Source organism: Panthera pardus, unplaced genomic scaffold (genome assembly GCF_024362965.1).
Source record: "Panthera pardus isolate Hobbes unplaced genomic scaffold, ASM2436296v1 HiC_scaffold_13, whole genome shotgun sequence".
Taxonomy (NCBI): domain Eukaryota; kingdom Metazoa; phylum Chordata; class Mammalia; order Carnivora; family Felidae; genus Panthera; species Panthera pardus.
In genome coordinates, this window is record NW_026526688.1 from 149,401,364 (window position 1) to 149,522,108 (window position 120,745).

At 35.6% G+C, this 120,745-nt stretch overlaps 2 protein-coding genes and 1 pseudogene across 2 annotated transcripts; all 3 read left to right on the forward strand.

Moving 5' to 3' along the window:
• Positions 1 to 21,638: 21,638 nt before the first annotated feature.
• LOC109275066 (transmembrane protease serine 11G-like) lies at positions 21,639 to 51,772 on the forward strand. Its single transcript, XM_019463141.2, has 10 exons — positions 21,639 to 21,691; positions 23,454 to 23,575; positions 25,470 to 25,588; positions 28,623 to 28,690; positions 29,324 to 29,484; positions 42,097 to 42,135; positions 43,021 to 43,192; positions 44,313 to 44,572; positions 48,209 to 48,351; positions 50,656 to 51,772. The coding sequence occupies exons 1-10, from the start codon at positions 21,639 to 21,641 to the stop codon at positions 50,812 to 50,814; spliced, it is 1,296 nt and encodes a 431-aa protein (XP_019318686.1). The 3' UTR covers positions 50,815 to 51,772.
• Positions 51,773 to 65,174: 13,402 nt separating this feature from the next.
• LOC128776861 (U2 spliceosomal RNA) lies at positions 65,175 to 65,287 on the forward strand (annotated as a pseudogene).
• A 1,425-nt stretch (positions 65,288 to 66,712) lies between these two features.
• On the forward strand, positions 66,713 to 119,860 carry TMPRSS11A (transmembrane serine protease 11A). Its single transcript, XM_019468468.2, has 10 exons — positions 66,713 to 66,885; positions 80,560 to 80,681; positions 83,184 to 83,302; positions 97,907 to 97,974; positions 99,909 to 100,069; positions 103,090 to 103,128; positions 105,063 to 105,234; positions 112,572 to 112,831; positions 117,116 to 117,258; positions 119,006 to 119,860. Exons 1-10 carry the CDS (start codon positions 66,875 to 66,877, stop codon positions 119,165 to 119,167), a joined length of 1,257 nt encoding a protein of 418 aa, XP_019324013.2. The 5' UTR covers positions 66,713 to 66,874; the 3' UTR covers positions 119,168 to 119,860.
• Positions 119,861 to 120,745: the final 885 nt, after the last annotated feature.

Genomic DNA, 120,745 nt, shown 5'->3' on the forward strand with positions numbered 1-120,745 from the left:
TGTAAATGTTATAGTAATACTCTCATCTTAAAAAAACAAACAAACAAAAACCACCAAAATTCGCTTGACATATTGTTTTGAAAGGTCAAATCCATTAAACTGACAGTAAACAATACAGCACATAATCCCTGTGGAATCCTGATGGCATTTGGGGTGCCATGAGAACTAAAGGGTTCGTTTTTAATGCTAGAACAACAATGGACCAAAATTTTTGCAATGTTTAACCATCTCTCAATGAAATTCACAATTCAACAATAAGAGTAAAAGTACATCAATGGGAATCTACCCTCTTCAACTGAATAAATCTGTCACTTTGTTAATATGTTTGTTTGAGGGTGAGGGGATGTATTTAAGGCATTCCTTCATGCACTCATGAGAGTGAAAAATAACCTTGTTACAAATGACTGGAACCCTTGTGGCCAGTCTAGTCTTCCCCCACTACTCTCATCTGTTATGTGGCTGTCGCTAGCCAGGAACATTACATTTCTAGAAGTCGCAGGAATTAGATTGTTGCCAGCTAATGTTTCTCTGTGCAAAAAAAAAAAAAAAAAAAAAAAAAAAAAAAAAAAAGTGAGGAAAATTAAATTCACATAGTATTCAGCAAAGTTTCATTGGACCAAAACAGTTTTACTGTTAAGACAAACAACAAAAGTATATCCAACTATACCTAAGGAAAGGAGGATAATTTTAATGAGGCAAAGCTGCAGAGCTAGGTAAATTGGCAGCAAGTTTAAAACCTTAATATGGTATAAATTAAAAATCTAGATTATATTTTTAAATAACAAGCAGCAAAAGAACTCTACTAAACAACCAATGTCTTTCTCTTTGCTCTTTTCACTGCCTCATTAGAAAATCTGTTTTATGAATAGATAAAACACAGAAAGCCCACTAAAATTCAGCAAATTAAAATTTTTGATTGAGTTGGGTTTTTTTAACGTTTATTATTTACTTTTGAGAGAGAGAGAGGGAGCACGTGAGCAGAGGAGGGGCAGAGAGAGGAGAGAGAGAACCCCAAGCAGGCTCCACACTCAGCACAGAGACAAACCACCGACTGAGCCACCCAGGTGCCCTAAGCTGTTTCTGTAAATACTTACAATAAACATTCTTCTACAGATTTCAATATTTTCCTTGCCTTAAAGTTTTAACATGGCTAATAAGAAATGCAAGCATGTCATAAAATTAAAAATCCTGTCATAAAAATTAAAAACTTTGCTTCCAACTGCTTCAATCTGTGAAATGCAACATTAATCTACCTACCTCATGATGTTTATGAAACTTTCCTGTTGAATAATACCATCTAAAAATCAGAGAATATTTAAAACCTGTTTGAAAAGTGCAAAGTTTATTGCTGGATACCGATACCAGCATGGTTGATGCCAAACGTGCACTAAGATTGTCATAAATTTTTATACAGTGTTACCATTTTCATTTATCAATACTAGTTGCTTTGTGTATTTTGCAAATGCCAGTGTTTTGTTGAATTATATTTAGTATTTTCTTTTTGATAATGTTTTATTTATTTTTGAGAGAGAAAGAGACAGAATGTGAGTGAGAGAGAGGCAGAGAGAGAGAGAGAAACAGAATCTGAAGCAGGCTCCAGCCTCTGAGCTGTCAGCACAGAGCCCAAGGCAGGGCTCGAACTCCAAACTCAGTCAGAATTCCTCCAACTCTTAATTATAAGCTTCTAAATACTTGTGTAGTCTTCCAACAATTACTGCTACACACTAGTATAAAACATGTAGTGTTTTTAGTATATAGCCTCATACCTCTATCTATTCCACACATTGTGCCTCCTAATTACTGCCAACCTCTTGATCACTCCTCACAATTATTGACTTACTAGGTGTCTGCTCAAAATAGATCTCTCTCCCTAACTTCTGTCTTCATTGTAGTCAATTTCAACAGCCAAGTGGATAATCCACACTTAGTTACAATTCTTTGAACTCATAAATCCAAATGACTCTAACTTCCAAATGACCCCGCCTCCATAATCCCCTGCCTAGATTTTTGGAAGAACTCCAAAATGATCTTCCTTCTCCAACTTGATGTCCTCTAGTCCATTCTCCTGCATTTCTGTTTCAATTACCTCTAATTTCTCCATCTCCTACAGAAGAGATACTTACTTAATTTAGAGCCCAACAACTTGGATAGAAAAAAAATCTTAACTTTATTTTCACTAACTTTTAACAGAAATTTGCTTTTTCTTTCTATTATAAAACAGGCATAAAAAACCCAAAAAAACAAAAATAAAAATAGTATCATAAGTTATATCAGTGACTTTGTCACCAAGAGAGATTATAGATATTTTTACTTCATTTAACAGTTGTTACATACTTATCAAAATATGTTTATGCTCATCGCAGCTTTGAAACTGTTATTCAACATTGCTAAATCCTGTGATTTAATATGTTAATGGAAAAACATATTTATTACTCTGTCACAAATTTAAAATTTTTCCCATAACTATACTACTATATATTGGTTTCCCTATAATTCTGTGTATTCTATTTTATGCATCTAAAAAAAACACACATTTTTAGGAGAAGGGATCCACAGCCAAAGATAGACATGGCATTAAAAGAAATTAAGAGACCTTGACCTATAGAGTAAAAAACAAAATCCATTTTCTTGATGTTAAAAAATTTCATGATTATACTCTTCCTATTTTCCATTTTAATCTCCCATCTTGGCTTCTTTCTTTTGCCATTCTTCACTTCAGTTTTTAAAAAGGTACCGCTAGTCCTTTAAATACACTGTAATGTTGCATCGCAAATGAACCCTTTTGCATAGAAGCTTCCCCACCCCCATCATTTTAGCAAGTGTGCTTTCTGAAACTGTTATACCAACTGACCATATTCCCAGAGTATATGATGTTAAATTTTCACTAAAATCTACTAACATTATTAAACATATAGGTAAAAGGATAGAAAATAATATTTTATTTTAATGTTGTGGTAGGGAGGCAGAATTCTGAAATGGTCCTCCAAGATCTTCTGTCCTAATCTCATTGTAAATAAAATGAGATACACATGTCCATGATAATGTTACATTACATGGCAAAAGGAACTTTGTAGATATGATTAAGATTACTAATCAGTTGACTCTGAATTAATAAAAAAGGAGGTTTTCCAGGTAGGTTTAACCTAATCTTTTAGAAGTAGAGAATTTCTCTTTCCGGTAGAAGAAAAGTCAGAGATTCTAAGTATGAGAAGATGCACTATTTCTTGCTTGAAGATGGAAAGAACTGTGTATCAGTTGCAGATAGCATTTAGGAGCAGAGCAGTCTTAGCTGACAGGCAGCAAAAGAACAGGGAACTTAGCCTTTCTGCAAGGAACTTAATTCTGCCAATGACTGGAATGAGCCGGAACATGATTTCCCTCCATAGCTTCCACAAAAGAACCTAGCTGAGCTCATACCTTGCTTTCCACCTATGAGACAGAAAGCAGAGAACAAAGTTGAACTTGCCCAGACTTCTGATCAGCAGAATAAAAACAGATAACAAATGGCTGTTGTTTTAAGTGGTTAAGTTTATAGGAATTTGTTACTCATTAATATAAAAATTGGCAAAGATATAGAATTTTTATTTATTAGCTAATTTGAACATTTTGTCCATATATCACTTATCAATTGTAATTATTGTGTGTTCCTGTCTTGCCAAAAACTTTTTTTCAAAACAAAAGAGGGATGGAAATGTGAGTGAATGTGGATTGTCAAATCAACGTTATAAAAGAAAGACAGTACCACATGTCCAAGTGTTTGCAGAGGTGCTGATAAGTGCATTTTCATTCAAAGACATCAAAGTTTCTAGTCTCAAATGTTTCACTCTTTAACAGGAGAGATGGATCCATAGACCTGGAAATAAGAAAAAGTAAAACTAGATGCCAGCTTGAAGGGAAAGCATGGGTGAGGGGTTGCTCAGATAGTGTGAGAGCCAGGGAAATCTGGAGGAGTCATCCGAGAACGTAGGCTTTCAAAGTCTCGGGACTCTGTGTAGACGGATTCTAATTAAATTACTTGAATCTTACAGTGAGGTGGATTTTGAATTGAGAACTGTGCAAGAAAGAAGGGAAAGGATATTTTAGGCACGTGGACAAAGACACAATAGGAAAAAAAAAAAAAAAAGGACTTGATAAACAGAAACGAAAACTCCAAGTCAAAGAAAGCAGATACAGCCGTAGCTACAAAGAGCATATGAAAGAGAGTATGATCAGCTGGTGAAGCCTTTTAAAATGGCGGTTGGCACAAATATATTTTCATTTTTCTACCTTGAAGCTGGATTCCCCTTTAGAATACACACAAATGAACCACTGGGCCAGGCATAATGAGTACAGGTACCGTTGCACTGAGAAAAAAAAAGTCAAGGGCTATCAAATGTTTTACGAAAACCTTTGGTCTTGTTTCACGATTGCTTCTGAAAGAGAGGAAGAGCAGGGCCTGAGGACTAGACCTGTAGTGACTCAGAAGGAAGAGTGACACCTCTCGAAAGGCAAATACAAAACTTCTCCAAGTTTTCAAGGGTGTTGCTTAGGTTTTGTAGGCGCTACTGTTTCTCATTTATTTTCATTAGCCAAAGCCAGGAAATTCTTACTTCCTGCAACAAAGACTTATCAAGTGATTCTTCACTTCAAACCCTACTATTGGCTAAAATGTACCCATCCCAACTTGTTAAACTAGTTTATTCTAAATCCTTAAGCATTCTTTCTTTAGTTAGCTTACAAGTCTGAAAGAATGCCCAGGATGCTACTCATTTGACAAGAAATCTTAAGAAACACGGAGGTGGAGAAGTTTGTGTTCTCAGCAGAGTATGATGTATCAGTAAGTTTAACTTTATTTCATGTTTGACAGATTTGTTTCAGGTTGTGGTTTCTACTTCTGAAAATTATCGCGAACTGGAAATTGAATAGGTTTTTCTTTTCCTTGGCTGTTGTTGAAGACAATACGGTCGTGTTAGTGTTTTTTATTTCAGGAAACCATGCTAACAATTTCATATTTAGGATTTGAAAGGTTTAACAAGTTGGATTTTTATTGGAAATTTTAATGTGAAAATGAGATAGTCACAGAGACAGGAAGGAGAAACAGAGTCTGGGGTAACATTGTGTAAATTTGTATGAGTGAAAGGATGGGGCAATTCTTGCATGTATCCAGATTCTAGAATATCTAATGCTGTTTGTGATCTTTCCAAATCATGCATTCAGTTGACACATTGAAGATACAGGAAATATACAAGTTGTAGAGCAAGTATTGTATTTTACCCCCATTCTGAAATTGATCAACATCATTGAAACTCAAAAAAAAAAAAAAGGAAACAACGTCCTTTGAGACTTTTTTTTTGCTTTTTAAAATAAAAAGTTAAAGAACAATATAAGAATAATGTATACACAAGAATATAAAATAAGAACAAAAAAAATAATCCTAAAATTTTTGTATTTAACAGATTTGAAAGGAAGTCTATGGAAAATAAATCTTAGACGTTTTTTAGTTCCCACTCCCCTGTCTAATCCATTCGGCATTTTTCTATATTTTTAACATTATTTATTTGCAAATATGAGTCAATTAGTACAAATTACTCAAAATAATGAGGGAATTACAAATATCTTTCCTAATACTGTTTTTCTAGAGTTGCACTATTTCCTTTGTTGGTAATAATTGAATATTGTGTATAAAACTCAATTAAGCACACATGGACTTCTGGATCACAGTCTCCCAACAGATTTAATTCTCAATAGTCATTCAAAATGTTCATTTTTCTGCCTGCTCCCCATAGAGCTACACATTAATAACTTTAGGTTGTTAAAAGACAACATGAAATGAACAAAAACAACTTTTTACACTTAATTGATCTTATTTCTAGAACTGGCACACATTAGGATTCACTTTTTAAATGGAATGTAATAGAAGTGGGACGATGATCATTATTATTTTTATTTTTACTTAAAATTTTCTCCATTCTGTAGGGGGAAAAGTGGTGACTCCATATGATAAAGATAATCCAATTAATTAATTATTATTATTATTATTATTATTTTGCTCTTCAATATGCTATTCAATTAATAGTCCTCAATTTACTCAAGAATTACTATGTACTAGTCACCATTTGGGACATCAGAGGCATAGGGATGAATAAACACACAGTTTTAATTGCTTCTTTTAAGGGTTAGGTAAATGTCAATTGTGTATCAGGGCTGGTTAAAGAAACCTACCATAAAGAAATGAAAGTGACATAAAGCGATAGAGACAGGAACAACAAGCTGAAGTAAAAATCTAGGAAAAGCAGAAGACCTACCTCTGATCACTTGACCAGGAAACCATTTAGACCTCTCCATTCCTATTATTTTATATTCTTAAGATTTTCAAAATTTTCCCCTCCAAGTCCAAAATCCTTACAAATTCTATTGTACCTATCCGTATTCAGATAAATGATTATATCTACTGTATAGATTTTTGCTATATTGGTTTTGGTTTTTCTTAGTTTTGTGGCTCCCAGGAGTAATAAGGGGTACGGGTGTTTGGATGGGTGGGGGAGGTATTGAAAAACTATCTCTGTTCTTCCCTTTGGAAATCCATGCCTCAGTGTAGTTAAATCTCAGAAGATTTTCTCCATTTGAAATATACAGGTAAATGTTTATTAATTTTTGTCACCTGTGGGTAATGTGAAGAAAATATAACTATTCTTTGTTGTACATGTTAGCACCTAGTAGAATTCTTGGCATGTAATATGTTAATTGAGCTGTTTGATTGTTCTTCAAATTTATATGGGACTAACAACTTATCAGGTTTGGTTATTTGGAACTTCTCCATTTGACTTAGCCGGATTTCATATCACTTTCAAAGACTCTTTCACACAGAAAATTTTGTTTACTTTTCTAGTAAGCCACTCTGTATTTAGATATAGTGGTATAAACAGGTGTAAATAGATTTATAATGTTTAGTCCTTATTTTCTTTCCTAAAACTGAGTAACTATGAAATAGATTCCTTGGATTATCACATTCCTACAATGAGGTTCTGAATAATTTTACATTTCTCTTTGCCTCACAGACATATAAGAGTCTCTTTTCTTTTTTTTAAATTAAGACATAATTAACATACAATATTACATTAGTTTCAGGTGTATAACATAATGATTTGATATTTGTCTATATTGTGAAATGATCACAATAAGTCTAGTAAACATCCATCACCATACAGTTACAATTTTTTTCTTGTGATAAGAACTTTTAAGATCTACTCTCTTAGCACCTTCCAAATAGGCAATATAGTCTCCTTGCTATACATTACATCTCCATGACTTATTTATTTTATAACTGGAAGTTTGACCACTTTTGATCAACTTCATTCATTTCTTCTGCCCTCCCTTACTGCCTCTGGCAACCACCTAGAGTCTCTTTTCATGCAGTAACACCCACCAATGGATTTAAGTTCTTTCCCACATTGATTGTAAAAATCAAGTTTGGGTTTTATAACAATAGGCATAAAAAGACTCTGTCAAGGTTTGTTGTTGTTTTTTAAATATTTTTCAGAGAGAGAGACAGATAGACGGACAGACAGAGACAGAGTGTAAGCAGGGGAGGAGCAGAGAGAGAGGGAGACACAGAATCCGAAGCAGGCTCCAGGCTCTGAGCTGTCAGCACAGAGCCCAATGCAGGGCTCCAATTCACAAACTGAGAGATCATGACCTGAGCTGAAGTCTGATGCTTAACCAACTGAGCCACCCAGGCTCCCCTCAGGTGATTTTTAATTTGTAAACCAAGCTTGTCATTTAAACAACATATTTCCCTTATCTTCTGTAATTTCCCTCATTTTTTGGGCTCTAGGAATTCAGGACTGTCAATGTAGGGCTAGGACAAGATGCCAAAAAAAAAAAAAAAAAAAAAAAGAGAGAGAGAGAGAGAGAGAGAGAAGACAGATGGCCCCTAAACTGAGCAAGAGTAATTAGTATATCTGAAGTAGCAAAATTCCAAGTTTAAATTAGGTTTACCAGAACACACTCACATTATACATAGATATACATTTGTATTTTCTTTATATCAACACTTTTAAAAAATAAGACTTAATGAGATACAAACATCTGTTTTTCTATAGCTAAGTATTTTTACAGGATGATGTCATGATACATTATCTCTAATTTAAACCTCTATTTGTTTTTGTTTTTTAATTTTTCAATCATGGTAAAATGGATACACATATTGTAAACAACACTGTAATAATGAACATCCTTCTGGATAATTTTTGCACAATTTGAAATTATTTCCTTAGGATAAGTTATCTTGTGCATTTTCACAATTTTTGGAATGCCATCCCTTCATTAACAAACCGCTCTACATCCTAACCTTCTTTTTTCTCTGCATATTCTCTATATCCCTATAAAACTGAAATATAATTCTTTCCTCAAGACACGTTATTTTTTTCAACCATCTCAACTAAGGGTTTATTACTGAAGATTTAGTCTTGGTTCTCCTCACTCTTTACTGCCACCTCAGACCATAGTTCTCCACACCCTTGTAAACACCCTTGAAAACTGCTTTTTTCCTCTGAGGCTCACACAGTTTGCTCTCTGCCCTCTTTCTTTTCTCGTCATGGTCCTTATGGAACCACGAGTATGCCCCCTCTTTACTGAAGACTGGAACTTTCTTCCCTTTTTTTTTTTTTTTTTTTTTGTAAAGTGTATTTATTTTGAGAGAGAGAAAGAGACAGCACAAGCAGGGGAGGTGCAGAGAGAGGGGAGAGAGAATCCCAAGCAGGCTCTGTGCTGTCAGCATGGAACCTGATGCTGGGCTTGAACCCACAAACCATGAGATTATGACCAGAGCTGAAATCAAGAGTCAGGCACTTAACTAACTGACTGAGCCACCCAGGCACCCCGGCACTTGCTTCCCCATCTCTTCTTCTACTTCACGCCCTACATTTACTCTAGGTAACATCACTACCTTTGTGCTTCATCTGCCACATCCTAGTCATTTATTTCCTCGATCTTCTCATCTCTAGAATATTGTCTTCAAATACTACTCTCATGTCCACACCCTAGACTTGGTCATGACTTGGAATTACCTTTCTGAATCATAACTTTGGACAACTATTTCTATTCTAACCTTCCTTCTTAAAGTCTTAGTTATTTCTAGTGCATAAGGTTTTTTTTTTTTTATTCATTGGCTCTTCTAATCTGTGAATTCTTCATACCTATTAGTTGCCATCCCCAACACATACACGTGCGTGCGCGCACACACACACGTTTTTGTTTTGCTTGTGATCCTTATATTTGTCATTTCAATAAATTTTTTAATGATGGCAAACTCCACTATATTCTATTGTCCTTTTTTTCTTTCATCATTCACACCTGGATAAATTCTAGAGAGAATATAATTGTCTGAACAGTGGCTCACCCCTGCCCAGACCAGAAAATTCACAAATGTACAAGAGGTGCCAATTCATCTAGGATTCAGCTCTCTCCAGCATTCCTACTACATTCCCTTAGTCTGTACTCCCATTTTCCACTGCTATTTCCAGCTCCTCCAGCCTCTCCAAATTTCCAATTCTCACCACCTGTCCTCTCATGTGTCTACTACTTCAAACAGAGAATGTGATTTATCAATTAGAAAAGAATTCCTTCAACTTCCTGACATTGAACCAACAAACCTACCTACATCCATTCATACTCTAACTGGATGACTACAGTGTGTCCAAATTCTTCATTCTAGGTTAAGCCATATGAAAAGGTCAATAATACATGAACACTTTTGACCTCCACAAATAGCAATTTTATATGTAGGAAACTAAGAGTTTAGAATCCAGGATCCTTCAAATATCCACCCAACCTCAGGGTCTCTGCTGGCTTGTTAACACCATTGTAAGCATACTCAAAACTGTCCCATTCACAAGGGGAAAAAAATCCTCCATCAACCCATATGCCTTGATGACTTACTATCTTCCCATCCATAGTCAAATTCATGGGGGGAAAACGTTTACATCTGCCTTTCTGTCTCCTCACTCCCAATTTATCCTCAAATCCACTGACATTTTGTTTATAATGCCACTACTCTGTTCCTTTTCCTGTCATAGTCACCAGTGATTCACTACTGCTTAACCCAATGGGTTTCTACATTTTTATCATATTTGATTTCTCAACAGTGTATGCCACTGTGGATCAATCCTTCCTTGAATATCCTCTTTCATCATCATATCACACTTTACTTTCCTCTTTATTTTCCTCTGTGGTTTTCAGACTTCATTCTTTGCCCATATCTTAAATGTTAGTCAGTCTTCGTTAAGATTCCTCTCTGAGTCTTCCTTTCTTCCTATTATTTCAATTAAGAAAATTATTGACCACCTACCATATTCCATGTGCTAAAAGTACAATAATGAATTTGACACAGTACTTGGATTGTTCACTGCCATAATCTCAGTTACCAGAAGTACCTGGTATAAGTATAAACTTAATAATCATTTTTAAATGGTAAAGTAAAACTGCTAATGCATATTGAATGTTTTAAATCCATGTTTGTAAGCCAACCTACCTATTCCTTTTCATATTTGGAACATATAACTTAAAATTTGCCATTTGACTTTCCTTTTATTTATGAAAAATTGATAAATAGAAGATTTGATCTATTATTATTCACTTTCCTCTCCTTTAAAAAAAAGTAGTCAAATTATTTAGTGTTTCCTGTGATGATGTCTACATGCCATTTTTAGGAAGTGAATATCTCATGCAAAAATGCAAAAGCAAAACATGAAAATAAACTAAGATCATGTGATACTGATTTATCTAACCTGTTAGCTCCAAGAACTTTGCAAGCAAAAGTATCAACTTTTTATCAATGCTTGGTATCAAATACTTAAAACAGTGAAAAAGACACAATTTATACAAACAAGGCAGTTTTTAAAAGAAGAGTTCTCCTTCTGGTGTGGCATTTAAGTAAAACACAAAGTGGGTTTTTTTTATTTTGGGGGGTTTTTATTTACTATTTTTTACAGTGTTGGCGTAGTACAATATTTTAAATGTCCCTATAGGAATAAGTAGTGTGCAATAATTATTTTATTTTATAGACTTATGGAAGGGAAGTTTGTAGTCTGAAAGTACTATTGCCCAGTCCATCTGCAATTAATCCTATTTCACAGATTCACGGCAAAGTTTTTCTGTTTCCCAGTTCATTAGCCATCTAAGAAAAAACTCCTTCCAAATTTCCTAGATATTGGCATATTACTGAGTTAAAATGCAAACTTAATCCTCAGTTTTGGTAAATAAACCACATAGAATTTCAGACTCATACACAGGGGTCATAGTAAGTGGATACTGAGAAATTTCTTATGCAAACAAAAGATCTAAGTAATAATAAGATGAGCTCAATGTTAGTTTATTTCAACAATAACAATGAATGTACTCAATTCCTACCAAGGACAAGACTTGTAACTGGGTACATGGTAGGGGAATAAAGGAAACCTGATTTCTGGTAATGGGATGATTGAAAGAACAATAAGTAGTAATGAATATAATACAATTTAAAATTGAATAAATGTTAAGTACGAGTATAATCAATGCACTTCAGCAAAATTACCTGAAAGACCAGTACCCATACTGCTGGTGACAAATGAAATGACTTTAGGTAGGATTTATTTTAATGTATGATAGAGAAGATAAAGCTACTATATCAAACTCAGCATTTGATGGATATTATTGCTTAGGGATTGGCTATATTAAAAATGAGTTCATTTAAAAATGTAAGGAAATTACCTTGAGATATTAGTGCTTATGGCAAAAAAAAATTGTGATGATTGCAACTAAAATTTGAAAATCATTCAAAAAAAGAACAATGAATTTTAAGCAGGACAGAATATGAACACTTCAAACACAGCACTTGAGTGAGTTCTTGAAGATGAGTACATTTTATGTACGTAGGGAAGTGGCAATTGTAACTGGGGTTGTTAGACTCACAATACAGAAAGCCTCCTTATTTAGTTAATGTAATAGGTGTTAAGTTTTAGCTTTGACCACATTGAAATCCTCAAGAAAATGCAAATTAGAAGCCCTACTTTTTAAAACACATGCTCATTATGGGTTTATTATAGAGGGTACTTATATACTTCAGCATACATAAAAATAAAATCATAAACACAGCAGGGGAAATTTTGATTTTTAAGTTTCATGGTTGATGCTTTTTTATAATTACTATGGCTAAATATTGCTTTGATTGTAACTACCTGAATTTTCCAGTCCTTTCAAGTTTATCAAATGGAATCTTCTATAATTTTTGCAATTCAAGCTCAAATACCAACTCTCTGGCAAAATATTCTTGTGCCCTCTAAATAATCTCTATTTTATGAAGAACTAATAAATTAAAATCCAGATTACTGAAATGTCCCCCTTACAAAATAAATAGCAGCTTAGAGCAAATAGCAGGGAAGAAACACTGGGTTTGGAGTCAGAACACCTAAATGAAAATTCCTCTAGTTAATAGCAATGTGTCCTTGGACCATACACAAGACCTATTTTTATTGCTGTACCAATATTTCAGATAAACACCATGAAAACTACAAAAGATTACAAATGTGAAAGGTTATCATTGCTAATGGACCCCAGTGAAGGTGCCAATTAGAAGACAGTTTAGTGTGTTAGGATTTATTTAATCATGACCCTTATGCCAGACACACATGTGTAACAAATGACTAGGTGATTTTCTAGGGGGTTGTTATACTTCTTTGACTTAGATTCTTACTTAGGTTTCTGAGAATAGACTCCATAGAATGGCTTATAACTGTCCCACTTATAAGCGAATTAAGTCTCTTCCACAAAGGATTTTAGTTCCCTCCAACAGGAAAAATCATTTTCTGTCCTCTACTGCTTTTTTGGGTTCCCTGAAGGTCATAGCCCAGATAGTCGGTGACCTCACTGTCGTGAGACATGTGACTAAGGCATGCCTCTCCCACATGGTCTGCTGAACAGCTCCACTGTAAGGCTTTGGTTGCCCTGGTTACTCCACAAAATACTAGAAGCTCTTAAGTGCTGCCATGTACTATTTTTCTGAGTCTTGGTGTTCTTCCAGATCCTTGGATTTGGGCTGAAAATGAAATTGCTTTTTTTTCATACAGTTCTGCTCAACAAAATTTCCCTTCCTTTTCCCAGGTTTCTATTTTTCTCACATGCCCCACTGGTCGTTGCTGTCGTAATTTTGGATTAGAACCTGTGTTCCACAGAGAAAAATGTTCATAGGTAGAAGACGAGGAACTTAGGTGGGCTCCAATAGTTAGTACTTTTATGTTCTTGGGTAAATCTTTATAGCCTCAATTGAAAAATAGGCAAATCATACCATGTGAACTCTACAAAGTTATGGGATGGGGGTGCAGATCAAGTGTTACGGGGTATGATAAAGCTCTTTAAAAACTATAAAGTGCTATATAAATTAAAGCTATTATCATTATTATTATTGTTAGGGTGACCTGTGCTTCACCCTTCCACCCTCTATCTCACCCTCCGCTCTCCCAAACCTGTTTGAAATAAGGTGGGGCATCCTTGACTAAAGGACCACTCCCTATCTTCTCAGGGGCCCTAAGACTCTCTAGAACCACCCCCACGAGGCTCTGATTACACTGTGCAAATTTATCAAACACAGACAGAAAGAACTCCCAACAATTAAGATAGCTTATCATATATATACAAATGCCATTTATATTTAACTGAAGTAATACAGTCACCCTGTGGCAGGTATTTTGCCACTGAAATGTGAGGATGAGTCATAGGAAACTGGGGACAAGAGAACTGTCTGTACACTCAGTTATCACATAGACAGGAATCTCCCAAATGAGTGTGACTTCTACGCAGTGGCTGGACTGCCTTAGTCAGAACAGAGTGTTTATATTTTTCTCTTCTTTCATTCTTTCTTTTTTCTTTTCTTTTTTTTTTTTTTATACTTTTTAAGCCATCCCATTTTGTTCAGCAGGGTCAACCAGTCTTCCTCATCCAAGTCTGATAGCAAGAGCTAATATCAAGTAAGAATTTACTAGCTCTTCATTCTTATATCTCTGTAGGGGTCATCTGCATTTTCCAGATTAATAAACTCAGGCTGTAATAAATGAGGCAAGGTCATGTGACTAGTGAAAGCAAAGGCATTTTGTCTGAAAACGACCTGGGCTCTTTCCACCCCATACATGCAACCTCTCTTCAGAAAGCTGGTAAGGCTGCTGTGACCAAAGCAATCTCTTTAAAAAAAAAAAAAAGTAATGTGAGAAATATTGCTTGTTTTCTGTTGAAGACTGTGTGATACATGCAGAATTATCTAGAAGAGATGGAATATCATGTAAAAATGTGTAAAATATTGTAACATGGTATTGTCTTCAAACATCTTATTAAAAGCCTGACCCATAATAGTGCACAATACATGCATTAAGATACAATCCAATAAATACGCTACTGTCAGCTTCTTTCTTCCTCATGAGGCCACAGCAACCCAGAGAACTTTCAAATATGTGACAGATCACATACAGACCAGATTATACAGCTGAGTGGGATATTGAGAAAACTCTCTGGGCAATTAGGAGAAATTATCTAGATAATTGTCTTAATTCTTGACTTCATCTTTTCAAAGTGATTCTCTCAGATTGTAGGGGGATAAGACTAGAACCCAATGTTTTCACTCCTTGTCCCATATGCCCTTCAGTTAAATTTCATTGTCTCTGCAGAAAACAGAACAATGTTTTGAACAGAACAGTTCAATGAATAAACCAAAATTTATTGCCCACTTTGGGCCAAACACTGTGTTAAACAGTATTGTTATAACAAGAAGAAAGGCAGAGAACACAGATGGGCACAGAAATAAGAGATAAAAAAGCACAATAGGGGTGGCAGATGTGTTGGTGGATGCTTTCTTCTGATTATTTCTATTTCCTCAGTGAAATTGTTTTAAGGCCACTAGCTGAGGGTGAGGATGAAGGAGGAGGTATTGAAGATTTGAAGAGACAAGGTATGAATAATTATCTATTTCTCACACTGGGAGAAAGAAAGAATAACTAAATGAGTATTATGGCAAGGAAGCACTGAGGCCAACTTGAGGTTAGTGCTCCTGCATTAAAATGAGACTCATCAGCAAAATTGGGTATTTTTTTCCCAGCCATATTTGTATAAACACAGAGTAGGTATAAAGTTGTATTTAACCAGGGTTGGAGTTTTGTTAGATGATTATCACAGAGAGAAGATTACAGGATGAAAGATGTATGCCAGGAATGAGTATAATTAGAGACCATGGGGTTTATGCCAAGTAAGAGAGCAATGTCACCATGAGGGTGATGGAAGACAGTGAAAAGATAGTAGGATCCATGTATTGTAAGTACCAGTGGGGGTGAAGTCAGGGTACTAAGGTAATGAGCTGGAAAAAAAAGAGTGGTGGTAGTTGCAGAGCTGGTTGATTAAAATTTAGATTGTGGAGAAATTGAAGTTATTGGTAATAACAAGATATAGAACATATATCTTGCTGGACAGCTGAGGCAGGGTGAAGGACAAAGTGACACAAATAACCAGAACATGAAATAGAACACAACCAACCCAACAAAATAGCAACAACGCAGTAGAGGAAACTTCAAGGTGGCTGCTAACTGGAGTAGGATCGCAGTGAAAGGAACTGGCCCTTAGAGGAGGGAGAAGGCATTGGAGTAGCACATCGAAAGGTTTCCAGAAATGGAAATACCAGCAGCTGTGAAAAGAGGAGGTTACAAATACAGGGGAAGAGAGGATATTTTAGGCAGAGGAAGTGTTGTGAGCAAAACAGGAATGGGTGAATGTAAGAAACAGAATAACACATGTGAAGAGAAGTACTATCCACTAAAAACCCAGAATTAAGCTAGACACACCAAATGAAAGACTCTTAAAAATCTAAATTATATCATGTTCTTCCTATATTTAAAGTTGTCCAGTGGGTTTCTATGACACTTTGAATTATCAGTGTTTTGGCATTGCCTTCAGGGGCCCCATGACTTGATACTTGTTTGTCCCTCTGGCTGAACCTCTTCTACTCTTTCTGGGACCGATCATGATCCAGCACCCCGGCCTGATTTCTTTCAAGAACTCAACAAGCTCACACTCTTTTTCTAGCTTTAGGAACTTGCTGCCACCTAGTTGTTCTTTACTCAGAAGTAAAGTTTCTAGAAGCTGTTTCTTCACAATTCACCTCTCAGCTGAAATGGCATCTCTGCAGGGACAACTCCTTACTACTCAGTTAGGCATCCACTCTCTATTCATTAATATGCTTTGTTTTCATGAGATGAAACTTATTCTTTGGCTTATTTTCAGCCTCTTTCCACTAGCCTGTGAGCTCCATAAAAGGAGATAACTTATCGGTCTTTGCCACAGTTTTTCCAGCAGCAGAATCAGTTTTAGCACATAGTGGGATCTCTATAAATATATCCTCAATGAATGATTGAACGAATGAATGAATACTAACCCAAAGAGCTTATAGCACACACAATGAGAAATATTCAAGGGTTTTTGAATGACAGAATCACATTATTAGAAGTGTATAATTGGAAGATAATTCTGGCAGCAACACTGTAGAATGTATTTGAGGGGAAATTATCTGGGCATGAAGAGATCTATTAATAGCTACTGTGTTTGTCCAGGTGAGACACATTGAATGCCTGAAGTATGATGATGTTAAGGACATGCAAAGAAGGAGACAAATGGGAAGGAAAATTCAGAGGTAGACTGACTATGTGAAGCAGTTGTGCAGAGGGAGATGTCCTATGATTTCAAGGTTCAGAGAGTGGGTAATCTAGAAAACTGTGAATAATCTTATTAACACATATATTTGTCTTTTAAAAATGTTATTTAAAAAAATAAAGGGAAGTAAAGGAAGAGTGTAATAAGAAATGTACAGACTTCGCTAAAAAGAGGGTGGTGATACAATAAGAACAAAGCAAAAGAAATGAGTAGAAGGAAGAAAACGGAAAGAAAAAACACTATGGAGAAGCAAAGAGAAAAAAGAAAAGATTAGTGAAGGTGTGAAGAAATTATAACATTTTTACACTCTTGATAGGAATGTAAAATGGTGTGGGCACTTTGGGGAAGTTTAGCAGTTCCTCTAAATGTTAAGCATAGAGTTATCATAAGACCGAGAAATTCCACTCTTAGCTATGCATGCAAAAGAGATGAAAACACATTTCCAGACAAAAATGTGAACATGAATGCTCAGAGAAGCATGATTCATAATAGCCAAAAAGTAGGGACAATCCAAATGTCCATCACCTGATGAATATACAAATAAAATATAGCATACCCATAAAATAGAATATTATTTGGCAAAAGAAAACAAATGAAGTCTTACCTCCCACTATGGAAAACAGTATGAAATGATACATACCATCACATTTATAGCTTTTGAAAATATTATGCTAAGCAAAAGAAGACAAATACAAAAGACATTTGGTATATGATTGATTCTGTTAATATGAAATGTCTGGGATAAACAAAACAATAGAGACAGAAAGTAGATTAGTCATTGCCTAAAGTCAGGGAGCTAGGAAAAAATAGAGAGGGACTGCTAATGGGTACAGAGTCTCTGGGGTAATACGAGGTTTAAAAATTGATTGTGGTGATAGTTAATTTTGTGAATATAATGAAAACCATTGAATTCTACACTTTACATGAGTAAACTGTATGGTATGTGAATTATATCTCAATAAAGTTGCTAAAGAAATAAAGGAAGACATCAAAAGGCTCTGGCAGCTCAAAATGTGTTTTGATTAAATGTAAAAACTCCTGACAGTTATTCACTAAAGCTGTCAAAGTTACCTAACTATCATTACTCTCCCCTTTGGGCACTCATGTGACTTCTCTAGCAGTAACAAACCTTTCTTTCAATAGTTCTTTCTGACTCAAGAAAGGCTTTACCTCATTTTCTTTTCACATTTCAAATTTAATTTTTAGAAATAAATATTTCCCTGTGGTTAGATACAGTGACAGTAGAACTTGTTCATTAGAAAATATTTGTAGCTAATACATCTGTGCATGCTTCAATGTTCAAAACAACCCCTGCCTTCTTGTGGAGGTCAAAATTTGTCATTAAACAGCAGTAGGAAGAGAGATGATTAAGGATAAATGATGCTTACTTGAAAATATTAATAAGAGCAAGAAAATGTACCAACAAAACTGAACCAGTGTTGGCCAAAGTAGTATGGTACTTCTCTGGCCAATCACCTTCTCTTCAATAACCCAATAAGCCAATGGCCTATGCAACTTTTTGGTCCTCATCAGGTTTTAATTGCCTCAATACTCTAAATTTTCTTTCAAGGGGGACACCTGGGTGTCTCAGCCTGATAAGCATCTTACTCTTGATTTCAGCTCAGGTCATGGTCTCATGGTTTGTGAGTTTGACTTCCACGTTGGGCTCTGCACTCTGTCAGTGTGGAGCCTGCTTGGAAGTGTCTCTCCCTGCCTCTCTGCCCCTACCCGACTCGCGTGTGTACGCACACATGTACACACACACTCACTTTTACACACACACTCCCTCAATTCAAATAAACTTAAAAAAAATTAAAATTTCCTTCAAGAAACAGCTTCTTATAGAACTTCATGCAAATTTGCATTCATGAACAGAACTCAATTATCCTCTTCTGAACTCTTATCAGCTAAAATACCAGTTAATTATGACATTAGTCAACTTTTCACTTATGAGACATTATGTCTACCTTATTTGCATAATGTGGAGTTATAGAAACAAGACACAGAGCTTGTCAGAACACGAAAGATAAAAGAAAGCTCATATCTTTTCATTTAATCTTTTAAACAACTTGTAGTATTTCTACTCACATCACAGATTTTATGCAAGTCTCATCATATCTGGTGGTACAATTAAAATCATCATCATCACTGCTAAGCCACTGTTACTATGATAATAACACCATCACCTCCTGATACTTACACAACAACAACTTTCTTCCAGAACTGTTCTGTCTTCCCTAGGCAATGGGTTAAAACCCCAGCCAGATGATTCAATTATCTTGTCTGAAATTTTCTCATATCCATTATTGTAATTCTTCCCCTTATGGATTCTCCAAAATGTGTTCATCTGATAATGCCCACTTCTGAAACTAGGGATTACTCTTGAAGGCTCTGGTAGCCCCCCTTATCTCAAGCTTAGACTCTTATCTGCTGGAACTCTCCCTGGAGATCATCAGGGCTTTTCTAGGCTCCTAAGGGGCTTCCCAGTCTCTGCATAGTTTCTGGCCAGTGTTGTCACTCAGATTCCAAGGTCCTGGGCACCAATTCTCACCTCTTTCCTTCATGAGGGGCACATCTACCATCCAGCACATATTTTCTACCAGTTCATTCCATCTCATCTATGTACAAGGATATCTGCTTGATATCCTTTGTCTGCTGCTTTTGATAATAAAAATAATAAAATAATCAAAACTCCTAAGTCTTCACTAGGTTTTAGTTACTATCCTAAATGCTTTAGGTATATTAACTCACTTAATCCTTGCAATAATCTCACAAGATAGGTATCATTACCCACATTTGGTAAAGGGAACCTGAGGCACAAAGAAGTTGAAGGACTGCCCAAGGTCCCACAGAGGAGCCAGGATAAGAAATCAGGTAGGCCGGCTGCAGAGCCCACATCCTTAACTACAATGAATAACCTCTTTCAGAGACCATGAACCCTTCAAGTCATGTGGCCATGGCTGTGGCAGAAAGAAAACCCTTTATCTCTCATCTTTGAATCACTGAGGGACAATATTATGGTTATGTAAAATGTTTAAAAGCTCCAGGAAAACAGTAGATGGTAGGAGAGCTATCTAATGGGAAGGACCTGAATATGTACCTTGGTAAAAAATTGTTACATTGAAAGAAAATGGCTGACACTGATAAGAGCAAGGAGAGTTCATTCCCTTCTGCTGAGCTTTGGTTAATAAATACCTCCCCATGAGACAGTCTGGATAATGAGCCACTCAGAATGTAACCAAAGGGGGGGGGGGGGGGGGGAGGGATCAAAAATGCTTTGACTTTTTGTGATTGACCTGTTGAATGAGTAACTTTTGTCACTGCTCATCTTTGCTTTGGCATAAACACTTCAAAGGTGAGGTCACTTTAAGTGTTTTTGTTTGTTTGAATGTCAAAGGTTTCTCTAAGGCTGGATTTTCCTATACTACACTGAATCTGTTTAGTCATCTGGCTGGGATAGTCTGACCAAAATTCAATTCTTTGAATTGGAAGGATTGGGGGAAGGAGAAGCCAGGAAAGCAAGAGAAGGAAAGAATTGTCCTTTAGAGATTTTTAAGTGCAAAATTTATAATTGTATCTCTATCCCACATAAATGCTTAAGATCATTTCTCCTCCTACCATATTTGAAGAAATTAATCTCTTGCAAGACTCTGCTGAAAAGCGTTTTCTTGTTTTTTGGGTTTTTTTTTTTTTTTTTTTTTGTCACAAATAGTTTAGGGCTGCCTGCTTTTTTATGACACATAATTTTGTTTAGTAGACAAATATTTGCCAAGTACCTATGAGGTACAAACTCCACCAATCTAGAACAGCCAGTGATATTTCATCAATTTTTAAGTTAAAATTAGATTAGTACTGAAAAAAATCAGGAAGAAAAATTATTTTATTTTTTAAAAAAACATTTAAGAATACATTTTAGGGCATGTCTACATAATTAACAAAATGTACTCAGAGTGCTTGAGTGGCTCAGTCAGTTAAGCATCTGACTTCCACTCAGATCATGATCTCACAGTTTGTGGGTTTGAGCCCTGTGTCGGGCTCTGTGCTGACAGCTTGGAGCCTGCTTTGGATTCTGTGTCTCCTTCTCTCTGCACCCCCCCCCCCCCCACTCCACTCACGCTCTGTCTCTGTCTCTCAAAAATGAATGTTAAAAAAAAATTCTAAATAAAAAAACAAAGAAAATGTACTCACACAATTTTTCAATATGACCCGTATGTAAGACTATAATTCATTCTTAGTGATGTTTCTGGTGTTAGAAGTAAAACAGTTCAAGGAGAATTTTTTTTTGAAACTAAATTGCCTCCTTATGAATGGTTTTCCATATCTGACTCAGAGGAGAGGAAAGATGGGTCCAGCATTTTCAAGCTTTAAAAAATTATCATGGTTAAAATAAATAAATAAAAATTATTATTTTTCAACCACTGTTTCCTCCAAAGAGAAATCATTAGTCCTTCTCTGAAATTGTCTTAGAAATACTCTACAGCTCTAGGAGCAATTTGGTACAATGCCATCCTTCTCTATAAGACTATAAGTTCCTTGAGAGGAAGATCTATTGAATATTCTTCATTATATTCCCCTGTTTTGTACATAGCAATGTTCAATAAATATTCACTGAGTTAACTAATGAATATATGCATTAATACATGCATTAATTAGGTATATCTATATTCTCATTCATAAATTCTACTTTCTCATGTATATCCTTGAGAAATCCTTGTCTTTGTTTATGTTGTTCCCTCTGCCTGTGGTAGACATCATTCTCACCAGTTCCTCCTCCTCAGCCTCCAAGACCCTGTTCAAAGGATAAGTTCTCTAAGGCAAAACCATTTGTATACACTCATCTCTCATTGCTTATTGGACATAATTCCATTATGGTATTTATCTCTTGTATTTTAGTAGTTACTTAATGTGTTGCTAGGTTACACATTCTTGAAGATGAGACTATGTCTTATTCACTTTTGAATCCCAAGCAGAAAGTGGCACACGAAGAAACTTGGTAAATGTTAACTGAATGAGTTCATGATTGCCCATGGTCTTCTATTAATAAAGGCAGTGAATATTTTCATCAGCTCTTTCCTTGCCCAGCTCTTCTAAAGATACCTCAGATGTTTGTAGATTTTAATACTCTTGTCTTGCTACCAACCAAAGAAAGAGTGGCAAGCCAGAGTAACTTTAGCTCCTTCCAGAAACACAACAAAACTCAGAACCAGTGCTACCTGAGATATTTATTAGAGCTCAAGTTGATGGTTCTTGGGTGAGGAAACTGCCTCTAACTTCTTTGTGAAGATACAAGGATACAGAAATATCCCCACTTTTTCCAGATTGTTGATGCCAAAAGGTACCCCAAGGTGATATCTTCAATTATTTAGTGCTGATCTACTTTCCACTTTACCACAACCATCCACCGATCCAGGGAAGGTAATTCTTTCTTCTGCTTTTACATGTGTAATTTTAACAGAACAAGAACCGGTACCTTTAACTTTCAGAGACATATTCCTGCCTAGTTCTCCCATGAATGAGATGTTCCTGGACAAGCCATGCCAGTTTTATTCTAGACTGTCTCAATTCTGTAATTATCCAGATTTAGCCTTTAGATTTTGGGCCCTGACTCTGGGATAGGGACAGAACTTTGTCACATCCCCCTGCCTCCACACTGTTTTTCCGAAATATCAGTCATTTGCATACCACTTTCATGCTTTTTGCCATATTTGCATACTACTGGTACTATTATTGTCTTAATATTTTTGTTTAAATTTATTATTTACTCAAGTAAATATGGCCTGTTTTATCCAATATCATCTATTAAAAATCACAGGTCTGAAATCGTATAGCCCTATGAAATAGATATTCATCAAACCAGTGGTTCTCATACCACGAAGTTCCCGGGTCCAAAGTCCTGAGCTATAATTATTTATTTGTTCATTATATTGATGATCTCTTTTTTATCTACCGATTATTTCTTCCTTATAGCTCTATTGTTTTTCTTCAACCTGTCCTATTCTAGATATTCTTCATATGCATTACAGGTTACTTGTCATATAAATCAGGATTATGGGATTAAGTACAGAGGTCTGAAAAAAGCCCCAAAAGCCAAAGTCCTAATTCCAGTTCCCCCAACACCCAACTTTAAGGTTTTATTATTATTATTATTATTATTATTATTTATTTGAGTATTATTGACACACAGTGCTATATTAGTTTCAGGTATATGACTTAGTAATTTGACAAGTTTATGCATTTTGCTATGTTCACCACAAGTATGGCTACCATCTGTCCCATTACATTGCTATTACCATATCATTGATTGTATCCAACTTTGAGCCTTTAGTAATCACTTTGAGCCTCTGTTGGGTTTATGCTAGAATGAGAAGAGTGACCCAGATGCTCTCATTATTTGAGGCTTTTGGGATGTGAACCACATGAGTGAAATATGTTTTTAGTTCATCTAACAAAGAAAAACATATTTCAGAAAATCTAGCATGATGGACCAGGAAGTATATGAAACAGTAGTCAATTGCAGTAAAATTCTGACTTTCTAAAATCAAAATATAAAGTCAAATGTCAATCAGTTATATTTTTCATTAACAGTATTTTGGTATTTTTTCTATTTTTTATAGAACAATATATTTAATGTACTAAATGTAATATGAGCTAACCATGAATTCTAGAGAAAAAAAATTCTATATCAAAACTATGAAAAACTAAGATTTTAGTACTTAAGTTCTATTTGACTTTAATATACAACTCTCTCTCAAAAGGCCAGCAACACTGGGTAGAAGGACAAGTTCACTGAAACCATGGATGACTGCCCTTATTGTCACAGCTGTTGTGTTGGTTCTATCAATAATCATCGGTCTCCTTGTGTATTTTTTGGCATTTGGTAAGAATATACCTCATTGTATTATTTTGAAAATTTCAAGAGCCACTCAATTTATTTCAAAGCCTAATATTTTCTAATATTATAGAGTGCAATTTTAATTGCAACAATAATTTTCATAAATCTATGCATACTTCGTATGAAGCAGTATTAATTTGCATAAACTTATCTACATTTGGGAAATGATTATCCTTTATGTATAAAAATTATTTCTAGCATTTAAAATTTGAACTGGTTCATATAATATTATCTCTTGAACAATGCAATACATATTATTATATGGCTTAATAATATTTAATGTACTGAGGGTAAAATTTATTTTAGTAGCAATTCTGACTTCAAGGTTAACTTATGAGGATATATTATATTCTGTCATTATCTAATTAACAGCTTAAATGTATGAATTATTACTAACAGGTAATAATTTTATTATGAAACAATTGACAACCACATAACTCTGAGAATGTGTGATCTTAAAAATAGGTTAGAAATACTTGCAACTCATATGTACAATAAGGGGTAATATCCAAAATATATAAAGAACTCAAATAACTCGAAAATAGAAAGCCAAACAATGCAATTTAAGAATGGGCAGAAGACCTGAATAGACATTTTTCCAAAGAAGACATACACATAGCTAACAGGCACATGAAAAGGTACTCAACATCACTAATCATCAGGGAAATGCAATCAAAACCATGATATCACCTCACACCTATAGCATGACTATTATAAAAATGACAAAAAATAGAGGTAACCAGGGGGCTCAGTCAGTTAAGCATCTGACTCTTGATTCTGGCTCAGGTCATGATCTCACGGTCGTGAGATGAGCCCTGCGTCCGGCTCCGTGCTGGGCATTGAACCTGCTTAAGATTCTCTCTCCCTCTCCTTCTGCCCCTCCCTGTTTGCACCCTCTCTCAAAAATTAATAAAATAAATTAAAAAAATAAAAAGACATAAAATAATTTTGTTTTGGCAAATAATACTATTTGCCAATAGTATTGGCAAAGATGTGGACAAAGGGAAACCACATACACTGATAGAGTGTAAATCGGTATAGCCACTATGGAAGACAGTATGAAAGTTCCTCAAAAAATTAAGAATAGATTTACCATATGAATCAGCTAATTTGCTTCTGGGAATTTATCTGAAGAAAACAAAAACATTAATTCAAAAAGATATATGCACCCCCAAGTTCACTGCTGAATTATTTACAGTAGCCAAAATCCACAAAAAACTTTAGTGTCTATTTATGGATGAATAAAGAAGATGTGATTATATAGATACAGATACACACACACACACACACACACACACACACACACACTATGGATTACTACTCAGCCATAAAAAAGAAGGAATTCTTGCTATTTGAGACAATATGGATGGACCTTGAGGGCATTATACTAAGTGAAATAAGTCAAACAAAGAAAGATAAATACTATATGATTTCACTTTTATGGGCAGTCTATAAAAGCAAGCCAAATACACAAAACAAAACTCATAAATACATAATACAGATTAGTGGTTACTCGAGAGGAAGAAGTTATCAGAGGGGAAGTTGGGGATGGGCCAAAAGGGTGAAGGGGGTCAATTTTATGGTGACAGACGATAACAAGACATTGTGATGATCACTTTGGAGTTTATACAAATATCAAATTATCATCTTGTACACCTGAAACTAATATAATATTATATGCCAATTTTACTTCAAAAAAAAAAAAAAAGAGAAAGAAAAGAAAAGGTTAGAGAGAGGTTTTGGCCATAGCTATTGAATGTTTAAATCCCAATAGTTCATCAATTATAGGATTTTTTTCTATGTTATCCCCTCTACTTCTGATATTTATACAACTCAAATGAACTAAAGCAAAAACGTCCATTTTTGTTCTCCCTTCCAGATCAGAAATATTACTATTACCAAACCTCCTTCCAGATCCCCAGTATTCAATATAATCCTGAATTTTCAGTTGAACACTCAAAAATTAGAACAGACCTGAAACAAAAAGTCAATAATGAGGTAAGTCTGGCATCATTTCTACCAATAATACTATTGTGAAGAAGGTTAAAATAAAGTAAGAGATGATTGAACCTATACTGGGATTGCCAGATAAAATACAGAATGCTCAGTTAAATTTTAATTTCATATCCTCCTGAAAATATATTTCATTCAATATTTTAAACATGCCTATACCTATTGAAATGTAACCACATTTTTGTTTGCTAACTCTAGCAACTCTAACCGATATTTTCACAGGAAAATTGGAAAAATACCCTGGACAAAGAATAATTGCATCAAAGACTAAATAATAGAAGCCCAACAGAAAAATTAAATAGCTCAAACATAAAAAATGAAATTATTAGAGTTATCTGGAAACATAACTCAATCATTCAGACACAAACATTACCATGTATCAATTTTTAACCACCTAATATATTTATGACCCTCATACATTTCCCACCAGGCAAGTTATACTAAACATTTATTCCTGAAAATACACCACAGAAACATACAGACCATTTCTTCCACTGAAGACTTCAGTTGTGTACACAGCTCCTATTGTGCCTAGCATTGACCAAAGATGATAGATCATTTTGCCAGCTTTAGACATATTTCTTTCTTCATTTCCTCAACCAAAAGTAAAAACTGATGAAATGAGTTGAAGGTTACAACTGAGTGGGATTGACATGTCTTTCCAAAAACACATCATAAGGAAATTTTGATTAAGAAAAAATAATCAGGGCAGGGTATATTTTGTTATAGGAAGCAAAATATTAAATTACAGTCTAAGCATTGAAGTCAGGACATCCATATTCATATCCAAAGTTTAATTTTTGACAGACTATCAGCTTTGATAAAGCTCCTTGACCCCTCAAAGTTTTAACTACAAAACAGGTATAATTTCACCTACCTCCCTCAGTTATTCTGAAGACTGGTTTATGTTGTGAATAAAAAGTATGAAAAGTTATGTCCAAATAAATGTTAGCATCTGTTTCCTGTGCTCTCACAGAACTTTTTATACACCTCTGCTAAAGCACTTACCACCTTGTTACAACATTATTATTTTGTATGGCTTTGTCCTTCTGAATTTGTGAGGGGCTAAGTCTACTAATTCTTATATTTCTGGTGCCTATAACAGTGCCTGTCATGTGGCAGGACTATAAAAATACACTTCAAGGAGATGACTAGTAAATAACGCACTAGAATTGGCCCTCTCCTCTAGAGTATGAATGGAGACAACATAATTAAGGGAAGTACAGTAATTTAAACCAGAAGTTGGCAATTTTTTTCTGTAAGTTACCAGATAGTAAATATTTCCAGTTTTGCAGGTTATGTGGTCTCTTGGCAACTATTCAAATCGGTCACTGGAGTGCAAAAGCAGCCATAAGATAATACAACAAATAAGTATGGCTATGGTCCAGTAATACTTCTTTATGGACACTTAAAGTGGAATTTTGTTAAATTGTTAGTTGTCACAAAATATTCTTCTTCTGATTTTTTTCAACTATTCAAAAAATGGGAAGACCATTCTTAGATGGTTGTCTAGATTTTTCCTACAGGCTGTAATTTGCTGACCCCTGATTTAGACTATGAGTTATAGTTCTAGGAAATAATTTCCTAAAAGAAATTATTAAAACCAGTAACTAAAATGAATTTTAGAAACTTTTTGTGGAGTTCAATAATCTAAATTGTTTATATTCTCAATTACCATGGGTAATACATGGTTCACAAAGCAGTAATTTCAAAAGAAACAAGAAAAAATAATGAAATTGGAAAGAGAATGGAAAGAGGCAAGCAGAAAATTTATGATTATATATAAGATATGTAAGTATCATATATAAAGACATATTAATGTATGTAGAAAATCTGGAAGTACATAACCAAAAATACAAATAGCAGGTTCTCTATATGGTGACTTAGAAATTATTTTAATGCTTTTTGCTGTATTGCTTGCTTTTTATAACTTTTTACAATGAATATGTATTTGTTTTCTCAAATAATGTATGTATGCTATAAAAATATTTCCTTAAAAACCAAATGTATGTATGCTATAAATGTATGTATGCTATAAAAATATTTCCTTAAAAACCAATTTTCCCTTTATAATCAGTTAGTAGGAAGACACATGGCCATTCATTTTTTTTGCTATTGATTTCTCAATAAACATGCTCACTAATCCATCCAATATGATATGGCATGGTACTTCGCCAGAAAAGAACTGATAAATCAAATTAACTGCATGAAAAGCATTTGTTCAACACAGACCCAGTTTCAATATTTGCAGCTCTTCAACTTTGATTTGGGAAACTGATTATTGAGACTCAAGTTCACTTAAGGTTTGGCAAATGGTCAGTCTTTTTTTCAAGAAGCCAAATTGACAAGTGAATGATAATAAACAGGTTTGTAAAAGCATAGATTCTTTAATAAGCTGTGGTTTTAGTAAGAAATAATTTATTCTAGGAATTTATAGTACAGAGAAATTATCCCACAGAGAAAAGTCTAAAATGACATACAAATGGCATATGTAGTCTTGTCTTTTCTAAGTAATTATTTCATGCATTTTTTCTTGATGAATATGTTTTTTTAGGAAGTACCTGATAAATACACATTCTGCACCTCTCCTCCATTTGCCACAGGATCAAAACATGGCCTAAAAATTTCACTAAAGCCTACAAAACTGATTCTTCAATCAATGATGATAGCTGAGCTTTAACGATAATGACTATACACATCAAATTTTCAGAGAAATTCAGTCTCAGCACCTCCATCCCTATGTATATTTTATATTGGCTACTGAAATATCTAGCTTAATTCAACTCTTTATATCAGCCATCCTTGATCATGTGACAAATTGTTCAAAAATCAGCATCCACTTATAAGGATGACCTTTATGACACCAGGACTGTGCCCAAATGAGCTTTCTGAGATTAGTTGCAAACTTAGAAGTAAATGCTATAACTGCAGATTTTACACAGGCATTTTTGTGATATATTGAAATGTGTGAATTCATATTTTAAAAGTTCTTTACTGTTGTTTTTTTTTCTTTTTTCAGATAGATCAGATATTTCGAAGATCCAGTTTAAATCATTATTACATCAAGTCTCATGTTGTCACTCTCAGGTAATCACAACTAATTAATTTTTATAATGAAAAGACAATTTGTATTATTTAGTTATTTTTCAATTGTTCCATTTGTGGACAGGATCTAAAAATCTCAGATTTAACAAGAGCACAATTTTTTTAATATTATTACATTTAATTGTTATTCTTTGTATAGAGTACCTATAGGGAGAGAATTTCTTAGTTTGGGTATTGATACAATATATTCTACTGGTTGTCCTCTTAAAGACTTGCATTTTAGTTAAAGATTCTTACAATCCTTAAATACTCTTCTCAGTTTTGCTTGCTTTATTTTTTAACAATAAATAGATATTGTGAATTTTTAAAAATCAAGAAAACATACACAAAGTTGATGGATTTAACAAGTGTTTTTTGATGTATTTTTCCAGAAAAAAAAATGTAGAACTCTCAGATACTCAGCTTTCTCTGAATATGATCAAGTTACACAAGGAGGGAATAATTCAGGTATTAACACCTATATGACACAGGAAGGAGGAAAAATCCATGACAATAAAATACATAAAATATTTATGTTGATTTTCTTGAAGATGTAACTAATATTTAAATACTAAGGTATAAAATAATCACAACTATAGCTATGACTTCACTCATTGTGGTGTTTTTCTTTTTCAGGTCAAGTAATGATGGTTTGAAAACAGATGTATTGCTTAAATTTCAGTTTGTTTCTAACAATGCAGACACAATAAAAAGGCAAGCTGACAACATTTTGCATCAGAAGCTGATATTAAATGACAGCTTCTTGAAGACAGATACTTCATTACCTCATCTTAGAGGCAAGAAATGTCATTTTCCTTCCCTTGTTAGAGTTTATCATTTTAGCAATATTCTCAACTACAGAGAAAAGTTTATTTCACCATAAAATGAAACCACTTTTCATTTTTAAATCTCTCCTTTACTTAATAATAAACAAATCCCCACGCAATCGACACCAAATATTATCTTCCTTTGGTTAGTATAGAAATAATTATGAAACATAAATTATACTATAACCCAAATATAATTTTTTTAAAGTTCTTGGTGGAATTGTTTGAATTAATTAAGCATATATGAGATAAAAACCTACATTCTGCTACTGATACAGTAATCTATAGTGCCTGGCTCTTTCTGCTGCAATATTTTCTTCAATCTGAATCCAGAATGTAAGAGTGGTATGAACACAGAAATCATGATATGTGGAACACAAACATAATTTGGGCTCCTGTGAAAGGAGACCTGGCTCTTTTTCTGCCACTACAATAAGACTTCCTACAGCATGCAGGATAGGACTGGCCTAGGGCCATAGAGGAAACAGAATAAGAAAAATGTCAGACCCTGATGATACCTATCTCTGGCATAAAGGCACCGTATCATTTGCAACACAGGCATAATAAGGAACTAGGTGATAAATGTTTGGGGTATGAGACTAAACAAAGCTCATTATAATTCCAAGGTTATTGTTAGCCTCATATATATTAACTTTGAAGTTGTCATATTTACAAGAACTTATGTAAGCTATGATATGAGACTCTAAGGCTGACAGATAATTAAGTTACTAATAAGTATTCCCTTGGTATTCCTCCCCCCACCCCAAACTGTTCCAGAGCACTAGAGCAGATACATTATAATAAACTAACAGAAGAGAAACTTGTATTTGGTTTGGCAAAAGTCAGAAAGAAAAAAAATAGCTTGAAGAACTTTGAGTCTCTGTGAGTAATGGCCAACATTCAGTTCTGTTTATCATGCACATAGAACAGAGTAGACTGAATCCAATGTGCTGGGCTTTAGATAGCAGAGACAAGACTTCCTGCAGAAAACATTTTGTTAAGGATATAGGTACATGTGAAATGTTGACTTTTTAAAAAATGTGACTTAATCTTGAGCTCCCATGAAGCCAAATGTTAGAAATTTAAATTCCATCATTTCTGGATCTATCTGCCCACCCCGACCCCCACTTTGTGGGGTTAGGGCACTTAGGTCCTTCACAGTGTTGCTGGATCAGGATGGGGATTGGTCTATTCAGGGATCTCCTGGTGAACCATCCATCACCAGATCTTCAGTTGCCTATCAAAGCAGGATCAGGATGGGGATTGGTCTATTCAGGGATCTCCTGGTGAACCATCCATCACCAGATCTTCAGTTGCCTATCAAAGCAGGATCAGGATGGGGATTGGTCTATTCAGGGATCTCCTGGTGAACCATCCATCACCAGATCTTCAGTTGCCTATCAAAGCAAGTTACTTTTAAGACAATCCTCATTCCCATGCAAAACTCTTCTCAGATTCATCATTCATCCTGAGACTTCGGTGTTTACCGAGGGTGCTTAGAAATTAATTTGTACATATTTTATTTCATCTATCTTTGCAAAAGACTGCCATTCTTGAATATTAGAAATGTGTCTTCTGTAGTTACAACCACATACCCAAGATTAGCACAAAACTCAGCATAGGGCAGGACGTTGGTATTTGTAAAATGTTCTATCTTTAACTGTGTAAACTAACTCAATCTCCTGAAAGTGGGCATGAAACATAAGCAGTCTTAAAATCAACAATCACCACAGAACACTGAGGAAACTGGAATCATTCCTTTTTCCATATAGACTTTTAGAACTGCATGAAAATACAGAAAAATTTTAAAAACAAAAGCTGAGTTTCATAGAGTAAGAGAAATCATTTCAGTATATATAGTAAAAAGAAAAATGCATGGAATGTATTCTAGGAGACACTGCAGGTGGTAGTGGGAAGAACCTTAGACTAGAAGTCAGGAGACCTGTGTCCCAGAGATAACCATGGTAGTGCAGACTTGGGTCAGTTGCTAAAATGGTCTCAGTTCCTATTTTGCAAAATGAAAATAGTAGCAACTGTGAAATTTATCCTTTGGAAAAACTTTAAAATGCTTTGAAAAGTATAAACATATTAATGTAATGTATTATTTTATGGACTTTCTCAGGTATCTTTAGCAACACTGATCCTAGGAAGTTGGGGAATTGATTAACTTATCTCTTGAAAAGGGTATCTGGAAAGCTAAAACACACACATAGCCCCCAAACACAAATATTAGAAGAGTTAGTTGGCTAATATCTTGAGTCCAACAAAGAAAAAACAATGCAGAAATATATTAGGTTTAATTTTACAAAAGTAATTTATACAGGATAACAATAAAGCTCAAGGGGAAGCTTTGAGTGTAGCTTTCAGAGTTAATAAAGTACAAGTTTGATAAATAGTTATCTATGTATATCTCATTTTTAAAAATTGCAGAATTTAAAGTGCTCATGCATAATTTGGTGAATTTTTTTCTAAAATTTATACCCTTATGAAATTTCTTCTCATTTTATACAAGTCAGAATACTCTCCAGTGATTCTAGTGACTAGATTTTGGGGGAAAAAGGAAAGAAGAAAGAAAAGGAAAGGAAAGAAATGGAAAGGAAAGGAAAGGAAAGGAAAGGAAAGGAAAGGAAAGGAAAGGAAGGGAAAGGAAGGGAAAGGAAGGGAAAGGAAAGGAAGAAAGGAAGGAAGGAAGGAAGGAATGAAGGGAGGGAGGGAGGAAGGGAGGGAGGGAGAAAGGAGGGAGGGAGGGAAAAACAATTAGTTGGAAGAGAGAATTAGCTAATATTGCCAGTGTCTCAAGAAAGTGTACTTTTAGTCACTGATTTTACTCTAAACCTTTCATGAAATTATTAATTCTTTTATGATCCCTAATTATGCCTCTATTTCTGTTTCTTTTCATCATATAAATATATACAATATAAAGAAAAATTCATGGAATTTACTTGTAGGGAGGAAAAATAATTTTCCCTTCATACTTCTGAGTTCTTGATTATAATAAAAGACTACTGTAATAAAAGATGATTAACAAGAAAAAAGAAACAAAAGTTTATTAACATGATGTATACATGGAAGTAAAGTAGGGGAAAATGAGTAACTCAAAGAGGTGGCTTTGAATTTGGCTTTTATAGCATCTTCATCAAGGAACAAATTTGTGAAGAAATGAGAGACCAAAGGAGAGCAGTTTTAGGCTTTCAAGGACAGAGATAAGGGCTAGTTAGTAAAAGTGTTATAAAGATTCTTCTGGTGCCTTCTCCAGGCTGATAGGGTCTAAAATTATCTCTAGGAATTAACCTTTCTCCTTCCTGGTAGAGAGAAGAAGAGGGACACCTTTGTAAACTTACATCCTGCCTTTAGGCAAATAGAGGAAGGGCAAGAGGAATTTCTTGTATCTGCTTTTTCTCACTTACCTTTGATTCAAAATAACTCATATACCAAAGTGACATATTTTGGACTAGCATAATCTGATGCTCCTCACACTCTAGGAGAGAATGTAAGTGGTAGTCTTTTTTTTTTTTTTAATCATTTAGGTCAGTTATGGGTTTTTTTGCTTGCTTTTAAAATGCATAAACTTTGCCTCTCTTTGTGAATTATCTCAGATCAAAGCCAAATAGCATGTGATATCACTTTTATTCATTCATACTAGTGTAATTTAAAAATTTTTAACATTTTAAAATCATTTTCTGGTCTTAATTTTTTCAGCCAGTAGGGCTTTTCCCTTCTAAATTTAGTATTTAATATATTTCATAGCAGTTTTATTTAGCATAATAATAAGTTAACCAGAAGATTTACCAGTAATTCATTTAACCCCTTTCATGCCTTGTTTCTAATCAAACACTATATTATCTTTTTTAACCAGATCCAATATCTCACCCACTATTGAAATAAATTTTATTTTAGGTAGGAAAGTGAATAGTTAGAATAAGAAAGAAATCACAAATCACAAATTTTAAAAAGCTAATATACTACATATAGAATCCAGAAAAAAAGGACATTGTTCTTATTAATTAGTTTCTTGGTATGTCTCTGTAATACCTCACTGTTATCCCTTTACATTTTTTTGACTGCATATTTATTCTCTGATTACTTCTTCAAATAACAATGTTTTTAATATTCTATAAGAAGAATAGAAAAGTAATTCAGACTTTCTACTGGGATGCTTGACTTTTAAAAATATTTTGAAATAAGTATAGATTCACAGGAGGTTGCAAAGTAATTTATAGGGAAATCTCATGCTCTTGCGCCCTTCCCCCAGCCTTTGGTAAAGTTAACATCTTATACAACTATAGCACAACATCAAAGGCAAGAAATTGGCATAGATAAAACCCATAGAGCTTATTCAGGTATCATAGTTATATATGAGCTCATTTGTGTATGTGTGTGTGTGTGTGTGTATGTGTAGGTGCAGCTCTATGCCATTTTTTTTTTTAACGCTTATTATTTATTTTTGAGACAGAGAGAGACAGAGCATGAACAGGGGAGGGGCAGAGAGAGAGGGAGACACAGAATCTGAAACAGGCTCCAGGCTCTGAGCGGTCAGCACAGAGCCCGACGCAGGGCTTGAACTCACGGACGGTAGATCATGACCTGAGCTTAAGTCGGACGCTTAACAGACCAAGCCACCCAGGCGCCCCAGCTCTATGCCATTTTATCACATATGTAGCCTTGCATAACCACTACCACCATCAATATATTCAACTGTACCTTATTGCATTGTCCTTGTGTTATCTGGACACAGATATAACTATACCCATCTCTTCCACCCATCCCTAGCCTCTGGCAACCACTAATCTATTCTCCATCTCTATAATTCTTTAATGAATGTCACATAAACCATACATTTTGTATCATTTTGAACTTGACCTTTTCCACTCAGTGTAATTTTCTTGAGGTTCATCCATGTTGATGTGTGTATCAATCATTTGTTCCTTCATTGCTGAGTAGTATTCCATTGTATTCCACAGTTTGTTTAACCACTCATCCATTGACTAACATTCGGGTAGTTTCAAGATTTTGGCTATTACAATGAAGCTGCTATGAACATTGGTATATATGTTCCTATAAGAATAAGTCTCCATTTTTCTGGGATACATCCAAGAGTATATTTTTTGGGTTTATAAAAACATTTTGAGTTTTGAAAGGAACTACAAAACTACTTTCCAGAGTGGCTGTACATTTTGCATTCCCATTGGCAATGTATAAGTGACCCAGTTTCTCTGAATCTTTGCCAGAATTTGGTGTTATCACTATTTTTCATGTTGGCCTTTCTGATAGGTGTATAGTGATATCTTATTATGGCTTTAATTTTATTTTCTCCAATAGCTAATAATAGCAAAAATCCTTTTAATTGCTTGCCATCTATACATCCTCTTTGGCAAAATGTGCAAGTTTTTTCTAATTGAGTTGATTTTTTATTTTTTAAATAACAAATTTTGTGAGGTTTTAATGTATTCTAGATGCAAGGTCTTTGCCAGATATGTAATTTGTAAATAATTCCTACTACTCTGACATTTGCTTTTTCATCCCATAAACAGATAGGAAATGTTTTACATTTGATGAGATTCAACCAACCAAACTTTCATTTTATGGATTATGTTGTTGGTAAGAAATCTTCCCCTAGTCCTGGGTCTCTGACAATTATTTCCTATGTTCTTTTCTATAAATTTTGTAATTTTGCACTTATACTTTTTAACATTTTATACATATCTCTATAAAATTTGAAGGCTTCACATGACATTATATCTTATGTTAAAGTCTGTGATCCATTTTGAGCTCATTTTTGTGTAAGCTGTGAGGTTTTTTTTTTTTGCTGCCCACCTTTCACTGAATTACATTGACTCCTTTATCAAAAATTAATTGGGCATTTTTGTGGGGATCTATTTTTGGGTTCTCCATTCTATTCCATTGATTTATCCTTCCACTAGGATCATACTCTCTTGAATGCTGCAGCTCTATAGCAAGCTTAGCATTGGGAAGGATGATTCTCCCACTTTATTATTCTTTATCAATATTATTTTAAATACTTTAGGTCTTAAATAAATTTTAGAATAATCTTATATATATCTACAAAAAAAACCCTAACAGATTTTGATAGAAATTTTGCTAGACCTATAGATCTATTAGGGGCAAATTGACCTCTTTTACTATGTTGAGTATCAGCATTTTCTAACTTTCAGCATAAAAATCCTGTACATTTTTGTTACATTTATAACTGAATATTTCATTTTCTTTGGAGAAACTGTAAACATGTTTTTATATTTTGATTTCTACTTATTGTCAGCATATAAAAATACAATTGTTTTTTGAGTATTGATATTGTATTTTGCAACATTACTAAATTCACTTGTTAATTCTAGGCTGTTGTGGGTTTTTTTTTTTTTGGTAGATTCCTTGGAATCTTCTATGTACACAATTATGTCATCTTCAAATAGAGAGAGTTTTCTTTTTTTCTATCCAATGTGTATGCCTTTTATTTGTTTTTCTTATCTTATTCAGTGGCTAGACCTTCCAGTACTATGTTACATAAGAATGATGATAGTGGATATTCTTGCCTTATTTTCTATCATAGAGGGAAAACATTCAATCTTTCACCTTTAAGTATGATGTTAGAAATAGGTTTTTTGTAAATGTTCATCAAAGAAGCTGAGAAAATACCTCTTAATGGACCAAGAGTTTTTATCATAAATGGGTGTGGTTTTTCGAGATAAAATTTATGTAACATAAAATTAACCATTAGCCATTTTAAAGTGTACAATTTAGTAGCATTAAGTTGATAATATTGTGCAACCATTATCTCTACCTAGTTTCAAGACATTTTCCTGACCTCAAAGGAAATCCTATACCAATTAAGCACTCATTTTACCTTCCCCCAGCCCCTGACAACTACTAGTTACCTTTCTGTATTTATGGATTTACTTATTCAGGATGTTTCATATAGATGAGTCCTTATAATATGTTACTTTTGTGTCTGGCTTATTTCACTTAGCATAATATTTTCAGAGTTCATCCATGTTTTAGGATGTATCAATACTTCATTTCTTTTTATGGCTGAATAATATTTTACTTTATAGATATATTACATTTTGTTTACCTATTCATCAGTTGATGGACATTTGTGCTGTTTCCATTGTTTGGCTATTGTGAATAGTACTGCTATAAATATTGGTGTATAGTATTTGAATATCAGTTTTCAATACTGTTGGATATATACCTAGGAGTGGAATTTCTGGGCAATATGGTAACTCTATGTTTGACTTGTTAGGGAACTGTAAACTGTTTTCCACAGTGGCTGCATCATTTTACATTCTCGCCACAATGTATAAAGGTTCTAATATTTCCCAATCTTCATCAACACTTGTTATTTTCAAATGTTTTTATTGTGACTATGATAGATGGGTGTGGTGGTGTGACAGGTGCCAAATTTTGTTGAATATATCTTCTAGATCAATTGACATAATCATATAATTTTGTTCTGTAATCTGTTGGTATGGAAGATTGCATTAATTGATTTACAAATATTGAACTATCCTTACGTACCTGGAATAAACCCACTTCATCACTCCATATTATTCTTTACATACATTGCTGGATTCAATTGGTTAAAATTTTGCTGAGAATTTTGCATCTAAATTCATGACAGATATTAGTGTGCTTTCTTTTCTTATCTAGTTCCAGTATTAGGATAATACTGGCTATATCAAATAAATTAGGAAATGTTCTCATTTCTTATAGTTTCTAGAAGGAATTGTGTAAAAGTGATGTTAATTCTTTGAATGTTTTGCCAAAATCTCCAGTGAAGCCATCTGGGCCTAAGGATTCTTTTCTAATCTTTTATTACAAATTCAGTTTCTTTACCAGTAGGACTGTTCAGGTTATCCATACCATCTTTGATGAATTTTAGTAGTTTATGGTTTTCAAGGAATTCATCCTTTTCTTTTAAATTATCAAACTTATGAATGTAAGGTTGTTCAAAGTATTCCTTAATTAACTTATAAGGGCTGCAGGCTCTTTTGTGATAGCCCCTCATTTAATTGCTGATATTGGTGATTTTTGTCTTTATTTTTATCTTTATCAATCTTCTAGAAGCTTATCAATTCGATTGATTTTTTTCTTACAACCAGTGTTTTTTGTTTCAATGATTTTTTTATATTATTCTTCTGTTTTAACTCTTGATTGAAATTCTGATCTTGATTGATTTTTTTTCTTCACTATTTCCTTCTTCTACCTTACTTTAGGCCTACTTTGCTCTTCTTTTTCTAGTTTTTTTGAGTTAGGAACTCAGAGTGTTGATTTGAGATTATTTCTCTTTTCTAACACAAGCATTTAGTACTATAACTTTCCTCTCTGTAATGCTTTATCTGCATCCCACGATACTTGGTATGTTGTATTTTCATATTCCCTCAGTTCTATGTAATGTTTTTATTTTCTTTGGGACTTCTTGGACCATATTACTTAGTAGTCTGCTGTTTAATCCCGTGTTTGGAGATTTTCTCATTGCCTTTCTGTTATTGGTTTCTAATTTGACCCCACCATGAACAGAGAACATAATCTGATCTCAATTCTTTTAATATGCAGAAGATTATGACACTGGATATTGTCCAGTTTAATTAATATTCCATGGCTGCTTGCAAGGAATGTGCCTTCTGTTATTGCTGAATGGAGTTTTTTATAAATGTCAATTAGGTCTTGTTGTTGATGTTGTTTAATTCCATATCCTTGCTGATTTTCTGGCTAGCAATCCTGTCAATTGTTGATATTAGAGGATGGTGAAGTCCCAACTATAATTGTGAATTTGTCTATTCCTTCTTTCAGCTCTTTCGGTTATTGCTTGATGTATTTTGAAGCTCTGCTATTTGTAAACACATGAAGTTGCTACATATTCTTCGTAAATTGATCCTTTTATCATTATGTAATGTCCCTCTCTGTCCCCAGTAATTTTTCTCTTCTCTGAAGTCCACTTTATCTGAAATTAATAAAGCCACTACTGGTTTTTTTGGATTCATATTTGTGTGATATATCTTTTTTCAACCTTTTATTTTCAATTTAGATATTTCAGTGTAAAAAGAAAATAGTTGAGCCATTTCTTAATTATACTCTGCCATTCTCTTTTAATTGATGTATTTAGACTATTTACACATTAAAAACTATTAAGCAACTATTATCAGTTGCTTTTTGTTTGGAAAGCTTCCTTTAGCCCTTTTCCAAGAGTAGGTCTGTTAGAAACAAATTCTTTTAATTTCTCTTCATCCTAGAATACCTTCATCTCCTCTTTATTTCTAAATACAGTTTCAGCAGATATAGGATTCGTGGTTAATAGTTTTTTCTTTCAGAGCTTGAAAAATGCTATGCCACTTTCTTTTGTCTTCCACGGTTTCAAATGAGAAAACTGCTGTTATTTGAATTGGTGTTACTTTATAGGTAATATATCATTTTTCTGCTTTTAAGAATTTTTCATTGTCTTTAGTTTTTAGTAACTTAATTATAATGGATCTTCGTGTGGACTTGAGTCTTTCCTATTTGAGATTTTCTCACCTTCTTGAATCTGCAGATCTCTGTCTTTAGCCAAATTTGAGAAGTCTTCAACCATTGTTTCCTTCGATCTTTTTTCAGTCTCACACTCTTTTTCTTCTCCTTCTGGAACTCTGATAATATGAATGTTAAATCTTTTGTTATCATCCCACAAATCTCAGATGTTTTCTTAATTTTTTTTTCAGTCTCTTTTCTCTCTGTTCTTCTGAGTAAACACTATTTAACTTAATTCAAGTTTACTGACTCTATCCCCCATGTCCACTCTCCATTATTAAGACCACCCAGCAGGGTTGATAACAATAATAATTAATAATAAATATAATAATATGAATATTATTGTAAATAATATTTACATATTATATAATATTATATATAAATATAATAGTATAAATACAATAATAATTATTACTTATACTTTTCAGTCCTATAATTTTGCAATTGGTTTTTGTAACTTCTATTTCTTCGCTCAGATTTTCCATTTCTTCACTTGTTTCAAAAGAATTTGTAATTGACTGCTGAATTATTTTTCTGGCATCTGCTTTAAAATCCGTATCAGATACTTCCAACTTCTTATTCATCTCAGTATTGGTATTTGTTGATATTCTTTTCTCATGCAGAGTGTGGTTTTCCTGGGTTTCAGTATGGCAAGTAACTTGTTTGTATTCTGAACATTTCAGTTTATGTTAGGAGACTCTTGATCCTATTTAATTCTTTTATTTTGGCAGATAGCCAACTTGTTTAGGTTTGGAGTATAGATTCTCACCAACTTTTGTGGTTTCAATAACAACTTAGTTTGCAGAGTCCTTGCAGTATTTATTCTAGTCTTCTGGAACATCCTCTCAATTCCTGCTGCCAGCAACATATATGGGAATAAAACAGGCTTCTCTCAGCTGCCTTGTATCCCTTGGCCATCCTCTGTGTAGGGGTGTGGTGGGCTTGAACCTACTTATGTCACAGGGGAGATAAAGGCTGATGCTGTCCCTGTGGGTGTCAGTCTGCAAGCTGGTGCCCTGATTGGGAAGTGGGGTTTGGGATGGTCAAGGGCTTATTACTGTCACTGCTGCTAGTAAAATAGATAGCCAGCCCTGTGTTGTGAAACAGGAGATTTGGGCTCCTCACTAGGCCTCTGTTGTGCTTCTTCTTTCCCAGTATTTGGACGGAGAGAGCAGACTTTTCTTAGGATTTTTTTGTCTATGCCTATGGATGGTTTCAGATTGCAGGCCTTTCTTGGTCCCCAGTCCAAATGTAGGTGAGATGAAAACAAAACTAGGAAGCTCATCACACTGTCCTTCAAATACTGTAGTCTCTAGCCATTTTGCCTTCCTCCTTCCAGCTTTAAGAGTTATTTTACCGTTATCTGCTAGATGATTTTCAGGATATTTAGTTGTATTTAGTTATAGGAGAAGGGCTGAGAAAAGGGAGTCTACAGTCTTGTTCCAAAACTGGAGCTATTCAACTTTTGTCCTGCAGTGGAGCACATCTGCTGGGTGATGTTCACCTAGGAGATTTCATGTCTTCTCTGAAGTCCCTCAGTAGTTGCCGCAGATAGAAATAAGCCCAGACTAGTTACTCATGAATTGACCATAATTCCACTCCTCTCATTGTTCCATTCCTACAGAAGGTGACACTAGACTATAATTGACCTTACAGTGAAATGGTTGTAGAACAAGCTTTATACCTGAAGAAGTATTTAAATTATGTCCTTAATACTTTTGCCTCATACTGCTATTGGGAGGATATAAGCAATGTTTGTCATACTCCCTAGTAGATAGGACTCAGTAAATTACTAGTTATCAAAACTCCTCATTATTCATTTAGCAAGTATTTATTAAGAACCTATTTGTGCCAGGAAATTACCTCTCCTCATAGAACATTGTAATTGGAATAAGAAAGACAATGGCCCACTAAAAAATAAGTAAACAAAAGTTATATCAAATAATTTGAATTTTCATATTCAATAAAGAGAATAGAGAATGGGAGGTTGCTTTGATTTGTCATGGAAAGCCTGTCTGAGGAGAAGACTTTAAGTTAATTTCTGAATGGCAATAGGGAACCAACCATAAAAATGGCCAAGGGAAGAGCATTTCTGGCAGGGACAACTAGAATAAAGACTGTATGAACACCTTGGCACAGCCAAGAAACAGAACGGCCAGGGTGACCACTGAGTCATGGCTAAAAGCAAGAACAGTTCAACATGACAACAAAGACGTAAATAGGGACCATGTCATGCAGATCCAGGTAGGAAGTTTCAGTTATAAAGATCAGGGAAGCCACTAGAGAATTATTAGCAAAACAAATTCAAAGGGATTCATTCTAATAAACAGTAATAAACATAAGCTTAGTTCCCTGCTGATGAACTCAATCTGAGTTTAGAGTCTGAAAGGTGCATTTATTTTTCAGGCCTACCAGAACTCCACACTAGTTTTCAACTGAACAAAACTGTGGATCTGGATTATTCATTATATTATCTGGCATGAGGAGCAATTCATATAATTTCGGGGAGCAGTCACTGATCATGATTTCTTTTATTTTACTTTATGATAAAATGACTAACATATTTTGAAGATTCATTAGTACACTGGTGGACCTTTATTCTACTGGGAGACTCTGTGGAGATGTCAGGCATCTAAGATGCTTTGAGTGCCTTTACCATATCACTAATGTGTGAATGAGGACAGAAGGAAATGGTGCCCACCATATAACAGTACACATGTAAAAGTAGTCCTAGACCCTCTTCTGTTTGACTTGCATTTTAATAAATTACTATGGCTAAATTAATTAGATGTAGTCTTCCTTCAAGAAAAATAATATCCTTCTCTATGCAGATGATTTTAAAATCATAACCCAGGATTTTCCTAGAGTCCATAAAGAGTTAGAAGAAGGGTTTAATTTATACCCAGGTCTCTTCTTCTGGTGGGATTTCATTTTATTGCCTTAAAATTAAAGAATGTCCTGACTAACTCAGCTCATCCCAACCAGAAATATTCATGTCATGTAGGCATAGTATTTCCAAATTATAATTGTTCTACTGCTGAGAAATCATCTTGCTTTTTCCAGATATGAATGAAGCACAAGCAGAGCACATTCTGAACAGCTGTAAGTTCGAGAATATCCCTGTGATGTTTGTAAATCAAATGCTAAAATTCAAAATACCGCTAGAGTTTCTCTATCCCCAGGTTTACTATTTCCCAAAAGTATGAAATATCTCTAAATGGATACATGATTTAACACTCTGTAAGAGGAAAAATTATTATTAATAATAATTGGCCATGCCTATATGGGCTCTTTGGAAATAACTTACTATTCCTCACAGAATGTTTCCCTGATAACTTATTTTAACAATTCCCTATCATTTTATTGTATTTATTCTTATTTGGCTCACTTTGTTAAAGTAGAAAATTTTGCTTAGAATTAAATAACACCCATTAATTTTAATATGTGAATTTTGATACAGTTGGGTAATGGCTATAATATTAGACAGGTATTTTAAATGTACCAGTGGTATTTTTCTGCAATAAGTAGTATACATTGTGCACTCAAAATTGTCAACAATCATGAAGTAAACTGTTGCACACAAGAAAATGACCTAGTAAGATATGAAAAAACAAACTTTAAACTGAAATTGCTTTAAATGCACTAGGGAGGATATTAAATAGTTTATTTTTTAAGTTAATCCTTTTTCAATTTGAATGATAATTATTCTATTACATAATTTTGATTAATTTTTTGAAGGCAAGACAAACTTATAACTGTTTCCATCTTTATGTGCTAAACATGCCTTGACATGTTTAAAACACTGTTTATAAATAACCATCTTATAGCTACACTTGTTGCAAGCGCAACATAATGATAGAGAAGTTGAATCTCTATAATGTACAGCTAATGTACAGCTAATGCTAATGTAACATTGTGTGTCAACTAAAATGAAACAATAAAATAAAATAAAAAACAAAACAAAACTATCTTATTTCCTTCTGACAGGCTGTGGTAGAGGGAGAGAGTTTCCATCCATGGAACGAATTGCTGAAGGTTATCCTGCAAAAAGAGCTGATTGGCCATGGCAAGCCAGCCTGCAAATGGACGGCATCCATTTCTGTGGTGCGTCTTTGATCAGTGAGGAGTGGCTCCTGACTGCTGCTCATTGCTTTGACATGTAAGTCCTCAGTCTATACCAGCAGGATGACCAATTTCACCTTCTTTTCTTACTTTCATTTCTCATCATTCTCAAAAATTTTTCGTTCTTTTATGAGCATCTTAGGCCTCCCACTGGAACTCAACATTGTGAAGCAGGCTTAGGAAGAAATGACAGTTACTAAAGAATAGTAGAAAAATTAGAGAATCTTCAGCTGCAACTGGAAATATATTCCCCAGCAATCCTAATTTAACTAAGAACAAGACAACACTTCAAAAGTTAAGCACACTCACCAGTTTTCCTAAGATATATTGTGGATTTTTTAACTCTGCTAATAGTACCCTGATGCACAAATTTACATCAGATTATCCCACATGAATGTCTTTAGTCCTGCACTTTAATTATATCTTTTTTGAAGATGTAACATATGGGATACATGGAGATAATAATGAGATACAGTAAATCTAGTGAAATTCATATCAAGTGGGAAAATATTCTGAGTAAAATGTTAACTAAAAATAAAGGATGACAAAACAATCAATATATAAAGTGTGGCTCCAAGTTGACACCTCTCCCTCTCCTTCTCCCTCCCTTCTCCCTTTCTTTCTCTCTCAATACCTATACATACATTTATATTACTGCATTCATATGGGGGTATATATATGCATGGATGTGTACATATATGGGCACATAAGTCTAATTTTTTATTTATTTATAGGCTTTTCAACTACTCTGTATTTCTTTTATAATCAAAACTAGCAATAATATTTTGTTTCCTTTAGAAAATACAAACTCCGCCTCAAGGGGAGTAAGCTACCTTAGAATGGGGAGGCGGGGCGGATTTGTATCACCTAAATGAAGCAGAGCAATCCTGGGGGAGATACCTCAAGTAGAGTGGGAAGACCCCGATCAACTATTACCTTAAACAATTTTCTTTTAACTTTTTTCTTTTTTTTTTAATTTATTTTTTAAATTTGCATCCAAGTTAGTTAGTATATAGTGCAACAATGATTTCGGCAGTAGATTCCTTCACCTTAAACAATTTTCCCTTCTACCACCTCTATGTCCTATGCTTATTTGGAGTCCTGGGCAACTTTAGATCAGAAATGAACCAACTGTAATACTTTTAATCTGTGATCAGTTACAAAAACCCCAAACTCTGGATGGCTAGTTTTGGAACAACTCTCAGCCCTCCTCTGATGAGAAGAAAGATACAATCAATTATCATTCACAACAACTATGCTACCCATAAGCATGATGACGACATTGCTGTGGTGAAGCTTTCCACCCCCGTCCTCTTTTCCAATGATGTGGGCAGAGTCTGTCTCCCAGATGATACTTTTGAAGTCTTGCCTCAGAGTCCAGTGTTTGTCACTGGATGGGGAGCATTAAAAGCTAATGGTGAGTATCTCAGTAAAAAGAACTAAGCAAAAAATGCAAAGCTGTCTTCCATTTGAATGGAGATATAAGATACAAAATCAAAATATTGAATGTAAGAGATGAAATCAAGATGTCCCATGAAAAATATCACAAAACAACAAACAAAAAAACCAGATATGGTGACTTATGGAAACTTTGGCTATTACTATCAGACAGTATCTATGTTTAATGCTTTCTTTATGGGCTATTTTGGTTATAATTTTACAGCTAGTTATAACTTTCTTTTCAAAAATTATTAAGGCATATTTTTCATATCATTTACTTCTTTGTTGCTGTCTCTTTTTTGTATTAAAAAAATTTTAATGTTTATTTATTTTGAAAGAGAGAGACAGAGACAGAGAGATAGAGCATGAGCAGGGAAGGGCCAGAGAGAGAGGGAGATGGAGAATCCAAAGCAGACGCCAGGCTTGGAGCTGACAGCGCAGAGCCCAACACAGGGCTTGAACCCACAAACTCTAAGATCATGGCCTGAACCAAAGTTAGACGCTTAACCACCTGAGCCACCCAGGAGCCCCATGTTGCTGTCTTTTATATGTAGAGATTCTGCCATGGCTGCATGAATCTTAAAGTATGTGATTTGTGAGCAGTAATAATGATAAATTTCTGTAATGTGTCATACAACTAAACAAAAACAGACTTAAGCAATTTTTTTAAGTAAACAATTTAAATGTCACGCCTGATGCTAACTATTAAATGGGACCCCTCTGATCCATGTATCTATGGAGCAGGTTTTAAGCCTCAGGATTTATACAGTTCAAAAGTACAACATTTTACTACATTTAATAATACACAATACACTGCAAAGATAGATCTTCAGATCTTGATAGGAGTCTCTGTTTCTACTTTTCTTAGGTGAGCAATTTACATATAGTTTAAGCAGCCATTGAATTTCTGATTCTTGTTCCAGTCTCTTGTTAAAAAGTTATAGTCTTATTTATGTACTTGCTCCAAAGATAGCTTTTATGTACTAAGTCTCTGTCACTTCATTTTTATAGAAATCTGCTTCCCTTCAATATGAACTCCAAAATTCTGATGTTGGGTCCAGGTTGTTATACTGTCATTATAATCTGAGAGTTCTTTTCCTCATCTTGGGGGATCTGCCTTGTTCTATAGGCAATGGTGATGAGAACAAAGGGGAATCAAATCCTTTGGGATTAGAAGGCCACTATACTGACTAGAGTAGAAATGGAAAGCATCTACCACTAGGGCAATACTACTACACTTCCTCTAGACCCTAATTAAACTTAACACCACCCCCTCCCAGAGTAGTAGTTTGGGAGTGATTTGGGACTTCATCATGAATCGTTCAATGCCCAATAGTGTGTAGATTACTAAACTTTGATCTATCTACTCTAACAAGTTGTATACTTTCCAGAAATAATGTTATAAATTTGTAAGACGTCAGTCTAAAGTTAAGCATTAAATATTTGATTATGGTTTTCTCTGTGTTTTGAAACTGAGACAAGGACTAAGGTTTTCTTCTCTTACTTCCCCAAATTTTTCCAATTATATCTAATTAGAAATCTTGTTACCAGACAGCTTGTAAAATAGAAACTTTCTATTCTGGATGGTTTCTTCCTTGAATAGTTGATAATGTAAAATAGCTTGTTATATTATTAAGCACTTGAATTGACTTTTTAAAAGTTGAGATTAAGGAATTATAAGCACTTGAAGTTTAAAACTAGGCATCCTAGGCCAATTAACATAACACATAAAAGTAGGCACACAGAAATTATAAATAGTTTAAATACAGTTGATTAAAACCTAGGAATACCTATGAATTTTAAATGTCAATTAGAGAGGACAAAAGAGATAGTATTGAATATTGCTGAAGCATTTACACAAATAGTTTAGCCTGTTCTAAAAATCTGTATAAAGAATAGATAGTGAGCAGATTCTTTCACTAGGACCATTTCAGAGAGAATCAGAAATGAAGAGAAAATGGTCATATAATGACCCTCCAGTGCTTAAAAATGGTGAAGAAATGCACCAGATCCTAGATAATCTTTAATGACTATAAAAGATTTAGGCTTAGTTTTTCAGCAAGATAGTTAACGCTAGGTAAGTGAATTTACTAGGCTTAATACAGAGAATTAGATTTATTTACAGTTAGTGACAAATTCCCTAGAAACCTATATCTTCTCTTATAAAAGCTCTAGCACTCACTAGCCATCTTTGACATTGAAGTGCAGCTTAGTACCATGAGGGTTTTAAATACATAATTTCATACTCTAAAATCCACTCCAATAGCTTCCATTGGCTGAAATCTAAATGTGGGACAAAGCACTATCATAATTGGTTACATTAATTATTTTTTTAAGTTTACTTATTTATTTTAAGAGAGAGAGAGAGAGAGAGAGAGAGAGAGAGAGAGAGAGAGATGGAGCACAAGTGGGAGAGGGACAGATAGAGAAGAAGAGAGAGAATCCCAAGCAGGCTCCTCACTGACAGTGTTAGCCAGATGCAGGGTTCAAACTCATGAACCATGAGATCATGCCCTGAGCTGAGATCAAGAGTCAAACACTTAACCAGCTGAGCAACCCAGGCACCCTAACATTAATTATTTTTTAACCCTTACAACAGACATGTGAGATAGGTATCATTTACTCCTTTTAGTGAGTAAACTGATGCTTAGTGAGATTAAATAACTTGCCCAAGGCTAAATAGCACATAAATTGTGCAGTATTCAAACTCACACGTGCTACTGCTAAGCCTAGAGTCTTTAGCACAGAATTACCCTGATTCGTTGGTCAAATTGACAGCACTGCCCTCCTTCCTCCTTTTAATTGTCTTTGAACCTTTTGTAAACAGTGCATCCATCTTTATATGAAGGACTAATACAGTCTTTAAAATAAAAGCTGCTTAGGGGTAATGAGAAGAATACAATGACTAAAACGGTACAATACACAATTAAAAGCACTTTTCATATAACAACAAATCAATGAATGTGTGGATCATTAGTAAAACAAGATTTAAATCTTATCTTGGTATTGGTTACTTACCCTGGAATTAGTTGTGGACAGCCATTTGAGCTATTATCAAAGTAGATATGGTCTTTCTGATGAAGCAGTAGGGTTCCATTTATTCAGTATTAAAATTACTTTCTGATCGTACAACCTCACTCTATACTGCTCTTCCTGAAGGATTTTCAATTCCCATTGTAGCTGTGTTTTTTAAAGTGATGTGGCATATTTCCAGGTAAAGTAAGGTAAACTATCACAGATTTTCCCAGGTGGTGAAAAATGCCCTGGGTTTAAATGTGATGTTATCCTCCATTTAGCTATGTGATCAGAGCAAGACTCATAACCAGTTAAGCTTTGGTTTTCTCATCTGAAAAAGAGAATATTCATACCTACTTTTGTTGGTTGTTGCAAGGATTAAATAAGACAGTGGAAGTAAATGTACCAAGAATGGTACCTAGCACCTAGAAGGCATGCAAGAAATATAACTTGAACCTGAGCACTGTCATCGAGCTCAGAGTCCTACAACTTTAAGACATATATCTTATCACCAGTACATCCTTTATAAAACACAACAATTAACTATCATAAGCAACAATGTGAAAATTCTTCATCTATTAATTATTTTCTTCTTTAGGTCCTTTTCCCAATACTCTGCGACAAGTTGAAGTAGAGATCATAAGTAATGATGTATGTAATCAAGTTCATGTATATGGTGGTGCTGTATCATCAGGAATGATATGTGCTGGATTCTTGACAGGAAAGCGAGATGCCTGTGAGGTAAGAATAGACTCAAATCCACAAAAATGAGTGTGTTGAATGGAGGTGGCCTCACTGACTATAGACCGATGTCACTTCATACAACTATAAAATTAAGTTGACGAGGAGGGAAGAGAGTGTAAAAAGAGGGAATGGGAGAACCTTAAGAAATACCCCTCATTTAACACCCTCGTATTGTCCAGAACCATATGTAAAAAAGGACCATCAGTTGCAAATTAGTACTTTGATTAGAGAAAAAGACTGGAAGCAGATAGTAGAAACCAAGCCAAGAAGCCACACAATCATTGCTTCAAGTCTCAATGATAACCAATTAGGTGTCTGACCCCTACTACTTGTAAGGCACTAGGGAATGGAGTCTGAAGATCCCTCCATGGCCAGAGCCATCATCCCACCCGCACTTAACCCTTTTAACCATTAGTAGTCTACATTCATATAGAATCACACCATTTAGGAAGAGAATACATTTATCAACACTTATTCATATTAAAGTGTTGCCTCACAAATTATATCTAAAAACTAAATAAATAGCATTTCACTAAACCATACAAAATCTTAGGATTAAACATTTAAGGAGAATATCAGTTTTAAAGTCAGGCTACTTAAAAGACTAAAAATAAGTAACTAAAATAATGAAGTTTTAACTTGGGTCCAATAGTTTAGCAATTCTTAAAAGATGAGGAAATGTTTTGAGAATTTGACACATATGAGTGCTTTACTTAAATGCAAAGGGCCCACTATTGATCTGCCACTACCTGGCTGTAATGTGATATAATAAATATTCATTCACTTATTCATTCCATTTTTCTTTTGTATATTGCAAGGTAACTTGGCAATTACTGAAGGAAATATAAACATTTAAAAAAAAAAGCCTACACTGAATCCACAATGAATTTACAATCTAATAATATAGCAAACAAGTAACGAAAAGAACAAAAACATAGGATTTGGCTACATATTCTGAATATAAGATCTCCTTCCACTCACTTTCCTTCCTGAGGAGAAGCAAAAACAAGGCGGTCCACAACACAACCGGATAACATGACTTTTGAGCAGAAACATAAATCTACGTAAAAGATGTTCTCTTTCCATTAGTCCATGTTCCCATGCTTCCTTCGCCAGCAGCAAAGTAAAATACTAAGGACCTAAATTAGGATGTGGTCTTACAGGAAAAGAGCTAAGAAGCATTGCTTTTAGTAACCAGAGTTTTCACACTCTGTCCACTGAGCCCTAAAGGCTACATGGAAAGAGAAGGGAAGGGAGCTAAGAGCCAAAACTCTAGGATCCCAGGCCTGCTTCAAACAGGATAATTTGTCTTATAAAATAAGTCTATAATGGGCTTCCATATAGGTTTATTGCTAAAAGATAAATTTAAAAATCATCTGTCTAAATAAACCTTGGGTTAAAGATATCAGGGAAGTCCTCAGGATTCACACGCTTCAAACCAGTTCACTAGGGCTAGGGATTAAACCTTAGTTTGGGAACAAAAGTCTGTCAGTGATAAACCCTGCATCAGGCTCTGTGCTGACAGCTTAGAGCCTGGAGACTGCTTCAAGTTCTGTGTCTTCTTCTTTCTCTGTCTTTCCACTGCTCGCTCGCTCTCTCTCTCTCTCAAAAAGAAATATTTTAAAAAGTTAAAAAAAAACACAAATTCATAGCAAGTGACTATATCTAGCTAACAGAAGAGGCTTCATGGAGGTGACATATAGTTGAGCCTTGAGTTCATCACTTATGTAACTATTGTATGCCTGGACTCAGGTTCAGTTTGTGCTCCCTGTTTAGATAGAGCAAAACTAAAAACTATACAAGGGTAAAACTGAAATATTAGGTTTATTCACACTACTCCAGATGAAGATATTAACACAGATAAGTAGAAGTAGTAAGATAAAAACAGGTAATAAGCAATAAATTCAATTGTTATATTAATAACAATGGTAAGTAAAAACAGAATTCATTTTATATGCTTTTGTTTATTTTATTTTTTAAATTTTTTAATGTTTTTATTTTATATGTGAGAGAGAAGGAGAGCATGAGCAGAGGAGGGGCAGAGAGAGAGGGAGACACGGAATCCAAAAGAAGCTCCAGGCTCTGAGCTGTCAGCACAGAGCCCGACACGGGGCTCAAACCCACAAACCATGAGATCATGACCTGAGCTGAAGCCAGACACTTAACCTACTGAGCCACCCAGGCACCCCTACATACTTTTATTTAAAATATTAATTTAATAGTCATTCACAGGCTCATAAACTTTCATTTTTTACTCCCCTTTATTTATTGCATTGACAATGTACATTTCTTCTTCTACAGGGTGATTCTGGAGGACCTCTGGTTATAGCACGTGATAGAAACTGGTATCTTATTGGGATAGTAAGCTGGGGAATAGACTGTGGAAAAGAAAACAAGCCTGGACTTTACACCAAAGTGACTTGCTATCGGGACTGGATTAAATCTAAAACCAACATCTAATGCAACAATCACCTGTACATCCAAAATGTTAATGTGGTCGCTAGCAAATTGTTTTGCTAGAATGTGTTGCTATGTATATTGTCATCGAGTTCAAGGTGCAAATAAGCATGAACGGACAACATTCCCCTTAAACATGAGGAAAGCAGACTTTCTTTTACATCATCTGAAATGTTTTGCTAACCTGAACATACAAGATATCATCAACTCCACAATGATCTGCCATTGCTGCTAAGTGTCTCCCATGATCTCCTTGCTCATTTTTCTGTTCCTACTCATTTAAAATGAGAACAATCCAGTTTAATCAGACAAGTACCAATTGGCTAAGCATTCTCTATTTTTTCTTCCCCGACAGGGCACACTGCCCTTCCCTGACTCCACAGTTTTCATGTTCCTCACCAAATAATCTTCATTAAGAATCTGTAGGTTCACTGTACTAGACAAATCAAGGTAATTAGTTCTGGCCAATGTGAACACAAATGATGGAGGGGCACTAGGCATGAAACTGGGACTTAAGAGATGGCCCTCCTATCAGCCCTTTCCCATTTGTCCTCACATGCACATTCACCTCTCTCTGAGACTTGAAAAACATTGACATGACAGTGTAGATTTTAAAGTGTAAACAACTACCTAATATTTGCTTTGGAACAATAAATAAATCTGTGTACCAGACAGGAAAACTGAAAACACTGCCTAGCACAGATTCTGTGCTACCCTACCTAAAAATTCCTTTTTTTTTTTTTTTTGTATTTAGAAAATAAAGAGAAAGTTTCTTGGTCTTTTTGTTAGATGGAAATGAGAAGATAAAAGGACTCTGTGAGAAGGAGCTCCTTTCCATCTCTAAAAATGAGAGATGTTCCAAACCTGGTATAAATTAACTTTTCACTTATGTTTTATTATATCTTACTGCATTTTCTTTTCTAAATAGCTTTATTTTCAATCAACTTCAGAACAAGTAAAGGATCCACAGAATAAGAAGCCAATATAAATTAGATATTCATAACCAATTTGATATAAGATTTTGGAAAAGATCTGATTGTCTAATATTTAAATTTACTGTTAAAAATGGCTGGCATTCTTTATAGTATTTTTGGAGAATACTCAAATAATCCAGAAAGCATCTTTGGAGAGATTTAACTTATATGAGAAAATAGTCATTTTCATATGTATTTAAATGTATATTTCCTGACACTATATATGACTATGGACTAGTATTAAACAAAACTCAAACTTTTTCTGTGCTTCTAAACCTTTGCTCCCCCTGTTATGATTAATTTGGCTAATGAAATAACTGCTGTGCTAAGATTTTCTTCTGAGTTTTATATCAGCTGAGAGTCTTTCTTGGTCCACATACATAATGTTATATTGTATACATTAAAATATATTTATAATAATAAACTCAACCTCATTTCCTTTGAATCATCAGTATATTGCATTACACATCTCAACTTTTGCCCTGCTGACATTAGTCAGAGATAATTCTTTGTTGTGGGGGGAAGGTGGCAGCTATCCTGTGAACTGTAGAATGTTTGCAACATTTCCTACCTCTATACACTAGATGCCAGTGGTAACCCCCACCAAGTTATAATAACAGCAAATGTATCCAGATATTGCCAAACGTTGCCTGTGGGGCTAAATCACCCCCATCTGAGAACCACTGCCATGGAGTCAACAGTCAGAGGAAAAAAGTCACTTGTTAAAAATCTTACAACCACAATTTTCTTACATGGGTCTGAGCATATCTTTCTTCTCCCTTTTCTTACAATGCAAATGTGTTGAGAATGCTAAAAAGACCGTCTATGATGATTACTCTCATATCCAAAATATCCTAACCAAATTAAGATCATTTGGAAAGTGAACCTGTTCAGGCAAAGGAGGCTGTTTATATAGATCTATTGATATAGAAGTCTATCTATAGATAGATGTCAACTGGTCTATATAGATTAATCTATATAAATTTCTCTCTAGAAAGAGAGATATTTGTCATACACCTAAATCCTGCATAATCATACCACATATATATTCTATTTAATATTCTCTGAATGAATAAATAAATACTGCCTGAAAAAAGATTTACATATTCGGCTGAGGCAGAATGGCTCAGTCCATCATTCACTAGCATTGTAGAGTGGAGAATAGGAAGTTGCATAGCATCACTATGCACTAAAAGCTGCATTATCTGAAATAGTAGCCACAAGTCAGACGGGACTATTTAGATTTAAATTAATTAAAATTAAGTAAAGTTCATTTAATTGAACTTTATAATAGTATCAGTTATACTAATATCATTTCTAATATAAAAGAGTCAAATAAGGCTAATGGTACCATATTGGGTAGCACAGATATACATCATTTCCAAAATCATGAAGTTTTATGGACATCACTGGCCTACAGCATTGTATGCAACTACTTGCATAAATCACTTATTCATCTAACAAACATTTCTTGAAACACTATATGTCAGACATTGGATATTCTAGATATTGGGTATATAATTGTATATAAAACCAAGTCCTGTTCTCAAGACAACATAGAGGTAAAAGTATTTTTGATAATTATTGTTAAAAGTAACAGAGCCTTTGGGTAGTGTGTTTGGCCATGCATATCATGGTGACTTCCAGACTCTTCCTCTAGTGTCATTGGCCCACTAGTACAGAATGTTCTTTGTATAAGCTATATCAGGCCCAGAGACCCATAAGGAAATTGAAGTGGTCACAAGTGGAATTTTCAACCTTAGACAAAGATCCCAGAACTTCTTCAATAAATAGTATATTAAAGAATAAAAACGTTTAAAAATATATTTTTATTATTTTATTTAAGAATAAAAATACTTCGGTAGCTTTTTAAATCAGATAATATCTTATAATCCAGAAAGATATTTTAATGGCAACAAAAGAGTAGCAAGTAATAGAGGAGCATCAGAGTGACTTAGTCACAAAATTTAAAAATATCAAGTAATATTTTAAGCAAGAAGCCAACCCAGGTATAAAACAGGGACTGGATTGTGCAATATGTTAATATTGTTTTATTATAGATGAATCCAAGAAATGTAGAAACAACAGATCACTATAATCCAAACCTATGTTCATTAAAAACCCAGTAAGAAACAGACCAAATGTGTTACTATGCTGCCATCTCCTGGTCTATATAATTTATTTAAATATACTTTTATTGTAATTGCATTTCAGGCTCTAAAGTTGCATAAGCTATTTTCCAACACAGATTAGTAGAAAGAAAAATCAGACAATCTCTCCCCAGTTATCTCCTGAGGTAATCAAAGTTTAAAACTGTATATCCTTAGGGCGCCTAGGTAGCTCAGTTGGTTGAACAATCAACTCTTGATTTCAGCTCAGGTCATGATCTCATGGTTCATGGGGTCGAGCCCCACATCAGGCTTTGTTCTGAGAACCTGTGGAGTCTGCTTGGTATTCTCCATTTATCCCTCTCTCTCTATCCCTCACCCACTAGCACTCCCTCTCTTTCTCAAAATAAATAAACCTTTAAAAAAATGCATATATCCTTTCAAATTGTTCTGTTTATACAAATATAAACAAATATATTCATTCACTTATAAAGAGCTTATCCACTTTTTTAAAAAATAGCAACATTTTATATGCATTCTTATATATGCAACGTGTGTGTGTGTGTGTGTGTGTGTGTGTGTGCGCGTGTGTGTGTGTGTGCGCGCGCGCACGTGTATGTGTGTAGTATCTGGGCTTTTGTTTCTGCTAAAATAATGTACTAGAGTAAGATATTCCCTCCAAATCAAAAAAAATCAGATAAACTATAGATGAAAGAAGCAAACATGGGTTCTAGGCCAGCAAATGAAAATAAAAGTGAAAGGCTACGAGACTAGGCTCTCGTGAAGTGAATTATGTAGGGAGGGTAGGTGGCTGACACCCTGAGTGGAATAAAAGAACAGGTCAAAGAAACACTGTTTATGTTTTACTCTTGCAGTTCCCAACACCCTGCCTGCCTTATATTGCCTTAACAATACATTCACCTGCCCTTCAGACCAGAAACTAATCACAGCAATCCAGACAACTACTTTTGGGAGTATCAGGGCAAACACCTACTAAGGGGAGGAGGCTCTAGAAAAAGTGACCACTAATCAGATGCTTTCAGGTATTCCTCACCCTCACTCCTCCAAACCCCAGGACGGGTGCATTAAAACTTAAGTAGCTGGTTTCCTCCGGTACCGCTTCCCTCTGAGGCCAGCTCTATAGCTGCTCCTGGTGTGGTCAGCCTGCACCTGCAGGGGTGAGCCACCACTGAACTTCTTAGCCGCGCTGGAGCCCCTCTCACCAGCTCATTTCTAAGGCTTTGGTAAACGGTGTGTCATCTTGGCCTTCCCATAAAGCACATCTCCCACAGGGTCTTCTGGCTTCACATGACAGATCCATTCCAGCATGGCCACTTCCCTCAGCTTCTTAATTTCTTCCGCCACTGCCTGCCAGGACAACTGGGACGTTTCTGTTTCCCTCAGCTTTGGCTATTTCTTTCCACAAGATGTTAAGAGCCACTCCAGAAGCAAGACGTCCCCAGTCTCCTTGGGTCCTTGCCAGGGTGTTAATTCTATATTTTGAGAACATCAATGAATTCTTTTCCAGTCTTCCATTCAGCCCTCCTTCATCAAGCACACTCAAAACCCAATGTCAGGAACAGGAGTACTCTTCTCACTAATTCTCATAATCCCTCAAGTGCACAGTCTCCTTCCTCCCTTATCAGACCCAGCACATTCTAGTAGAGTTATCGACAGGTTTTCAGTTGAGGAAGGGGAAAGGGCTTGTGGAGAAAGCGCTCGCCAGTATCTTGCTGCATGGGAGAAGGGCTGGCTTTTACTAAGGAGTGAGGAACTACTTCTGCAAATTCTCAGGATTCAGAGGATCTGTAGAACAATATCCTCAAGGACATCCATCCACTTGACTCCAAATTGCATTTCAAGGTCCTAGGTATTCCAAACCAGGGACCTGACCTAAAGAAGCATAGCAGATCTGCTTTGACCAAGCATTCAAATTCTGAGAAACTAACTGTTAGGTCTTCAGCCTGATGCTGATCCATGTCTACTATTTCTCTGTAGAAGATTAAGGCCTCTTTGTAACCTATCTCACATAGCTTTTAACTGATTACAAAGGACTCTCAGCTTCTCCTTATCCTTCTGCAGGGCAACATGCAATTTAGCAGTAACCAGCCAACTCCACTATCTTTGTAGCACTCCTCCTTCTCATCTTGCCTCATCAATTGCCTGAACCATAATGGCTGCAATCATGCCCCTCCCAGGAAGTTTTCCCAGGTCACTACTGGTGATATCTTCAGTAATTCAGGTCTCACCTTATGCCAGGGATTATCTGTGCTCTGCATGCTTCTCAGGGTGGTATTCTCTTTACCCAACAGGCAATGAAGTGAGTTAGTCAGTCCTAAATTTTCTCAGACTATTCAATCAAACCTCAAGGTGGGATTTGAGAGATTGGGGAAATTTCTGTGAAGAAAATGGAATAATTCCTGGAAGAGTCAAAGAGACCCTAGAGAATACGGTTCAGGTTGTCCCCTTATGCAGCAAAGAAGGAAGGAAGAAGAGTTAGATAGGAAGAATCTCGTCAGATGGCTGTGCAGTCCCAAGAAAATTTGACCAAGCCTATGGGGAGTCCTCAAATCAAAGCTGTCCATCAGAAAAGTCCCACATCTCTCAGGAGTGAGCTTGCCTTAACAACTCTGCTGTGCATGGTTATAGGCTGGGAGAGGCTTAAAGGAAGCATGGCCTCCATGAGTGCAATGGATGGCTCTGAGCACAGCATCTTGGGCCATCTGTCAATTCTATCCTGCAAATCAGGGGATCTGAGAGGCACATTTCCATTATCATCACCATCCTAGACCTTTGCCTAAAAATATGCACAGGGGCACTCGGGTGGCTCAGTCGGTTAAGCATCTGACTTTGGGTCAGGTCATGATCTTGCAGTTCGTGAGTTCAAGCCCCATGTCAGTCTCTGCACTGACAGTGCAGAGCCTACTTGGGATTCTCTCTCTCCCTCTCTCTCTCTGCCTCTCCCCTGCTCTCTCTCTCTCTCCCTCTCTCTCTGCCCCTCCCCTGCTCTTTCTCTCTATATAAATAAATAAATAAATAAATAAACTTTTAAATACATAAATGAGTAATAAATAAACTTAAAAAAATATGCACAAAGGTTGACCCCCAAAATGGATTAGAGATGTGAGAAGGGAAAAAAATGATAATGTTAAGACAAAAAAGGAGATTGTCTTTGTGACCCAGGATAGGTAATAGATTATTAAAGCAAAGTATAGAGAGTATTAACTATTATAATAATACAGTATTATATACAGTATTATAATATACATAATAATGTATAATATACAGTATTATAATAATAATACAATGGACTATTCACTGCTTTTTTTAAGTAAATGATACAACAGATAGAATGGGAAAAATATTTAAAATGCATAAACTGAAAATATACTAGAATATACAAAATAGTCCTGCAAATCAACAAAAAAGAACAGTCTCAGAAGAAATATGAGGAAGGATATGAAAAAGCAATTTATAGAAAAGAAAACCAAAAAGTTAATAGCATGTAAGACAAATGTTCAAATAACTAGTATTGAGAAAAACATAATTAAAATAAAAGTAAATCATTACTGTACACCACACAGACAAGTGGAATAATAGCAAGTATAGGCAAGGATGTGAACTTGGATTGCTGGTATTCACAGCCAATTTTAATTAAATTACACATACATGTCCGATGACTCCCAAATTCTGATATTTCACATCATGCATAAATTCACTTTTAAATTGTATCCCAGTACATTTTCTTCAGATTAGATCAGTTGGAAAAGTTTTAATTTTTCATATAATTTCAAGTGCAAACCAAAAATCACGAACACAGAAATTTTTCATTTGACAAGAGTTTAGCTATGAGAATAGGAGATTTATGGCAGAAGGAAAAGAAAATAAAAACATGTTATTAAGTAATTCTGCCAATCCCCACAGTCTGCAGAATCAATGACCCATCTCTATTTAATTGCCGAAGGGAGGAGAGTTTTTCTCCATTTGAATAAATTGCCAGAGGTTGTTAGATAAGCAGTCAAGGATTACTCTAGCATCTATGCAAAATAACCAACATAAATTTCATCTCTCAGAGTAATAGGCAATAGGAAGAGAAAGGTTTTATGTATTAATCTTCTAATTTAAACAGATTCTCATATTTATAACTAATACTTGCACCTAACTGTACTAACTGGTAACTTTGAAATGTTAGCACATTCTGTTTGGTCTACTTAATTAATTGTGGACAGTATTATAGCTATGCCTGTAATATTCCTAGGTCACTATCCAATCCATGCCCTTTCTTTAGCATGGAGCAGGACAAATAGTCTCCTCTTGAAACCTCTAGGACAAGAGATTTCCAAGGACTATCTCTCAGGAGATACAGAGATGCTGAGTAATTGGAGTTCAGGTATGCCCTGCTCACATCAACCAGAACTGCTCACTGTGATTTGTTTCTCGAATTAGCTTCAGCATAAAATTCAGTTAAAATAAATGGTTCTACTGCTTTATCTCCACCCACCCAAAATAACTGTTGGAATTCATTGTCGTAGGAAGATATTTGTTAGATTTTGTGACCCAGTTCAATAGGAACAGGAAGAGAGGTGGGGTGTAGATTCTTGTGTGAGAGGAAGATTTCATAAAGAATAAGTACAGGTCATGACAATTCAATTGATGTGGGACACTCAGGAATGGATGGAGAGGAATCAGAGTACAATAAATTGTTTGGTTATATCGAGTTTGAGATTTCAGAAACAGATTCACACTATTCCAGGAGACAGAACTTTTTTTTTTTTAATTTTTTTTTTAACGTTTTATTTATTTTTGAGACAGAGAGAGACAGAGCATGAACGGGGGAGGGGCAGAGAGAGAGGGAGACACAGAATCGGAAGCAGGCTCCAGGCTCTGAGCCATCAGCCCAGAGCCCGATGCGGGGCTCGAACTCACGGACCGCGAGATCGTGACCTGAGCTGAAGTCGGACGTTTAACCGACTGAGCCACCCAGGCGCCCCAGGAGACAGAACTTTAATGCAGAAGAATAAAAACAAATGTTTAGAGATTTGTGGGTCAAATGCATACAGGTGCTATTTGAATCTGTGGCAGTGGATTAAAAAAGATAGGTGACAAGTTTCATGATATTTAATTTGGCAATGATTTTTTAAATGTGACAGTTAAAAAATAAGCAACAAAAGAAAAAACTGACAAACTGGACGACATTACAATTTTAAACATTTGTGCATCAGAAGATGCTATCAACAGAGTGAAAAGGCAACCGATGAAATGAAATATTTCTAATATTTGAAAAATATTTTCAAATCATATATCTGGTAAGGGGTTAATAGCCAGAATATACACAGACCTTCTATAACCCAACAACTAAAAAATAACCAACCAAACTTTAAAAGGGGCAAAATACTTGAATAGACATTTCCCCAAAGAATATATACAAATGGTAATATGTATATGATAAAACTCTTAGCATCACTAATTACAGATAAATACAGATCAAAACCACAATTAGATACCACTTCACATGATAATGCGTATTAGGATACAAAAAAAAAGTGTTGGTAAAGATGTACACTAATTGTGCGTTATTGGTACAAATGTAAAACAATACAACTGCTATGGAAAATGTTATGGCAATATAGTTAGTCCATTCTGACTGCTATAACAAAAGTACCATGAACTAGTTGGCTTAAACAACAAACAAGTATTTCTCTCAGTTTCAGAGTCTGAGAAATCCAGAGTCAATGTGCTAGAAGATTCACGTCTTGTGAAAGCATGCTTCCTGGCTTAACTTTTCCTTGTGTTCTCTCACCTGGTAGGAAAGGCAAGAGAGCTCTCTGGGGTCTCTTTTATTAGGGCATGAATCCCATCCATGAGGGTTCTATTCTAATGACCTAACCATCTCCCAAAGGCTCTATCTCCTAATACCATCACATTTAGGATTAAGATTTCAGCATAGAAATTTTAAGGAGACGCATTCAGTCTCCTTAAATCACTTATCACTTAAATCACTCATCTAACAGGTGATTTCTCAAAAAATTAAACACAGAGTTACCATATGAAACAACAATTCTACCTCTCGGTATCTTTCCAAAAGAGTTGAAAGCAGAAATAAACATATTTGTACACCCATATTCATAGCGGCATTATTCTCAACAGCCAAAAGGTGGAAGTAACTCAAGAGTCCATTGACAGATGAATGGATAAACAAAATGTGGTATATACATACAATGGAATAATATTCTATGCTAAAAAAAAAGAAAATTCTGACACATGCTACAACAAAGATGAACTTTGAGGACGTTATGCTAAGTGAAATAATCCAGTCAGAAAAAGGCATACTGAATGAGTACACTCATATGAGGTTTATAAAGTACATACAGTAGTCAACTTAATAGAAACAAAAAGTAGAATAGTGGTTGCCAGGGACTAGAGGAAGGGGGAAATCGGAAGTTAGTATGCAAGAGGTACGGTGTTTCAGTTTTAGAAGACGAAAAATTCTGAGGATGGGTAATGCTGGTTGTTGCAAACAATGTGAATGTACTTAATGCCAAAGAACTGAACACTTAAAAAATGGCTAAAATGACTTTTGAAATATGACTTGTGAAAGTGACTTTCACAATGACTTGTGAAAGTTTTGTGAAATACGCTGTTAATATTTTTATAGGGATTGACTTAAACCTGTAGATTGCTTTGTGTAGCATAGACATTTTAACAATATTTGTTCTTCCAATCCATGAGCATGGAATGTCTTTCCATTTCTTTGCATCATCTTCAATTTCTTTCATCAATGTTTTAAAGCTTTCAGAATATAGGTCTTTTACCTCTTTACCTTTATTCCTAGGTATGTTGTGATTTTTGTTTCAATTGTAAATGGGATTGATTTCTTAATTTCTCTTTCTGCTTCATTAATAGTGTATAGAAATGCAACAGATTTCTGTACATTAATTTTGTATCCTGCAACATTACTGAATTCTTTTTCCAGTTCTAGCAGTTTTTTGTGGAGTCTTTAGGGTTTTCTATATATAATACCATGTCATCTACAAATAGTGAAAATTTTACTTCTTCCCTACTAATGTGGATGCATTTTATTCCTTTCTCTTATCTGATTGCTGTGGCTAGGACTTCCAGTACTATGTTGAATAAAAATGGGGAGAGTGGACATCTTTGTCTTATTCCTGACCGTAAGGAAAAAGTTCTCAGTTTTTCCCCATTGAGGAAGGTGTTAGCTGTGGGTTTTTCATATAAGGACTTTATTATATTGAGGTAAGTTCCCTCTAAACCTACTTTGTTGAGAACTTTTATCACGGATAGATGTTTTGCTTTGTCAAATGCTTTTTCTTCATCTATTGAAATGATCCTATGGCTTTTATGCTTTCTCTTATTGATGTGATGTATCACGTTCATTGATTTAGGAATATTGAACCTACTCTTGCATCCCAGAAATAAATCCCACTTGATTACGATGAATGAATTTTTTAAATGTATTGTTGGATTCAGTTTGCTAATATTTAGTTGAGGATTTTTGCATCTATATTCATTCAGATATTCTGGCCTGTACTTCTCTTTTTTTATTGTGTCTTTATCTGGTTTTGGAATCTGGGTAATGCTAGCCTCATAGAATGAATTTGGAAGTTTTCCTTCCTCTTCTATTTTTTGTGATATGCATATTTTATCACAAAAAAGAACAGGAGAGAGACAGCAAAGGAGGGAACACAGAACAGAAAAGACAACATGTTGAGACTGAGGCAGAAACTGGAGTTTCCAAATACAAGTCAAGGAACTCCTGGAGCCACCAGAACTAGAAGAAACAAGGAAAGATTATTCCTAGAGCCTTTGGAGGGAGTATAGTCATACTGACACCTTAATTTCTGACTTCTGGTCTCCGGAACTGTGAAAGAATAAATTTCTGTATTTTAAGCCACCAGGTTTGTGGTAATTTGTTACAGCAGCCTCAAGAACCCAATACAGTGATGCAGGGATCAAGGCCATCAGCTAAAATTGAGAATGGAAGAGTAAGTGAAGGGGTTTGAAGAAAAAAAGAGAGGTGAGAGACTGCCCAGAAGTGTGGGGAAGTGAATGGTCTAGGGACATGTAAAATGACTACCTCCAGCATCAGGAGCACACTTCAGGATCATGCACAGGAATTTAAAACTAGATCAGTTTGTGTTTTTCTACTTGGCCTGTTTATCTGCGCAAGAGTACAGCTAAAGAATCATGGAAACGGGTTTATCCAAAATTATCTTTTCATTGAGACAGCACAAAGTGAAAACAAAGTGAAGGAGTTGATGATATATGCAAAGAAGTGACTTTAATGATTATCTTTTTTTTAACTTCCCTAATATCCAAGTACCTGAAATCTATTCTGGTGCATCATAGGAACTGAGCAAAGATCTATTGAATGAGTTACTGAATGCCATGATGTTTAACATAGTAGGCTTCTCTGAAATAACCACAACACATAGAGTCTGAGCTCCTATGTGCAAACACTCCTAGACTAAGGGATGTTTTCCACCTGTTCATTCTCAACATGACAACACTTATTTGTCAGTTGGCATCAGTTTAATTTCCTCTTATCAGACAGAGGACAAAAATATCAGTTGAAGAAAAATATTCAATCACAGAAGTTATATTGCTATTGTCTCATGATATAATCCTTATGCACTATAAGAGTTTTTATCATTTAATAGCACAATAGGAGACAAAAGCAAAGCAGTAGCATGCCAATTTAATTTACACTGACAAACTTTCTTTAGTACTTATTTTCTGTGAAAAATTCCAACTTAAAAATTTTTTAATGTTTATTTGTTTATTTTGAGAGAGAAAGCACAAGTGTGGGAGGGGCAGAGAGAGAGGAGAGAGAGAATCCTAAGCAGACTCTGCACTGACAGCATAGAGCCCAATGTAGGGCTCGAACTCACGAAACTGAGATCATGACCCGACCTGAGGTCAAGAGTCAAACTTTTAATCAACTGAGCCAGCCAGGCACCCCTCCAACTTTAAAAGTATAGGTTTGGACATGACGACTGTATACAATCTTCTGAAACAGTGAATTATTGAGATCTACTTATTCAGATGCCTAAAATGAAAATATATACAATTTTATCCATATAAAAATGTGATTATTGACCATCATAACTCTTTACATCTTTACATCTTACCTTGTCACATTAGGTTAATTAGGTTGGGACGTAAAAGATAGACCAGAATAGTGGCCAAGGACTGCTACCTCTTACTACAGCCTCTGTAATCAGCTAGTGATAAGAAAAAATAAAATTATTTTTAAGGGTCAGCTTTGTATCAAGTGCCATTCATAAAGTAGATCTAAGTGATAATGGTAAGGGCCTTTTAGAGTCAGAGACACCTGAGGGGGAAAATGCCATCTTTACCACTCTCAGATGTGAGATTAGGCAAACTCTTTAACATCTATGAGTTCCAGTTTCTATTTCTGTAAAATGGGGTTAATTTGTATCCCAAAGAGCTGTTGCAAAGTATTGATTGTATTGCTTGGCCTTTGATAAGTACTGTTTACTTGCAATTTTTATAGTCTCATTAAACTGTTTTTCTATATTGATTATATATTTGTATTGAGGTGTAATTTACATTCAGTAAAATTCACCTTTTTTTAGTGACTAGTTCTATGAACTTTGACAAATAAGTTCTTTGAACTTATAACCATCACCACAAAATATAAAACATTTTCCCCCAACTCCTAAACTCCCTTCTTGTGAATGCTTGCCTGTCGCCACCAGATGCTGGAAACTCTGATTTTTGTCCTTAGAAGCTGGGCATTTTCTAGAACAGCCTATTAATGGAATCACATAACGTGTTGTCTTTTGAGTCTGGATTCTTTTACTCAATACAATGCCTTTGAGGTAATCTCATTTAATTTGCACATATATTACTATTCTCAGAGAAGGAAAATTACATTCAGAAAGTTAAATAACTTAATCAAAGCTGTAGTTAGACAGAAATTTCGTCTTCGCTTTATTTGTTTCAAGCTGTGTGCTTCTTGTTTGCTACACCATATTGCCTTCTGTCAGCCTACAGCTTACTGAACTTCCACTACCAATTCTGGAATTTATCTTCATATTCAGCCATTATTCCTCTACCTTCCCATAAACAGAGACCTGGAAAACTGAGGACCCAGAGGACATCAAGGCCAAAAGAGGAGTCCTGAGCAAATGGCTTGCCAGGTTCTGCTGTGCTGACATTCAGAGACGTCGCCATTTTATCTTAATACAGTTTACCATTCAGTTCTTGAATGTATACAACACACAGTATGGGGAGCATGTTACATGTACTCTCTCATTTAATTCCTACAATAGTCTGCAAAGCTATCGTTAATTCTGTGCACAGATGAGGAAGCTAAGAAAGGTCAAGCGGCAGCTATGTTAGGGGAGCCTGGATTTACAGGCAGGTGCATCTCCCTTCAACATCTGGGCTTTGTTTACCAGGACTTCTGCCACACACTATGGAAGCTGCCGTTTATTACTAGACACTGTGCTGGGCAGTGTTATACACACCATGTCATTTAATTCTGACGAAAAGCCCTGAACATAAATGGTATCAGCTCATTTCATATAGGAGGAAATTGATGCTCAAAGGGTTTAAGTGGTCTGTTCAAGGTCACATAACTACCAAGGAGTCAAAATCCCATTTTAGGGGTGCCTGGGTGGCTTCTTCATTCAAGTGTCCAACTTCAGCTCAGGTCTTGATCTCACCATGCATAAGTTTGAGCCCCACATCAGGCTCTGCACTGATAGCTTCAGAACCTCTGTCTCCCTCTCTCTATCCCCCCCACTCAAAAATAAATAAACACTCATTTAAAAAGTTGAAAAAAAAAAAAAAACAGGGGCGCCTGGGTGGCTCAGTCGGTTAAGCGTCCGACTTCGGCTCAGGTCACGATCTCACGGTCTGTGAGTTCGAGCCCCGCGTTGAGCTCTGGGCTGATGGCTCAGAACCTGGAGCCTGCTTCCGATTCTGTGTCTCCCTCTCTCTCTGCCCCTCCCCCGTTCATGCTCTGTCTCTCTCTGTCTCAAAAATAAATAAACGTTAAAAAAAAATTTAAAAATTAAAAAAAAACAGTATTCCATTCTAAGTCCATGCCACTGTTGACTATTCCATGGAACCCTGTGTCAGAGAAACAGCAGGGAAAAGATGGAAAGGAAGAATGTAACTACGTGTGCTCCTTGTATAGCTCAACATAATGAGCTTCACTAAGTGTTTCTCTGTTAAATAGGAAGAAAATATATGCAAATAAACTAAGATCTTAATATTAAAAGTTAATAATATCGCTTCTTGGCCTTTTGGCTAAGATCAAGTGTAATATTAAAAGTTAATATTTTCGTAGTGCTTCCATTGCACAAGGTACTACTCTAAGTATTTTACATATATTGACACATTTACATTTCTAAAAACCTTAAAAGGTAGTCACTAGTATTATTCCTATTTTATAGATAGAAACTTCTAACATTTGAACCCCACATCTAATTCTAGAGTCTATGCACTTAAAGCATTCTACAGTACTAAGATTCTTTTGAATGGTACTTTCCCTAAGTGTTAGAAGCAATGACCATTAAATTTTCATTTAAAGTAGGGTTTCCTTTTTTTTTTTTTTAAACGTTTATTTATTTTTGAGACAGGGAGAGACAGAGCATGAACGGGGAGGGTCAGAGAGAGGGAGACACAGAATCTGAAACAGGCTCCAGGCTCTGAGCTGTCAGCACAGAGCCCGGCGCGGGGCTCGAACTCACGGACCGCGAGATCATGACCTGAGCCGAAGTCGGCCGCTTAACCAACTGAGCCACCCAGGCGCCCCAAGTAGGGTTTCCTTTTAAATGGCTATCCTTTGGTTGTGAGATTATAATCAAGGCTAAACACTAAGTATATTCATATTGCATGTAGCTGTTAAAAAAGATAAGGTAAATCCATTTCTCTCAACATAAAATAGAGTATCAAGGGAAGAAAAACCAAACTGCACAAGGAAGTATATAATACTGTTCAATCAATACTCATATATATTTTTCTATGGGTATACGTGCATGTGTCTGTTTGTGTGTAAATGCTTAGTATATTCTGTAAGAAAATGGACCTTAATAACATTAGTTGCTTCTAAGGAGAAGGAAAGGCACCATGACCACAACATGGTGAAACAGCTTCAGCCTCATTTCTAATGTTTCAGTATACACAAAAAGCAGGTATTCATGTCTGATTGAAAATTTATTGAAAATATTGTTTACTTATATTGTTTTCTTCACGTTGATAAATGTCTCTCTCTTGCGCTCTCTCTCTCTATATATATGTATATATATATACATGTATAGAAAATGTATTTGTAATTCATATTACATAAATATAAATTATAGCATGTGTACGTATCACATTAAGCCATTTTAGGAAAAAAATCTGGTTTGATATGAATTTGTTTGCACATACTCTCAGAAGTACGTATTTTTTAAAGAAAAATAATTATATATTAATAAATTCACTCTACCCCTGTCATACATGGAGATAGCTGCTATTCAACTAAAAATTAAACACTATTTCTTGAATTATATTATGAATCTAGGTTTTAAGGATACTTGATTGTTTTTATTAAGAGCTTTTATATAAAGGTTTCTTTAAGGTATTGGTATACCTACCAATAATCTTCTTTAAATTCTTAATCCTAGTGCATGCCTAAGGTATTTCTCATTCAAATCCTCTCAACCAGTTTATCTCCCTTTAACAAAATTAGTCAATACCAAAAGAAACTATGTTGCTTTCTTATTGGGACTATGCTATCTCTGGGCTGTTTTCTTCAAGCTATCCTGCGGGTTGAGGCTCTCTGTTCAGACTTGTCTAACTAGTTTCATTTCAACTATTTGTAATTTGTTTTAATTTCTTTCAGCCATAGACCTCTAATACATCTAGAGGTGACATGCAGTTGATTAGAAAGTCAAATGAAGTCAGTAGGTGCAGAACTGCAAGACCAAATTCTTCCTCTTACAGATGATGTATCGGTAAGTTCAGTTTTGTTTAGCAAATGGCTTATTTGCTCTACCGTCTGTCAGTGTCTAGATTCCCTATTATGTCAGGGCACTGCCTGTGAGATGTCCTCAGTGCGTTCAATCTGTATGGATCTCGTGAGATTTCTGGAATTATTATAACAGCTGGATTAATTAATCTCTGTAATTGAAATCAATATCTTTTTATTAAAAATCATTCTTAGCATTATTTCATGTTGCCAGGTTCAATAGTTGGGATTTTAGAAGAAGTTAATGAAGAACTGTATTATATTATGTTCTGATTGAGTCTGGTTTGGGGACCTGTGGAAGGTGTTCCTTTGTTTTACAGAAAGCCTTCTTTAAGTAATCTGACTAAATTTATCTTCTACAGCATTTTCTGTTTTGTTGCTTTTTCTTATACCTTATAGTCAGCCCTGGAAACTAATAGGATTGGGAGGTCCATAGGTACAGAGATACCTGCCTTCTCATAGAAATCCTAGGATTCCTGTGGGAAGAAGGGAACCAGGAGACCCAAACCTGTCTATTTCCTAAAACTCTCCCATTAAATACTAAAGAAAAAAAACTGAATTATTTCATTTTATTTCCCAAAAGGGCATTTGCCACATGCAAAGGAGAGGAAAAAATAAGGTTCCTTGGAATAACTTTATATGGAATTAAAACCATGATTTTAAACATCCATGATGACAATAATACTTCACGATTGCTTTGATTTATGCCACTTTCAAAGTATTTTTACATATGCCATTCATTTAATAGGACACCCTTGTGAGATCAGAATAGGTACTGTTAACTCCCTTTTTGAAATGAGGAATTTGAGGGAAACAGAAGTTAAGGGGCTTCTTTGGATCTATGGAGCTGTATGATGACAGAGTGCAAGAGCTGCCATCTACAACTTCCAAGTCCAGTATTCCCAGACTCCCTCAGCCTGTCTGGTTGGCAAGGATTCTACCTGGGAAATTTCAGAGAGGAGATAAGCCACTAAGGAAATCAGGAAATTCAGAGATCAGCTGCTGAGTTAGTGAACTCCACTGGGCTTCCTTCCCCACTAATAAAATACACATTTGTATCAGTCCTATAGTGAATTGCTAAAGGGTCTCTGAGATCCTTGGGCAGCGCCTACAAGGCTTCACACATAAGCAGCACTCCATAAATATTTGTTGAACAAATGAATGAGTACACAAATGGAAATGTCTAGCATAATATTTTGCTTATTCATTAAAATTCATTGAATTTGAAAATGCCTATTTCATGTTTGTGGAAGTCATGATATTGTAAAGCAGTAAGTAGTTCCAACCTTTCATATTGCACATCCCCAAAATTATTCTCTTTAAAATATCACGATTATAGACACCAAAAGTCCTCTTTTCTAATGAATATTTGTGGGTTTACAGAAAGTTTTTGGCTTCAGGGAAAAAAATTAGGAGTAATATTGGGGGTCAGTGCTATTGTTCGAGATAGCCATCACATTTGGTAAAGAAAGGAGAAGGTGGGAAACTGAATGTGTATGGTTTCTTTGAGATAACTTCATGGAACGCTCATCCGGGATTTGGAAGATTTTCAGGAGATGGCAGGTCACATTAATAGGCAGGCTTAAGGATTAAAGAAAAACAAATGCTTAATTACTACTATGACACCCTACATTTCACGTAGAGTACTTCTACAATATGTTTTATAGCCATGCTCACCATTCTTCTCTATTAACAAGAAATATAATGTGGACACCTTCTCAAAATATATTTGATCCATATCTTTGCTGTTTTTGCTACATTGAACTTTGGCTACTTCTCTATGTTTCATGACCATCTTCACTGTATTTCAGAGATAGTCCTTAGTGCTCAGACTTCGCTGTGAATACCCATCTTCATTTGCCTTTAGCAATATCCATACCCCTACTCCTTCCTATACATGTATTAATTGGGTGATTCATTCACTTAAAAATCTCAATTATTTTTCATATAAAAGATAAAATATCAAATGGCTCATCATATCAACAAACAGGTTACTGTCTTGTTCCCAGAAGTCTGGCATCGTTCTCTTCTTACAGCTCATTATTTTCAATATTGCTTATTAATAAATGTAAAAATTAGGTTCTTTCTCTTCATTATCATCCTTAAAATTTTTTTTTAATGTTTATTTAATTTTGAGAGAGAGAGAGAGAGGGAGAAAGAGACAGAGTGCAAGCAGGGGAGGTGCAGAGAGAGAGAGGGAGACACAGAATCTAAAGCAGGCTCCAGGCTCTGAGCTTTCAGCACAGAGCCCAACACGAGGCTCAAACTCTCATGAACCATAAGATTATGACCTGAGCTGAAGTCAGATGTTTAACTGACTGAGCCACCCAGGCGCCCCTTCATTATCATCTTTTAGAGAAAAAGGTAGTCCTGGGCAAATCTTTATAAATATTGATGATTTAAAGTTTAATTTCATTTTGAATACTCATGTCAGTCAACTTGTTAATTTGCCAAATTTATTCTCTAATTTATTCAAAAACTGTATCTTCAGGGTTAAAACCAAAATAACACAACCTTCATGTTACTTACTGATTACTAAATTGTGTGTAAATTAGTAACTAAATTTTACTGTTTTGTTAGTTTTCAACAACTCATAGTGCCATATGCATGCTATATTGTATTAGTTCATTCATTCTCACAATCCTACAATTAGATGCCATTATTATCTCCACTGTATAGATAAAAGTTAACTGGCCCTACATTACAGGCTAAGAGAGCCAGAATCTGAACTTAACTATTAGGATATCCTGCTTTTCTTTCTTTGATAACTTTCAAGAGAAAACAACTTTTTGTTTTTTCATACAAAAACTGAGTAAGAGGGGTACCTGGGTGGCTCAGTTGGTTAAATGTCTGACTTCAGCTCAGGCCATGATCTCACAGTTCATGAGTTTGAGCCCCGCATTGGGCTCTGTGCTGACAGCTCAGAGCCTGGAGCCTGCTTCAATTTCCCTGTGTGTGTGTGTGTGTGTGTGTGTGTGTGTGTGTGTGTGTCTATCTCTGCCCCTCCCCCACTTGCTCTCTGTGTCTCTCTCAAAAAGAAACATTAAAAAAAATTTTTTTAAACTGAGTATGAAATTCATAGTGCTAAAAGTGATTCACTGAGTTGGGTTTTTTCTGTAGTCAATAAATTGAAATATGTGTTCATATCATCAAGATTAAAGGCTAGTATCTTCTTTGTTTTGCTTTCCTACTTTTCCACTTGTGTGGCATATAGGGAATAATATACTTATGGATAAAAATAGGCATTCTGGCAGATATGTATATAAAGTACTTGGAAACCAAGATGTTAAGAATTTATGATCAGGTAAGTGTAGGAATCCTTACTGGGTGGTAGTTTATTTGTAATTATTATAATAACATCTGCCATTTATTATCTATTTACAAAATGTGAATCATTTTGCATACATTGTCTCATTCATTATTTACAGTCCTCATACAAGTTAGCCTATTTTAAAGGGAAAAAAAAGCTACCCAAGATCAGAGTTAGTGACTTTAACTCAAGCTGTACACGCCATCCTATATTCCCAATTCATTAACAGCTGGGGCTGTGAAACATCTTGGGCAATGACAAGAAACTGACCTACTGGGGATAGAGAAATAAGATAGGCAACATTTGAATAATATACTATGAAAGGCTTCACGTTCATTATCACAGTGGTCTGGTTACAAATGGGACAGACAGCCTTAAAGTCAGACAGTTAAGGACTTCCTTTCCCTTATCTCTGGTACCTGTGTTGTTTGCCTGATTCTTAGTTTCCTCATTAGTGAGTCGGTGATAAGGTAACAAGGCCTAAAGCTGTGTCAACAATTACATGAGATAAGTCACATGAAAACTCCTGAGCCAGAGTAGGAATTTGATATGTGCTAGAGACTTTCATTTACTCACTTTATTGCCTCACGTCTCTGGGTAGTATTTATTATCACCACTTTACAAGTGGAAAAACTGAAATTCAGAGAGGTTTCAAAAACATCTCAAGATATATGTCAAAAAATTAAATGCAAGGACTGAGGCCAAAGTCTTCTGATCCTAAAAGGCAGAGGATGCCTGGAGAGGATTTGTCTGGGCAGGTAAAGACTTAAAGGAAATGTTTTAAATATTTTTCTCAGAAAAACTCCCTGTGTTTTCCTTTACTAAACCACTAAACTCCTTTCCTATGTCACTACGCATACTTATGATACCAGCTGTGTCGGTTTTTGTCAAAGCAATTCTCCAACATCAGCTGGGTATCAATTCAATTTTGACATTAACTGGAGTTAGCACAGACCCCACAGGTTAAGGGCTTGGTCCATAAGACTTCCCCTGGCCCCATTTCAGACAGAAATCCCAAGTCCAGGTTGTTGTTACCTGTGTTCTTAACGACTGGCTATAAATTGGAGCTTCCCACAACTCCCTCCTTTATTTTAATATGCTAGGGTGGCTCACAGAATTCAAGAAAACAGTTTACCTAGTAGATTATCAACTTATTCCAAATTATATTAAAGGATATGAATGAACAGCCAAATGAAGAGATATATATGATGAGGTTCAGAAGGGTCCCCAGTACAGGAGATTTTGTCCTTGTAGAGTTGGTGGTATACCACCCTCCCAGGACAGAGATGCCCAGCACCAACTCAGAAGCTCTCCGAACCCCATACTATTGGGATTTTCATGGAGGCTTCATCGCATAGACATGATAAATTCTGAATGCAATCTTCAGCTTCTCTCCCATTCCCAGAGGTTTATATGGAGGGGTTGGTTGGGGGGGAGAAGGGGAATGAAGCTGAAATTCCAAGCTTGTAACTATAGCTTGGTCTTTCTGGTGACTAGTCCCTATCCTGAAGCTATGTAGGAGCCCACCCAGAGTTACCCCATTGGAACAAAAGACATTGCTATCACCCAGGAAATTCCAAGGGATCTAAGAGCTCTGTGTCAGGAACCAAGGTTAAAGACCAAACAGAACAAATGATGTTCCTGGTGCTCTTATCACTTAGGAAATTATAAGGGATTTAGGAACTCTGTGCCAAGAACTGGGACCAGAGATCAATATATACTTTTTCTATTATATCAAAATTTTTAATGCTCATTTTTGTTACCTTAATGGAAATTTATTATTTGTGTAATTTTAAATATTTATAGAAAAGAAGTTTATAATACTGCGTTATTTTCAATCACATGGCACAGATTGAGACAAAAACACTATGGGTTGTACCATGAACTACATAAGGGTAGAATCCATGTTTTATTCATCCATGCCTTTCTAAGCCTTGAATGATGCCTTAAAACAAAATAGAGGCTCAATAAAATATTGTGAAAAAAGAAAGATGGGTGGATAGGTGGACAGATGGACGGATAGTTGAATAGACAGACAAACAAAAGGACAAAGGAGGAATAACACTGTAATAGCTAATCAATTCTTAGAAGTAGTTTGTTAGGGCATATTTATGGTATACAAGGCTCTGACCAAGGCATTTGAATACAACTTATTTTTCACACATGCATAGCATCCCAGTGTGGACCTTCACCTCTTATCTGATACACATTTTACAAACTTTAATACGTGGGACTGCATCTTATGCCAAAACATGTCAGGACTATACCAAACACACACATATAACACACACAAACACACGTGCACATACACCGCATAATGTTTGGTGCTATCTTTTCTATAAAGTATAACATTCCATAATAAGTTTCTGTTTTGTTACTCAATCCCTTATTCCCACATCAATATTGTACTTATAAAACAGCATCTGCATTTTATTGTCACTCTTGGCCAGCCACAGGGGAACATATTTTTTGTGGATTAATACTGCATTAAAAATATTTGGGGTATTTACTAATACCCCTCCTATATAAGGTCTTTCCTGTAGGGCCACTCCAAGATGATCCTAAAATCTAAAATACTACTGGTCTCAATTACCTACCATGAAATTCTCATAGTAAAATGCCCATTGTCTCAGCATGGCTGATTTCTATCAAGTGTGTAATAATAATAACAACAAAAATAGTGATACTAATTCACATTTATATAGTATTTACTATGGGCTGGTCACTTTACATGAATTAATGTACTTAGTGCTTATATAAATCCAATGAGGTAGGTATTAATTTCATTTCCATTTTCCAAATGGGAAGACTAAAACACAAAAGGGCCAAATACCTTGCTTCATATTGCAGAGCCACCAAATGACAGAGCTAGGACTTGAGCTCAGGTAGTCTGGCTCCAGAGACTGGTGCTTATCATTTAATGCTATACCACTCTCAATTAGAAGTTAGTTCAATGATGGTGCATTAATTTAAAATAACATGTGACTGTGCTCTGCCCCTAATCCAAAGTCTAAGTTCAAAACTATTTAAGAAAGGCTTTGCAGCTATAAGCTAGCACCATGAACCTTCATTTTGCTGTTATCTGAAGATGGAAGAGAGTTAAATGCCTAACCTCTCAGAATACAGCCAAGAAATCCCTCTTACTAAATCAAGACAGAACGATCTAGAAGGGACAAGAATCTGAAATTGATTTCACTCATTAGGGTTGGGTAGTTGCTAAAGACAGAGCTACAAGGCTTTAGAGTAAATCCAGCTTAGCAAGCCAGACATGACTAAGCAGTGAGTAACTGTGCAGGGAAGTGGCAGGAGGTGGGAGTTTCCCTCCATGGGGATGAAGTATCCTCGGGGAATCTAGGAAAGGTGTTCTCAATCCCCTTTAGCTTATGCTTTCCTCTTACAGCCTTAAAATTCTCATTCATGCTCCTTTTTTGCCCGTGTGCCCAATTTCCATCCCTGGGACCAGAGTAAAGACATTTCCTTAGATAGGTGAAGAAATAGTCTTCTCTTTTCTGGGTCCTAATTTTCCTTCCCTGAGACCTCTGAATTCAGCTCAGCTTGAATAATTTCAACATTTTCCACAAAAACTTTTCTTTGCTCTGGACTCACAATGGTATTTTATTCAATTCTGCCCCTTGCCCCATTGTCCCTCCCATATCTGAGAGTTAAACACTGAAGGAATATAAAAGGTTTTCTTCGTTTCTTCTTTTTTAACCTCCTGACAAGCATTCCATGGAGCATCACAGTGGCATAAATATATCTAGAGCTATGTTTTCAAAGCTGTGTTCTGTAGAACATCAGAATCCCACAGGATAGGAGTAGATACGGTGTTTTTTAAAAAAACGTGTATTTGAGGGGCACCTGGGTGACTCAGTCAGTTGAGTGGCCGACTTCGACTCAGGTCATGATATCCTGGTTTGTGAGTTTGAGCTCCACATCAGGCTCACTGCTCTCAGCCTGTCAGCTCATAGCCTGCTTAGGATCCTCTGTCCTCCTCTCTCTGTCCCTCCCCTACTTGCACTCTCCCAAAAATAAATATTGAAAAGGAAAGAAAGAAAGAAAGAAAGAAAGAAAGAAAGAAAGAAAGAAAGAAAGAAAGAAAGAAAGAAAATGTAATTTAAAAAACGTTTATTTCAGTCCAATTCAATAAATAGTATTCAAGATTCTGCTAAGAATCAGATAATGTATGAGGCACTGGGGTTGTATCAGTGAAAAGAATATATACAAAACCAAGACAGAAATATTGTTCACATTTACTTCCACTTAAAACCAGATTCTGAGACTTCTAGAAGTGAGGATCCTCTCTAATTTTATTTAACCCATTTTTTTCCAAACCTGTTTGAATATGGAAAACATTTCCCCCACCACCTGGGAACATTTTTGGAGAAATGTCTCAATGCTGTATATGATGTTTTCACTATCTTCAAGATCTTCCACACTTTGGGGTAAGAGGATATTTATACACATTTCAAGAAATAAAATATATAGAGAACTTGTAGCAGTATGAAAAAAAAGTGTCAAATTAGATAAAAGCCTTCAAAGTTTACAGACAACCCCCAATATGGTTATCATTCTATCAGCCCTACCTCCCCTCTGCCCACTCCAGGTGACCTCTGCCACTGTTATAGGAGATTCTATGGGGAGGGAGAGAAGCGAATCCTAACTTTTTCAGAGTTCATCAAAGTGTAAAGCCAATAGAAAGGAAAATGTGAAAGCAAAATTAATTTCAGACTTAACCACAATGAGGATGGGTGGCCTCTCTGATCAAACAACCTCTACTTTCACTTCCTAAAACTCTTCACTTGCCTTTCATGCTGCTTGAAATACCACCCATTATTCATCTGAGTTCATAGGAAGCCTGTTCTAAAAAAACGTAAAAATCACTCTCAGAAAGAAGTTTGATATCACAGAGAAAAATGGGCTTTTGAGTCACAGAAGTCCAAGTTAGGTTCTAGTTCTGCATACTGGCTTCATGAATGGAGCACGTTAGTCACCTGTGAAGCAAAGATACATAATTCTACTGACAAGCATGTTTGGAGGATGAGATGCGACCATATACCAACCAACAACTCCTACAAAGTCAGCATTTACTACATAGTAGCTCTTGTTGTCACTCTTAGTATTAAATGGTCACCCTAAAATAGCCACTGTGGAAGACAGTATGGAGGTTCCTTAAATACAAGCATCCTATGATCCAATAATTCCACTATAGGATATTTACCCAAAACATACAAAAACACTAAATTCAAAGGGATACATGCACCTCTATGTTTACTGCAGCATTATTTACAATAGACAAATTATGTAAGTGGCCCAAGTGTCCTTTGATAGATGAAAAGATAAAGAAGAGGTGGGGGTGCCGGGGTGGCTCTGCCAGTTAAGTGTCCAACTATTGATTTTGGCTCAGGTCATGATCTCACAGTTAGTGAGATTGAGCTCCATGTCAGGTTCCACACTGACAGCCTGGAGCCTGTTTGGGATTCTGTCTCCCTCTCTCTCTGCCCCTCCCTTGCTCTCTCTTTCTCTCTCTCTCTCTTTCTCTTTCTTTCAAAATAAATAAATAAACTTTAAAAATAAAAAAAGAGGTGGTACACACACACACACACACACACACACACACACACACACACACAATGGTATATTATTCCACCATAGAAAAGAATGAAAACTTGCCATTTGCAACAAGTATGGAGCTAGAAAGTATCATGCTAAGCAAAATAAGTCAGAGAAGGACAAATACCATACAATTTCATTCATATGTGGAATTTAAGAAACGAAAGAGGAAAAAAAGAGAGACAGATAAACCAAGAAACAGACTTTTAACTATAGAGAACAAACTGCTGGTTACCAGAGAGGAGGTGGGTGGGGGATGGGTGAACAGGTGAAGGGGATTGAGCACATTTACCATGATAAGCACTTAGTAATGTGGAAGTGCTGAATTACTACATACTATGGCTGAAACTAATATACCACTATATGTTAATTATACTGGAACTATAATAAAACACTTAATTAAAAAATTAAATTAAATTAATTAAACAAAAGAGTCCGTCCCAGAGTACCCAAACAGATATTCACATGTCAGAGTATATTAGGTTACCGCAAAATGTTGCTCTTCTGTAGCAAACATCTGACTTGAGTGACTCAAAGGAAATGATGATTTTCATTGGTAGAAAGAGAATTTGGCACTTTGGCTCTAGAACAACTTTCCTCCAGGGATGGGCACCATGCTAGGGAAAGAAGAGCAAAGTTTTTTGCACCAAATGCCTTCTGGGAATTTGATGCACTTAACACCTTTGTTCAGTTACATTAGAAGTTCAGTAAACTTGTAGGTGGCCTGGGAAGCTAACCAATAATTTATTTTTAAATAAGATTGCATGTTTTAAACTTTAAGAAACTATCTTTATGAAGATTTATGGGTGGGAACATAATCTGTCTGCAAATTGGCATTTGAATACGATTCACATGCATTTACATTTGTATAATGATAACATGCATCTACAAGAAAACAGAAGACTGATCCTGAAAATAGAAAAATTTAGAGTTTATAGATAAAACGATAATGGGCATGTGGTTGACTGTAGAGCAAGCCTAAGTTGCTGCCTTCAGGGAAGGCCTTTCTAGAAAAAGGAAAATCCATGTGGATAAAGAGGTCTATTATGTCTTTTGCTGACTCAAACCTCTTTGAACTCACACATATAAAAGTCCTCAGCTTAGAGTCTGGTTACTGAAGAATACCCCAACTCAGATCATTAACAGTTCAGACTGCCCTATATATTCCTCAAGATGTGTATTTTTCAGTCTGAAAAACTGCAGAAAGCAAAGTCACAAAATCATTCACATTATCACCATGTTTTCATTGACATCTTTGGAAAAATGATGTCATGCATATGCCCTTTTAAACACTGAATACTCAAACTTAATGAAAGTAAATGAATATGATAAATTGGATTTAATACAGATTATAAATTGTGTTACTCTGAATTAAGTATCATCTGTACTTGCCCTTTCCTTTAAGGAATGCAGAATGCCAAATAGGTCTTAAACAAGGATTACTTTTAGCTGTCTTCCCATTTCAAGTTCCAAGAGTTTATTTTGTATTCCCCCAAATTTTTAGTTGAATAAAATATACCTTAGTCTTCTTCTAATTGTACATTCAACATAGAAATTTCCTTTTAATGAAATAGTTTTCTACAACCTCCACAAAAATTAGAAATTTTAAATATCACATGCTTTCTCTGAAGGCTATAGAGATTTCTGTCCATTTTCATGAAAGTTATATTTCCAGCTATGATAAAAAAAATTTTAAATGACCTCTAAGATTCCCATCCCTCAGTGTACACACTCCTGGACACTCAAACACTAATTTAGGTGCTGCTGTGAGGGAATTTTGCAGATATAATTAAGGTCTCAAATCAGTTGGCTTTAAGATATGGAAGTTGTCCTTGGTGGACCTACTCTAATCAGGTGACACCTTTGAAAAGGACTAGGCTCTACCTGGAGAGATATTCAGGATGTAAGAGATTTGTTGGGAGGGTGATTCTCCATTGCTGGCTGTAGAGATGGAATGGGCCACATGCAAAGAATGTGGTGGAATCTATGAGCTGAGAGAGAGAGGCTTGTGACAGCCAGCAAGAGAACAGGGACCCCAGTTCAACTTCAAAGAACTGAGCTATGCCTAGAACCTAAGTGAGCTTAGAAAATGATCACAAATGTCAGATGAGATAGCTGCCTCAATCAACACCTTGATTTCAACCTTGTGAGATCCTGAGCAGAAAACTCAGCCATGACATGTACAGAACCGTGAGCTAATAAGTTGGTATTGCTTTAAGCTGCTAACTTTGTGGTAATTTGTTGCACAGCAATAGAAAATTAATACATCAGTGTTTGTTTTCTGATGCAAGTAAAGCAGGAAAAAAAATGCATGGGCACAATGGTGCAGTGCATCTCTACTTACAATCAGGCTAGATTCCCAAGGCTTTACTGAGCCTATTTTTCTCCAAATCTGAAGTGATATTATGCAAATAACTAGCAGGACCTCTCCAGAATGGAAAGTCAATGATGCATATTGGCTTTCATGCATCTCTTCATATTATCATATTATTCATAAAAGTTGATACTGAGTTGACAGTTTATTCATACAGGATTAAATAGCTGCAGATTTAGACTATGGCTCCTGCAGCTTTTGTAATGTGGCATTGTACACCTGTTATTCCCCAGAGGTTCTCACAAAAGGAGAACCTAACACACCTATTTGTTGGTCGTCATTCCCACTGCCCAGATGTTCACAGTATGGGATTTGTAGATATGACTGCCACGGCACTTGAAGCAGTGGGCTATTGGTTGTTGAACAACTCCTCTGCTAAGTCCTACCATTCAGTCTATAACAGTGATCTTCCTGTCATCTACTTTCTCCATTTGCCCTATTCAGAGAAACTCTGATGAGAAGACAGATTTGAAAGCCCTTAAGTCTCCTTAAGTTCTAGCCTTCCTTCTTTGGTTCTCTTATTGATTTTGAATGTCTTGGAAACATACTAAGATTCTCTGAGAAAATGAATGGTCAAATAAATGAAGAAGGAATGAATGAGTGAATAGATGAATATATAAATAATCAATTTAAGAGAATGCACTCAATGGAGTGGAAGTGTGGCACTGCGGGAAAAACAATGGTGCCCTAGGAGTTAGAAGGCGTGAGTCTGAGATGACCACTAGTTCTGTTACATCAGAGGTCGTTTAATCATCTCTGGGCGTCAGTTTTCTCACCTGGAAAATGTGTTACATTTTACCAAATAGTTTCCAAGTTATCCTTAACTTCTGAATTTAGGTTTTATTTAAAAAAAAATTTTAATATTTATTTGTTATTGAGAGACAGAGAGAAACAGAGCGTGAACAGGGGAGGGACAGAGAGAGAGGTAGACACAGAATCCAAAGGAGGCTCCGGGCTCTGAGCTGTCAGCACAGAGCCCGACACGGGGCTTGAACTCTCAAACCACGAGATCGTGACCTGAGCTGAAGTTGGTCGCCTAACCCACTGAGCCACTCAGGCACCCCTGAATTTAGGTTTTAAATCATTTAAGAGGCTAAATAATGTTACACTCCACGGAGCTTCTGTTTGTTGTTATATTCTGGCACCTTAATTCTTGTCCATTGGAAGACACACTGCCTCTCCACAGCCAGCTGTCTAGATTCTTTTTAATCAGCCAATGCATACATTGTCAATATTTTCTATACCCAACAGAATTCAAGCCTCTCAAGCTCCACTAGGTTTATTGGGTAAATGTATTGCTTATGCCAAAGCTATTATCTTCTTAATTATTTAGGTCCATATGACTTGTATCTTTTATGCTTTCATTTACATATAAAATATGTCTATATTCAAAAGAAAAATTTCTTGTAAATCAACCAATATTTATTAAAATTACACTCAGTGCAGGGGTGCCTGGGTGACTCTGTCAGTTAAGCATCTGACTTTTAACTTCAGTTCAGGCCATGACTCATTGTTTGTGAAATGGAGCTTCACATCAGGCTCTATGCTGATAGTGTGGAGCCTGCTTGGGATTTGCTTTTTCTCTCTCTCACTCACACTCTCTGTATACCTCAAAATAAATAAATAAACTTAAAAAAATTAATGAAATAAATAATATAAAAAATAAAATTACACTCAGTGCAAAGCATTGGACTAAATCTTGTAAAGGGAAAATACCTTCTGTCCCCAAAGAGGTTGGTTTAGCAACACACACCCACCCAAAGCTAAATTCTAATGAAAGAGGTAAATAAAGTTGATTATAATGGCAAGTTGTAGAGAAGGAGACTACAGAATGAGTTAGAAGACCAGGACCTTTTTAAACCATTTGACTCTAATCAAGTGTCCTCTCTCTCAGCCTCTGTTATTTCATATATAAAGCTGGCATAATATCTTCCTCTTACGGATTTGTAAAATTCCTACTCTTTACCAGGCACCTTATTAAATCTTAATGATAAAAAGATGAACAATACCAGTGTAGCTCATTGAGGAGTTCACAATTAAATTTAGATTAATATACATGCAAACAAATACTTGACACAATGTCGTTAGCACTTGTTGATAAGTGTTGTTGATAAGAGATGTCAGGACTGACAGCACAGAGAGCCAGTGCCTCTAGAAATAGAAACCACAAGTAATATTGTACATTCCCAGATCCTGATCTTCTTAATACGTCCCTTCACCCCAAGATAACCTTGATGCATATCCAAGACAAATGTATTCTTGCTGGAAAAGGTAGACCAAAGAAACTTGCTGTTATCCAAAGGACAACCAGAAAGCTTGTAACTGTTACAATGTAAGAGTAACCTGCTGAGTTTTCCTTTTTACAGGACAGTAGGATTTGGCACCCAGAGCAGAAGTTTGAAACCATGGATGATTGCCCTTCTCATTGTGTTATTACTGACAGTGGTGGCAGTGACCATTGGTATTCTGGCCCACTTGTTAGTCTCTGGTAGGTAAAGATTGTGAATTTCACTCAGCTTGATTTCATTTTTCTGCAAACCTTCATTTGTATATATGTAAATGTAATTTTATCTAAAAGCATTTTTGTGCTTTTACCAGCATTTAGAATTTAATTTTTTTCAGTCATTTTATAAAAATAATTATTGAATGCCTATTGTATATGAGTACTTTTCTGGATGACTCAAGGTACAACATTATGTAAAGCAGACCAGTTTCCTATCTCCTTGGAGCTCACAAGCTAATAATCTTTTAAGACTACACAGACGATCAAAAATGGTAACTGAAAGAGGCGCCTGGGTGGCTCAGTAGGTTGAGCAGCTGACTCCTGATTTCCCAGGGTCATGGGATCAAACCCCACGTTGAGCTCTGTGCTGAGCGTGGAGCCTGCTTAAGATTCTCCCCTCTTGGGGCAGCTGGGTGACTCAGTCGGTTATGTGTCTGACTTTAGCTCAAGTCATGATCTCACAGTTCATGGATTAGAGCCCTGCATCAGGCTCTGTGCTGACAGCTCACAGCCTGCAGCCTGTTTTGGATTCTGTGTCTCCCTCTCTCTCTGACACTCCCCTGTTTATGCTCCGTCTCTCTCTCTCTCTCTCTCTCAAAAACAAATACTTAAAAAAATTTTTAAAAAAGATTCTCCCTCTCTCTCTGCCCCTATCCCCCACTCACACACTTTCTCTCACTCTAAAAAGATTTAAAAACTAAAAAAAGTAGCAACTTAAATCTACTGGTAATCATAATAAACTCTAACCATTCAAGTGAGAAACTATGATAAATTAGTTATTATATTAGCTATTAAAACTGACTCATTTACTAATCATTATGTCCACCAACATTTCGAGGGCCAAAGAAAAACACATGTCCAACAAAATCATGAATTTTGAAATAATTGGTAAACTATAAATATGACAAATATTGTTACTTATTTTTAGAGAAAATTTTATCCTTTCCTAAATGATATTCACATATTTTTTAATTGCCTGATATATTTATAATCACACAAATAATGCATTTCAGAATTCTTTTTAAATATCATCTTTCTCTGCACAGACTGCAAAGCATTAACATTTGTTGACAAATCTCCACAGGGTCACTCACACAGATGTGTTTGATACAACAACTACCTCAGGCTTCTTACTTGAATGGCCTCACCTATTGTCATCTTCCTCAGACTTGGGGCGGTGGGGGGGGGGGGGGGGGCGGGTGAAGACTCTATCATGATCATTAAAGGTTTTAAGAACACACTTCTGGGCTTTTTGTAACAACCCAGCCTGTAGTTTATGCTAATGGCAAAAGATTCTCAGGTCATTTCATTTGACTGCATACGAGCCCCTTTACTAGGAGTATAATGTTTGATAATAATATGGATTGTGCCGATGAGTATCAGGGGGACCAAAAAAAAGCACTACAAAGCCCAGAAATGTATCACCTATAAGATGTACCATTCTGAGATCCCTCTCTCTTTCCTAGGTCCATAGCTGGGAAACCCATTGTGCCCACTGTGTCCTTCCTAGGGCAGGCTCCCTAAGGAGAGATGCTATTCTGTGGCTGCTCCGTTTTTCTATTTTCAACTCTTTGTAGGATCGCCTGGGTGGCTTAGTCAGTTAAGCATCGACTTCAGCTCAGGTCGCGATCTCATGGTTCATGGGTTTGAGCCCTGCCTTGGGCTGTGTGCTAACAGCTCAGAGCCTGGAGCCTGCTTCAGATTCTGTCTCCTTCTCCCTCTACCCCTCCCCTGCTCACGCTCTGTCTCTGTCTCTCAAAAATAAATAAATGTAAAAAAAAAATTAACTCTTCATAAATTTCTTGCCCCCCACCCCCAGAAGGCCAGACTCCTAAGATTACTAGATTTCTTAGGAGCCCCCACTGCTCTGTTTTCTTATCTTTCCCAGCAGCCAAGCAGAGATCTGACTGATTCACCCCACTTACACACTGTTCTTATCTCCCACCTCTGACAGTTTGTTCCCTTTCTTTTCCTGTCTTTCTTACTTTGCCTGGCTCTCCCATTATAAATCAAAATTCACAAGGATGTTCATATACATCTACTTTTAGCAGAGTATAAGGTGGTATACATTTTACCTCAGCAAGACCTAATATAGGAATTAAATGTTTCAGCTTTAGAGCTAGTCTCTCTAGGTTTAAACTCAGGCCAACTCACTAGTTGTATCGCATAGAGCAAGTTACTTAACACCTCTGTGCCACACTTTCTTCACCTGTGAAATGGAGGTGACACCAATCTCAGGGAGCTAGAGTGAGAACCAAATGAATTAATACATGTAAAGTGCCCAGAACAGTGTTTGGCAATATAGTAGACACTCAATAAATTCCAGTTATTATTAACATAAAAATTAATTATCTTCATTATATTTAAGAAACTAAATTAGAAAAAAGTCTCAATAATAATTCAAGACTCTATACTAACGCCATTATATCTGTGCCTTAGATCCTGAAATCTAATCATGTAATTTCCTACTTTTCCTTTTTATCACAGGACAGAAAATGGAGTATTATCATGGAACATTTAAAATTTCAGATCTACAAGTCAATAGAAATTCTAGACAAAACAATACATACAACCTTAAGGACTTAAAGGAGATGAGTGAGAATTTGGTAAGTCAGATGTATTCTTTCTGTTTTAAAACAATGTTGAAGGAAGAGATTTGTGGATCATTTCCCTGAATATTTCTCAAAAGACTATTTTCAGACCACTTGCATTAAATCACCTTGAAAATTCCTAGGCCCCATTCCAGACGCACTGAATCAGTGTCTAATGGGATGGGTTGGCAGGGATGGGGGAACAAGGAAATCTCCATCCTAATAAACAGTGATTCTGATAAACCACCCTTTGTGGCTCAACCACCTTATCTAAAGGTAAGAGAATTGGGGCATCTAGGTGGCTCAGTTGGTTAAGTGTCTAACTGTTGATTTCAGCTCAAGTCATGGTCCCAAGGTCATGGTATCAAGCTGCATGTTGGGCTCTGCACTGAGCCTGGAGCCTACTTAAGATTTTCTCTCTTTCTCCCTTTGCCCCTCTCTCTTCCTTGCTCTCTCTCTCTCTCTAAAAAAAAAAAAATAAATAAATAATAAAAATAAATAAAATAATAAAAATCCATAAATGGAAGTGAACAAATGCAGAGTGCATTTATGATAGTAATACTGTGTTTGAAAGTGGACTTTTAAATTTCAATAAATCATGTATTTCTCAGAGTGAAGGAGCTTCACGTGCAAAGACTGAGATAGGTAATGACAGATTACAATCATGAGCACATGCAAGGCCATTCGCTGGCTGTCATTATTTATTACTCTCATTTTTTCACAAAACGTACTCCCATTCACCTCCCTCAGCAGGCAACCCTTCTTTGTGCCACATGTATTCTTTTGTTTGTAGTCATTCCTGTAAAAATGTATTTTGTTGTTTTGTGTGCACATGCTTTTAATTTATTCTTTGTGTTATAAATCATTCATCTTAGTCATTTTGGGCCACTACATCAAACTACCAGATACTGAGTGGCTTGTAATATCAGATATTGATTTCTCAAAGTTCTGGAGGCTGGAGGTCTGAGATCAGGGAACAGCCAGGTCAGATTCTGATAAGGACCCTCTCTCAGGTTGCAGACTGCAGACTTCTCAGTGTATACCCACATAGTGGAGAACAGACCTAAAAAGCTCTCTGGGTCTCATAAGGGCACCACCAACCCCACTCATGACCTAATCACCTCTCAAAGGCCCCACCTCCTAACACCATTACATTGAGGGTTAGCGTTTCAACATATGAATTTGGGGGCAGGAGACAAATATTCAGTCCATGGCATCACTTTTTGTTTCATGCCTTTTTACTCAGAACTTTTTTTAAAGCTGTCCATGTTGCTAAATGTACACATAATTCACTGCTATTGGCTACTACAAAATGGTTTATAGTGTGTTTTGCCATATTTTACCTCCTACCTATCATCCCAAGAAATGCTGCACCAAATAGCCTCCTACTTGTCCCCTATAGACCTGTGCAAGTTCTTCTGTGAGCAGAATTACTGGGTCACTGGGTGTGTACTCACTTAATTTAACTAATTAGTGTGGATTGCTCTTCAGAATGGCTGACCCAGTGTACACGCTCATCTGCAGTGCATAAGGATTCCTATGTCCCCACATCTTTGCCAACACTTGGTATTATTTGGCTTGCTGACTTCTGCCAGCCTAATAGGCAATAAGTTATGTCTTTTTGTGATTTAATTTACATTTTTCTAATTACTGAGTTTGTGCATTATTAAATATGCTTGTTAGCCTTTCGAGTTTTCATTTTTATAAATTGCTTGTACCTATCCTTTATCGAGTTTTCATTTTTATAAATTGCTTGTACCTATCCTTTACCTGTTTTTCTGTTAGAGTTATTTTGTTTTATTAGTGTTATTTTCTAGAAGTTCCTTATATTTTCTAGATATGAACAGTTTGCTGGTTGAGGAAATTATAATCATCCATTCTATCTTCTATTAATTTGGACCATGTTGTCCTTCATGAAATAGAAATCCATAATTTTGAAATGATGATCTTCATCAATTTTGTCTTATGTTTGTGTTTTTAAAGTTTTTTTAAGAAGGTATTCCCTCTTTAAGTCATAAAAATATTTTACTTTATTTTCTTCTATTAAGTTCAAAATTTTACCTTTTATATTAAGCCTTCAATGTATCTAAAGTCCACCTTTGTGTGTGATGTTAGGTAGGAACCCAGGTTGTATTCTCCAAATAAGTTTTCCCAATTTAACTAAACAATCTTTCCTCCCAATGGCATGGTTGTTCAGCTCTTTACATTTCTTCGCACCTGAATCTTGCAGAAAAGGAAACATGATCTATCTCCTCAAATTGCTTCATATATCTTTGGAGATATGAGAGTAATGAGCATGAAACTGAACAGCATGACATAATTAAGGACTAAATTGTATGCTGAGGACCATAAGGGCAGAAGAACTTCAAAGAAAAGGAAATTCAACTAGGTTTCCCATGGTCAGGAAAGGCTTTGTATTATTTAGCCTTGTTTAAATGAAACAAGTGTCCTTTTTCCTCCACTCACCACCCAGTTACCTTCAGAAGAAGTATGTGAATGGTTCATGCCTCATCCTGCCACTCCTGTTTATTGTTGCTGAATCCCAATGAATGAAACCAGATTCTTCTCTCTGCCCTATATGGGTGCTAATTAGACAGCCAAGAAAGACAGGTTGCAGGTCCTGCTCTTCCTCATAATTTGGGATTTACTGATTTGAATGCAAATGGAGATGCAAAAGTAAAATGAGCTCATGCTCAGATACTGCTAAAAAGACTTCAGTAACCAGACACCAGTAATTCATGACACTCCCAAACAGGTAGGTCACTTTCTTCATTATTATAAGTTCGGGTAGGATCACTGTCTGATGTAGTACTTCATTTGAAGAAACATATTTCAGAAATATCAAGAAATACTTTTAAATTACAGGGTCATTACAGATGTGAAAGTCATAACCTTGTAATTCCATAACAATAGCTAGCATGTACTGAGTGCCAAGCACTACGCTAAAGCACCTTACATGTATTTTAGTTAATCCTCAAAAACAACTTTATGAGGTAACTACAATTACTATCACAATTTTACAGATGAGAAAATCAAGGTACAGAAAAGTTAATTTACTCAAGATCATAGAGCTAGCAAATGTAGCTAGTAAATGATTACATATTCTTGATAAACTTCTGTCATCCATAAGAATAATCTGTGTGACTTTACTTCCCACCTACTATGGCACAAAATTCCAGAAATCAAGTAATTATCCCCGGTACATTAGTCTATTTCAATTACACTGTCAACATAGGCCAGTGACCATCGTCTCATTAAAAATGGGAACAGTTGGGGATTTTCTTAGGGATGTCTCCCCATAAAAAAACACTCCCCCTGTGCCCAAGGAGCACTCAGGGACACCAGAAAAGGGCTTAAAATGATCCTCCAAATATCCTTAATGCTATGTCTCTAGAACTGTAGAAAAAAAGGAGCTTGGAAACAGAAAGAGATGCAGAGATAAACTAGTTAGAAACACTCTAAAGGAATTAGAAAACAAAAGTGAGAGATTGGGCTCTGATCAACACTGAAGCAGGAAGTGCTTCTACTGAGAAAAATTAGTCGAGATAAATTTAAACTTAGCAAAAGTATTAGTCCTAAAGTTTGGATTTGCAGAAGGTAAAAGAAGTAAAAGATGCTCCATGCTTGGTGTAGGATTGTGGCCCTATGCCTGGAGAGAAGATATTGGATTTGGAAGATTTAAGAAAAAACTAAGCAGACATTATCAAGAAACTTCATGTTCAGAGGTTAGAAAAATTGAATGGAGAGTATGGCCAAGTCCTTTCCTGAGAACACAGACCTACATTTATTTTGAAATTAAACATTAGGCATGCTTAAAAGAGGAAGATGTGTAACACCTCTACCTTAATTTGAATCCTGGAAGAAAAAGATAATTGTTGTATATTTCATGTCTAATCTGCAATGTAACACTGCAAAGGAGGCATTATTATCCACACTTTAGGGATAAGGGAACTAAACCTCTGAAGTTAAGGTCCGTAGCCAGTAAATGACAGCAGAGGGGAGATTTGAAGCCATATAGGTAATTTGAGTATGTGCTCTTTCCACTAAATTGTTCAACTTGTCAGGAAGAAACTCAGCTAATATAGGAAGCTCAACTCTGTGTCAATTCTTCTCCCATTTAATATTTAAATTTATAAATCCCATATGCTGGGCTAGGTAATTTAAGCAACACATTGGGTTTACTTGTTATAAAAGTGTGTCCTCCTCCATAGTATCCTCACTTTCCTGTTCAGTTTTTGGTCCAGCTTTATTGAAACACAATTTACAGATAACACTGTGTCAGTTTACAGTGTAAAGCATGTTGATTTGATGTATTGCAAAATGATTATCACTGTAACACTTCCGTCATGTCACATAATTACTATTTTTTTGTGGTGAGAACATTTCAGATCTTATACTGTTAGCAACATTCAAGCAGCATTCAGTATTATTATCTATAATCACCGTGCTGTACATTAGATCCCTAGAACGTATTCATCTTATAATTGGAAGTTTGTACCCTTTGATCAACATCTCCGTGCTTCTCTCACCCCTCCCCCTCAGCCTTGGTAACCACCATTCTATTCTGTTTCTATGAATTCATCTTTTTAGACTCCACATATAAGTGATATCATACAGTATTTGTCTTTGTCTGATTTATTTCACTTAGCATGATGCCCTCAAGGTCCATTCATGTTGTCCTAAATAGCAGGATTTCCTTCTTTCTCATGGTTGAATAATATTCCATATGTATATATACATATATATATGACATATTATTGTATTGTATGATTGTGTGTATATATATATATACATACATATATACATACATATATACATACACACACACACACACACACACACACACACACACACACACAACATCACATCTTCTTTATCCATTTATCAATTGACAGGCACTTAGGTTGTTTACATATCTTAACTACTGTGAATAATGATGCAATGAACATGGGAGTACAAATATCTCTTCTGTATGCTTGCTTTCATTTCCTTTGGATATATACCCAGAAGTATGATTACTGGGGCATATTATAGTTCTACTTTTAATTTTTTGAGAAACCTCTATACTATTTATGATAGTGGTTGTACCAATTTACATTCTTCAAAAGACTGCACATTCTTCAAAAGAGTTGCATCCTCTCCAACACTTGTTATCTCTTGTCTTTTTGATGATAGCCATTCCAAAAGGTGTGAGATGATATTTCATTGGGTTTTAATTTGCATTCCCTGATTATTAGTGATGTTAAGCCCCTATTCATGTACCTGTTGACTATTTTGCTATGTCTTCTGTGGAGAAATGTCTATACAGATCTTATACCCATTTTTAATCAGATTTTTTTTGAGTTGTATAAGTTCTTTATATACTTTGGATATTAACCCTTTATCAGATGTATGATTTGCAAATATTTTCTCCCACTCCACAGGTTGCCTTTTCATTTTGTTGATGACTTCCTTTGACGTGCAGAAGCTTTATAGTTTGATGGAGTTCCACTTAGCAATTTTTGCTTTTGTTGCTTATGCTTTTGGAATCATATTCAAATACTTGTTGCCCCAACCAATGTGAAGAAACATTTTGCTCTATTTTCTTCTAGAAGTTTTATGGTTTCAGGCCTCATGTTTAAATCTTTAATCTTTAATTTTGAATGAATTTTTAATTTAATTATTTTCAGTTTAATCTTTAATTTTGAATTATTTTTGAGAAGGAGTAAAGGGGCCCTATTTCATTCTTCTGCATGTGGTTATCCATTTTCCAACACTATGTATTGAAGAGATTATCCTTTCTCCATTGAGTATTCTTGGCTGCCTTATTAAATATTAGCTGGTCATATATGTGAGCATTTATTTCTGGGCTCTTGATTCCTTTCCATTGTTCCATGTGCCTTTTTATGTCAATGCCATGCTGTTTTGATTATTATAACTTTGTATTAGACTTTGAAATCAGGAAGTGAAATCAAGAAGTGGCTTTGTTCTTCTTTCTCAAGACTATTTGGCTACTCAGGGTCTTTTGTGGCTCCATACAAATTTTAGGATTTTTTTCTATTTCTGTGAGAAATGCCACTACAATTTTAATAGAGAGTGCATTGTTCTATAGATGCTTTGGGTAGTATACGCATTTTAACAACATTAATTTTTCCAATCCATGAACATGGAATATCTTTCATTTATTTTTGTCTTCTTTGATTTCCTGCATCGAAGTGTTACAGTTTTCACTTCCTTGGTTAAATTTATTCCTAAGTATTTTATAATTTTTGATGCTACTGTGAATGGGATTATTTACTTTCTTTTTCAGATATTTCATTGTTAATATATAGAAATGCAGCCATTTTCTGTATGATTTTGTATCTTGCAACTTTACTGAATTCATTGATTACTTATCCGCTTTTTTGTGGGAATCTTTAGGATTTTCTCTATATAAAATCATATATGTGCAAATAAAGACAATTTATTCCTTTTTGATTTAGATACCTTTTATTTCTTTTTCCTGCTTGATTGCTTTGGCTAGAACTTCACTACCATGTTGAATAGGAGTGGTGAGAGTGGGCATCCTAGATATCTTGTTCCTGATCTTAGGAAGATTTCAACATCTCCCTGAGGTATATTGTATAATCTGTGGACTTGCCATAGATGGCCTTTATTATACTGAGGTATGTTCTTTCTATTTACAACTTGCTGAACGTTTTTATCATGAAAGGGTGTTTCATTTGTCAAATGATCTTTCTGCATCTATTGAGATAATCATGTGATCTTTATCTTTCATTCTATTAATGTGTGTATTACATTTATTGATTTGTGTATGTTGAAGCATCCTTACGCATCAGGAATAAATACTGCTTGATCATAGTGTGTGATCCTTTTAATATGTTGTTGAATTTGATTCACTAATTTTGTTGAGAATTTTTGCATCTATGTTCATCAGAGATTTTAGCCTATAGTTGTTTTTTTATAATTTTTAAATTTAATTTATTTTTTAAAATTTATATGCAAATTAGTTAGCATATAGTGCAACAATGATTTCAGGAGTAGATTCCTTAGTGCCCCTTACCCATTTAGCCTATCCCCTCTCCCACAACCCCTCCAGTAACCCTCAGTTTTTTCTCCATATTTATGAGTCTCTTCTGTTTTGTCCCCCTCCCTGTTTTTATATTATTTTTGTTTCCCTTCCCTTATGTTCATCTGTTTTGTCTCTTAAAGTCCTCATAGGAGTGAAGTCATATGATTTGTGTCTTTCTCTAACTTCACTTAGCATAATACCCTCCAGTTCCATCCACGTAGTTACAAATGGTAAGATTTCATTCTTTTTGATTGCCGAGTAATACTCCATTGTGTGTGTGTGTGTGTGTGTGTGTGTGTGTGTGTGTGTGTGTATACACCACATCTTCTTTATCCATTCATCCATCGATGGACATTTGGGCTCTTTCCATACTTTGGCTATTGTTGATAGGCTGCTATAAACACTGGGGTGCATGTGTCCCTTCAAAACAGCACACCTATATCCCGTGGATAAATGCCTAGTAGTGCAATTGCTAGGTAGTAGGGTAGTTCTATTTTTAGTTTTTTGAGGAACCTCCATACTGTTTTCCAGAGGTAGCCTGTAGTTTTCTTATAGTGTCCTTATCTGGCTTTGGTATGAGGATAATGTTTACCTTGTAAAATGAATGTGGGAGTGGTCATTCCTCTTCAATTTTTTGGAAGATTTTGGGAAGAATTGGTGTTAATTCTTTTTTAAATGTTTGGTAGAATTCATTAGTGAAACCATGTGGTCCCGGGGTTTTCTGTATTGAAGGGTTTTGATTACTGATTCAACCTCCTTACTCCTTACTGATGTATTCACATTTTTAATTTCTACATGATTTAGTCTTGGTAGATGGTATATTTCCAAGAATTTAACCATTTATTCCAGGTTATCCAATTTGTTAGTATATAAATTTTCAGTCATCCCTTATGATCTGTATTTTTGTAGCATCATTTGTAATATTCTTTCATTTTCTGATTTTGAGTCTTCTCTTTTTTTTCCTTAGTTTGCCAAAGGTTTTGTCAATTTTCTTTAACTTTTCAAAAAAACAACTCTTAGGTTTTTTTTAATCTTTTCTGTCTTTTAGTCTCTATCTCATTTATTTCCACTCTGATCTTTGTTATTTCCTTCCTTCTGCTAATGCTAGTTTTTTCTTCTACTTCTTTCTTTAAGTTTTAATTCCAGTTGAGTTAACATAGTGGTATATTAGTTTCAGGTGAACAATAGTTTTTCCTTCTTTTTCTAGTTGCTTGAGGTGTGCAGTTAGATTGTTTATTTAACATCTTTTTTTCTTAATGTAGGCATTCATCACTATGGACTTCTATCTTAGAGCTCTTTTGCAGCATCCCATAGTTTTTGTATGCGTTTGCATTTTCACTTGCTTCAAGATATTTTTTTTTTTCTTTTGATTTCTCCTCTAACTCATTGGTTGTTGAGAAGTGCATTGCTTAATTTCCACATATTTGTGAATTTTCTAGCTTTCCTCAGTTCTTAACTTCTAGTTTCATACCATTGTGGTCACAGAAGACAGTATTATTTCGATCTTCTTAAATATTTGCTAAGACTTGTTTTGTATCCTATGATGATCTACCCTAAAGAATGTTCTGTGTGTGCTTGAGAAGAATGTGTATTCTCTTGTTGGGTGGACTGTTGTTTATATGTCTGTTAAGTCCATTTGATATAAAAAATGGTTAGGTCCAAGGGTTACTTGTTGCTTTCTGTCTGGATGATCTATCCACTGCTAAAAATGGGATATTAAAGTCCTCTATTATTATTGTATTATTGTCTATTTCTCTCTTCAGATCTGTCAGTTTTTGCTTAATTTATTTAGGTACTCTGATGTTAGGTACAATATTTATAATGGTTCTATCTTCTTGATGAATTGACTCCTTTATCATTATATAATGACATTCTTTGTCTCTTGTTACTAGTTTTGGCTTATGGTTTCTTGTTTGTACCAGTTTTTGAGGAGGAAGACAACAGAAAAACAACTATAATATGGGAAGGAGGTGGATGGAAATATCAGCATATATTTATTTAGCATAAATAATCTATGACTGGAGGGAAAATGTGGATGGTTGTTTTCTGAGAGAAGTTTTTTTGAGAAAGGAAGCAATATGAACCGTCTCAAAACTTCCTGATAAAGTTATGAATATAGCACAGTCTTCACTCTACTGGATAATCTATTTAGGTGATGGCTCATCATTCTGGAACTGTACAAGAGTCTAAGAGTAATGATTCATATCCTCTCTTTCTCACAGATTAATCAAATTTAGAGATTTCAAAGACAACACACCTGGAGAGGACAGGAACCTTCTAAAGAAATGACCTTTCCTTGCCTCAGGCATTCTGGTTTAACTATCTTTAGTGCAACTTTAAATACACACAAATTACATATTTTCCTCTTCTAAAATGGTAATTCAGAGATCTAAGCTTTTGTGGTATACTGAAAGTTAATAATTTATCCTTTATCACCCTTCATTGCAAACATTTTAATTTCTTGAATTTACTTTGCCTCTCAACCTCAGGAATACAAACCAATTTGGGATAAGGTTATCCAATATATTGCTACTTACTATGTGTGATTAAACAGTCAGAGATGTCCATCTGTTTCTCTCTGACATTCTACAAGGAAACACTGAGGAAGGACCAGTATAGTCAAATAAATAACTTTGATAATATCCTATAATGTCACAATCCATTTGCTGATACTATTACCTCATGGTTTAGAGTAATCATACTTCCATAGTACTCCAGTCACACACCCTTATTACACAGGATCCAACTGCCATCTCTAATAGACACAGCACTGGGTTCACAGCTGTGGGAGGTTTTGTTTTTTTTTTTTTAAAGGATTTTTGTGAACACAAAGTGACATGATACCCAGAAAGCCACCAAAGCTTCAGAATCCTGTAGATACCATCACTGCTCAGGTTGGCCATGCCATACATAGGTTTAGAAAAATTATTCATAGCTGACTTTTTGATTCTTGGGTTGTACCAAAGATCTAGAGTTTTAAATAGATAGAACTTTTAAAAATTGCAATAAGAACTATAAAGATTATAGTCTTAATTTTAATGGACAAAGAAAACAGACTGCCTTTGGAGGGGGATATAACAGTTTCTTGATCTCTTACATGCTGCCTGCTACACATCAGTGAGTAGGAGTTTTATTTATTTATTTATTTATTTATTTATTTATTTATTTAAGTTTACTTATTTAGTTTGAGAGAGAGAAAGAGAGCGTGTGCAAGTGGTGGGACAGCAGAGAGAGAGAAAGGGAGAGAGAGAATCCCAAGCAGGCTCCACATTGTTAGCACACACCCCAAAAAGGGGCTTCAACCCACGAACCACAAGATCATGACCTCAGCCAAAGTTAGATGCTTAATCGACTGAGCTGCCCAAATGCCCCAATAGGGGCTTTTACTAAAAACACACTTGTGTGCTCATCCCAAGGTCAACTGGCTCATTACTTTTTCACCTTGGGCAAGTCACTTCCTCATCTCTGTAATGCAGATAATAATAGTATTCACCTCAGAGGGTTGAGGAAAAAAGCAAAGGAGCTCATAAATACAGTGGAGTTTGTGCTTGCTGAATAGGTGATCCACAACAGTGATGACTATTCCTACTATAATCTCTATTGTAGTCTCACCTGGGAGGGGCTTTCCACAAGCAATGAAATTACCTGAAAATGTCCATAAGGCAAAAGACTTCCCATCAGTAATTCATAGTCAATTTGCTTTTTTCTCCAGAAGCATTGATCTAAATCTGATGAAAAGCTCATTAAAAACTCTTGCAAGTTTCCTGGTAATTGCAAGGCTTTCTGATAAATTCTCACTTTTTTTCATTCATTCATTCAACAAAAACATGCTACATTTCTACATAGTATGGAATTAGAAAAGATCAATCACCACACTTAACATCAAGGGTTTGCAGTTGAATAAAGGAGATAATATATTTGCATAAATAACTATATTAAGGGAATAGTAGTAAGTATAAAATGGATTAGAAAAATCACAACAGAAAGAGGAAAGATTAAGGAATAACCACAAAGAAGCTTCAAGGAATAACCACAAAGAAGGTATTATCTGTAATAGACATTGAAGGAGAGATATGATTCAGAAAAGCAGAGCCAGCAGAATGGGGGAGGGTGCTATAGTTTCAAGGAATAGCCTGAGAAGGGCAAGTATAAAGGAAACAAGGGTCAGGGCTGACAGGTACACATGGTTGAAGACTGGACAGGATGGAAAATGGGCAGAAGGGGAAGTCCTTGAATATCTGACTCTGTAACCAGAGGCCCAAATGAATTGTGCTTTACTCTTTGTACTTAGAGTTCAGCCCTTGTAACAAGGCAATCTCAATTAAGACTTATTTAAGGCAAAACAAGTGTTGTTTTTCTAAAGCATCTCTTATACTGTTCTTTGTGTGCTAATCTTATTGTAATTAGGAGAAAGCAACAGGATAGGAAGTTTTCTTCATGGCACATTGGTGAGTCCTTTAATTCTCAGGGCTCATCTGCTGTGACAGTGGAAGAAACTGATTTTATATTCCATTGGCCAATCTTCAGTGGCATATCTATCTTAAGTTTACAGCGTCAACCCTGAAACACCTCCTACGTAACTACCAAGACTGCTGAGGGGAGCCCAGTTGTGGAGCATCTGACAGTGAAAGGCTGGCGACATGTGTAAACAGGGTTCTTTCCGGAATGAGAGCTGAATGGTTGGGCGAGGCTGTGTGTTGGAGTTAACAGCCTCTCCCTCACTCTTTTATTAAACACCCAACTAACCTTCAATTGCCCTTTTAGAACTTAATCTCAGTGCAACTTCCAGCATTACAAAATCATCAAGCATAACGAGGTACTAGCCTGAAAGGGGGAGGGTCTCTGTTAAATTAAGAGACTAATCCCAACTATCAGACTCTGCCAATGCCCCCAGAAGGGAGGTGGGATAAATTTTTTAATCACTATCTCTATTAGCTTCTGTGAATAATAAATTTATAACAAACTGGCACGCAGTTAAAAAAAAAAAGCGTCCTTTGAAACTTCTACAAATTTAGAATGCCAAATTATTGGCAGAATGTTTCTTATGAGGCAAGCCTTATCTTCTAGGAAAGATTAATCATTATTTTAGGGTCTAAGAAAGCTAGTTCATATGTAAAATCCACTCAGCAATAAAGTTTATGTTCATGTTTTCCCTGATTTTCCCCTGCTGAAAATCCCTTTTTGGTAGAAACCCATTTAGCCAGTCCCTGTGCCCTAGTATTTCTCAAAGTGTTTTCCTCAGGCTACCAGGATCACCCCAGGCTAATCAAAGAGGCTTTATAGGGGCAGGGTTTGAATTTGTATTAGAAAGAAGAAAACTTCTTTATTTCTATGATTACTAAAGTCACTTAAACCAAAGATGGAATTGATGCTGGGTGCAGATATTCTTCTCAGCAGGCATGTGGCCAGATGAATGATGTCATCTAAAGCCAAAAACTTAATCCAATATCTTCACCAACAAGTTATGAACAGCCAGCAGAACAATTGTGGGTGGAATTTCAGAGGATAATTACAAATCAAACTTCTATAAATACGCAACTGCTATTTGCTTTTCTTCCTTTTACTACTTGACACTCCTCTCCCTGTTTTTGTTGTTGTTGTTTTGTTTTGTTTTTACCTTTTCTTTGCTTTTGGATCTCCCCCCAGATACTGAGTAAAAGACTAGCTATGTGTTGTGTAACAAAAAAAGAAATTAAATTTAAAGAGTTCCATTTCTAGCATATGAACCGCACATTTCCTCAGTCCATTTAAGCTTTTCTTATGTAAATACAAATAAATGTATATTTTGGATACTGGCATTTTTTTAAAATTTCTAAATATTGCCTTTGATCTTCAGGTTTATAAATACATTACCAATTATAGCTTGATAAATGTTATACTTTCTTTTTTTTTTTAATTTTTTTTAACGTTTATTTATTTTTGAAACAGAGAGAGACAGAGCATGAATGGGGGAGGGTCAGAGAAAGGGAGACACAGAATCCGAAACAGGCTCCAGGCTCTGAGCTGTCAGCACAGAGCCCGACGCGGGGCTCAAACTCACGGACCGCGAGATCATGACCTGAGCCGAAGTCCGCCGCTTAACCAACTGAGCCACCCAGGCGCCCCTAAATGTTATACTTTCAATCAACCAACTGTTTATTTTATAACTTATTGTTATGGGTTCTGTGAAAGAACCTGAAGCAACATGTACATCATATTTATCAAGGAGGCTGTGTGATTGATAACAAGAGATGAAACTACAAGTAGAAGATCTAAACTTAAGTCCCAGTTTATTATCCACCTGATGCCAGTGAAATTTATATAATGTCTTCAAGTGTCAGCTTCCTCTTCAAATAAACTAAGAATCAAAATAATTTTTATTCCATACCATTATTGTAAGGGTTAAATGCGATTAGGAGTATTTTGTTTCCCAGGTAAGCACTTGTGAATGCCTGATAGTGCTAAGGAAGTCATGACTTGTTCCTTGATCTCTGAAACAGCTTTCCATTTATTCCATTTATTTTTTCCATTTATTCCATTTATTTCCATTTATTTTTCTATTTATATTTGTGTTTTTCAAAATGAGAGTTGGTCTTCTTGCGCCTTAGGGATTTGGGACATTGTTTTTACACATTTGGCTCATCACATTCATCAAACGTGAAATGGAATGCTCAAATTTAGATGACACTGTTGCCACCAAGTGGTCACCAGGAGATATTGCAATCCAGTATCCAGGTGTGCTAAGCCACAGCCACATGATGTCAGATCAGGCAATTAAAATTCTGTGCAATAAGGCTTATCTTCTTCTTCCTTCGTGATATGAAATGAGTGATAAAACTCTAATCTAAATCTTCAACACCATCTTACTCTTTATTCCTCTCTGATTTACCCTAGGGCCCACAATCAAAAACAATTAAAAAATCGTTGGCTCTCCCACATCCCTAATGCCTCTTTATACTTTCCACCAAAGACCTACAAAGAAATCTGAGACCTGAAACACCAGGATGGGGGCTAGGGAACCACAAGAAGTCCATTGCCAAAATATACTTAGCATTTTGTGTGTGTGTTTAATCTTTATAACCCTATGAGCAGTATATCAATATCTCAGTTTGGAAACTGAGGCTCAGGTTGGGTTCGGTAACTTACAAGGTTGCCCAGTTCATGAGCGGCAGGATAGGCTTCAAACCCAGTACTCAACCAAGGTTCTCTCCACCATCTCTCAAGGTTTCCCTGGATGTCCCACCTTGGCTCTATATCTTTTACTTTACCTTCTATATAATTTTAGGAAGATATCTTCTATTCTGGATATCTATGTCAGCACATTAGAATCACCTGGGGAGATTTTTTAAAATATGAATGCCTAGATTCCCTCCAGATCAATTATAACCAAGACTCTGAGATAAGGGCTCCAGCATCTATAATCTTAAGGAAAAAAAATGCCAATGATTCTGCTGCACTGTGAGAGTTAAGAACCACTGGTTTAAATAATATTACTCATGTTAAAACTTCTTTTTATTGTTTTAGCATTTAGTCAGGGGGATATCCTTACTATAAAATATTAACACAGAGTTTCTGTCTTGTAATAACAGGTGGATGAGATATTTATAGATTCGGCCTTGAACAAGCATTATATCAAGAACCAAGTAGTGAGACTGACGTATGTATATTTGGGCAAAGGTGGAGTCACAGCCTGGAGGGACATAGGGCAAAGGAGATAGGAATTCCTCACATATTGTTGCCTCTGTGAGCTTGGCTCTTGCCTAGGATTTCTCATGAATAGCATCTCTACAGTGGTTTGGAGATATACTGCTGGCCACCATTTTTAAAATGTAAAAACTAAGATGCAGGGAGGTTAAGTGATACATTCAAAGTTCCCCAAGTGACAGAACAAGGATTTAAACCCCATGAGCTGATTATAAGGTCTGGGACTAACAGAACCTGTGGCCTTGGGAAAACCCAGCAGCATATAACTGCATACACCAAGTTATTTCTTTCAGACATGTCATTTCAAAAATAAGAAGGCCAAGTTGGCTACATAATGGGATCATAAGTTTTACTTGTAACAAAGTCCCAGTAACAGGAGGCATGCCCAAACAAAAAGATGTTCCTGTTTTAATAAGTTTTCTGTTTGTTATGGTAGAAGGGGGAAGTTCATATCAATTGCTGAAATAGCTCAGAGGTTTCAATTGTGTTATTTGGAAAGCATGTAGCAGAACACACACATAATAAATACAAATCTATGGACCTGTATGACTCATCTTCTTAAAAATGTATATATTCAAAGAGATTTATATTAAGAAATAATCACTTTTATCACCAATAGACTAATGCCTTATTGGAAGACTTATTCCACGTTCCTTATACCTTTACTAAATAGCCAGTGACCTCCAGAAGAATTTTATAATATTAATTGGATAAATTGTATAATATTTAGGAGATAAAAGGCACATATTTGTTGAAATTTTCTAGAGTTCACATCCTCTATTTTCAAATTCTGATTTGCCATACCATTCTAGCAATATTATTACAGTCTTGTGAACTCATTTGAATTTATAGTCATTATCATTATGTAAGTTTTTGTGTGTGTCCAGAGAAACTCCACCTTGTAAACAAGGTCTTCCCTTTGATTCAAGAGGGAATACATTTGACAATTGGACATAAAATTCTGGTTATTATATCTTCACATTCTAGAGCCTAAATGGACCACAATATATAAAAAGCCTCAAAATCAATATGATTTCCTCTTTTTTTAGTCAAAAGATTTGGGACAATAAGGCCTATAGTGCTTTTCAGAGCTTGGGTCTTTTTAGGTGTAAAAATATGAGATATAACAGATCAATACATAGATTTCAATTTTTTAAAGACCTTTAATTGTTTGGCTTTCCTAATTTAAGAGGAAAAACTGAATACTACAGGTAAAGGGACTTGAACTTGTTCATATGAAGAAAGTTCAAATAACTGGACATGTGTAATCTAGGGAAGACTCAAAACCAAGAATGCTGTTGTCTTCAAATACTTTATGTGGAAGAGAAAATTAAGGTTCTATATATGTCCCAAACTAGACCTAAGCTTAATGTAATGGAAGATATAGGAAGACATATTTCAACTCAAAATGAAGAACTCTCTTAAAATCAGAGCTGACCAAAGAGAAATAGCCTCTTGAGGGAAGTAAATTTCCCATCATTTTAATTACTGTACTGGGATTAGAGGGCCACTTATCACGAATGCTGTAGAGGTGGTTTAGGTATCAGATACATGAGCGATTGGCCAAAGAGACCACCAAAGTTTCTTCCAATTCTCAGACTTTATGATTCTGAGAAAAATATTTTCTGATATCTGAGTCTTACCCAACTGCTATAACAAGCCTTCAAATTAATGGGGGCAATTTACAAAAAACATAATGGAAACTCAAAGAGACAACATATGAAATGACCTTGGGTCAGAGAGTGACATACAGATGAATGTCAATGTGAGAGGATTAGTCCTTGACATTTGCAGCAATTAAGATATAATTTAGGAGCATTAAGTATAGGAAAGAGTATGATATCCAATATATTCTTGGAATAAATACCTTTCTCTTGTATGTTGTAGGCCAGAGGAAGATGGTGTGAAAGTAGATATCATTATGATATTCCAGTTCCCCTCTTCTGAGCAAAGAGCCATGATAAAGGAGAAAATCCATAGCATCTTAAATCAGAAGATAAGGACCACAAGAGCCTTGTCAATAAATGCCTCCTCAGTTCAAGTTAATGGTAAGTAGGTGCACCTTCTGTGGTATGTGAAGTTTTCTATTAGGTCCATTTTATGTCTAATCTTAACCTTACTTGCCATTATTTCCTTTCCAAATAATAGCTAGAATTTAGATGGAAAAAAATTTCAAGTTAAAAATATGACATTTCAAGGTTTTATTTTTCTCTGTTGAAAACATGTCTGAAGTTAGTTGTCAAGTGGTTTATCCTATAGGTATTGACTGGTACTCATCATAAAATAAGGAAACCTTACCACTAACAGAGAATTAATCTGACTCAGCCACTGCCTTCATGACTAAGCAAGTGAAAATACCAAGCATTTAGCAACTACTACTTTTCTAAGTGGGACCTTCCTAAAACATGAGGTCATTTGTTGCCTTTTAAAAATATGGATAGTTTCTGTATATAGTCAAGTTATGAAGTTTCTGTTTTTTCCTATGGGCATTTGGGAATATGATAAACCAACTTTGTAGCCACTAAAGCCATCTTTTAAGTGATGCTTTAAAAATCACTGAGCTGGAAAAAAATCATTAGAACCATTCTACTATACCATTATCATTTCTCTGAACAGGAAAATCAGTCTTTATCAAGGCCTTCTCTATGCCCTTCACGTGCAGCATCTAATTTCTATATTCTTATGAAATAGGCAAATTTATCTTTTATAGATATAAAAGAGAGATAAAAAAAGTAAGGACTCTAATAATTAAAATGATATAAGATTCAAGTCTAGATCTCTAATTTCTTGAGAGACTCTATATAAAAAGGGTTCTGTGGTCAAACGCATCTTAGAAATTCTGTCTATGATATTCATCTCTTACGTTAGCATATTAAAGGCTCTGAGGAGTCCAGCCAGACAGAAACCTGTTCACCCTTGTACATTAAGCTGCTTCCACAAGCACCTACTTCTGGCAGACAAGTGCAAATTTCCCCTACAAATTCCAATGGACACCAGACTTAAGAGAAGCACAAAGGAAGTGATTAATATCAGAGGTGAAACAGGATGCCCTGCCCTTGTAAGGGTCTGGCTGACTCTTCAAGAGGAAACCTGACCAGGAAGTGAAAATCTGAGGGAATGGGATGGGCAGGAGTCTGCTGAAGTGACAAAGAGTCAGCTACTCCGGGAATAAAGCCTGGGACCTCTCCCAACCCAGGAGGGAAGGGCTTAATCCACCTTCTTTGTTAGGTGGGGAAACAAATGAATCAAGGTTGTGAAATAGTGGCAATTCTGATAAATTATATGATGTGTTACAATTATAATTTCCAATAACCAGTTAATTTGGCAGAAATTTAAAACCCTGAGCTATCTGAAACCAGAAATGAAGCATGAAATGGTTATCAGTTGCCTACCTTTTGTTTTTTCACAGGGTCAGTTTGTGTGCTATAGTTTATTTTAATGACTAAGAAATTATTAAAAGGCAGGGTGTGCTGATTGAGAACCTATTTTGATCCCACTGAGTCACTGCAAGACCACCCAAGTAATTGGCCCATGACTTTACCTCCATTCTCTCAACAGTAAAATTGCACTAATAATGTTTGTTCTTCCTACAACCATAGAAATAGCACGAGGATATATAAGAAAGTAGAACATATGCAACAAATAGGCCATTACCACTTAGAAAGCTAGTAAGTTGCACATGTGCTTTGTACACAATGCATGTGATTAGTAGTAGAATAAGCCAGAACCTTCATGGTTTCAAAATTTCCAAATGTAAAAGGATCAGTGTTTACTAGCACGTAGGAAAACCCATTTAGTGAAAAGCTCAGTATTATCCTCAAGGCAATTTTTACAGGCAAAATCATTGCTCTCTAGGAACACTCAATCTGGGGGATTCCCAATGAATGGAAAACTGCCAAAATTCTAAACCAAGTCTAGAAATAACCCTGCAGCCCAAGATTATCTGTCATTTGTCAAGAATCTGTGTTTTGTTTTGTTTTGTTTTGTTTTCAGGAAAAAACAAAACTACGTGGTGTGGGCCCTTTATGGGATGCAATGTGTCAAAGCAAAGCTAAAATCAACTTCTTTGCATTGCAAACACCATAGTTATGAAAGAGCAGCTCACTGTTCACATTTGGTTCATGTGTGCTCCAGTTCCTCTGATGTTACTTACAGCGTGCAGAGCCCTAATTACTAGATTACTCTCAACTCAAAGTATGTTAGAGGGTCACTCTCATGTCTAAGGTGTTAGTTTATTTCTCTCCTACACATGAAAAGTAAAATTCTTTGGTAAAAATTAGTTATGTTCACTGGTTGAAATAAATAAAATACTTTATCCTCATTCTGCTCATAAGCCTTTTTACCTTGAAAATCATCACAGTTTTCATATAACCTTCCACTGATTTCAATTTAAATGCTCATGTTTCCTTTGTCAGAATCCTAACTGTTGGAAATTGACAGAATTTAACTTTATATTCTCTCCAATAATTGGTCTTTACTAATACTTAGCAGATGTTGGATAAGAATACACAAGTTTATTCTTCAGAAAAAAAATCATTTTGATACTTTAGAAACTGTGTTTTATAAGTATTATTCAATATAGTTTATTTGGGTGGTTTATTTTTTCATTCCTAAACCCTTTGACCAAAAAAATGCTTATGCGAAAGCTTAAATAGAAGAAATAAAAGCAGAGTTGTTCTGACTGAGGCTGGATTTGAGCCTGGAGATCCTGTCTACTTGCTGCCTCTTTCCCCATTTCACTTCACCCCTGAAATGAAATCCAAAGAGGTTTTATCCTGCACAATTAGAAAACAACTGTTCTGTATTAACACAATTTATGAATTTTAATCATCCACTGTTTGTGCCTTAATCACCCACTGCTTGAGGATTTACCCACCTAATTAGAGGTTGCCTACAAATATCTATAAAAATTGTATACATATCCTGTTTTATTGGGTAGCCATTCTCCTGAATATTTGTTCAACTGTCTAGAATCCATACATAGTCAATATCCTCTGGTAATTTCTGGTTATTGAGACCAACTGAGAGAATATCATATTATCATTCTATGTTCTCTTTTGTTTTTCAGCAATGAGCTCATCAACAGGAAAGCTAACTGTCCAAGCATGTAAGTCTAGTTAGCTTATTAAGAAAAGTTCAATTTCCACATCAGAAGAGAAAATATCTTCAAATATTAGCTCATAATTTCCCATCCATGTCATACATTTTCTTTGGAAGAGAATAACAATTGGACAATAAACAAGTATTTTTTTTCTAGCTCTGAAACCAATCTTTACATCATGTTCAAGAAAAACATTTTACATGGTAGGAATTTGGGGGCAATTTGAATAAACTATGTATTTCTGGCTTGGAATAAATGGGCTTGCTTTTCTAATTTTGAAAAATGCTATGAAATGTTCTTTCTGTTGAGAAAGGAAGTAATGAGAAAGTGATAAATGGGGAGGAAATAGACTCCATTATTTGTGACTGAGCTATAAAATGTGCTTATTATGTTCATTTTCATGATTGACACCAGCTCCACTCACTCCCTTCATATCACTATGGCCTAAATTTTGAAAGATTTAATCAAAGTGGTGATGACTTTGAGCAAAAGCATTCATGCATTTGTTTCTGTGTCTTACAAACAAACTATATGTATGTATTCATTCATTCATTCATTCATTCATTTATTCGTTCAACAAATATCTTTTTCACATCTACCTAGTGCCAGAAAGTGAATACCACTATGAATAAGACAAGATCCCCCCTCTAAAATTAAGAGTTCAAAGGTAGGGGAAAATATAAATAAATCAGGAAATGTTAAAATAGGGTGATAAATGCTACAACAGAGAAAGTGCACAGTGCTATGAGAGTGCAATCACAGAGTCAGCTTAACCTGGTCTCATAGAGTCAGAAAGTGATCCCTAAGACAGGAGAGACCATGAGTCAAGTGACAAGTGGGATGAGTGTCCTTGCCAGGGGGAGCAGTATGTAAAAATGTCATTAGAAACGCAGGAACATGGTCATTTATTGTAATTGAAAAATGTCAGTGTAACTGGAACATAGAATGGGGGGTGGGGAGCATGGGAAATGGATATGATTAATAGTGATCAAGGACCAGAATGATGCTGAAACATTTCAATTTCATTTGGAGGGCAGTGGGAAGTCACTCACTTAGATTTCAGTATAGAGAATGGATTAGAAGAGCAGGACTAGAGGCAGGGCGATGAGCTGGGAAGCTGTTGCAACCCTCCAGATGAGAAAAATGGTTGTCTAAACTAGAGTAGTGGCAGAATGGTGGAGATTTCTACAATGACTGGCCACAATGGAGTGTAGTCAGTATCAGTAAAATGAGTTTTCTTTTGTGATACCCAATTAGTTGGAACAAGAATTGAATCTACTATATTTTCCTTATTAGCATCATGTTCTAAACAGGCTTAATTCTTAGGAACTTAAGCAGCAAAGTAATCTCTGATCTGATGCACATAATAGAGTACATATTTAGTCCCACCAATAGTGAATGGGATGTTTGTGTGGAAACATGGAACTCTTCACCCAGAAGAGTAAGAAACTGGTCATTATATGTTAACCCATGCACACCTTAGGAACTAGTCATACAGAAAAATGTATGGGAGAAGGAGTTTCAGCAAATGGGCAATTACTTGTCTGGTGAGTTCTATGGATAAAAACTTGTACTTTTACTGTGTAAAAATGTGTCAAAGTAACACGCTGGATCATCTGAAACTGGGAAGCAAAAATTATAGTAGGAGCTCCCAGGATATCTAGATAATTGATACCATAAGTCTTCAGGAAACATAACTTTGTGATATGTCAACCCTCTGTAGTTTAACATAACTTTAGTAGGCAATATATATATCCACATCTATAAATGCAGGGATGAGCAAAACATCAGCATATCAGGAAACACAGAGGATAGGTGTTAATATTGTACATGTTTACATAATGATAGATGCAAATATTGCATTCTAGTACTCTATTAGGTACTCTGAATCAAAGACTATGGAGATATTTCTTATAACTTAGTGATTTTATTTCTTACAGGTTGTGGTAAACGAGTTGTTCCATTAATAGTCAACAGAATAATGTCTGGAGACATTGCAGCCAAGGCTGCCTGGCCATGGCAAGCTTCCCTTCAGCGAAATAACATACATCAGTGTGGGGCCACCTTGATTAGTAATACATGGCTAATCACCGCAGCACACTGCTTTAAGAAGTAAGTTATTGACTGTAAGTTGGCCCTCACTACTGCTAAAAAACTGAGTATTATGTTCTGATTAATAACCAACGTCCCCCAATATTACCGAGGTAAATGAGAAAATTTTCTTTCAGGCTTTTTTCTAATGTGTTATAGTTGCATACATATTTGCAAAGTCAGTGAGGGTAGTAGTCCTTATCCTAGCATTCATTTGTCATGTCCTCACAGGCTTTGGTGGCTTTTTTGGAGTATAGTTGATACAAATGTCACATTAATTTCAGGTGTATAACATGGTGATTCAACTTCTTTATATTATGCTATGCTTACCACAAATGTAGCTACCATCTGGCACCATACAACGCTATTATAATACCATTGGCTATATTTCCTATGCTTGCTTTTATTCCTGTGACTTATTTATTCCATATTTTCTCCATCCCTCAATACCTCTCCCCTCTGGCAACCACCATGTATGCATATATATATATATATATATATATATATATATATATATATATATATATATGCATATATATATATACACACACATATATATGTATGCATACACACACATACACACACATATATATAAACACACATATATGTACATATATGTATATATTAATATATATCAAATCTTTCTTATCTATTCATTTATCAGTGGACACTTAAGTTGCTTCCATATCCTGGCTATCGTAAATAATGTTGCATAAAACATAGGGGTGTATATACCTTTTTTGTTTTAGTTTCTTCTTTTAAAGTTTTTATTTAAATTCCTGTTAGTTCACATACAGTGTAACATTAGTTTTAACTGTAGAATTTAATGATTCAGCACTTACATACCACATCCAGAGCTCATCACAACAAGTGTACTCCTTAATCTCCATCACCTTTTAAGCACATCCTTCCACCCACCTCCACTCTGGTAACCATCAGTTTGTTCTCTATAGTGAAGAGTCTGTTTCTTGGTTTGCCTCTCTCTTTTTCCCTTTGTTCATTTGTTTTGTTTCTTAAATCCTTCAGATGAGTGAAATCACATGGTATTTGTCCTTCTCTGACTTATTTCACTTAGCATAATACCATCCAGCTCTGGGATGACTGGTGGCTCAGTTGGTTAAGCATTGGACTCTTGATCTCAGCTTAGGTCTTGAGATCATTGTCATGAATTCAAGCCCAGCACTGGGCTCTGCACTGGGCTTGAAGCCTACTTAAAAAAAAAATAGTCTCTAGCTCCATCCATGTTGTTGCAAATGGCAAGATTTGACTTGAAACTAGCTTGGAAATTGGCAAGATTGGCTTGAAATTTCTTTGGCAAGAAATGGCTAAATAATATCCCATTACATATATACTATATCTTCTTTGTCCGTTCAACAGCCAATGGACATTTGGGCTGTTTCTATAATTTAGCTATTGTAGATAATGCTGCTATAAACATCAGGGTACATGTGTCCCTTTGAATTCATATTTTTGTATCCTTTGGTAAATATCTAGTAGTATGATTGCTGGATCATAAGGTAGTTCTATTTTTAACTTTTTGAGGAAACTCCATACTGTTTTCCAGAGTGGCTGCACCAGTTTGCATTCCCACCAACAATGCAAGAGGGTTCTCCTTTCTTGGCAAGCTCACCAACACCTGCTGGTGCTTATGTTGTTGATTTTAGCCATACTAACAGGTGTGAGGTGATATCTCATTGTAGTTTTCATTTGGGGTGCATAGATCTTTTTGAATTAGTGTTTTTGTTTTCTTTGGATAAATACCCAGTAGTGGAATTACAGGGTCATATATGGTAATTCTGTTTTTATTTATTTATTTTTTTAAAGTTTATTTATTTTGAAAGAGGGAGCCCACACATGGGAGCAGGGGAAGGACAGAGAGAGAAGGAGAGACAGAATCCCAAGCAGACTCCCCACCATCAGCACTGAGCCTGCCACAGGGCTCAAACTCACAAATTGTGAGATCACGCCCTGAGCCCAAATCAAGAGTCAGATGCTTAACTGATTGAGCCACCCAGGCATCCCAGTAATTCTATTTTTAATTTTTTGAGGAACCACCATATGATTTTTCAAAGTGGCTGTACCAATTTACATTCTCACCAATAGTGCCTAAGGTTTCCTTTTTATCCACAACCTGGCCAACACTTGTTGTTCCTTATCTTTTTAATTTTAGTCATTCTGACACGTATAAGGTGATGTCTCATTTGGTTTTGATTTGCATTTCTCTGATTACCAGTGATGTTGAGAATTTTTTCATGTGTCTATTGGCCATCTGTATATCCCCTTTGGAAAAATGTCTATTTGGGCCTACTGCCCATTTTTCAATTAGATCACTTGTTTTTTTGGTGTTGAGTTGTACGAGTTCTTTATATATTTTGATTATTAACCCTTATCAGGTATATCATTTGTAAATATACTCTTCCGTTCAGTAGGCTGCCTTTTTGTTTTGTTTATGGTTTCCTTCACTGTGCAGAAGACTCCAAATAACCAAAGCCATCTTGAGAAAGAATGGGGCTGAAGGAACCACAATCTCAGATTTCAAGATACACTACAAAGTTGTGGTGATCAAGACAGTATGATATTGATACAAAAATAGACACATAAATCAATAGAACAGAATAAAGATCCCAGAAATAAACCAATAATTATATGGCCCATTAATCTACAACAAAAGAGGCAAGAATATACAATGGGACAAAAGACAGTCTCTTCAACAAATGGTGCTGGGAAAACTCGACAGCTACATGCAAAAGAATGAAACTGGACCACCATCTTACACCATACCCAAAAATAAACTCAAAATGGAATAAAGACCTAAATGTGACACCTGGAACCACAAAATTCCTAGAAGAAAACACAGGCAGCAATCTCTTTGACGTTAGCTGTAGACATTTTTCTAGACATGTCTCCTCAGGTAAGGGAAACAAAAGCAAAATTAAACTATACCAAAACTATACTACTATTCAAAAACTTTTTCACAGTGAAGGAAACCATCAACAAAATAAAACAAAAAGACAACCCACCAAATGGGAGAAGATATTTGCAAATAAAATTCCGACTTTTGATACCATGGTAATTCTGTCTACCGGAGTCTAAATCTGAATATAGAGACTTAGATTCTTAAAGTTTGAAAGACATCAGAGCTCAACAGGCCAATATGTTAGAATGCAAAGAAATCCCTAGTTTCCTAGTTGGGCATCGAATATCTCAAAGTAAGGAGAACTTACTAGCTCCAAAGTCAGCCAATTTTGTGGTAGATGGATCCACTTTCGCAAATATCCTTATAACAATGAACATCAAATCTGCAACCTAATAACTTTTATCCACTGATATTTGTTTTTTTTTTTTAATCTGGAACATCAGGGATCAAATTTATTTCCTTCTCCATAGAACCATGGAGAGAACTAATTCCTTATTTTCTCTTTTTCAGGCCAGATAATATAAAATAAATGAGAATCTCAAAACCATATGTGAAAATAAATATCACTACTTTATTTCACAACATCAGCTTCAGATATCCTACAATCTTACTTCTTCTCCTCTACATGTTCTTGATTTTGTCAGTGTCTTCCTTAAATCATGCTTCCAAGAACCAAAACACTCTTCAAAATAGATAGTATGATTGGGGTGCCTGGGTGGCTGTCAGTTAAGTGTCCAACTCTTGATTTTGGCTCAGGTCATGATTTCACATTTCATGCAATTGAGCCTCACATCAGGGTCTGTGCTGACAGTGCAGAGCCTGCTTGGGATTCTCTCCTCTCCACCTCTATGCTGCCCCCTCCCAAATAAATATAAATAAACATAGTAAAAAATTAGATAGCATGGCTAATGTCATAATGACAAAGTAAAATGCGAGGGCTTTTGAAAAAATAAAATAATATAAATTGAATGGAAGGTTATAGTTAGCTCAGTAATTGAACAACTCTATCTAAAGGATGATGATTAAGAATTGCTATTGAAAGACTGCAGATGTTTTTTATGGCCCACCAAAGATCTTTATTCTGCACTGTGTCCTAGACAATGTATTTTCTGGGCTTGGTAGGTGATGTGGAAGTTATAAGCAACAAAGTAGCTGATGATAGATGCTGGAAAGGATAACAAATGTGGGTAAGAAAAACAAATTTCAACAGGACTTTAATTATGTTAGAATCATAAGCAAGAACTAAATGGTTAATTTTGGTAAATATAAATGTAAGGCTCTACATTGAGTCAAAAAAATCTAAGTATATCAGTACCAAAAGCATATTTGTGCTTTAACATGTGCAAATTGCTTAAAATTTTTTTCAGAAAATAGCCTACTATGAGTTAGTTGTTCACAAAACTACATTATGATTTAAATTGAATTAAAAGAAATGAAGATTTCAAAATAAAGGAGACATCAGACTCTTTGTTGCTCAAATCCTGACTGGGATAGTGAGTTCTGTCCTGGACAACACACTCAAAGAAAAATTGAGAAAATGAAATGTTCTCAAACTATAGAGTGTTGGATGGTAAAGAAAGGTGATAGTATAACTGTATGGTTTACTTTGCCATTCAAAGCCTATGTCTGAGATACTTTCCTGTGCAAGAGAATTAGGGAATCAAGGAAGAACTTTCAATAGTTAGAGCTGCTCAAACATGCAAGGGATTCCAAGGTGAAGAAAGAGATTCTAAGGGAAAGGCGATGTTCCCATCTGCAGAAGGGTTCAAGCATAGACCATTGCTACCTGAGACTGTGTTCTTACAACAACTATTAGCACTTATTAAGCTCCAGTGTGGTACAAATTTTTGATTAGATGCTTAAGATTGGTTTTACATAGGGGCACCTGGGTGACTCAGTTAAGCCTCCTACTGTGGCTCAGGTCATGATCTTATCCTATGGTTGGTGAGTTCAAGCCCCACGTTGCATCAGGCTCTGTGCTGACAGCTCAGAGCCTGGAGCCTGCTTCAGATTCAGTGTCTCTATCCCTTTCTGCCCCTCCCTTGCTCATGCTCTTTCTCTCTCAAAAGTAAATAAACATTTAAAAAATTTTTTAAAAGGATTGATTTTACATAATTCTTACACTCACCTCATTAAGTAAACAATGCTCAATAAGCTTTTTTTCACTGAGCAAAATAAGAAAAGTTAAGTAACTTGCCCAAGGTCACAATGTTAGGGGAGGGTGGAATTGAACACAAGCATGTATGTCTGCCTCATGCAAAGTTCCATCTTTCAAGCACTGGATCAGTGAGAGGACCAAATGACTTTTTATGGCCTTCCCTAGTTTGAGATTGTTTGATATCATTGCACTCTTATACTGACTGAACACTTTAAGAACTCTTATCACGTGGATCGACTTTCAAGCTAATAATCAACAAAATTCCCAGATCCTTTTTATAGGGATGGTTTCCAACCCAGGAATCACACTTTCAATTTTTACAATTTAGTTGGGGATCTGAATTACTGTTTTATACTCGTTATCATTATCATTTTTTTTATTTGGGCCCAGTTTAAAATTTTTTTAAGTTTATTTGTAATCTTCACTTAGGATCTTTCATGTCAGGTGTTTCTTTCAGGTTTTCTGTCCACAATGTAACAAATACAAGTATCAGGGTTTTGTTTGAAAGTTCTGAAATGATCACTTCCATTTAAGTAAATGCAATTCAAGGTCTGTCCTTTGCACTTCCAAGTTCGAAATACTTGATTTATGTTAAGTTTATCTAGGTATGACTAAGGTGAGGGAGCAGATTTGCACAAATAAAATTCACAAGAGATTTATTTATAAACAAAAATGTCAATATATTTATGCAAATGAACAATTGTGTTCACAAACCATTTTTATTTAGCTTTTCTCATTATTTTTGCACATCAAAACTGTGTATAAAAACACGATTTAAAATTTAAATTTAAGTTCCCGTAAAGATAAAAATAATAATCCCAACATAATTACAGCTGTCAAATTGGACTTAAACCCTATGATATGTTTATATGCTTCTTTCTATGACTAAAGCTACCTATTAGGAAATAATTAGGTTGAGGAACAAGTATCTATATGGGCAGTATCTGTTTCTGCTTATCCCTCATGGACGGTGTTAGTTAAGTACTTAGTTAAGAATACTAATCTTGCTACTAATAAATAGATTTTGATGGGAGACCATGTCCAATAAAGAGAAGAGCAGAGAGAGGCAAGCAGACATGATACGTGGCAAATAGTTTAACCTATCTAGGTTTTATTTTCCTTATGTATAAAACAAAGGCTTTACTAGATGATCTTTTATTACTAAATGACCTTTCCAATCTCCATATGTACCATGATCTGCCAGTTGTGCAAGCCCACAAGCTAAAAGTTGCTCACAAGCTAGAAGTCATCCATACTTGGTCATCTTTCACAAGACTTCTGACAAATTTTTTTCTTAAATGTTTATTTATTTTAGAGAAAGAGGATCCAAAGCAGGCTCTGTGCTTTCAGCACAGAGCCCAATGTGGGGCTCGATCCCAAGAACTGTGAGATCATGACCTGAGCTGAAGTGAGAAGGTTAACTGACTGAGGCATCCAGGCGCTCCTACTTCTGACAACTTTTACCTCATTCACTCTTACCTTCCAACAATCTATTCTCCAGAAAGAACTTACGTGATTTTTTTTAATGTAAATGAGACTACATTACTCTTGTCTTAAAATCATCCAGTGAATTCCCATATCACTTGAATAAAATCTAAACACACTATTCATGACCTATAAGACACTCTAAAATCTGGTTCCTGCCTACCTCGCCAGCCTCATGCCCCACCACTCTTCCCTTGGGTCTCGAACTGCAGCCCATCTGATGTAAGCCTTGGGAAGTTTGTCTGGAAATTTGTCTCCCTGCCTTCTCACAGCTAATTCCTCATAAACCATGTCTCAGCCTAAACATCCTATTCTCAAAAGAGAATTATCTAACTACCCCCCTGTACTCTATTCCACTACCCTATTTTATTTTATTCACAGCCCTTATCACTACTTGGATTTATTTATCTGTTAATTCATTTTGTTCTTTTTCCTTCACTGGAATTGAATACTGCCACCAGCAGGGACCTTTTCTGTCTGGTTCACCACTTCAATCCCAGCACTTCAAATAAGACTTAGCATACAGAATTTCAACAAATATTTGCTGAAGAGATAAATGAATGATAGCTTATATGCTTTACAGTTCTAGAACTCAATAATTCTTATTTGGATTTCAGCTCTAAGATGCTGTTTGTATATAGTTTATCTTTCAAAATAGCAATAGTCTATATTTAAAGGTCAAAGGAAACTATCACTACAACCAAATATTTTTAAGATGGAGTTTTATTAGCCTTCATGCAGTTATTATAGTGCTGCAGTTTATATGTACAGTTTATATGCATTTCTAACCTTTTCCAGTAATGCAAATCCACATCAATGGACTGTTAGCTTTGGAACAACAATCAACCCTCCATTAATGAAAAGAAATATCAGAAGAATTATTGTCCATGAGAGATATCACTCCCCAGCAAGAGAGTACGACATTGCTGTTGTACAGTTCTCTCCCAAGGTCACCTTTACTAATGACATCCGCCGGGTTTGTTTGCCAGAAGCCTCTGCATCCTTCCAACCCAATTCAACTGTTTATATCACAGGATTTGGAGCACTTTTCTATGGTGGTAGGTATCTCAGAAAGGACACAGAGCTCTAAATCCAATTTAGGACAGTGTGATTTAATCTAATCTCCATTAATATATCCTGCCAGCCATTTCCACACAGCTTGATTGGATTAGAGCTCTTACTTTGTCAGTGACAGAAACTCAACTCAAACTAACTAAAGCAAAAATAATAATAAAATGGCAAATTCGGCCCTTGTGATTTGGAAATCAAGACAGAGGAGATGAGTCTTGTTTTAGACATAGTTGGATTCAGGAGTTTGCATGTCATTAAATGCTGAATCTCTGAATCTTCCCATTTCTGGCTCTGTTTTCCCCTAGATTGCCTTCATATGGAGGGATTCTAGTTCCACATAGTGTCAAAGGTGGCCAACAACATCAAGGTTTACATCATGTTCCTCTAATAGATGCAGAGGGAAGAACATGTCCTTTTCTTTGCCAGAATCTACATTAATCCCTGAAAAGGTTTCCTTTGGCCCCGTTTGTGTCCAGGGCACTTGGGTTGACTCACTAACTCAGGTACTCTCTCCTGTGCCTATACCAAGAAAGGAAGGTGTGTGATAGACAGCCTGGTCAGACTCACATAGAATAGGGAGAGGCAGCTCCAAAGGGGTAGGCTTCAAGGAAGACATAAAAGAAGTGAATGTTCCCTCAGCAACACTAGAGTCTATTTCTATGTGCTGTTGTCTATGCAATGCCAGGTGTGCATCAGATGTGTTTTCATCTTCATGCCCACTTTCCCTCCGACGCTCCCTCCCTTTACGCCTCATCTCTGTGAGCCCCCCTCTACCTTTTTAATCTATTTATCCCCTTGGTTTGCTCCACTACTCATTTTCACTTTCCTGGGTCACTTCACAAGTTTTTCTGTTTCTCAGCTACAATGTCCAATTACAGCCAAATCTGCTTCAGAATTACAGAGGCTAATTTAGAGATCGTCTCTGATAACAAAGCTTCCATGGCTCTCTCTAAACTGATTTAACTTGATATACTACCTTACACTTCTAATAAGTAAAAATGATTTTCTTTTTGAATGCTTTTTTGGCACAGTCAGATACACTCTGGATTGTAAAATCTGGTCTAGGTACTTACATATAACAACAGCAAGAGAGTTTCCTTAACTCTGGGCATAAGAAGATAAAGAAAAGCTTTTCTGGGAATGACAAAATCCATTCACAGAGCTCTGTACAATTCCTTTATATATTAAAACCCTAAAGAATAAACCGTTAATTCTTAGTCTCCACTAAGGAACTAGGAATATCTTTCACTAATGTACCCAAGAATAGTCTTGATGGTCTCTAGATTTTTTCCAGGTGTCTCATATGGTTTCATTTCTATTATACAAACTGAGATATGTATGGCTTTCTTTACAGCCATATTAGCAATCACAGAAATTATTCATATCTTACTAATCCCAGGGCAGCTGAGTAGAGCTGTAAGCATAACACCTCTATGTCTGCACTCTCTCTGACGGGTTTTCTTATAATATAGAATTTACACTCCCTGCTTCATGATGATGGGAGGGGCATTTCATTTTCCCTTTGGTTTGGTGGGAAGAATCAGTTCTGGCCTGGAGTTTGAGGTTGGCAGAAGTATACCTGCTGTAATACTTTTTGAGTAGCAATGGAATCTAAATGGCACGTATAGAACCTAAAGCTGAACCCATTTTTTTCAAGCATCCATAAAATATTCACCAATACTGACCAAAAGTAGATCATATCTAGCTCCATAATACAATCTTCAACAACTTTAAAGAACTGAAATCATACACAGTATCTGTCTGATCATAATGAAAGCAAACTAGAAACCATTAGCAGAAAGAGAACAGAAAAATCTCTAACTGCTTAGAAATTAAACAATACCCTTCTAAATAATACATAGGTTACAGAGGAAGTCTTAAAGAAAATTTTAAGTATACAAAAGACTGAAAATGAAAAAGAAAACAACATCAATATGCGCAGGATGTAGCTAAAACAATGCAGAGAGGTAAATTTATAGCAACTGAAGACATTAGAAAAGAAGAAAATTCTCAAATCAATAATCTAAGTTCTTACTTAAATCAGAAATAAAGAGCAAAATAAGCCTAAAACAAGGAAAAGGAAGGAAATAATAATAGGTATAAATGAATAAAGTCAAAATTAAGAAAAAATAGAGAAAATTAGTGAAATAAAAGGCTGACTCTTTTAAAAAACAATACTTTGTGAGAAACATCATTAAGCATTCCCACAATAGTTGAGAAATAGTTCAGGGATGCCTGGAATTTATGTGCTGTATTTTTTATAAATTTTGCCAACCAGTTTTCTGAAAAAGTTATAAATTTATATTGTTAGGTACAATATGTAGATTGTCAATTTCACTTTACCATTCCCGACACTGGACATGAATTTTTTTAACTGACAATGTCGTAGGAAAAAAAAAAAGACAAAACACCAGTTGATTCAAAGAACAGAATAACTTAAGCACTTTTTAAACACTTCAGTAATCACCTCTCCAGAAATAAATCCTGAACTGGTATTCTACTAAAATTGGTATGTCTATTAGTTTCCCATTGCTGTGTAACAAATTACCACAAATTTAACAGCTTCAAACAGCAAGCATTTATTATTTCACAGTTTCCATGGGTCAGAATTTCAGACACAGCTTAGCTAGGTCCTCTTTTCAAGGTATCACAAAACAGCAATCAAGGTGTCCACTGGAGTTGTGCTCTCCATCTGCAGCTCTGGGTTCTCTTTCAAGGTCACTGGTTGCTATGGAATACAGTTTCTTGCAGCTATAGAACTCATAGCAGCTTGCTTCTTCAAAACCATTAGGAAAAAGTCTCTGAACTCAGGGAAGGCCTAAACCCTTTTGAAAATGAGGTTCACCTCATTAGGTCAGGCCCACCTTGGATAATCTCCCTTTTGATGAACTCAATGTCAAACTGATTACATCCGGAGAATTCCCTTACCTGTGCCATGTAACATAACCTAATCATGAGAATGACATCCATTATATTCACAGATCCCATCCACAGTTGGAGGCCGAAGCAGGGGAGGAGATCACATAGGAATCTTGGAAATCATTGTAGATTCTGTCTACCACATGTCAGTTTCCTGACCAGTATGTGGTTTGATATAAAGAATCCCCGAATGCTTGTGATATTCTTTGTTTCCACCAGAGGCAGTTATCTTCCTGTCATAACATTGGTTTCTACAACTCAGGATCTAGTTTATCTGGAGTCCCAAACTTGTAATACATTAGAAAATTAAATCATTGACTTTAAATGTCATTACATATGTAAAAGTTCTTCATAAAATGTAAATGATAAAATAAATGTACACAGTATTTTAGTTATTTTATCAAGCCAAGGGAGGAAGCTATCTAAACCTGACAAGTTTCTAGAAACAATCCGGAATCCACAAATACAAACTGTATTTTTAAAAATGAGTGCTTTCCTACCTATATATATAAATGGATTGGTTTAAAGAAAAAGTACGATGCTAAGCCAAATAATTCTGTCAGAGAAAGACGAACACCATATGATTTCACTCATATGTGGGATTTAAGTAAGACACACACAAAGGAGTAAAAGAAAAAAGAAAGAAACAGACCAAGAAACAGACTCTTAACTGATGGTTACCAGAGAGAGGTGGGAGAGGCGATAGATAAAATAGGCAATGGGGATTAAGAAATGCACTTGTTGTGACGAGCACCGGGTGATGCATGGAAGAGGTGAATCACTAAATTGTGCACCTAAAACTAACATAACACTGTGTTAACTATACTAGAATTAAGATAAAATAAAATAGGGGTGCCTGGGTGGCTCAGTCAGTTAGGCATCCGACTTCAGCTCAGGTCATGATCCTGCAGTTTGTGAGTTCGAGCCCCTCATCCGGCTCTGTGCTGACAGCGCAAAGCCTGGAGCTGCTTTGGATTCTGTGTCTCCCTCTGCCTCTGCCCCTCTCTGCTCATGCTCTGTCTCTCTCTGTCTCTCAATAATAAATAAACATTAAAAAAAGATGAAATAAAATAATAAAAATAAAGTAAATGTACAAAGGTTTTCCAGAAAAAGACACAAATGTTTTTCTTACAAGTATAGGTATTTACAAAAATATGATAAGGGCAATAATTATCATTTAAATGTGCCAGATTTTAAAGACAGATTTATTCTCTAGAAACTGCTTATATTAACTTCATTTTGTATTGACAGCTTCAATATGAAATAGGTTCGATTAGGAAAAAAGTCCACTCACTTCTTTCTAGCTAAGGACATTGATTGTAAACACTAAAATTACTTTGTTTTCCCTTAAGGGGAATCCCAAAATAATCTTCGAGAAGCCAGACTGAAAATCATAAGTGATGATGTGTGCAAACAACCACACATATATGGCCATGATATAAAATTTGGAATGTTTTGTGCTGGATATCTGGAAGGAATTTATGATGCCTGCAGGGTAGGTAGAAATTATTTTGATATCATTAACTCAAAATATTTTTTATCTCTTCCAAGAAATATTCAATGTTCTTTATGTTTGTACCAATATAGATATTTTGTCAGTTCAGGAATTTCTAAATGCATATTTCACAACACAAACATTTTTGGATGTTTTATTAAGCAAAATTATATAAGCAGAGTTTCTTTAAAGCTATCAAACAAACTAACCAACCAAATTAAATTTTCTTAATACCAGAAGTCCAAAGGTTCATACAGCAAAGTCCCTTTTCTTAAAGGGGTCTCATCTAGAAAGGAAATCATCATGAACAATGAGCTATGATGAGATGTTTTAAATGATATAATGGAGAGCAAATATCTTTAGTGTGAAGGGAACAATTTTGCAGCAAATATCAGAGAAATCACACTTAAATGAGGCCTGAAGCATAAATGGCACTTAGAAGTTATACAACAAGAAAATACTATTATTTTTATATACATAGAGCATAGAAAAAATAATGAAGGTATGAAATTATAATTCATATTTGAGGGAATTCTAAGTAATCTGTTGGCTCTCAGCATAAGGAGAATGAGAGAGCGAGAGGCAGTTAACACTGAGTGAGAAGGTGGATTAGGCCTGGTGCCCTTTCCAGTGCCTTCCTCTGCTGTCTAATAGCTATCCTGTATGTACGTTTTCTGATGAAGGTATAAAGTATGTTTCTTCCTGTAGGTACTTGCTTTATAACATGAGATTCTTGAAAACTTCAAGGAGATGATTGTACATGATGAAATAATGGAAGTTGTTTTGATGTCAGGTGGCAGAAAGCTCTGCCCTGAGTCCCATAAATTACACATGTAAACCTCTGTCAGAAAAGGAACAGGGAGTTTTGTAGCATATAGGCTGGGCAAGAGCGGAATCGGGTACATATCCAGCCTCAGTTGCTGAGAAAGAGGAGAGAGGCAGCTAGAATTCAGAGAATGCACAGAGAGGTCCAAGCCATGATGGAGAAGGGGAAGGTGGTGACAGGAGTCCAGGAGCAGACAGGATATGAGAATCTAGGCAAGTGGTGAGATTCGTGATATGCCTCAGGAAGGAGGTGGTCATAAGGAGATTTCACTAGATTGGGAAGCAGAGGTAAAATTCCTGCTCCATGACTGCGCAAGTGAGTAGTAAAACAAAGCTCTAGACACAGAAAAACTGGGAAAGTTATTGAGAAAAGACTCAAGGACAGGGTCCAAGACATGAATACAGCAATTATAACTGAGGTGCATGATGAGGGGTTAGTCTGTCTGATAAAACAGAGATCCAAGAACCCTGCTTCGAGCCAGGAGAAAACCAACACCAACTAGACTTTCTGTGTTTTGTATTTGAAATTTGCCAGTAGACCTTAGGCATTCTACACACACACACACACACACACACACACACACACACACACAGTAACTATGTGAAATGATAGATGTGTTAATAAAACTGATTGTGGTAATCATTTCACAAATTATGTATATATGTATGTTAAATATCACATTGTACATTTTAACTATATACAATTATATTTGTCAATTGCATGTCTATAAATCTGAAAAAATTAAAATGTGGAAACTGAACTTTAAAGCTTTTATAACTTTTGAAATCCATGTTTCAATTAATTGTTCTGTAATTGGTAATCAATAAATATGCTGTCTGTAATAAAATATGTGCTTCATCAGAATATTTTAAGTAGTAAGTTCTATATTTAGGTAATTTTATTTCTCTCTTTTATTTTCAGGGTGATTCTGGGGGACCCTTAGTTATAAAGGATTTTAAAGACACCTGGTATCTCATTGGAATCGTGAGCTGGGGAGATAACTGTGGTCAAAAGAACAAACCTGGAGTCTACACAGAAGTGGCTTATTACCGAAACTGGATCACTTCAAAAACAGGCCTCTAATTCTCTATAAAAGTTAAATGTTGACAGCTTTAAGCAAGCTATACGTGTTGAGAATTTAAATGTTTAGTAAATACAGTACAATGAAGTGAAATTAAATGACGTGATTTATTTTAAAATCACTTTAATCAACCCATAGTCAATTTATAAGGGATTTAAATCCTTATAAATTTGTAAAGTAGTGGGTCAATTTATCCTGGCTGGAAGAATACAGCAGAGATACTCAACTCTTTACATCATGCAAATTGGAATATAAAAGAGGTGTAATGCAAATTTTTGAAAATAATCTGGATTTTTGGAACATCTTTGTCAAGGGTGTCTCCTTAAGTGAGAAACCTTTTAATCTCTTAAAGAATTCAGGGAAACGTTGTATAATTTCTAATCATTTCTCCTGAGCTCACAAATACTTTTTTCTGTTTCTTTATTATTCCAAGTTTTCCAAAGAGATTTTTTTATTTAATACATTTTCTACTTATAAACCCTTTAGAAGGATCCTCGAAAAAAAGTTATATCTAGGAAACAAAATATGGTGATAAAAAAATCAGGCCGGAGATCTTCTAACCATTTTTACTATGAAACCTCCCTATTTTGGGTGATTTTTTTAACACACACACACACACACACACACACACACAGAAAAAAAGAGAAATATCCCCACCCTTAGATATATCCAAAGAAAGCCTGATTTATAAATGAGTGCACATAATAATTAGCTAGTCACAAATGTATCTTTGTTACAAAACCTGGGGGGAAGGTGATGGTAACTTCATGAGTCATTCCAAAACAATGGCACAAAAATTTGACGTTTCATAGATGCATTTACATGTTTGAACCTCTAGGAGGTAGTTCTTTACATTATTGTAAGGTTAAATGCCTAGAAAAACGAGAATTCCCTAATATGTTGAAGAATCAATGAGTTTGTCTTTCTACATAGAAAGAAACATTTATATCTTTGAATTGATGCAGCTAATTATCTCCTAGGGCTTGTGGCGGTAGCCTAACTATTGCAACCATGAAACACTAGTTAAAAAAAAATGAAATGTAAATTTCAAGGACTTACTGCACAGAACACATAAACAAAGTAATCTGAAAAAAGCCCCTAAGTGTCTCATGAAGACATTAGGAGAGTCAGGCTTGGGTATTTCATGGTACAATTAAATGAAGGCTTTGTGGAAACTGACTCCCTGACAAGGTCAGCGGAATATCAGGCTTGTGGGCAGAGACTGTCATTTATTCATATAAATATAATTTATATTCTATAACTATAAGTCAAATATAAGTCCAAATATAAGCCAAACCATGGAAAAGTTGAGTTACTTTATAATAATGTCTCCCCATGGGCTATTGATAAGGCATGAAACTAATCCTACAATAATCTAAAAGAGACTAACAATTTATTCACACACACACACACACACACACACACACACACACAGATCCATAAACTAGACTCAGAGAATTTTAAAGGTTGAAGAAGACTGTGAGTCATTCAGGCCAACACACCTATGGTTCAGATAACTGAAGCCAGGAAATATCAATGACGTGGTAAACCTGTAGGTAGTTTGTACACCCAGTGGGCCT

What these genes read in the sequence shown, in the direction of transcription:
- LOC109275066 (XM_019463141.2), top strand. Translation starts at nt 21,639, where the DNA reads ATGTCTTATTCACTTTTGAATCCCAAGCAGAAAGTGGCACACGAAGAA. An exon ending in TGTGTATTTTTTGGCATTTG is followed by an intron (nt 23,576 to 25,469) that starts GTAAGAATATAC and finishes TCTCCCTTCCAG; the next exon opens with ATCAGAAATATTACTATTAC. An exon ending in TCTCATGTTGTCACTCTCAG is followed by an intron (nt 28,691 to 29,323) that starts GTAATCACAACT and finishes TTTCTTTTTCAG; the next exon opens with GTCAAGTAATGATGGTTTGA.
- TMPRSS11A (XM_019468468.2), top strand. An exon ending in AGGAGATGAGTGAGAATTTG is followed by an intron (nt 83,303 to 97,906) that starts GTAAGTCAGATG and finishes TTGTAATAACAG; the next exon opens with GTGGATGAGATATTTATAGA. An exon ending in AACCAAGTAGTGAGACTGAC is followed by an intron (nt 97,975 to 99,908) that starts GTATGTATATTT and finishes TGTATGTTGTAG; the next exon opens with GCCAGAGGAAGATGGTGTGA.